At 35.3% G+C, this 144,179-nt stretch overlaps 9 protein-coding genes and 2 long non-coding RNA genes across 13 annotated transcripts in view; 5 read left to right on the plus strand and 6 right to left on the minus strand.

The window, feature by feature from the left end:
• Positions 1-15,537: 15,537 nt before the first annotated feature.
• LOC142643292 (transcriptional elongation regulator MINIYO) lies at positions 15,538-28,156 on the minus strand. 2 transcript variants are annotated; one of them, XM_075817844.1, is made up of 10 exons: positions 27,777-28,156; positions 24,461-25,775; positions 23,010-23,137; positions 22,562-22,749; positions 21,984-22,089; positions 21,630-21,890; positions 18,938-19,126; positions 16,531-18,810; positions 16,172-16,381; positions 15,538-15,982 (listed from the first exon to the last, which is right to left on the minus strand). In XM_075817844.1, the coding sequence occupies exons 1-10, from the start codon at positions 27,993-27,995 to the stop codon at positions 15,794-15,796; spliced, it is 5,085 nt and encodes a 1,694-aa protein (XP_075673959.1). In that variant the 5' UTR covers positions 27,996-28,156; the 3' UTR covers positions 15,538-15,793. The 2 variants fall into 2 exon arrangements, with proteins under 2 accessions (XP_075673959.1, XP_075673960.1); XM_075817845.1 differs by having other exon boundaries at positions 24,461-25,759; positions 27,777-27,897.
• A 1,565-nt stretch (positions 28,157-29,721) lies between these two features.
• Positions 29,722-36,477, plus strand: LOC142644673 (F-box protein SKIP23-like). The gene is made up of 3 exons (XM_075819247.1): positions 29,722-31,155; positions 34,532-34,601; positions 35,131-36,477. Exons 1-2 carry the CDS (start codon positions 29,923-29,925, stop codon positions 34,562-34,564), a joined length of 1,266 nt encoding a protein of 421 aa, XP_075675362.1. The 5' UTR covers positions 29,722-29,922; the 3' UTR covers positions 34,565-34,601; positions 35,131-36,477.
• Positions 36,478-42,488: 6,011 nt separating this feature from the next.
• LOC142642782 (F-box protein SKIP23-like) lies at positions 42,489-43,989 on the plus strand. The gene has a single exon (XM_075817203.1). It carries the CDS (start codon positions 42,586-42,588, stop codon positions 43,714-43,716), a length of 1,131 nt encoding a protein of 376 aa, XP_075673318.1. The 5' UTR covers positions 42,489-42,585; the 3' UTR covers positions 43,717-43,989.
• A 9,471-nt stretch (positions 43,990-53,460) lies between these two features.
• Positions 53,461-61,636, plus strand: LOC142644546 (F-box protein SKIP23-like). Its single transcript, XM_075819133.1, has 4 exons — positions 53,461-53,883; positions 58,631-58,696; positions 60,930-60,998; positions 61,550-61,636. Exons 1-4 carry the CDS (start codon positions 53,461-53,463, stop codon positions 61,634-61,636), a joined length of 645 nt encoding a protein of 214 aa, XP_075675248.1.
• Positions 61,637-67,018: 5,382 nt separating this feature from the next.
• On the minus strand, positions 67,019-72,519 carry LOC142643765 (rop guanine nucleotide exchange factor 1). The gene is made up of 5 exons (XM_075818481.1): positions 71,943-72,519; positions 71,384-71,500; positions 70,758-71,290; positions 68,306-68,659; positions 67,019-67,682 (listed from the first exon to the last, which is right to left on the minus strand). The coding sequence occupies exons 1-5, from the start codon at positions 72,256-72,258 to the stop codon at positions 67,248-67,250; spliced, it is 1,755 nt and encodes a 584-aa protein (XP_075674596.1). The 5' UTR covers positions 72,259-72,519; the 3' UTR covers positions 67,019-67,247.
• Positions 72,520-96,606: 24,087 nt separating this feature from the next.
• LOC142643755 (uncharacterized) lies at positions 96,607-100,731 on the plus strand. Its single transcript, XM_075818469.1, has 3 exons — positions 96,607-97,287; positions 98,700-98,819; positions 100,372-100,731. The coding sequence occupies exons 1-3, from the start codon at positions 96,727-96,729 to the stop codon at positions 100,381-100,383; spliced, it is 693 nt and encodes a 230-aa protein (XP_075674584.1). The 5' UTR covers positions 96,607-96,726; the 3' UTR covers positions 100,384-100,731.
• Positions 100,732-103,350: 2,619 nt separating this feature from the next.
• LOC142643702 (protein kinase STUNTED-like) lies at positions 103,351-106,363 on the plus strand. Its single transcript, XM_075818408.1, has 6 exons — positions 103,351-103,731; positions 103,821-103,930; positions 104,019-104,820; positions 105,115-105,342; positions 105,421-105,570; positions 105,939-106,363. Exons 1-6 carry the CDS (start codon positions 103,483-103,485, stop codon positions 106,149-106,151), a joined length of 1,752 nt encoding a protein of 583 aa, XP_075674523.1. The 5' UTR covers positions 103,351-103,482; the 3' UTR covers positions 106,152-106,363.
• A 121-nt stretch (positions 106,364-106,484) lies between these two features.
• On the minus strand, positions 106,485-108,460 carry LOC142642100 (uncharacterized). Its single transcript, XR_012845586.1, has 3 exons — positions 107,532-108,460; positions 107,204-107,450; positions 106,485-106,947 (listed from the first exon to the last, which is right to left on the minus strand). It is a non-coding gene; the product is annotated as an uncharacterized LOC142642100 (long non-coding RNA).
• A 1,768-nt stretch (positions 108,461-110,228) lies between these two features.
• On the minus strand, positions 110,229-123,525 carry LOC142642554 (uncharacterized). Of its 2 annotated transcripts, none has more exons than XR_012845677.1 (3): positions 123,310-123,525; positions 113,452-113,527; positions 110,229-110,580 (listed from the first exon to the last, which is right to left on the minus strand). It is a non-coding gene; the product is annotated as an uncharacterized LOC142642554 (long non-coding RNA). The 2 variants fall into 2 exon arrangements; XR_012845676.1 differs by lacking the exon at positions 110,229-110,580 and adding an exon at positions 112,763-113,361.
• A 44-nt stretch (positions 123,526-123,569) lies between these two features.
• Positions 123,570-130,947, minus strand: LOC142642553 (disease resistance protein RPV1-like; the record flags this gene model as incomplete). The annotated part of the gene is made up of 5 exons (XM_075816931.1): positions 130,868-130,947; positions 129,568-130,104; positions 125,140-126,280; positions 124,143-124,418; positions 123,570-123,881 (listed from the first exon to the last, which is right to left on the minus strand). Coding segments are annotated over exons 2-5 (2,232 nt in total), but the record flags the coding sequence as incomplete, so codon positions are not given.
• Positions 130,948-143,569: 12,622 nt separating this feature from the next.
• Positions 143,570-144,179, minus strand: part of LOC142644709 (L-ascorbate oxidase homolog) — a 5,277-nt gene continuing 4,667 nt past the window's right edge. The window contains exons 7-8 of the mRNA XM_075819282.1: positions 144,147-144,179; positions 143,570-144,049 (exon numbers count right to left, since the gene is read on the minus strand). The exon at positions 144,147-144,179 is cut by the window's right edge and continues 46 nt beyond it. Coding sequence (XP_075675397.1) covers positions 143,837-144,049; positions 144,147-144,179 — 246 coding nt within the window. The 3' untranslated portion in view covers positions 143,570-143,836. The remainder of the gene's footprint in view (positions 144,050-144,146) is intronic.

Consider the following 144,179-nt stretch of genomic DNA (forward strand, 5'->3'; position numbering starts at 1 on the left):
GCTTGGTATGCCTAGATCCTCGGATCATTTACTTGGGAAAAATTAATACTTCTTTTCTTTTTTGTCAAAAACATCAGATATTTGCATGTCTAAATCAAAAGACCATATGCCTTATCTTTACATAGTTCAAACTAGAGATCCAAAATGAAGAATCAAATACTCAAAATGCATCACTTAATGCAGTTCCCGGCATAATTAAACCTTCCTGGAGTATCAATTTCAATTCAAGTTGTTGCTAATAACTTTGGTAAAAGACAAAGAGATGATATTTATGGAATGATATGATCAAAACAGAGCAAAAAGTAAGAGTCATCTAAACAAGTAAAACAACATTCGTGCTTATATTAAATTCAAAATAAAGTACTTTTTCAATCACATTTAGAAATTACACTTAGAGATAAAATAAATAAAAAAAAAGGAAGGCAGCAGGCATTCATTGTTTCAGCTTGATCTTCAGAGGGCCTTTGGGGTCTTTAGGAGATGGAAGCTGGACCGAGGACTCAACGGCAATTCCTTTGCCTTTGGGATCATCTATCAAGGGTATTGGATTAGCTTGATCACCCAACTCATCCTTCGAAGATTCCTGAAGGTCACTTGAGGGCTGTACGTCTTTAAGCGCCTTTTCTTGTACTGGATCAGCTTGCTTAGGAGCATCTTCAGGAAGAGTTGAATCCTCAACCAAATCACCCCCTTATCCTCAGATGATCCCTGGACAGCTTCTTGGGCAACTTCAGGAATGGAAGAAGCGCGAATTGCGGGAGGATAGTAGACACTCTCTGCTTTCCAAAGAGTGGAAGAGGCATCAACCCCAGCTTGGGAAAGTGCCTCATTCCACACTTGGAGGCAGTAATGCCTACATACCTCGGGAACTTGAGCCTTGAAGGTTTCGGTGACCTCCTTCACGCCTATATCATAACCGTCTTGTTCGGCTTGGTCCCTTGAGATCTCGGCCTCTTGTTTTGCTTTCTCGGCCTTTTTCTTCTCCTCAATGGCTTCCTCTTTACCCTTGATGGCTTCCTCTTTGGCCTTCTCAGACTCGTTCAGATCTTTCTTGAGATCCTCTACGAGCCTTCGTGCTGCTAAGAGGTTGTTGTCGGCTTCACGGAGCTTTAGGCGCTGATCCTCGGCTTGATTAGTCGTTGTCTTCAGATCAGCCTCCAAGCCTGCCTTATCACTCTCTGCCTTGGCCAACTTTGCTGTGACCTCCTGCAGTTTTTTCTTGTGAAGGTCCGAGATCTTTTGGGCGGTTTCACGCCTGGATTCCTCGGCCCTCAGAGACTTGTAGGAGTTGATGGCAATCTCCTCTGCTCTATGGGCAGATTGAACGGCCTACGAACAAAACATATAAAAATTAGACATATGTATATAGGAAATAAAAAAAAAGCCAAGGTTTTAGAGAAAGAAAACTTACCATTGCAAGCTCCTTCTTCAAAGTCATGAAGACGGTATGGTCCCTTTTCTTTCTCAGCTCAACCATATCCTCGGGGAGTAACAGCGCCTGCTCCAATGCATCCGCGACGCATGCAGTTGTCCCTTCATCGGAATTTCTAATGGACGCATCCACGGTAATGAACTCGTCGTCCATAGACATGTCAGGGAGCCATGCAGGGGCGCGCACGGCCACCTGTTGGTCAGTTCTTCTTTCCGACCTAGTCTGCATGGTGCGGGCCTGCTTTCCACCCTTTTCCACCTCGGGCTCCTTGGAAACAGAGCCCTTTCCTACCTCCACCACTTCCTTTCCTTTCGGCTGATCCCTTTTTCTTTTGAGATCAGCTATGTTGGTACGTTGGGTTTGGGAGGATGGGAGAGGAGGAGGAAGCCTAGCTTCAGGGCCTTTGTCAGCACCCTTTTCTTGAGTCCGAGGGCGCACCTCTTTGGGTGGTTCTTGGACTCGAGGGGCCTTATCAGTGCCCTCAAGGACATCCTTTAGACTGGGCTTAGTCTTTCGTTGAATGCCCATATTGTCAAATTCTTCAGTAGTAGCCTTTGAGATATGGGTAGAGGTGCCGAGGATGGAAGTTGAATCTTCAGGAGAGTAGGGTTGATTAAAAACCTCAAACTCGTCCTCGGAATCTGATACCTCAACTATTTCTTCTTCTTCTTCCTTTACAGTGGAGTGGGAAGACGCGGCTTCACCAAAAGTTAATTTTGTGGAGAAAGGAACTGTGGGAATCCCAACCGGAACGAATTGTGGTGGTTGGATTGGTTGGGTGACCAAGGTGCCTTGAGGAATGGTAGTCCCCTCCGGTAGCAAGAAACCTTCAACAGCAACACTGATCCGAGGAAGACGAGGATCGTGGGCTTTGATCACGCACTTCGGCGCCTGAAAAGCTTTGGATATTGGGGTGTAGCCGAGGATCAGATGAGCTGCTCGGAGTTGGCCGTCAGTGTGCACAAAAACCTCAGCTTGTAGGATCCTATCCAACCGTCCGAAGTCAACGAGATTGGGATGACGATCCGCGGCGTGTGGATCTGAAGAGTTATCCAAGTAAAAGAGGGTAAGAAAAAGTAAAAAGACAGAGGATAATAGTATGTAAAAGAAATTTCACCTGGAGTCCCTTCCCTTGTCGGACAGGGGAGGCCGTCGTGCCAATTTCCTGATATGATCAGGAAGTCGTTTTTTAGGCCCTTATTTGATTCCGGCAGACATTGAATTAGCCTAACTTCTGGGTATCTAGATTTTAGGTAATACTCATCTTTTTTGCTTAGGTAATGGAAGTTGTAAACCCAGTTCACGTCGTGGTGAGTGAGCCCTAAGTTCATCTTCTCATTTAAGGCATCTATGGAACCTAGGATCCTAAAGACATTTGGGGCGCACTGGGTGGGAGCTAATCTAAAAGCCCTAAGATAATCCCTAGTCACGGTTCCCATGGGAATTTTCATTCCCCCTTCGATGAACGCAATCATCGGGATTACGACTTCCCCCGTTTTTCTTTTTGTATAATACTCTTCCTCGTTACAGTACCTAATGGATACATCCGAGGGAATTTTGTACTTAACCTTAAACTGCTCTATTTTTTCGTTTGAATCTACCAGGGACGCGAATCTACCCATTCTTTTTTGAAAAAAGGGGGGGGGTGTGAAGAAAACTAACTACGCCGAGGATGAAAGACACAGTGAAAAAGAGAAGACGGGAAGGAAAAGAAACAAAAGAAACAAAAAGCTGATAAGGAGGGGAAAGAGTATTGAAGAACTTACTTTTAAAAAAGAAGAAAGCACGTCACCTCGGACAGAGTACTTGATAGAGAGAGAGAGTACGGGGAGATGGAAAGTGTGGCAGGTACGTTATGAGGTTTCTGTAGTGTGAAGAAGTTTGAAGAAAATTAGTATTTATATGTCAAAAGGTGTTTTGAAGCAGGCGAATTCCCGCCTCAACACAGGAATCGCTCTCGACCGTTGGATATGTGTCATATCAATGAAACGTGGGGGACATAGAAGCGCCAATAATAAATTCGGGGGCGTTTCGCATACCGAAGCATCGGAAACACGCGATGGGTAATTCAGAAGTTATTTCCGTTAGTAATATTCCAGGATTCTGCAGGGTAAAAAGGTCTTTTAAGTCGAGATCTTATTTTCCTCCCGAGGTGAAAGAAAAATAAAGAATCTCGAGGGGCTATTGTAGGGGTATTGGGCCCAGTAATTTATGAAGGACGGCCCAACAAGGTCTTTTGGGCTAGAAACCCAAATCCGAAAACATCAAAATGATCGTGGAGTATTTAAGTGTCCCATACCGTCCGAGGAGTAGATTTGTCCTCGGAATGTTAAGCCGAGGATACACAGTATACGTGGAGGACAGTAGAAAGAGCGGTGGAATGTCTAAAGTAAAGCTGCTACCACCGCCCATATATTAAAGACTCTGTAATTGATACGCTGACAGTATAGAGGAAGGATGGGACCTGAGCATAGAGCTTGGAACTTGGTCCCAAATCCCAGCGGGCTTTAGGGAAGAATGGATGGGACAAGTATCCAAAAATCAGGGTTGCAGCCATAAAGTGGAAGATGATGAAGAGAAGAGGAGGAGTATAAATAGGAGGGAAGGCATACGAAGAAGGGGGAGGCTTTTTGAGAAAGAAAAAGTGTATGATAATCAATATTTGTATCCAAACTTGAGAAATACTATTAGAAACTATCCTCGGAAACAGTCCGAGGAGGAATTCTCAATCTTACTCTTTGCAAACGATTCTTTGTTTTGTTCCATTGGGCCCAAAGCCCGTTCTTTTTGTGATTGTCTAAGCCATCCTTGAAATCTAAATTACAAACCCATCCTCTACAAATTCATTGTGAAGAAAGGCCTTTCAAGCCCATTTTCCTCCCAGTCGTGGTTTGGGAATTTGAATTGTGTCCTTACAATTTATATTTCTTTCTTTTCAATACTTCATTTAAGTTGTAACTAATATAAGTTTAATCTTTCAATCTCTTTTTTTATTTATGTGAAAAATTTCACTCACACACACACACATATATATATATATTGGTAATAAGATCTTAATCTATGTGCTTGAGGCAGCAAATGAACCAACTAGATTACCTAAATTGTGTTTAGTGGAGCATAAAAATAGAACAATTGATATTAAATAGAAGAATTTTTATTCCCAAAGTGATATGCACAGTGACTACTCAAAACTTAGTAGGTATATAACATAAGAACTAGGCTTTAAAGTTTAAACAATAATTTATTATTTACGCTTTCATTTATTTTACTATATAAATTAAAGAGTGAAACTAATAATACTATAAATTTTATTATATAAACTTTACAAATTCATGTGTGAACTTTTAAACACAAAACAAAAAAGTGGCTAAAATTTTATTTATTATAGTATTATATGGATTAATTACATTCATTATTATGTCAATTTGTAAACTTTTTGTAATAAAAGTTATTTATCTATACTATTATTTAATGAGTTTTCACTATTTGGGTTCTTCATTTGTGATTCAAAAATATCCCTACACTCAATGTTTAAACATAGATAAAATTGGAGAATAACCAAAAAAAAAATACATTTCTAACTCCCACGTAAAACATGGCATACAAAATAGGACCACTCTAACGTTGATTTTTAAACTCAACTCTCCAATATTCCTCCCATTACTGAAAACTCACCCCAAGCCTTTTTCCTTTATCAAGAATTATCTGTTTCTTTTGTCCCTTTTTGTTTTGCAGTTTCCAAACTCTAATATCATGTTTTTTTTTTCTTTTCTTTTTTTCAAATCTCTTCTTCTTTATTTTGAAATTTTTAAAAAAAATCCTACTATAATTTCTCATTCATATCCTTAATCAAACTTAGACACTACCATATCTTCTTTTCTTTTCTTTTTTTTTTTCTTTTTTTGAAAGACAAGCCAATTCCCAAAATAAAAAACATAAATAAATATCCTCTCCCTTCCCTCTCTTTTTTCTCTCTTTTTTATTGAGACATAAGTAGAGGTAATTTTTCTTAGTATTCATTCTTTTTTTATGTTTACTTGCTCGCATTTTTGTATTTGTGTCTCTATTTTATACAAGTTCATAAGTCTAAAAAGATTTTCCTCTAACTCTCTTTAGGTGTTCAAACTTGAAACACTCTTTTTATACTGGAACCATTGTATATTTCAAATTTTCATTTTGTATATAGAAATACAAAGAAAGAACAGAAAATAAACTATAGAAACACAAATTGTTTTTTTAATTTTTTTATAAAAAAAAAAAAACACTCTAAACACGCACTATTTTTCACATTTTTTTGTCATGTCAATTTATAAACCTTTGTAATAAAATTGATGAGTTTTAACAAGAAGCTTAAAATCCCACCAAACAGTAAGAAATGATTCAAATGAAAGCCCAAACACCAACAAAATCTTAGAAATAAGTTGGTAAGGGCCCTTGATATATAATTAACAAAAGTCGAAACTGGAATTAGGCATAGAACATGTATGGAAATTTGTTTACAACTGTGTATGAAAAATCCAAATTAGGATACTTACAACTTACAAAAAATAAAATAAAACATTTCTTACAAAAGAATCCTTACAAATTTCCATGACTCTACACATATTTCATAGAGAAGCAGAAAATTCCCCGCACCATCCTCTTCGGGGGGGAAAAAAAAAGTTAACTGAACGAGAGGTAGTACATATACATAAAAGAGCATACCTTATCACTAATTCCAATTTCTCCTTTGCCTTGCCTTAAGCCACTCACTAATGCCAAACAGAAAAAAGTAAAAACCATGATTTTATGATAAAAGAAAAAAGCAATTAATCAAGCTTGATAGACACTTCCCCTTTTAACGTAATAGGTTATATTTTTGTGGTATGAAACTCTCTGAAGAAACCCACATGTTATATCGAGTAATTTTTAGGTACTCCGGAGTACGGAGATTGGTGCTCTCTCCTCTCACATTCATGATAGGGACTGCTCATTAAATTCTTGGTGGGGTCCACCATAAATGTGAGAGAAGAGAGCACCATTTCACTATTCTCCGAGAGTACCTAAGAATTTTCCTGTTATATGTATCATCTATCTTACAGTATAATGATCCCATAGATTGTAGAGGCTCAGATGTTTCCGAGAGAAACAATGTGCTTATCATATACATAAGATAATTATTATACGAGAGGAGGAGGATGTGATCCACGTGCCGGATGCACGTACGACACCTTCTTGAAGAAGTGCAGCCTTAAGTCTCTTCTTTCTATCACTATAGCAAAAGAAGCCAAATACCAAACCAAAGATGACAACGATAATGATGAACGTCACAACACTCTCAGTGTCAAATACCAATCTGCGATTTTTAATATCTGATACGAACGCTGCCACAAACAGTACAATAATGAATAAAAATATACACCAACAGACACAAAAGTCTGCAAATTTCCATTTGGACCTCCTCTCATCCATTGCAGCATTATTATTCATAGTGATAGTGGTGCCCAACCTGTTCTCTATATCCCCCATATTTCTTTCTATTTTTTCTTTGTCTAGGGCAAATTCAATTAGTAAGATACAATACCAAAGTTGCCTGTGTTCTTGTAATGATCTATAACTGTGTAAGAATGGTCCTTATAACTGTGTAATAGTGTAAGAATGGTTCTTAAATACTGAAAACTAAGTTGGTATGAAGGGACGGTGCCAAAGATTATATACCCCTATGATATAACCAAAAAAATAAACTGACATGAAAAAGCCATTACCTAATACGGCATTTGTTAACATGTGTGTGGATACAAGCTGCTATATCAGAAAGCTTACTATTTTAAAATTTTTTATAAAAACAGAAAGCTTACTGCTATTAATAAAGAAAAAACGGATGTTGGATTACAACATAATGTAAAAACAATGTTAATTTTTTTTTTTCTACTTTCATTTATTTCAGTATATAAATACTAAAGAGTTATATTAATAATACTATAAATTTTATTATATAAATCTTTCAAGTTGATGTGTGAACGTTCAAACCCAAAACAAAAAAAGTTATTAAAAATTTTATTTATTATATTATTATATGGTATAATTACATTCATTATCATGTCAATTTGTAAACTTTTTGTAATAAAATGATGAGTTTCAGAAATTTGCTAAGCTTAAAGTCCCACCAAACAACAAGAAATTATTCAAATGAGCATAAACACCAACCAAAAATGAAAACATGATTTTTAACATCTATTGTCCTTTCCACATTTCCATTTCAAGTGGTTGTTGGCTACCAAGAGTACTCTCGTAACTCAATTGATAAATCTTGGTGTTCCAATGGATTGAGAAATTCAAGGTTCAAATCTCTTCTTTTCCAATAATCGCATAATTTAAATAAAATAAAATAAAAACTTGGTCATTAGCCAACTTATTGTCCATATCTGCCATCCTTTTTTGTTTTATTTATTTTTCTATTTTTCCCTAGGTAAATACCACGTACAGTTGCCATCATCTAATTTACTATTTCACAAAGCTTCACAGGTATGGAAAACCATTGAGAAAGCGAGGAAACTAATTGGAAGCGGTGCTTGTCTTCAAGTGGGCAAGGGAAGATCAATAAATGTGTGGGAAGATCCATGGTTTCCAAGGCTTGAAGGTTTGAAACCCACTCCGAGACACCCATCACACTTATTCACAACCCCTATTATGGTGGATTGATTAATCAATCCTACCAACAAAACTTGGAAGCATGAGATATTGCTGTAGTTGTTTGATAATGAGTCAATAGTAGCAATTAGAAGAATCACCATTCCTCAAACAGATAGATAGGGAGATGCTCATATGGATCAAGGATGAAAAAGAAAAATTCTCAGTCAAGTTAGTGTACCACCTAAGCTAGAAGCAAAGAATCATCCAAGCTCAAATACATGACGGGCTAAAGATGTTAATTTGGAGAATAGGAATAGATGTAGTGTACTATCAGCAAAAGATAGACTTGCACATATATTGAGAATAATATGTTGGAAAAATAGTATAGAGTGAATAAGAAATTGACTCTTAATGTGTCCACTTGAACATGATATTGAAATGGTGAGAATCCTTAAGTCCCACATAGGGAATGAAAGAGAATATAGGTTTATATGCTCATGGGTTGGACATTGAGTTGAGCTTTAGGCATGTGTGGACTAGGCTCTTTTGTCAAAATAATAATAATTATTTTTTTTTTTTTTTAAGTCAATAAGTCTGTATACAACAGTTATTTCTGAAACAGTGTCTGTTCAGTAATGTATATATGCATAGTCCCTCATTCATGAAAAATAACTTTTGAGAAAACTCTTCCATAGAGAAAGTATTTTGTTCATTCATTTGAGTCAAAGACAAAGAAAGAGACATAAAGTAGTTCGCAAAGCACGAACCTAGTATACTTCTTCTTCGTGCTATAAATCATTTTATCTTGGGAAGCAAACGTCTGTGAGTCTCAAAGCATCATAGATTGTGTGAGGGGAGGAATTTGTTTTAAGGAGATTGTGTCAAACACAAGACTTGATCTGTATCATTCATCTTTAATGCATTTAGTCTGAGAGTTTTTAATTATATTGCAAATTTCTTTTTTTATATGCGATATCTATTTATTATTTTTGCCTATCAAATCTTTTTTGTGTTATTGCTTATAATTAGATCTTAATGTTGTTCCCATTTGCTTAATCACAAAATAAATTTTTGAAATGTATCCAACATAATAGACACAAATGCACATCTTCTCTTATTGCCCAATTACTAGAGCCATATGGTTTGGGAGTAGATGGAATATCCGCCTAGGTATAACATGTTCTGAGGATACTAAAATAATTCTTGAGCCACCAGTTCCAAGGGATCTTAATTATTGGATAGGGGTTACTACCAGCATCATTAGACGCCATTTGGAGAAGAAAATGCAGCAGACTAGATCTCATTCTAGCTTCGTAAATCATTGACGAATCAAGAAAATAAGCTTGGAATCCACCAAAAATTCGAGAAAATTCTCAGAGAAGTAGTACTTTATTTCAGTTTACTAAAAAAATAGTCTTAAAAAGTACATATTTAGGGTCCGTTTGGATAGAACTTATTTTGCTGAAACTGAAAACTGAAAACACTGTAGCAAAATAATTTTTAAATGTGTGAATAGTTCTGTGAGACCCATTTTTAATGAAAAAGTTGTTAAAAAGTGAAATTTGTGGGATCCGTGAACAGTGCATTTGTGCACTGTTCATGGCTGAAAAGTCAATATAAGCTGCTGGGTAAAAAAAAAAAAAAAAAAAAAGCAAAAACGTGACGTGGACGCACAAACGCGGATCCAAACGCCCTCTTATAGCTGCAAACTAGTCGATCTTAAATTTCTTACCATATCGTAAAAGACCAAACTACCCTAAATAAAATAGTTTTTTTTCTTTTGAGAATCCCCTAAATATATAAAATAGCTCAATAAATAACTAAACTTAATTAAGTATGAAAATAAGCGATAACAGACAAAAATAATTAACTACGCCTCCCTCTAGCTTGACTTTTGAATACCCAACTTCTCAAGAAAATCTAGGAATACTTATCCTACATTATGGAGCCTTTGAAATAACAAGGTGGTGTACACAATGGTAGCAAGGTGAATTTAATAATCAAATTGCATGGCGAATAGGTGGTGGTGAAACTGTGGGGGTAGCTAGCCACAAATGGCTTCCTTAACCCCCCCATCTTTCGACCTGAAGCGGATCAATCCTTGAAGGTGAGTAGTTTTTTTAACTCGAGCACTCGCTAGTGGGATAGAGCTCTTCTCCATTCCGTGTTCACTGACTCCACAAGAAATGCAGTTCTTGGGATAAAATTGGGCAACTCAGGAGGCCAAGACAAGCTATGTTGGATGGAGACTAAGCACAGAAACTTCACTGCCAAATCTGCATATCATGTTGCATTTAGAATGGCCAAGCCTCCTGGTGGTGAACATTTCCTGGCTGGCCAAGATCGCAAGCTGTGGACAAAGCTTTGGGTGTTTGAATAATCCACCAAAGGTTCTAAATTTTGTATGGCAAGTTTGTTCCGATATCCTTCCAACTAGAGCCAATCTTTTCTGTCGTAAAATCCAAGTTGATCCGATGTGCACCATCTGTGGCCAGCATGATGAAACGACAGTCCATATTCTATGGGAGTGCCCCCTAGCACGGAACATTTGGGCTCTGGTCAGAGGTAAGTTGCAGAAATGTAATGCCGATGCTTCGAACTTCTACCTCCTGGTTCGTCACCTAGTTGATCGACTTGATATATAGGAAGGAACTAGAAACTTGGGCGATGCTTTCTTGGGCTTTGTGGAATGCGAAGAACAGATATCACTTTGAGAGCTTACAGTCCCACCCCACTGCAATCCTTCAGGGAGCCACATCCTTGCTGGATGATTATCAGCAACTATCTGTGCGTCTACCCAACCGATGAACACGTTCGTGTGTAGTTTGGTTTGTTTTGCATGTTTAGTAACTTCTTCTTTGGGTCTGCCAGCCACTATGTTTGGCGTCTTTTATGTATGGTAGATCCCTTTGGTTTTTTACTTTGTATTTTTTTTTCTATATTAATATACTTCTACCGCTTTTCTATCAAAAAAAAAATTAATAAACAAATTGACAAAGGTGGAAAATTTTTGTGAGCACACTACTCTCATGGAGAGCCTATTGGGAAATGGTCATCCACAAGAAGTTTAGAGATAGAATAAGCCTTCTCCAAGAGCAATAAAAGTGATATAATTTTGGCTTGAGCTAGGCTTATTGATATCGATGACCCCATTGTTCCGGAAGCTCTTGCAATTAATTGGGCTTTATATTTTGCTTGTGATGAGAACCTCCAAAACATAGTTTTGGAAGGGAATTTGAAAGTTTGTTTTCATGCTCTCACTAGAATTTCAAATTAAGTTGAGTGGTACATCTCTAGCTTAATTAGTGATGCTGGGTTTTTGTAGTTAAATCTTTTGTTTTTTGTAATTTTTGTGGAGGTGAAAGGGGAAGCAAATGGTATAGCACATGCTTTGAGCCTTTGTGCAACTTTGTCTTGCCTTCGTAATCAGTTTGTTGTAATAGTTTCTCCCTTCCTGCACAATTTCAGGAAGCAGCTTGGAGAAAATTATGTTTTTTTATGTTCTTGAGTATATGAATTTTAAAAAAAATTGTCTCGGAAATAAGTTGGTAAGCGTTTTTGACATATGTAGTTAACCGAGGGCTGTGTATAACATGATTTTCCCATTAACCAAAATTTGGAACTAGAATATGGCAAAGAACAGGTGTAGAAATTTGTATATATATATATATACAAGCGTTGTTGAGTATGAAAATTCCTAAATTAATGCTTATAGCTTACTAATAATAAAAGAAAATTTTTCTTACAAAAGAATCATGCAAGTTTTCATGACTCGCAACATAAAATAGTACAAATGTTCATAGAGAAACAGAAAATTTTAAATGCCATCCTCTTTGAAGAAAAAATAAATAAATAAATAAAACCGAAGAAACATTAACTTTATGAGAGGAGCTACATATACTTAGATAAAAGAATTGTCTTATCATTAATTCAAATTTCTCCTTTGCCTTGCCTTAGGCTACTCACTCATCCCAAACCACACACCCAAAAAAAAAAACCCAACTTTATGTTAAAAACCAATTAATTAAGCTTGACAAACACATCTCCTTCTCACATAAGGGTAGGTTTTTGCATGAGACTCACCCTTACGTGGGTATCTTCACTCTCACAGCATATTAACCCTGTACAGTGTGGGATCACATGTTTACGAGAGAAACGAATACATGTGTCATACGCATTAGATAATTATTGTGTGAAAGGAGGGCGGCGACCGGATGCACGTACAATACCCTCTTCAAGAAGTTCAGCCTTCAGGTTCTTTCTTTGCCTACAGAAAATGAAGTAAATTAACACAATAAAGAGGACCACGACAATGGTGGACATCACAATATCAAGGGCGTTGAATTTGCGAGGACCACGATATTCCAATTCCCCTTTCTTTGCCTTTGAAATCAATATTTCAACTATTAGCACAAAAGGCACGAGAAAAATGATTGAAAAAAAACAACAGCAGCAAACAGCCTCTTTCCAAGTCCAATTTTCCCACGTCTCCTCCTCAATATTTCCAGCATTCACAGTGGTGCCCAAGTTGTTCTCTACATGAGCCATCTTTTTTTCCTTTTCTTTTCTTTTGTTTTTGTCTTCGAAATCTCTGGTTTATACCACCCCGGGTGATTCAATTAAATGCCAAAGTTTGTTTGTGTTCTTTCTTGGTTTTTTGATTGAAAGTTGTTTGTGTTCTTGTAATCTATGGTTGTGCAAGATTGGTCCTTAAATACTGAGAAATAAGTTGGAATGTACTAACTATGCCAAAGATGATACCCCTATGACATAACCAAAGAAAGACAAACTGACACGGAAAAGCCATTACCTGATACGAGATTTGTTAACAAGCTGGTGGATACAAGCTACTATATAAGAAAGCTTTACTATTTTTTAGAAGAAAAAAAACCAACTTCAATATACTTCTCTTGTACATCCACTCAATTATCATTTAATAAATAAAACTCATGCTTTTAATGAAGGATTTATTTTAAATAAATTTTTTTTTTTTTTAAGAAACAGTAATACTTATTAAAACACACGAACATGAAAGTAGTATGTACATTTTTTAAACAGACCAATAATATATTACATAATCAAAATACCCTTACAAAAAGACTTAACTTTTATAGCTCAATTGGTTGACAACTCCTTATATGTCCATGTCATCTACAATTTTAAATTTTAAACCATGAGATTAGGATTCTTGCTCTAAGTTTTAGAATTTCATGCCCAAGCCCATTACTGGCCCATTGTACTCTCTAGAAATTAACATAACCCAATTCTTGCCCTTAGCCATATAGCTTAATTGAAATCTCTTGTGTTTCTAAAGGAAATATTTAGGACTCGAATCATACTCCCTCATTTATCAAATTATCAAAGATATAATTTATACTACTATTTAAAGGGATTATGTTGTTTGATATAGACATTCTCTTGATTCAAAAATACTCATATTCTCCTAGGTTTTAAGTAGATACAAAACTAAAGAATAATTTGATAAAACTACATCATTTAACTCTTGCAAAAAAAATGCCTATAAAATAAGATTAAAACACCCCAATAACCCACGGTTCCTATCAAAAAACAATTCCCCCCCCCCCCCCCAAAAAAAAAAAAAACCAACTACACACATATAATTCAAAACATACAGAAACGGGTATGCAATCTTACCACCTCCACCTCTCCCAAAAAATAAAAACTCAATCTTATCCACAGGGTCACAATCCAACGGTTTCTAGAAAAGTTTACTCCTCATTTCTCCTTTCAAACTACAACCATGGCAATCCATGGCCATATAGCCACCCATACGACAACTCTTTGCCCAGAGGTTTTTCCTCTAAAAAGGTTTTGTTCAGTTTTTTTTTAGAGATTTTTTTTGGTTTGGTTGGATTTGATTAGTGGGTTTGATTGTTTGGTGGGTGAAAAATAATCTGAGGGTGTGGAATTGAGAGAGAGAGAGAGAGAGAGAGAGTATCATCTTTACTATTCAACTAGCAGTATCATCTATAGATAAGGATGGCAGGATGAGATGTTCAAGAGTATCATATTGTTTTTTTGTAGGATGGAAAAACCCCTCATTGGAGGGACCATTTGGGTTTGTTATGTGTTTTAAGCATCTCACTTCCTATTTTAGTTTTGATTTTTTTTTTTTTTTTTAATAATGCCTACAGTTAGTTTTTGTGATTCCTAAATAATTATGTTTGGAACAACCTACAGTTTTTAACTTGAATCCATCTGGTATAGTTGCTAAAGATGGTTTTGAGAGGTTTGTTCTTTTTTCTGTTTGATACAGTGCTTCACTTGCACCCCTTTCCCTTCTATTGTGGAATCTAATCAATTGTTGGGTGCCATTGCAAGAATGAAGCATTACTCTGAAGTCATTAATCAAATTAGAGATATGGAATTATTAGGAATTACTCCCAATATTTTTGGCTGGAATAGTAGCAGATAGCAATGGTTACTTTGTTTCTAGGCTTGATTATGTTGCAAGTTGATCTGTTCTTTCTTCCATTGTGGCTCAACTTTCAATGCGTATATATATTCAAATGCTTTTCCATGTTAGCAAAGTTGCTAACTGATGTTGTACTCTTGAGTCTTGACTATGACTATTAAAAAAAAAAATTTTCAAAAAAGGAGAGAGAAATATAAAAGAGATTGTTGTAGCATACTTGCAAACTCGAAAAGAGCTATATGGATTAGGAAAGAGGAAAAATAAACCATTTTTCTAAGAAGTAATTATGCAAAAGATAAGATCATGTGCAAAAGTTATGCCAAATCTTTTTTGGCACACGTTAATAGTGGGTTAGATATTTTAAAAATATGTTTTTGTTCTTAATTGTTTTTGCAATATATCATAATTAATTTTGGATACTAATAATAGTGTTGAAATTAAGGAAAAATGGACATGAAGAGTCCTATTTAATTGGCCTACTAACAAGTATAGTGCAACTAAGTAAACAACTAAATAGACCCTACTAAATAGTCCTTTACAACACCATATTTATTTTACACTCCCACTTAACAATATACTAGCCTAATTCCATGAGCTCCGCGCGTGCATGAGGCTCTATTTTTAGGTTTAGTATTATAATTTTCCGATCATTCCAATTTAATATTGATATGTTTATCCGCTAATATTATGCATTTATAATCTTTTGGTACAGCAAAAAGTTTCATGAGACTAGCTCCAAAAATTGAACACAAAATAGCATTGAAATCATATGTTCGTGTGCGTATTTGTTCTTTTTTTTTTCAATGTTATTTTGGTTTTCATTTTTTGGAACTAGCCTCATAAAAACTTTTGGTTGTATCCCAAGATTACAAATGTCTAATATTAGTGGACAAACATATAATTCTTAAATTGGAATGATTAGAATATTATAACACTAATCCCAAAAAATGAGCCTCATGCATGAGCAGAGCACGTGCAATGAGCCGAATTAAAAAACAAAAATGCTTATCAGTTATATATCAAATGAAGCAGAGATGATGGTGATACAAAGCACAAATGCGGAAAAGGTGTTTCCAACTTTTCTGAATAATTCATCATTAAAGCTTTTGCCCGGATATCATACACATGCTGGTTTCATTTCCAAGACAGGATAGTATACCCATGTCGCAGATATAGAAAACAAAATTGACAATCTTTCCTTTATCTTGTTGCTCAGATCATATTTACAGAACATTGTGGAGAATTAACTAAGTTGGTCCCCCTGACTTCATATCTTTCTCGCACATACACTAATATATATAAGTTCTATGTATTTACAAGATTTCTTTGAAGGAGGACTTAAGCTTGTCCACCACGGTCAACAGAGAGGAATTTCCTTCACAAGCTTCTGTTAATACCTCGAACCTCTTCTCCATACTGTTTCTCTCCAGTTGTGAACCATTTTGGTCAGGCATTTGAGATGTGGTTAGCTTGTTATATTGGATAAGATTCAACATCATTCCCTGTAACAACATTCCACAATAAACAATTAGAAAACTTTCCCTCGTGTACTTCTCTAGAAATTGCCCTCTCTATGTTCATTGACATGTAATATTTCCACTTCTATCTAAATACATTCAGTTTGTTTGACCCACTCATTTTACCAGACTCATCTGGAGTTTGACAGATTTATTAGGAAAAAAAAAGAGTACCTCATGGTGCGGCTTCTGGGAGTAGTCTCGCAATAGAGATTTTACAAGCTTGTTGCGCAGAGATAACTTATCAACAGTGTAAGAGTTAAAGATAAAAGAAGAAAGGTGGTGGAGAACCAGTGTATTTGCAACTGATCCTCGAGTTGCAGCCCTGTCAAGGGCACCAGAATTCCATGACTTCAAATAAGCCTCCAAAATACCAGCATTGTCCTGTAAAGAAACCGGTTACAAATTTTAAAGACATTTACATTAATTTATCATGTATTTTAGAAGCTTTTCTGCTCAAAGTAGAAAAATACATGCAATGAGAAAGAGAAGCAGTTTTCCAATTAAACAAGTTGACAATTAGGCATTCATACCTCAACAGGTTCTAGGTATCCTTTGGCCTGGGCAATGCATTTCTCAAGAGGTGGTAGAAGATCAAGAACACGAGCATTAGATAGCATATTCCAGGCCGCAAGTCGTACAGGAGCTTCAACATGACGGTGTAGATAAACTGCTACTTGCCGGGCAAAAATCAAATCACCATAAGATATGGCAGAAAACTGCTCCACAAGAGTTTCAATAAAGGTTGAGTAACTCTCAAAAATCTCAGATTGAAACATTAGGACCTCAAAATTGTTTTTATTCCTAGATTCTGGCAATAAATCTGCATTCCTCTCCAAAATGACGTCAATGCTTATACTGGTCCTCGCTTGGTCAAGAAGTTGCCCATAGATATCTTGCAAAGCTTCATAAACATCCCTGCTCTTTCCATCTTCAAGCACACCCATTCCAACAAGTAAGATTACAGATAAAGAATGGAATTTCCAAACTAATGGAACGCTCTGAACAGGAGAGGGGACATCAGTGGAATTGAAAGTGGAAATTGCTTCAACACCTAAATTAAAGAAAAGTCCACCTTTAGCAACTTCAAACAAACTGTTAGAGTCCTGCACAAGATTTTGTGACTTATCTTTTTGCAGGCCAGCATGCTTACTATCACAGATGGTTGAGATTGGACTAAGAAACCAGTGCATTGGAAGTGGCAGTCTCTGGTGAGCCCACTCTACTACTAAAGAAGAACAATCTTGATTATTCTTATTTGATGTGTCCACGTCCTCATATATGGTATCCAGACCAACACTACCCTTTTTAAATTGTTTATTTCCAGAACTGTTGTGGCCCACATCTTTTAACTTTTTCTTTGTAGACAACCATCTGTTCTTGAAGTGAGAAGCCAATGTTTCACTGAAAACCAGGTAGTCCTCTTCTTTATATTCCCACACAAATGGTTTAAATCCCTTATCAAGGTGGAGAAAACGTCGAGTACAGAGATCAATGAACTTTAGAACAGGGATATGGAATAAAACATTTATTGCCTTTTCCACAATAACCCTATCCCTTGGGCCAGCAGTCAAACATACAAGCAAGGCAGAATTGATCCTTTGCATACTGAAGGTCGTTTCTTCAACAGTTGGTGTATCTGTAGAAAACTCCAACTGAAAAGTTTCAAGCAAGTATATGAGAAATCCTGCATCTATTTGTGTCAACAAAACAGCTGCAGACCAAAATCCTCCACCAGAGGCACCCCAGCCGACACCCAACCCTGGAGCAGGGCCTCCCCTGCCAAATATCTCAATGGACTGAACAAGGTGCCACTCTGAAGCAACTAACTTCATAAAAGTATTCAACAGACTTCTCAACTCAATCATAGAACCCTTAAGTATCCCATCCTCAAGTGTTTTCCCTTCTCTTGAGAAGCTATATTCTTGGGAAGAACCATGGATGTTATTCTTGGCTAGCTGGATCAACTTATCAATGTTTACAACAACCAGGACAATTCCATTAAGGCAACATACAGAAGCCAATGATGTTTCATAGTTACTTTGTTGTCTCAAATAACATAGTGCCTCAATGAAAGAGCTAGCAGGATGCTCTGAACAATAGGCACCTGAAAAGCTCAAAATTCCATTTTTGACAATTTCTAGTCCAACCTTAGGAACAAACTCTGGCAGCCATGGCACGACTCCACCATGCAGGTTAACCCTATCCTCTGGGATCACCCCTTCAAGCACTCTCGAAATCATGTTCATGACAGCTGAATACACCCACAACAAGGGAGTCAGAGAAAAATCTTGGGTGATAAAGTCCCTCCCTAATCCTTTTTGCCATTCAAAGAGTTTAGACATGTGTGGATCACTATTCAACGCCATCCACTTCATTGCTAAATCAACCATTGGACCAACACAACTCCAAGACCAGACCTCTGTATCATCACCAGTACGCTCCTGAGAAAAGAGATTTGGAAGTCTTCTAGCCAAAGCCTCAAGAACAAGGTATGCCTCCTTAGAGATGGAAGCAAATTCAGTAAGAACATTGTTCTGTATAAGTTTTTCAACTGTAGGTCGATTCAGCCACAAGCACAAGGCAGGGAAAATATCTGAAAAGTATGATATACAATATCCATACTGAATGCAGACCTTCCAAAAACGTAATTGTTCAACCATCAAAGCTGATGAGAGTTTACAGTTTTCTCTTCCTGATTTTATCCAGTGGTCAAGGGAGGGAACACATTGATACAAATGCCATGTCATGGTTCTGAAAGTCCCATTCTTTAAAAATTCAATACAAGTCTTCTTGTTGCATCTAACCAAAACCTTGTTTTTTATATGAAAAAACAGTACAATGGTATCAGTTTATCTAGCATAAATGCAGGATCACTCACAATCTACTAAGAAACACTATAAAAATAACTCTCCTAAAAAAAGTAATAAAATCGCTTACCTTCAAAAGAGTAACTGAAATTATTTTTGAAGGATGAATTTGTATGTTATCTTTCATAGTAAATCTGCGGACAACTGTTTCAACAAGCCTTTGGCATTTCATGATTGCAGTTGCACCTGCTGGCGAATGCCTTGCTATTCCAACAAGTATAGAGATTATGCATTCTTCTAAAGCTGTTGTAAGGTCTGTCTGAAACCATTTAAATGAAAACCTATTAGAAACTACAACATGAAGTACACTAAACACTTCAGATTGTGGGAAAACCATTCCTACAGTCACATGAAGCATGATAGAGAAGTTCAAAAGAAACGTGCCAAAAAAATCACCACAACATAAATGATGCCTTTTCCTAAAAATCTTGAGATCATCAACTAACAAGTGAACCCTTTTTTTTCATGACTTTATTGTGCACATCTATTTGATGATTGGCATGTTTGACAAATATCAATACAACAACCACATTCACACCAGAATACTCTAATAAAAAAGTTTGCCCTTATTTATTTAAATATAAAAATCAATTAGGAGATAGACATTTTCTTTTTTGTGAATAAACTAAGTTACTAAATTATTCTCCTTAAGGGACAGTCAAGGTAGTCAAAGGTGAAAGGTGATCTTAAGGCGCCTAGGCCTTGTATGCCAGAGGCATGAGGCAAAAAAAAGGTGCTTGCCTGATTAAAACAAGGTGCCAAATTCTTTTTGTTTTTTTTTTTCTTTTTAGATAGGTTCTAAATCATATGTACCTACTACCTAGTGTATTATAATCAAGTGGTTTGAAACATGTTGCATGAAGAAATTAGGTCTATTAGTTGATATTAAAATAGGCTTAACATGGTTCAAGCTCTATTACTTATTCTAACAATAGGTTTTTACAACAAGCTTCTTGATGCGGTCACTTCTATAAATTGATTAATCGAATAATAAGTTCTACAAGAAGTTTCTATAAATTAATTAATCTAACAACCATTACAAGCTTCTGTAAATTAATAATTCATTAATAGGTTTTACAACAAGCTTCTATAATAGAAATAAAAATAAATAAATAAATAATAGGAATAATTACACTTTACTCACCTGTAGTTTACCTCTAATTCGATTTGCCTACCCGTGGTTTCATTTTTGACACTTTACCCACCTGAGATTTCTTCCGTTTATGTTCCGTAACCCACCTCTGTTAAAATTAAAGGTAAATAGGTATTTTTGCTTAAGTTTTATGTCTCTCTCCTCCCAAAACAAAAAATAGCACAAAAATCCAAGAAAAAGAATATCAAAAGTGGTATTTGTCTTGAACATGAAGAACATACCCAAAAAAAAAAAAACCCAGATCAACCTACAAGATCATTGACTTAATGAAACATCTTCAAAAAATCATTAAGCTGTAAGATTAGAACCTAATTTTCATGGAGGGACAAGGAACTGATTCAGCTTCTAGAACTGATTGAAGAGAACTAGACTAGAAAAGCATTTACATTAAAGAAGACCCAAAAATATGGTAAGATCTTCTCCAAGGTTATACATATTCACCTATGTAAAGAAACTCTCCTAAATTAAAACCTAGCAGCACTCATCAGATGAGAGACCAAAAGAATGGCACCATTAGTATCATTCGACCCTTTTCTTTGAAACCCACTTGCCATTGGTTTAAAGATGAGGCTTCAAGCGAGAGAGTGGATATAGAATCTCAACCCCATAAGTGTTACAGAAGACATAGTAGTACCCCATAAGTGTTAAAGAAGACATAGTAGTAATCGGAGCCTCGCTTCCCAGAAATAGTACCAACCCACCAGCCATCATTATCATAAGCATCAACCGCATCATAAAGAGAAAACCCAGTAGCTGAAACCTTAGGTGGCATGGGCCTGAGCTCGTCGGTGGCGACAATCTCAATGAGTGGCTGAGATTGGTTTTCTTCAGAGACCAGGTTCTTGTAGTGCACCGCATAGGAGTGATTGCCTATATTGGTAATCACAGTGGCTGCGTAGTAAGAACCCACAAAACCAACTTGGTAATCACCGTATTTACACATGAGGTTTTTTTTTTTTTTTTGGTATGTTCTTCATGTTCAAGACAAATACCACTTTTTTATCTTATTTCTCTTGAATTTTTGTGCTCTTTTTTGTTTTGAGAGGAGAGAGACATAAAACTTGAGCAAAAATACCTATTTACCCTTAATTTTATCAGAGATGGGTTACGAAGCATAAACAGAAGTAACCTCAGGTGGATAAAGTGTCAAAAATGAAACCATGGGTAAACAAATCGAATTAGAGGTAAACCACAGGTGAGTAAAGTGTAATTATCCCTAAATAATAATAATAATAATAATAATAATAATAATAATAATAATAATAATAGAAATAAAATAAATAAGATATTTTTATACCACAGAATTCATATTTGAATACCACATTATGGGAAAAATAAGATATTTTTTCAATATTCATTAAATCCTTTTCAAATTTGACTTAGCAATGTCAACTATCTTATGGTCTCACTTAAGTATTTTGACAATAGAGGAAAGATGAGCTAGACAAACATGAAGACTGCCGGAGGAGGAAGGATTTTTATAACTCAGAAGAAGTGTCTGGTTCTCTTTCATAAATCTAGGACAAGTAGCAGAGACCTTGGTCTGTTTAATTATAGCTGACAAAAGTAAGGAGACAATAAGAAACATCTTTACTATTATCATTTTTACCTCCAATAGATAGCGAAGCCTTGGAAGGATTCCCATCCGGACTAAACCTGCAGCAAAATCCTGTCCAGCAACCACAAGATCATCCTGAATTGTATGTTTCCCCTCAGACTCATCTTCCACCATATCCTCTTCAACAGGAATAATATTAGAAGGCTTAGCACTGTACTTCCAAAATCCACCATGTAGAAAACCGACATCAATCTCTGGTTTACTTCGGAACACAGGGGCAGTAAAGATTTCCTTCTCATAAGTCGATATTTTCTGGAAACAGAATACATTAAATTGAACTTAAAATAATATTTGATAAAAAAATTAAAAATTTAATTGAAAGTTAAAAAAAAAAAACTATTGTACCTCCGAGATCTCAAAGAAGTGCTCGTTCACATCACAGCTTAATATACATTGAATAACTTTTGCACAAGCTAGAACTACAGAGTTATGGTTATCATCAAGAGATATCCTATAAATTAGAAAACAATATATATTAATTAAATTGCAACATTTATAGCCAAGGCACAAAATATGGTTATATTTTAATAAATAGAAGGGGAAAAAAAAATAAGAACCATTGTATACCAACAAAGAAACATGAAATATACTTGGACATACATATAAAGCAACGAAAGAGAGCATGATGAGTAGTTTTTTTTTTCCAGAAAAATAATACTATATATTCATGAATTAATGATAGCATATAAGATTCATTTAGATTAGGTTTCTTTCCTTTTGTGATCCAGGATACGACAAAAGATTCAGGATAAGTTGTATTGCATGTATTTGATGAATTATAAGAAAACTAGTGGAAATCTAGAGATAATATTATGCCTCTTGAAAATATTATTATAAATGTAAACTTCCCAAAGGCATAGTATAATAACATACACTGATAAAACAATGGAAATCAGCAATATAAGCATTCAGATGGTATTCACCTCAGTGATAAAACAAGCTCAGGTTCTGGGCCAAGTGCAAAAGCCCAGATAGCTTCCCAGTCAGTAGATCTGTCAAGTTTGTTAGCATCTCCCAAAGTAGATCCAACTGGCTTCTGATTAATATTATGTAACGCCTTATCAAGAACTGAGAAGATCAGATGCAAAGCAAGGGCTCGTTGTCCTGGAATCTGAAATGGCCAAACATAGACAAGAATAGAAGAGGAGAACAAGAAAAAAATATAATATATCAGTTGTGATAATTAATATTTCATTAGGAAACCATTTTTGTGAGTAATTTATTACATATCAGGAAAGCATAAATATCTTACATTGCTTGGCTCAAACATCAGCAAAATTTATAATACAGCTAAATCAAACAGAATACCATTCAAAAATCATGCAATCAGAACAATTAAACAATAAGATACAAGATATAGCATAAACTGACCACACTTCGAGTGAGTGCCACAGCTTCTTTGATTGTGTAACCTGATGCACCAGGATCGCCCTCTGTCCGCAGGAAGTCCCGCTCTGAAACGTTATCAACACTATGCCTATTCTGAACAGAAATATCACCTAGAGCAAAAGAAATAAAGAAGAAATTGATCAATATCATATTGAGGCATGCGTTATTCCTTGATCTTAAATCAAACGAATACTATTGTCCTTCACATTATCTAGACAGAAAATATTACTAGTTCGCTAGGAATTTTATTGTCAAAACACATGAAAACTTTTTGACAAAGAAATCAAGTCAAACAAAAATTTCTGTTAATAGGTAAAATAATGATTTTTAAAGAGAAACAAAACTATTAAAACATAATATTAAAAACAAAACTTTTTTGTTACTAGTTAGTGCTTTTCGTTTCGAACTATCTCATACAAAAGAAAGTTGAATGGCAATAGAGAATAGGGTTAAACATTTAAATCTTCAAGTTGTAATTATTATCACTAATTATTATTTTGAACTTTAGTTACTCTATTTTTTTTTAAAGTTACTCTATATTAAGTATTATCACTAATTAACATAAAATATGCTTACAAATACAAAATATACATAAAAAATAAATGAAATTATTTTGATCGTCATGCCACAACCGTGTCACAGACGTGTCTTAACCTTGTTTAAAAAATAATCCCTAGACATCTAGGCAACTGTGTTCGATACAGACATGCTAAGCATTTTGCCATGCTTGTGCTTCCTAAGGCATAGCCCTACTACATGGTTGCTTCTGTATTCCCTGCAATTTGGAAAAGCTCTATTATCCCCACACCAACAATCATACCAAAATTGACTGTGAATCCTAGTGCCATTTCCCACCTCAAAAATGGATAAAATCTTGGCCTATATATTTCCAGAGGCTCATGCCTAAAATGGCTTCTATCATCAAGCTACAAGACATCTCATTACTACGCCTTTTTTTATATATAATATAAGTAACCTTTTTTCTTTTTACAAACAAGGAAGTTTTATCAAGGAAACTCAGTATATAAGATATACACTAAGGGAGAAAATAGTCAATATAATCATGTTTTTATATAAGTATAATCATTTAGCCTTGAAATGCAGAATAAAGTGAAATAAAAGATCATTACTACTTGAATAAGTAGAATAGTTAAAAAATCATGATTGGAAATTCCATTCACTTAAACATTAGTGTCCAAGCATCAAGCAGTATCTTTAACCATGTAATGGTTTGCATGATGACAATAAAAAAAAGGTCGCCCAATTTAATAAACCAACATTAAGAACAAATAAGGAACAGTAATGACTAAATCTTGCTCATCTGAGGTAACAATCTGCAGAACTTGAGATAAATAACATGGTTGGATAAACAATGAAAAGCCATATGATATCATTTAAAAAGTAAAACAACAGTAACAAGTAGTTGGCCTTACCACTCCCAGGTACCTGGACAAAATCATTCTCAATAACAGTCCCTTCCAAGGAAAATCTTAAGTCCCTAACAGCCTCAACTCTTTCACTCCAGGCACTCCACAACCTGCTACTGGTTGTACCTACTAACTTCTGTACTTCACCTTTGTCTTGCCTACTTTGTGTATCTTTAGTGTTTGTTGTCAACTTACTAGAGAAATCACTGTCAGAATGTGCAAAACCTTTTGCATCTTGGGAATTCCTGTTCTGGGGATTACTCACCTTACCATTGGTGCCTGCTTCTGAGCTTAAGCCATTCTGGATTTTCAGTTTGTCTTGACCTCTCTTTTTTAGTGCTTTTATAATTGCAGGGTCCATTTTCTCCATTATCTCTGCCTGTGCTTCAGCAATCTCATCAGGTGACATTTCCTGTAATCGGGCACAATTCTCAGCATCGATCTGACTCTCAAGAGTTGTGGACTCTTGTTCATTACCAAAGTTGTTGGACTTGGAACTAGAAACTATGTTTGATTGCTCTCGCCTTCTTAGAATCTCTGGAAACTCAATACTGGCATTATTGGTTCCTATGTCTGAGTTTAAGCCTTTCTGCCTTTTCAGTTTGTCTTGACCCCTCTTTTTTAGTGCATTTATAATTGCAGGGTTCATCTTCTCCATTATCTCTGCCTGAGCTTGAGCGATCTCATCAGGTGACATTTCCTGTAATCGGGCATGATTCTCAGCGTCAATTTCACTCTCAAGAGACATGGACTCTTGTTCATTACCAAAGTTGTTGGACCTGGAATTAGATACTGTGGTCGATCGCTCCCGCCTTCTTAGAACCTCTGGAAACCCGATACTGTCATATTCTGTTCTCTCCAAACTAATATGGTTGTTTTTGGACACAAATTCTTCTTCGCCCTTGAAGTCAACTGGGCTGGCATCTTTAACATTCTCCTTCAGATTTGGTTGGTTCAAGTTCTCTAATTCCATGTCAGTAACTGAACTAAAACATCCATCCTCCGACACACTTCTCATGGTCTCACCAGATTTATATTGATGCCCACAGGCATGTATATTTGGTTCTACATCCATTTTTCTATCTTTTTCAGTTTTCTGAGTGCATAAGATATTTTCTTCCACTTTATTGGCCATGGATAAATTATTGCCCGGGACAATCTCCCTCCAGCTGTTGAAATCCAATCCTTTTTTCTCCCTCCTCTGCACTGGATTGGCAAAAGGCGCTATTGGCTCAAAGTTCATTAAACTTTTAGCTTCCTCATCATCCTCAGTATTGTCACTATCTTTATCATCCTTTACGCTACCTATTGGACCCCAATGCTGGTTATTAAATTTAAACATCAGTCATTCTCAAAAACAAATAAATAAATAAAAGGTATTATTTATTCTCGGAATAAAATAAAAAGACACATAAAGACACCATTGAACCACATTACAACCATAATTCTCAATTTAGTAGCTGAACAAATAAACAGAAATAATTTGTCAATGTTTAGAGCTCCATTTCTATTTTACTTTTTTTTTCTAAAAAAATAACCAATGAGCCCTGGCTCAAATAGCACTTGCTCCTCCCATAATAATTGAAGGAGAGCAAGGTTGTTCAAACCCTATTGGGTTTATATGTAACTTGCCAGTTAAAAGTAACCCAGCTAAGTCAAATTTCTATATTCATCAACTAATCCAAAGTTAATTCCATATATTTCCCACATTTTATCAGCAACCAAACTAGTACTTACTAAAAAAACCCCATCTTTCTAGGTCTCAAAGATAATAGTTATTTCTTCCATCCCTACACAATGAAGTTTAATTTCACAAATTCTATTCTATTTCCAAGAGACAAAGTACCATTTCACAATAAAAGCTTTCATTTTTTCATTGCTCTTCGGCATTAGCATTAACTACTTAGCCCATCAAGGGTAAAAGCCCCTAGATTACCCAGCAACTGGTTCTAGCAAGTGGGATCAATTGTCCATAGGTTTTTCTAACTAGAGGCGAGTCCAAAGGGCCCTACATAATCAAAAAAATAAAAGCTTTCATTTTTCACCAGTATTTGAAGATCAATTATCACTACTTGGTAAAATAAGATTTTAAATAACGCAATACCATGTACATGTTTTGCCCTAATTCCTTTGTTTTCTGCGTCATTTAAAATCAGTTGTCATTCAAGGTAGTACTACCATGTACTCCTTCTGCCCTAATTCCAAGACAAGAAGTCCCATTTCACAATAAAGCTCTCACTTTTTCACCATTCCTTTAAAAATCAGTCATCATCCGTTCCTTACTAGAATAATTTTTTTAAATAACGCGATACCATGTACACATTTCTCTACAATTCTATATCATAGTAAGGCTTTAATTTGTTATCCGCATCATTTAAAATCAGTTATCATTCAAGGTAGTACTACCATGTACTCCTTTTTCCCTAATTCCAAGACAAAGAAGTACCATTTCACAATAAAGATTTCACTTTTTCACCATCATAAAAATCAATTATCATTCCTTCCTTAGGGCCTGTTTGGATGGAGGGGAGAAGAAGGGGGAGTAGAGTAGAGTAGAGTTAGCTAAAAGTAGACTAATTTTGGGCTAAATCTACTCTACTCTACTCCCCTCCCTCTCCCTCAATCCAAACGGACCATTTGTAAAACATAATTTTAAATAACGCGATACCATGTACACATATTTCTACAATTCTATATAATAAGGCTTTAATTTGTTTTCCACGTCACTTAAAAAATCAGCTACCATTCAAAGTAGTACCATGTACTCCTTTTGCCCTAATTCCAAGTCAAGAAGTCCCATTCCACAATAAAGTTTTCACATTTCACCGTTCGTTTAAAAATCAGTTATCATTCCTTCCATACCAGAATAAAATTTTAAATAACGCGATACCATGTACACATATTTCTTTTTTTGATAAGTACCATGTACACATATTTCTACAATTCTATACAATACTAAGGCTTTAATTTGTTTTCCGCGACATTCAAAATCAGTTATCATTCAAGGTAGTACTACCATGTACTCCTTGTGCCCTAATTCCAACACAAGAAATCCCATTTCACAATAAAGTTTTCACTTTTCACCATTCGTTTAAAAATCAGCTACCAAGTACACATTTATTTCCAACAATTCTATATAGTAAGACATTAATTTGATTTTCCGCCTAATATAAAATCAGCTATCATTCAATGCAACACCATTTCCACATTAACTTTAAAATCAGTTATCACTCGGTTTTTTTTCGCCGAAACAAAATTTTAAATGACGCGACACTGAATGAATACACAGGGTTGGTAAAAGTGAAGAGAATGGCGAAATTACCGGGCCGTGGGAGCGGTGGCGAGCGACGGGGAAAGGGAGGACGGAGAGCTTGGGAGGCGCAGTGAGAGGCGGAGGGTTATCGGAGATTCCTTTCTCGACGATTGAACCGATCAAGCTTTTCGAAACGTCACCGCCGATTTGGAGCGAGCTGGCGCCGAAAACCTTGGAGCGAGACGAGGTCTTGGAGTCTTTGCGTTTGGGCTTTTGCTTTTTGTCCATGACTGAGTGAGTGAGTGAGTGAATGAGAGAGTGAAAGGTGTGGGGTTTGTGAAGAGAAGGGTTTATAGAGTAGAGGAAAGGGAGAGGTAAGGTGAGATGAGAGAGGTTTTGCGAAGAGGGCTAAACACTTTGGACTTGGTGCGGACTTAGTTTGCTGTATAGTACTATAGGCTAATAAAGGTGATGGAAAATGACATTCAACTTTCACACTATGGGGAATATATATACATAAGGAACTTTTTATGTATGGGCTTGGGCATCCTCCCTCGGCAATTCAATGTTCACTAGCGACTCTCGTGTAATTGGGAAGTTATGGCTTATTGTGGACCTCTTGTACCCTAGTAGAGCCCTAGACTCAGCGAGCAGAATGCTACTATGGCCATGCGCTAGGTAGGATTGCCATGTTGATCGCCCCCTACCCATTTTTTGTTCATCAAAAAAGAAAAGCTCTTTATGGAACTGATATAAAACATGATTTTTAAATAAAATCATGTTTTAAAATATATGATTTGACAAATTTAACTGAAATTATATTTTAAAAGCATAATTTTAAAATGCAAATGATACGTAATGTGCAATAAGGAGTATATACTAAGATTTTATGTTTTAAACAAACTTGGTTATATAAAAGGAGTTTAAAGGTCATGTTCAACCTTTGAACATACAAATAAATGAAGCCATTTCTAGTATGGAAGTTTTCAACCTATCACTCATTCACACGTATGAGGATGCAAGAAGGATATCAGGAAATTGAATGGTGAGTTTGTAGAAGCTGAAATCTGACAAGACGAGAAATAATAGGGACTATAATTAAGGGTACTAAGTTTGAATTTAAACTTATTGATATGTTGAAATCCACATTAAAAATGGCTTGAAGCTGGCAAAAGGCTACAAATTACAGACATAGGAAACAACCTATTCTTATTTGAATTCACAAGTCTATGGATAAAGGAAAGGGTGATTTTTTTTGTGGGGAGGAAAAAGGGTGATGATTAATACTTAATACTTCATACATATGTGACAAAAATCTGGTATATATTAAAGGACTTTGAAGGTCAAGCCCAACCTTCAAACATACAAAATAAAGCCACTTGCTAGATACAAGTTTTCAAGCTATCACTCATTTACACGGATGAGTATTCATGCATATGAAGGAATATTACAAATTCGATCGGAGAGTTTATGGAAGTTTTCATGCTATCACTCATTTGCACGAGAAAGTACATGGTGTATCAGTCATACGTAATCTCTTTCTCACATAGTGGTAGATTCACATGCCCGTAACCACTTTTTTCCAATAAAACTATTACATATGACTTATAGTTGTAGTCTAATATACATATAGAATTTTTCCCATTTACACAAAAGTGGATTTTCCATATCCATGGATACAAACATTTTTCACAATTGCAATTAAGTCATCTTCTGGTGAGAATAATTGGTTGAGCCAAATTTGGTCTAAGAAGTAATATACATGATATGAAAATTTTATATACATGATATGATTATGATAAAATTTCAACTTATGACATTCATATTATTCTTATTATCAAAATAACACTCCAATCATTTTTTGTCGGTTTTAAATACCCACTATTATATTACATACATAATTTTCATGTAATTTATTTATAATATATTTTAATCAATCATGTATTATGTATATATGGATGATTGGAGGGTCTTCTTACCAATGAATAAAACTTTCCTTTACCGTGTATCACACAACACTCCAACTTTCCAAGTTTAAGCCAAGTCAAACCAAATTAAAGCAATCCATGTACTCAACTGTATCCCTCATTACCGTAACAGATAGACCGATTAGAGAAAACATTTTCCCTCAGTTTTCCTCCCGTTTTCCCACGCTTTCCCGAGAAACAATAAGAAAACAAAACAAAAAATCAAACACCCATATCATCTCTCATCGATGGCAGATTGGTCCCAACTCCCCAAAGACCTCCTAGACTTAATCGCCAAACACCTCGACAGCCCATTCTACCAACTCAACAAGCTCCGTTTACGATCCGTCTGCTCCTCATGGCGGTCCTCCATTTCCGACCACCGTCCCCTCCGCCGCCGCCGCCGCTTGCTTTTCCTCCCAGACGACGGATTCATCACCACCCATCAATCCACCTTCGCTTTCCACCTATCCAAACGCACCATATTCCTCATCACCCTCCCCTCCGATAACAACAATTCATGGCTCATCAAAACCGAAGAGCACCACCCAAGTCAAATGCAATTGCTGAACCCACTGTTGAGGACCCAGATCAAGTCTCTGCCTTTGGATTCCCCAAAGGTGATAAATTTGTTGAATTTCAGAATTTTGGAACTGGGTCATGAATATGTTCTCCATTACATGAATTTTAAGCCTTTTGGTAACTCGTCGTTAGGAGATGTGTCGAGTTTGTACATGGAAAAGGTTGTTTACATTTGTTTAGGTTCCGAAAACGAAACTGATGATTTTGCATTGCTTACGATTCATGTGTCTGGGAAATTGGCTATGTTCAAGTCTAGGAATAAAAACTGGTGTATAATTGATGATATGCCTTTGGTTCATGATGTGCTTTCGCCATACGATGATGTTGTTTTGTTTAGAGGCGAGTTTTATGCTGTTGATAATACTGGGAGGACTGTTCTTGTTGGGTTGTCGTCGAATTTGAGTTTGGTTGCAGGGTCTGTGTTTGGTGGTGATAAGAAGTTTTTGGTTGAGTCTGTTGGTCAATTGTTGATGGTTGATATGTATTTGAGTGCGGTGTTTGATGACGTGGATGGTGGTGCTGAGGATGTTGATGAGGCTTTTTTAGATGGGATTATGGGGGAGAGGACGGTGTGGTTTAAGGTTTTCGAGTTGGATTGGGAGGGGAAGAAGTGGGCGGAGGTGAAGAGTTTGGGGGATCGGGTGTTGTTTTTGGGAGACAATTGCACATTTTCTGCCCCGGCTTCAGTGCTGTCGGGTTGTAAAGGGAATTGCATATTTTTCACGGGTAACTTCAATAGGAACTGCGAAGAAGGTGGTAGCAGTGATGGGGTTTTCAGGAATAGGGAAATAGGTGTATGTGATTTAGATAATGGAAGTATTAAACCTTTGGGGGATTATCCAGAATATTCGAAGCTGTTTTGGCCTCCTCCTGCTTGGGTTGCATCAACAACGTTGGGAGTAAGTATTGTTCTTGGTGTAATGAAATCTTTACTTCTTTAATTTGGTTCACATGATACTCTTTTCATATTCATTTCCATGCTTATTTTGTGAATCCATTAGTCATGCAAAGCTTTAATGGGATTAAGTGTTTAGGATGCGAAGTGTTTGTGGGAAAGTGTTAGGAACTAGAAATGAAATGGCTAGTTTTGAGGAACTCAACCTCCATAATAAGAGAAACAGATTGAGAGAAGAGTATCTAGAAAGAAAGTAAAGGAATGTGCATTATTCAACATTATGGCAGTTTACAAAGGCTACAGGTATTTATAGGAATGCTTATACAAAGCATTGGCCAATTGAGGCTAAAGAACGACTAACTAACTGACCAACTGCATAACAACCTCTAACTTCTTAACTTACTATTAGTTGCATAGGTTAAACTATCACTTAACAGCTTATCAACTAATTAGTCACTTATCAAGTAGTTAATCGTGCACTTGTCAAGTTTGCACATGGATTGCTCATGAGCTTATGCCAGGCTCATGACACTACCTCTTTTAAAGTGCATTGCCCGCAAGGTCAGGATATTGCTGTTGAGCATTGCGAAGAATTTTTTAAATTGCATCTTCTTCTTGAGTGCCTTGCCACTGGATCAAAACTGCACTGACTGCCTGATCCTGTAATTTCTTCATTCTCCTTTGCAAAATAGCTTTAGGCTTGGAGTGAAGTGGTAAGTCCAGCTTATAAGGCATTTCTCCTTCTTTTCGGATTACTTTGAAAGGTTTAAAGAACCTAGGAGAGAGTTTGAGATTCCTTCTAGTTGCTAGTGATTTATGCTTATAGAACACTAAACTAAGGAACACCCAATCATCAACAAAACACTCTCTATCGGTTCTTTTCTTGTCAACTTGTTATTTGATCCTCTCCTATGCTGCTACAATATTACGATTGAGATGATTGAGAATAGCCTCCTGGTTGTCAAGTGTGCATCCACAACTTGGCCTCTGTTGAAGTGTGGAAGTTGGTGTTGTACCAAAACTCTGAAAAGGGGAGCCATGTTGACCATTGCTTGGGATGTTCACCAGCATAGCATCTTAGATAATCCTCCAGTCCCTTGTTAATTATTTCAGTTTGCCCATCTGTTTGTGGATGATAGGCAGTAGACATTGCAATAACAGCACCCTGCAGCTTGAACAACTCCAATGAAGGTAGAATACTAGAATCCCTTTCCCTGACTATGGATCTCGGTAATCCATGCAATTTGAAGTCATTTTGCATGGATAATAGGGCTACCTTAGAAGCAGTGTAGGGTGTTTGAGAGGTAAGAGTCGGCATCTTGGTTAACCTGTCCAACTATCACAAAGGTCACATCAAAGTTGTAGGACATTAGTAGGCCTTCTATGAAGTCCATGGGAACATCCACCCAAGGCCACTCTGGTTGGACAAGGGCTGTGGCGTCCCCATGGGTGCTGTGTTCACAATTAAACAGGAAGGGGGGACGACCCGCCGAATTCACATCAGAAATCACCAACATGAACACAAATGAAATTTTTTACCTTTGACAAGTATCAGATTCCCTCAAATGTCTTTTAATGTCATGCTTTATTCCATTCCAATAGAAATCCCTCTTTTTATCTTTGAAGAGTCTTTTGAAACCTTGAATGTCCAATTATAGGATTGTCATGAATGTGGTGCAGGACTTTTGAATTCAAAGCAGAGTCTTGCCCCACAAAAATCCTTCCCTAGTACAATAGTATGTCACCCTTCAAAGAGGACCCTTTCCCTTTGTGACTGTTGTCTCTAGCCTTGAGGGCTGTGATAATGCCCTTGAGACTTTCACCTCTTCTATTAATCAATGTAGTTAGGGAAATGATATAAGGAATAGGGCTGCTGTTGCTTCTTGAGTCTCTTCTTCCTTCTTCTAGGTGGGGTTCACAGTAATAGGTCTGTTTGGAGCGAACAATTGTATTTTCTAATCTATGAAAGTGCTACACAGGTTAAACTTTGTTTTTTATTGTTTCAAGATAATGACTCTCCCAAATGATTGTCTTTTTAAGAATTTCCTTTTTTTTGTGAGAATTTTAACATGTAACCAGGTTCAATTATAGATACTCATCAAAGCCTTGTAAAATAAGAATATATATATATATATATATATATATATAGATTTGATAAGTACTTTATCAGAAAAAAGAGGGAAAGACACAGTGTGCGTACTAGCCCTACTAAAAGAATGCAACTAAAAAGGTAAGAGAATCAACAAAAGACATGGAAGAGATGCCACCTAGAGCCTGCATCCAATCAAGCAAAGTCCACAAAATATGCTCCTTGATTACATAGGCAGGAAGTTCCAACTCCATCAAAAACCTGTCTATTCCTCTCATACCATAGATTCCACATTACGCCCAAAAGAATAGCTTGCCACACCTTGGCACCTCTATGATGCTTAAAGCGACCTTCCTACCATTCCAATAGACTAATCACAGCTTTGGGCATCACTCAGGCCAACGCAAACAAAGAGAGAACAAAGGACCATATATCTGTTGCCATAGAGAAATTGAGAAGCAAATGGTCAACAGATTCAAGTGAAATAAGAATATATTAATTGACTTTGTTGTACATGTCTAGCCAAACATGGGTATGTTTATTATGCATGAGAGAAAACATTTATAGGTAAATGATTCTTACTTGGGAAAGATCTTCCAGTAAAATTAGTGCAATACCAAAGATACCCTAGGTAATTGAGCACATCGAGGATGTTGTCCCTTATTCTAGTCCCAGGATCAAGTACTGTAACCCCAAGAAAACTTATTTGCTGCATGTGTTCCTGACCCTTTTGATTTGAAGATCTGCCATTCAAGGATCTGCAAGGCCTTGTTGACTATTATCTAGTGGATTGGCAACCTCCAAGCATAGGTGTCATGAGTGGCTATTCCTGAGGCACCAGATATCCTTAGTCCCTTTTGATGCTGAGAAATAAGCATTGCCATTAGCTAGTTGACAATACTTCCATTTAGAGCATAGAATAAGGTCTATGACATGTAAGCTGTGACTTATAGTTGAGAAGAATTGTAATGGTTTCAAATATGGTTGGTGGAGGTTGAAGAAAAAAATCATTGAGAGGATCTTTCTATGCCCATTATTTTTAAACCTGAAGAACTTAAGTTAATTGTTCATTAAGATTTTAGCTACATTTAAATCCAGTGAATTTCCTGTTGGGCTGTACAATTTTGAGTGGCCGCTCATTTAATAAGTTGGTGTACAATCATGATTTATTTATTACATTGCCCTTAAACATTATATATGTGATTTTTTTTTTCTTTTCTTATCTCATTCATGAATATTCTCTTATCATTATAGCATGGTGTGTGAAGTGCTAATTTGGGGACTGCAACAGGTGCAAAATGAATTTGAAGAAATGCGCATGTAAAGTGAAGATTATTTTCTTGGTTCTGTGGCCCTATGAGGTAAATTTCCAAATAGCTTGATAATTTTTATGATCTGGAGCCATGAATGCTTCTTGACTCATGACTATTTTGGGTTCAAATTTTTTTTTTTACTTGTTGTTTTGCCTTTGACATGAAGGAGTTTGATCAGTGCATGATTTTTTCCTTAATTGGTTATTAAACTTGTTAGAGTTACTTAAGACTCCCTAGTTATTATAATATTGAGCTGGGCAACTTGGACAAAATTATGTTCCATGTTCCTGTCTAGCAAGGACCTTTAAATTGTCGGTGACTTTTGAAATGCTTGATCATTTCAGTGGACCACCATATGCCATCAGCATATATTAAATGGTTGTTCTTGGGTGCATATGTATAAACTTTAGCCTCTCTCATGCTGTGTCTTGTGTGTGGCTGACCCTTGCTGTCTGAGCTGAGCTTTTGAACTCCAATGGTCTTAACAAATAAAGAGTTTCAAAGTGTGGTTTGATTTGGATGTGTTATTTCAACAAGTAATTTATTCATAAACAAGGAGATATCTTTTCCTTTGCAGATTGTAGTGAAAGTGCCTGGTGGGTCAAGCAAGAAGAGGAACTTGATCTTCTAAGATGGTTTTGTGGGGGACACAATCACAGATGGAGTAGTATGGTAGGCAAGAGAGTGCTCAAATCTAATGGCTCCTAAAGATATCTTGACCAACAGAGTTCAAATTTGGAAGATAATCGCACCATGTGTTGTGCCTGGCTCACGAATTTCTTTCAATGATGTATAGTTACAGTAAAAATATTATAGCCTGCTTTTGCTTTTGATAATGTGCTGTTGCAGTTGGAAGTAGACCAGGAAAACAAAAGAAAGAAATAAGAGAAATTTAATTCATTTAGTGCTCCCATTGTTGTTTCTCCAACATATATTTGTTAAATAATGCATTCTTCTGAATTATTTTACCAAAAAGACCTTGTTGACTATTATCTAGTTGATTGGCAGCTTCCAAGCACAGGTGTCATGAGTAGCTATTCTTGAGACTGCAGAGATCCTCAGTCCTTTTTGATTCTGCGAAATAAGTATTGCCATCAGCTAGCTGTGACTTATAGTTGAGAAGAATTGTAGTCGTTTTAAATATTGTTGAAGGAGGTTGAAGAAAAAATGGCTGAGGATATTTCTATGCCTATTATTTTTTAACCTGAATAGCTTAGTTAATTGTTGTCAGTGGTGCCAGAAGGTGGAATTTAAAACATAAAATCAGAGGTGGACCAACCCTTGATGCATAGAAGTTTTTGTTAGGTCTTACTGATGTAGAGAAGTTTTTGTTAGGTCTCACAAGATTTAACCTATTTCCCAAAAAGTACCTAGACTATCCTTGCTTGAAAGCATTAACAACTTGAAAATAACAGAGCTGAATAAAATTGAAAATACTGCCAATCTGATTATCCTAGTTTGCATTTACTGTTCTTTATATCCAATCTGCAACTGCTGCAGCAGAATTATTTTTACTTTTGAACTCTGATTAAACTGATATACTTTAGCCTCTCTTATGTGTCTCTTGAGGGAGGCTGACCCTTGCTGTCTTAGCTGAGTTTTTGAATTCCAATGGTCGTAACAAATACAGAATTTCAAAGTGTGATTTGACTTGGATATGTTATTTCAACAAGTAATTTATTCATGAGCAAGGAAATATCTTTTCCTTTGCAGATTGAAGTGAAAGTGCTTGGTGGCTCAAGCAAGAAGAGGAACTTGATCTAAACATCTTGCTGGGATGGCTTTGTGGGGGACACAATTGCAGATGGAGTAGTATAGCAGGCAAGAAAGGGTGTGTACATGATGACTCCTAAAGATTGTATCTTGATCAACAGAGTTGAACCATGTTAATGACATACTGATCCTAATTAAAAATTGGGAGACACTCACACCATGTGGCGTGCTTGGCTCATGAATTTCTTTGAATGATGTACAGTTAAAATATTATAGCTGATTTTGTTTTTGATAATGTGCTGTTGCAGTTGAAGAGGACCAGGAAAATAGATTCTTGTACGTAGTTTTGAGTCTTTACTGTACTTTCTTGGCTACCTCATGTTCTTTTTCCTTGTAATAGTCTTTTTTAAATGAAATTTTATCTTACCTATCCAAAAAACAAAAAAGACCAGGAAAACAAAAGAAAGAAAGAAGAGAAATTAAATTCATTTACTGCTCCTATGTTTGTTTCTCCATCCCATGTTTCTTTTCTCTTGTCATGCAATAGATATCAGTCATATGACTGGAGTTTCAATAGTGTTGGGTCTAATAATTAGCTTCAAATTCAATTATCAGCACCCAAGATGGGCCTCACATGTCGAGGACTAAAGTGGACCAAATTGGACCGTAGTAGACCTAATGGACTGAAGTGAACCACAATGGACTGAAGTGGAACAATAATGAATTCAAGAAAAAATAATTGTGATAAAATTGTTAAAAGTAGGTTAACACGTGTAACAAATTTTGCAATAATTTAAGTAGCAAAATTTTGATTATAAATTGACTTGAAAGCACGAGATAAATAAGTATCCTTAAGGATGAATGAGAACCATTTATCCCACTTTTATTGTTTCATTTTATACTTCACTAATTGGATAATACAATATGTTTCACCTTTTATTTTAGTTGGTTAGTTAATTACAATGGGAAGGGGGAATTTGAACCTTGATATTATGGATACATAAGAAAATGCCAATAAATTGAGTTACAAGGCACTTGGCGATTTTTCTTTTTTAAAGTTTTTTAAAAAAATTGTTGATTTTATTTATATAAAAAAGAATAATAATACGTGATAAGTTGTAATTGGAAAAATATAACCTATAAAGTGAAACACAAACAATTGGGATGATATAGAACAATATTTTATTGCCCTTTGTTATGACAAGAAATTTGATTAAAATAGATTGTGGTAGGTTATTAGGAACATATTTATGTAATTGACAAATCTTTTGACAAAACGCACTTTACTTGTAATTGGGTAGATTTAGGATGGGTTTAGTACTTCAAGAAACAAGCGTTCAAGTTAGGTATTGAAGCCATGCAAGTCTGACCAAGAAACAAATAAAGGAAGTGTTGTTCATTAAAACTCAACAGAAGTCTTGACAGAATCCTTTTTTATTGAGATTTACTGTTGAAACTTGATATAAGCTCGACACAAGCTGTATCTGTTGAGAATTACGAAATCAAACTTTTTAGATTTGATTACACGCATATGCTTATGTATTTGTGTAGGTTTCTTTTCTCACAACTCTAGACATAGATAAGGTTTATTTAAAAGGTTGTCGCATTATGCACAAACTATGCAAAGTGTATGCCAAGAGAATACAAGCATATTGTAACCTAGTTCATCATTCTTTCTGTAAAAGCTACTACGTCTTTGCGCCAAGGGTTTTGTAACTAAAAAGCTTCCTGATCTTCATGTTGATAAACTGAAGAACTTTGTAGCCAACATTTTTCTTCCTCAAGTTGGTGTGTTAGTCACGTACTGGAATCTATGCATCATTGGTTAGTCATGTATTGAGATTCGTGCATTGAACAGAGAGATTGCCGCTACAATATAAGTCCAATTGGGTATTAGAGTAAGGGTTCAACTGTAGGTTGGTATTTCGGGATAGGCCAAAGGGTTTGGTAAGATTCCTTATACTTGTAACCGCTTGTGATTGATAATAGTGGATTCTCGGTAGTAGTGACCTTAAATTCACCCAGTGGGATTTTGTCTCAGTGGTTTTCCTCATTCGTAAACAAATCACGTGTCAAATTTAATTTCCACTGCATTTAGTTGTGATTTGTTTGTGCTACCACGCTATTACATGTAATTTAACTAATTAATTAACTTGGGTAGTTAATTAATTTGCAAGACGTCAATTCATTTTAACCCAACATAGGTGAAAGATAGAAATTATTCATGATTATTGCACATCCATTGGACCTTTGCAAAACTATTAAAACCATGCCATAGTGGGTAGGATTTGTGAGTCATAGTTAGCTTAATTGGTGTAGTTTTTTGTCTAAAAATCAACTAGTGTCTTAACTTAATAACAAGAACAATTATCACTGAGTAGACATTATAGGTCTGAATTCTATTTGTATCTATATAAAAAAATAAAAAAATAAAAAAATAAAAGTAATTATTTTATCAGATGCTTGAAATGCTAATTTGTCCACCAATAAAGTCTTCATAATAAAGGACGAAAAGCTGAAAAAGAAAAAGAAAATACACAGCGAAGTAGTGCCACACTGGTGTTGAACAAAAGGCCTCAATAATATTAAGACAACCTTTTTTTTTTTATTACAATATTTGTTTCTATTATTTAGCAAATGTTTCTCGTACTGGTTTTCTTCTCCAAGTTGCCTGAACATGAAAGGCATAGGGGCTCCTCCAACCTTCAAGGAATAACCAATTATGATTAGATGTAAGTTTGAAAATATGGATCAAGAACTAAAAATAAAAATATATCAATCAGTAATTTTCATACAAGAATAAAGGTCAGAAGAGACATTTAAAACATAATCAATTACCCGTTGATGGTATGAAAACCATATTATAGGAGACACTCTTGATATTCTACCATGAATAATGATCTTCTTTTTTTTGGGCATTAGTATCATTGACACGAAGATGATTAAACCCAAATGTCTCTTTGATAACTGGATAGCTCATCACAAAAATGAACATTTTCAGTAAAGAGAGATACTCCATATATGACAATTGTTATTTCCTCACAAAATCGATTTTCTTATATTGAAAATTGACTTGGAGCCCTTCAGATATTGAGTTTATATAGGCATAAAGATATAAATGCTTCCTGCAAGGCATTTATTTTTAAATATTATATTCTTCATAATTATTAGTGTACGATGTGCACAACTCTTCTAGATATTATCATTCTTCCCATCTCTTGTGAACCCTCTTTTTTTTTTTTTTGGTAAGCAAACCCAACCAATCATGCAACAACTAATAAACATCCATATTTTCATTAATTCTTGAAATTTTACAAAGATATTACTAAGAAAATTTGCTAAATTTAGCTAGGACACAACTATTACTATTACATTTTGCAAATGCTCACAAATGTTTTCTTTTTTGAGCATAAATAGAAGACAAGTAATCTTAATTTCTTTTCAAATAAGGCATTTCTAATTTTCTACAAAGATATTGCTAAAATCACCAGGTAAATTTAGCTATGACTCATAATCATGATTAAATTTTAGAGATGCTCACAAATGTGTTCTTTCTTATTAAGCAAATGTGGAAGACAAGTAATATTGATTTCCTTTTTAGATAAGGCCTTATGTGGGGTTTTATCTCATGGATACATTCCTTAAGACATTGCTTGGAAGCATTGATAAGTTTTTAATACTTATGGATACATTCGTAAATTAGTTGTAACCAAACCATTTGAAGCACAAGTTCCTTGGTCATCGAGGAACACCAAACACTTGATCAATGATTTAATACACTTTGGAAACACCTAACATTATTAGTTGCCAACCTTCTTTTCTGATGCCTGTCTTGTTCTCTTTAGTGCTTTTTATGTGAACTTCCGCAACTCAACTGATCCAAATTTCCATATTGCTAAGCTACATGGAAATGTATCTGAATTATGGGTGAGGATAGGAAATTATCTCTCCTTGCTAAATATAATCATTTCAATTTTTAGTAGGGTAGGTCTAGTGGTTTATTGTATGCTTTTAAAAACTAGATTGGATTAGCTAATTCAAATGATAACTGGACCCTAAACCGGTCCAATAAAAACCATTGGTACAACTGGTAAAAACCGGGAACCAAACCCTTTTCCGGTTCTTAACCCTCCAATTTCATTAAAAGTCACATGCAACTTACATGAGTTTAAAATGCTAAAGACATCTATATAAGAAATGGTTAGCGTTAACCGACTAATAAATAACAATTTGTGGAGAGAGAGAGAAAGGAAACGTTCATTAAACTCTTCAATAAGGGTGGAAAAACTGAAATTCAATAAATGAGCTCTTTAGTGTGTTTGCAAGAGTTTCCATATCAAATTTAATATTTCAACTATTTATGAACACAAGTATTTTCAATTAGTTGTGCCAATTCCATATTTTTCTATCAAAAAGTTACATATCTTTCATTCTACATCTGAAGACGATTAACACTTGTTATTTGAAGAATTTCAAGAGAAAGTGTTAATGGAAGGCTACAAACAATTTGTTGTAAAGGCTTTTATGATCGTATTAATGGCATTCTTAGCTTTTATCGGAAGCACACAAGGGCAACCAATTTGTTGCTATCGTGATGCTTGTTGCTGCCTAACTTGTAAGTGGCCGCCCCACGGCTTCCACCCTCCTTAAAATTTGCAAAAACATATAAAATGTATGAGTGAAGTATGAATAACATATGAAATAAATGAGTATAGTATTTTAACTTTTGGTTGATTTGCTTCATTTTTTGTATGTTGCCTCTCTCTCTCTCTCTCTCTCTCTCTCTCTCTCTCTATATATATATATATATATTTATTTATTTGTGGATTTTTTAATTTGCATCTCTATTTTTCTTATGTGGGCATCTCACTGTGATAATAGTGTAATGTTAATGGATGGATTTAGCCATAGTCTTTTCCTAGTGAGGTAGTGGAGGCCATCCTCTAGGATTGCTCTGTTTAAGGCTTTATTTTTTCGTTTGCTTGTTTAAATGGAATTTTGTTACTAAGAAAAGAAAGAAAAAGAAGATCATTGTGAATTTGTGGTTACAAAAATTTTGTCCCAAGCCTACGTACAAAACGTGAGATCTCCGAGCTCAGCCCCATGAGCTGCCTTTAAACTCCATGTGCTCAAATGAGTCTTTTCTTGTTCGAGTTGGTTGTTTACTATTTTATATTGACGAGTCTACATCCTTAGAAGCTAAGGAACACAATTTTAATAATTTTTTTTAATATGTCTTTTTCTTTATTAAAAAAGTTAACATCTTTTGTGTTTTTACCTAACATAATCATACAACACACAAAATAAAGCTTCTTTAAAAAATATTGAATTAAATTTTCTAAGGTGGAGAAAGAAGATGGGGCGGTGTGAGTGCAGTGGGACTAGGTGTAAAGCATGTTGTACACATTAGGAAGTAAGAACACCTCAGAAGGCTTTGCCAACTCGAACCCCATGTGCAACCTTCACTTTCTCACAGCTCGGGACTCTTCTTTTCACATATACTACAATTATATACGACAAATATGAACTCAGATTTTCATTTCCTTTTTTTTTATTTATTAATGTTCATTGCATCTTTTGTTAAGCCTTTTTTTCTTCGTTTTCTCTTTAGACTTTTGTTATGGCTGAAAAGCATGTGATGTTATGTAAAGTGGTATATATATTTGTGCAAAATCTAGAATATTCATTTTTAGCTTATGATCCTATGAATACCGCAAATTTTATTACATGAGAATTATGAATTGATTTATCAAATTTTATTATTAATATTTATTATAATTTATATATAGGTTTGCGATGTGTCATCAATTATATTCATTACCAATAATTTTAGCATATTTCTTAGAGAAATACTATTAGGGATACAATACAATACTTTTCATAACTATTTATGTGATTTATTATGATTGAAGAAACATAATTTTTTTTATATCATCTCATAAAGAAGATAATACAATACTCTCATGTCATGAATAATGCATGAGTTTAATATTATTGTGCACTGATTTCAATAGGATTTGAACACACAATAACTTTTGGACATATGTCTGTATCATATTTATCTAGCCCAGTGCATTGGACCAAAGTCGTATACTTGAGCAGCAAGACTTGATGACACCCACAATAATACTTTTTTTATATATATTTTTTAGAAATTTAGAATAACTGAAAAAGTTGTGCGAGTGGACTCCATGTGTACAGACTTATAAATTATAAGACCACCTTTCACGCTTAACAAAAGTGAGTATAAGTGACCCATTTCAACACTTTGTATATCATAGCTTTGTTAGTGAACCTTCACCGAGCTTTGTGTACTTCCATGGCGGATTGGTCTCAGCTCCCCCAAGATCTCTTACACCTAATAGCCAAACGCCTCAAGACCCGCATTGATCTCTTCCGCCTTCGCTCCATTTGCTCTTCATGGCGCTCCTCTATTGCTCTTCCGCCCAAACAACACCGTCACACTCCAATTCCCACCACAGACGACTCCAAATTCACCCTCAGTCTCGACCTATCCGAACACACCGTTTATCTCATCGAATCACAACAACAAGGGTCTCCTCCAAAGCGCTGGTTGGTCAAGGTTTTCCAAGACCAACATGGTCGAATGCACTTGCTTGACCCACTTTCACGCTCCAAGGTTGTCGGATTCGACAACTTGTTATTGGATTTGAGAGAGTTTAAAGTGTTTGAGTTGTGTCAAGAACATGTTCTTCATCGTACCGCAACGTATGGAGCCCATGAACCTTGGAGGAGTCGTCAAGTTGTCGAGGTTGACAAGGTTGCTCTCATGTGTGTGGGCCAAGAAAACAATGATTTTGCATTGGTGACCCCACATCGAGATGGTGGAGGATTGGCTTTCTTCAATTCGAGAATCCAGCAATGGATCACTATTGGGTCCCACCCTGCCACGTCATCATGCATAGCAGTGACTCACTTTGAGGGCAAGTTCTATGCTGTTGATACCAAAGGAAGAACAATTAGTATTGACCAATTTTTAGATTCAAAAGTGGTCACTAATTTGGGGTCTGATGCGTACATGAAGTACTTAGTTGAAGCAGGTGGTGAATTGTTGGTGGTTGAAGCGTATCTTCCTTTTCCTAATGCTGAGGGATCCATTGGCAGCGAGAGCTATAGGGGTTTGTGTATTGATTATTTTGAGGTCTTTAAGTTGAACAAAGAAGGGGATAAATGGGTTAAGGTCAACAGCTTGGGGGATTGGGTGTTGTTTTTGGGTGTTTATTCTTCATTTTCTGTGTTGGCTTCTGAGCTTCCAGGCTGCAAGGGGAATTGCATAGTTATGACTCAGCCAAGGTGGAAAGAATTTAATCTGGATGGTCATGATACGTATGTAGTTGAATTGGAAAGTGGTAGATCTGAACCTTTGGAGAATTACCCAGATTTTTCCAAGTTGTTGTTTCCTGGTGATATGGGTACTTCTTCCGCTTGAATTTAAAGTTGGCAGTTAAGTGTTTGTTCTTTGTATTATTATATGCATATATGTAAGGTAACTTTTTGCTATTTTCCTTGGGTTTATGGCTTGGCATTTTCGTCTCAAGCATTCGGCATCAGCTCATACAAAATTTTTTGTTTATTTTATCTCTCTTTATGTATAATATAAAAAAAGTAAATTTTTATATTAACAGTAATCATGTATATTTGCAAAGTAGTCGGTTTTAGTAGCTAAAATGTCATTTTACATGAACTAATGTGGGTGTTTTTTGGTATTGGCTCAACAAATTGAGAGGCTTATGCTATTTTAGATGGATAAGTGTTTGTTTTTTAAATTATTTTCTTTGCTGTGTGCTGTTGTATATGTTGTTGTTATTTCAATTACTTCTCCCCCTCTCAAATTACATAATCAAAAGCAAAAGCAGCTTTAATAATCTATTGTAAAGATACTTAGATAAATCATCCAAAGAAATTTGTGAGCCTATGGCTAAAAGAAAAAAAAAAATGCAACAACCTACTCATTGCAATATTTTCTTGAAACCAGCTGGTTCAAATCCTCGAAAAGGCCCACATATGGGAACTGAATCAGGCTTGCATACCCACAAGCAAAGTGGCTTCCACAGAAACTTTAAGACCTGAAGAGGTTTTAAGGATTTAGAGAAGTGTTCCTCCTTCTATGGCAATTATGATAATAATAAAATGAATTAGACTTATGGTGGCCAATTATAGTACGCAAAGAGAATTCCAATTATAAAAAAATAAACTAGTTAGAACCTAGAAGTTAGAATCATAGTTAAAATGGTAAACAACAAAAAATTATCAAAAAAAAAAATTATCTATATAATAGTCACAACAATTATGAAGAGAAATTAGACTCACAGTTAAGTTGGATTTTTAAATGGATACTAAAATTGATTGAGTGTGGCTGTGTGTATTTTCTTTAATATGTAATATAATAATGTGACATGTTAGGATTGGAGGGGTAAAACTTGAGTTTTATACTACATTCTTATTAAATTTAATTTCTTTAATAAAATGTAGTGTAAATTAGATAATCTGACGTGGGGTGTTTTAAAAAGTATGTAAAATTAGAAGAAGAAAAAAATGGCTTAAAAAATTTAAGAGAATAAGTAAAAAACTTTAGAAGTTACTAATCTCTATTGATTTTTTTCCCCTACTAAATAACATGTAATTTTCATGGATACGTCCAATCGGCCATCAACAATGAATAATGGAGTTTATTGGTTTTTAATGGGTTGTTATCGACAATTTTTTTTTTTTTTTGGTGGAGAAAATCTAATGTGGCAGTGTCTTATTGGAAGGTATAAATGCGATGTCCGGGCTTAAGTGAGTAGAGGAAAAGTAAAGCAGCCATTAACAAATGAGTAACAGAATTGAAATTTGAATAGGTTGGAAATTTGAGGAATCTATATTTAGTTTTCTAATCATTTTTTTGGAAGAATAGCTATTGGATAGTTTTGTCTCTAAGCGGTAGAGTACCCTAGAAACTCTAGAAGACCTGAATCCATGCACTTCATTCATCCACAAATCTCATCGACGCATAACACTGATATCTAGAAAACTATATGCTTGTGTTGTTAATATATATAGCCTTTAAATATTACCTCAGCCAAGACCATCCCAACCCCCGTAGCAACAACAAAATCAGCACCCTTCATGCTTCTGCTTCTAAACCCAACTATATTTTCACAAGAGTGTTGTTTGCATCATCTATTGTGCAAACCTTTCATATACTTCTTTCATCATGGGGGATTGGTCCAGACTCCCAGAAGGCATTCTGGTCTTGATTGCCAAAAGTATGCAGAGTGGCAGCGATGCACGCCAGTTTCGATCAGTTTGTACTTCTTGGTGATCCTCGGTACCTCCACCCAAACCACCACTTCGCTTAAAAATCCCAACAAATGACCCCCATGTCGCCTAGAACTATTAAATTCTATTTTGTAAAGGTAGAGGAAGATGAACATGGCACAATGCATCTGTTGCATCCCCTCACAAATTCCAAAAACAAAAAGTAGTGCCTTTCAGATTGTATTAGACACTTTAAACCTCAATTTGTTCGTGTTAGAAATACTGAATGATTATATTGTATTTCTCACTGAAAGAATATACATGAGTGCTTTTATATAGGAGGCATATGAGTGCATTACAAGTAAATATGAGTGTAGTACAAGTAAGAATGCTATACAAGTAAGAGTGCTAAACAAGTAAACTAGTTGGGCCTAAAGCCCACAACATTATACATGTTAACAGTCCCCCTCAAACTCAAGGTGGATGTGAGACCAGCTTGAGGTTGTCAACCAAAGTACGAAGGCGTCCCTTAGGATGTGACTTGGTGAAGATATCTGTAAGTTGATCTGTAGAGGAGACTGAGATTAGCTTGAAAGCACCATGGACAAGATGATAACGGATAAAATGACAATCGATCTCGATGTGTTTAGTCCGTTCATGGAAGACATCATTGTGAGCAATATGAATGGCACTCTTGTTGTCACAATAAAGAGGAGTAGCAGAGGATGTAGACACACATAAGTCTTTGAGAAGCCATCGTAGCCAAAGAAGCTCAGATGTGGTATCAGCAAGGGCACGATATTCTGCTTCAGTACTAGAATGGGCCACATGAGTTTGTTTCTTGCTTCGCCAAGAAGAAATTAGAGAAGACCCAAGAAGAAAGCAATAACCAGTGGTGGACCTGCGATCAGTGGGATCTCCTGCCCAATCGGCATCAGAAAATGCACGGAGAACAAGAGGAGACTGAGCAGAGTAGAAAAGACCATGGAAGAAAGTGCCCTTTAGGTACCGAAGAATGCGCAGAACAGCAGCATAGTGAGTTGATCATGGAGCAGACAGATACTGGCTCACCTGGTGAACAGCATAAGAAATGTCTGGATGACTAACAGTAAGATAAACTAGGCTGCCAACTAAGCGTCTGTAAAGAGAGAGATTAGACAATGGTTTCCCCCCTGAGGGAGTCAAATGCGCATTAAGCTCGACTGAAGTGTCAATGGTTTTGCTATCAGTGAGTCTAGCTCTAGACAAGAGTTTAGAGGCATACTTGGCTTGAGTAATGTAAAGTCCATCTGTAGAATGAGTGATTTCAAGACCCAAGAAGTAGCTGAGATGTCCAAGATCTTTCATCTCAAATTGCTGACTGAGAAAATCCTTGAGTTCTTGAATACCACTAAGGTCATCACCAGTTATGATCATATCATCCACATACAAGAGAAGTAAAATAGTGCCTTTGTCAGTGCGACGAAGAAATAAGGCAGAATCATAATAACTGGCCATGTAACCCAAACGAGAGATGGTAGAGCTGAATTTGGCAAACCAAGGACGTGGAGCTTGTTTAAGGCCATAAAATGCACATCGAAGGTGACAAACCTTGTTTGATTCAACAAAGAGACCAGGAGGAGGTTGCATATAAACTTCTTCACTTAAATCCCCATTAAGGAATGCATTTTTGACATCCATCTGAAAAAGATCCCATTTACTGGCAGCAGCAACAGCTAAGATGGCACGAACAGAAGAGATACGAGCAATCGAAGCAAAGGTCTTTTCATAATCAATCTCATACTCCTGTGTAAAAAATTTTGCAACAAGACGAGCTTTGTAGCGCTCAATGGATCCATCAGAATGAGTCTTAATCTTGTAGATCCACTTACAACCAACCACAAATTTCCCAGGGGGGAGAGTGACCAAGTCTCAAGTATGGTTTTTAGATAATGCATCAAGTTCCTCTTTCATTGCAATCTGCCATAAAGGGTTAGTGGAAGCCTCACGATAGGTGTGAGGCTCGTGCAGTGCAGCAAGGGCAGTGTAACAATGATAGTCAAGTAAATGTGCAGGAATGGACCTTACCCGAGTTGAGTGACGAGGTGGAATGTCTTGTGCATGATCTTCAGGCGGAGTAGGAGTAGGGGAACCAAGATCAGGGTTGGGTAGCTCGTCTTCGACCTGTTCATCGTCCACCTGTTCATTAAAGGGGGAACTAGGAAAGGGATCAAGGATTTCTAGTGGTTGGGCAGAGAAGTCAATAGGAGAATCAAGAGCAACTACCGGAGGATCAGGATCAGCTATAGGAGGGTCAAGAGCAGCTACAGAAGGAATATGTGTCTCATCTGGAAATAGATCTAAGACAGAAGAGGAAGATAAAGAAGCACGGAAGTGAGAGAGCTCGACAAAGAGGCGATGTTCCCAAAAGATAACATTGCGGGAGATACGAAGACGATGAGAAATAGGATCATAACACCGATACCCCTTTTGAGTTTCGCCATAGCCAAGAAAACAACAAAGTCTTGACCTAGGCTCAAGTTTGTTATGCTCATGTGGCTGAAGAAGAACGAAACAAGCAGAGCCGAATGAGCGTAGGTGGTGATAATCTGGAGGTGACCAAAAAAGGCGCTCATATGGAGTTTGATTTTGGATGACAGGACTAGGAATGCGATTAATAGTATGAACAGCATGAAGAGCAGCTTCACCCCAAAAAGGAGCAGGAACTTTGGCAGAGAGAAGAAGAGCACGAACAGTGTCAAGAATATGACGAAGTTTTCGTTCAGCTCTACCATTTTGCTGAGAGGTACCTGGACAAGTTAGTTGATGAATAGTGCCATAGGAATGCAAAACAGATTGGAAAGCATATTGAATGTACTCAAGAGCATTATCAGATCGAAAAATTTTGATACGTTTAGAAATTTTGATACGTTTAGCATTATCAGTGGATATAGATTCACTAGAATTGAAAGGCAAAGCTGGTTGTTTTCCTAACTGACATGAAACACAATCAAAATTTTCTGTAGACACTGAACCTAACAAACCTCTAGAAGCCAATTGTTGTACACGGGAAGAAGATGCGTGACCAAGTCGAGCATGCCAAAGAGCAAGAGAAGGAATAGAAGAAACTGCAGCAGCTGCAGCAATAGAAACAGGAGCAACAAGTGGAAGACGAAGGTTATCCACGGGAAACATACGCCCAACTCTGGGACCGGTCCCTAGCTCCTGTCCCGTCCTTGGATCCTGCACAATACACCCAGAATAATCAAATATAATTCGATAACCCAACTCAGCTAATTATCCCACAAAAAATAAATTGTAAGAAAGGTCAGGAACATTAAAAACCCCCAAAAATGGAGAGGTTGGAGGTTGAAACGGAACCTATATTATGACCAGACATTGTGGAACCATTTGCTGTACGAATAGTAAGAGGGTGTGGTGCAGGTTTAAGTTCAGAAAATAAGGACGAGTGAGGTGTCATGTGATTGCAACAAGCAGAATCCATAAGCCAAGATGAAGGAGACATACCAGATAAAGCTGAGAGAGAAAATGAATAAGATGCATTACCAACCATACGAATGACATTAGCGATGATGTTTTTAAGGTCTTCTGTGGTCATGGTGAAAGTGCGACCTGAACACTTAGACTGCGCAGAGACGGGAGCCATTGGTTGGACACTCTCAATGTTAGCAATAGTGGCAGTAGAAATTGAAACAGCTGATTTATTGCACTGAAAGCAAGTCTCAATATTATGGCCAAAACGTTTGCAAAAATTGCAAAAACGTTTGCTGGATTGTCGGCAACGATTGTTGCAAAAGGAAGAAGACCTGTCCTTATGCTTCATTTAGAAGCAAAATATGCAAAAATGGATTGCAAAAATGAAATCTACGCGAAAAACTGGGTAAGGAGAACCTGTGCTGCAAAAAAGTCAACTCCGAAAAAAAGTCAACGGTCAAAGTCAACAGTGACGTGGCGGTGATGTCAGCAGTGCGCTGGAGGATGACGTCAGCGATGACGTGGCATGATGACGTCACCTAGGGCTGACGTCAGCAGGAGCAGGTCTGGCGCGTGGCGGCAGGGATTCGGCACGTGGCCGTGTGATCTTTAGTGCAGAAGCTTTGGGCGGCGCGTGAGGGCGCGTGGAACCTCTGATGACTGTGAGGTTTTCACGAAAAGGTAGATCGGAGCAAGACGATCTTCGTGGTATCTTCGGAAAATTTTTCGGAGCAATATTCACGGCGGTGCCGAAAAAAAGGCAGTGGTGTTTGCAGTGTTCAAACTCCTCAACGGCAGCTGCTACAGGTACAGAACCTGAGGACGATGTCTGGAAGACTCGAAGGTTCAACGGCGAAAGACTGTGGCAGTTGTTGTGACAGCGGAAGTAATATTGAGAATGGAGTTACACCAATAAAGACAAGACTGCTAAGAAAAGGTCAAAACAGTTGCTCTGATACTATGTTAGAAATACTGAATGATTATATTGTATTTCTCACTGAAAGAATATACATGAGTGCCTTTATATAGGAGACATATGAGTGCAGTACAAGTAAATATGAGTGTAGTACAAGTAAGAGTGCTATACAAGTAAGAGTGTTAAACAAGTAAACTAGTTGGGCTTAAAGCCCACAACATTATACATGTTAACAGTTCGAATGGGGTAAAGAATATGTTCTGCAATATAAACCGAAGAACCAAGCTGCTTGTGAATCATTAGAGTACGATGACAAGCATAAGTTGGCTTTCAAAAGGGTTGTTTTCTAGAGTTTGAGCTAGGACAGTGAGGAATTTGAATTGCTTTTGGAACTTTTTCTTTGGGGATTGGCTTTATTCAAGTCAGCAGATATTCAATGGACTAGATTAGATGACATGGCGAATTACTGTGTTTTCCCTCAATGGGAGGCTTACCGGTTTTTTTTTTTTTTTTTAAATTAGAGACATATTCACCCACATTAGTAACCTACGACGAGAGATTTTCATGATGCAATCGGCAGGTGTTTTTATTAAGGTTGAAATACGTCGAAGGCAAATATCATACAGGATTTGAAGGGCGGTTTAATTGCTTGAAGCCCAATGGGGAGTTGGTTTGTTTCTGTATTTGTATTTTCAAAAATAATGCTTGGCAGGATTGGGTAGTCGATAATGGTTTAGGGGATCTTGTTTTTTCAAGGGGAATTGCATAGTTTTTAGCGAGCCAAGGTGTAAATCAAAGTATGTGTGGGGTCAAAATACTCACCAACTAAAGGGTCATGACATATATGTAGCTGACTTGCATACTCGTCAAATTCTACCCTTAGAACATTCTTGTTGTATATATAGGTATATACATGGATAGATTGTAATAATGATGTTTGAGTTTGGAGAATATTGTTTCATAAAATAAAAATTCAAGTTCTGGAATTTTCTAAATGAAAATTTGAAATACAGCATTTTCGATCAGTCGAAATTTTGGCTCGATCGATCGAAAATGGTAAAGAAAAAATCCTAAAGTTTCTGAATGTCTCGATTGCTATTCAATTCCTATTCGACCGATTGAAAAGAGCACTCGCTTGATCAAAAGCAATTTTCGGCCGATCAAAAAATCATGAAATAGGATTTTCTGCAGAATTTTCTAGTCACTGTTCAGAAAGGTTAAAGAGGTTTCAAGCCTTGTTAACGGTTTTATGAAACATTTCATCTCTCCATACGTGTCTTTTGATGAAATATAATCCTATGGGTATAAATAAAGAAAAACACAAGAAATCCTGTGGTCATTTTCCAGAATTGCTATCGGTGGAACCCAACATTTTGGTTGTATCTGAAGACAAATTTGCGATAACCCTTTAGCAACAAAAGTGTGGAAGGGGGGCAAATATTATCAAGAAAAACGATATAATACCTCCAAGTTATCTATTTTCTGTTTGTCTTTTGTGTTAACCTTATTCTTCCATTATTACTTTGTGTAATATCTTCAACAGTTTCCCTGGTTATTCCAATATGTTTCAGCCACCTCATGATCCATTTACTTGGACAAGCTACCAAAGTTGGAAGAAAGCGTTGTTCTTTGCATTAACAAGGCTTTTTCCTAACTTTATCTGTCCTTTATTTCAGTTGTTTGTAACTTTTGTGGTTATTGTTTTATTTTTTCTTTGTTTTTTATTTTTGTTGGCATCTAATAAAGTTCAGGCTGAACAGTGGTCTGGTTAAACTTGGTTAAGGGGGAAATATAGATTCCAGTGGCTGTTCAATGAATGTTAAAGTATCCAGTCTTGAGATTATGTATGTTGAGCCCAAAAATTTTCTGATTCCAGATGTTAAGATCGGTTGTCAATACTGTTGTAAATTGCAATGTTTTAATGTACTTGTACTAGTTTGTATGAGGTGTGAAAGAGTAAATAAGTTGATCTACATTCAGTTGAATTTTGTGTGATTCAAAAACTCTTGTACATGAGGATGAGGTTTTCCTGTAAAACCAGTGTTACAATAATTAATTAGCTTTGATATTGTCATTATCAAAACCATGGTTCTTTTTTTTTTTCTTTTTTTCTTTTTTCTCTTTTTCCTATCCATGAAGTCATTTGAAGACCTGATTTGTTGAATACAACAGGATCAAAATCACCGAACAGCTGTGTCACCTATCTTATTAGATATCCAAATCTTGTTGGGATTGAACATCAATTTTTGGCAAAAACTGGCTATTCTATCGAAATCAGTTGACTGGTATTTCGTTTCACATCTCATGAGTTTAGAGGATCTTGAGACTTGAGCTCTAACAATCACTTGAAAAATAAAATGTATGAAGACCTTATATAAAAAAATATAATTTTGGATGGTGCCAAAAAAATCTTTAAAATCCAAAAATCATTTGCACATAATCTACATCAAAAGCCACAATCTAAAACCCCAAAAAAATAAATAAATAAATAAATAACATTTGCACATGATCTGCTCAATCAAAGATCTTACAAGCTTTCTTTTCCCCTTTCTTTTATATGGATGAATTAAAGTAATTTTGTAATAATAAAAAATAAAATAAAAAACGAGAAGTGCAAGAAAAACAGCAATTTAAGGCAACAACAACAAAACGATTACAATGGAAATAGAACCCTGGAAACAGAACTTAACAGTTGACACCCCGCATTTACAACATAAAAACCTATTCAAAGGCAGGTCTTTAATACCCTTACAAAACTCAATCCTGAGGTTTAACATCTAACCTTATCATCTGTATGATTATTTCCTCAAATTTGAAAGCAACATTATGTACCCTGACACATCTTTTGAGTCTAAAATATGATAAATTATATAAGCAGCTAAGGCAAGTTTGCATATTAACCCTAAATCTGTGCTATCCTTTCTGCTTTCTTCTACACTTGCATAAGACCCCAAATGTTTCCAATCAACCCCAAATGGGGGTCATATGGATATGTCCGACAGCTATTAACAATTAATATTTTTGGAGAATATTGGTTTTTAGTGGGTTATCGACTATATTTTTATTTGAGAAAATCTAATGTGGCAGTGTCTTATTGGAGGGTATAAATAGGATGTTCCGGCTAAGAGATGTTGCATACTTGTCGTATAGGAAAAGTAAAGACAGCCCCTAACAATGAGTTAGAAACTTGGCATAGGGCCGAAATCTTGGGAAATCCTGTACTTATTTAGTTTTCAAATCTTTTTTCGGAAGAATAACTATTGGATATTCGGATTCTAGTTTTGTCTCTACCATAATGCACTTAGTTCATCCATAAATCTCATCGACGCATAACACTGATAACTAGAAAACTATAGGCTTGTGTTGCTACCATATAGCCCTTAATATTACCTCAGCCAAGACCATCCCAATCCCCGTGGCAACAACAAAATCAGCACCTTCGTGCTACTGCTTCTAAACCCAAATATATTTTTCACAAGAGTGTTGTTTGCGTGATCTTTTGTGTGCACCTTTCATATACTTTTTTCATCCTAACATATATCCATGGCGGATTGGTCCAGACTCCCAGAAGAAATTCTGGTATTGATTTCCAAACGTATGCAGACAGCTAGTGATGTACGCCACTTTCAATCAGTTTGCACTTCTTGGCTATCCTCTGTACCTCCACCCAAACCACCACGTCGCTTAAAAATCCCAACATATGACCGCCATGTCGCCAATCATTTCTACCTTGTAGAACGCACCATATATTATGTTGAATTGCCTAAAACTCGTAAATTCTGCTTTGTAAAGGTAGAGGAAGATGAACATGGCAAAATGCGTATGTTGCATCCCCTTACAAATTCCAAAATAAAAAGTAGTGGCTCTCAGAACGTATTGGACTCTTTGAACCTCCACGTGTTTGAATCAAATAAAGAATGTGTTCTACAGTATGAACCAAAGAACCATGCTGCTTGGGTGATGAGAGTAAGTTGGCTTTCAAAAGGTTGCTTTCAGGAGGTTAAGCCAAGACAATGAGGATTTTGAATTGTTTTTGGAACCTTGTGGTGGGGGATTGGTTTTATTCGAGTCAATGGACTAGATTATTATATTACCCCTTGTATTGGGATTACTATGTGATTTCCATCAATCAGAATTTTCACATTTTTCATGAAAGGAGAAGTGAGTTGGGCAATTTATTCAGCAATAGTACTGGCCCAAGATTTTCCTAATTCAATCTCCAAATGGCGAGTTGGTTAAGGTTGGAATATGTCCTAGCCGCGAACATCATACACGATCTGTTGGGCAGTTAGATTGCTTTAAGCCTAATGGGGAACTGGTTAGTTTTAGAATTTCTTTATTCCATGATGATCAGAAGATGGAAAATCATGGAAGGTTTGGGGAATTTGGTACTGTTTTTGGGTATTAATTGCAGCTTTTTTGTATTAGGTTCTCATCTATTCGCCAACTGCAAGGGGAGTTGCATAGTTTTTAGTGAGCCAAGGTGGGAATCAACGCATACAATGATGGGTCTACGTACTCACCGACTAAATGGTCATGACATATATGTAGCTGATTTGCAAACTCGTCAAATTCTACCCTTAGAACATTTCCTGGGTTATTCCGATTTGTTCCAGCCACATGATCATGATCCATTTACATGGACAAGGTTCCGAAATTGGAAGAAAGTGTTGTTCTTTGCATTACCAAGGCTTTTTCCTTACTGTAATTAAGGAATGTTGAAGTATCCAATCTTGAGAGGATATTTGTTGGCCCAAAAATTTTCTGATTCCAGATGTTAAGATCGGTTGTCAATACTGTGGTAAATTGCAATGTTTTAATGTAATTGTACTAGTTTGTATGAGTTGTGAAAGATTGGATAAGTTGATCTATACATTCAGTTGAATTTTGTGTGATTCAAAAACTCTTGTACATGAGGATGAGGGTTTTCCTGGAAAACCAGTGTTACAGTAATTAATTTGCTTTGATATTGCCTTTATGAATACCCTAGTTCTTTTTCATCTTTTTCCAATCCATGAAGTCATTCGAAGACCTGATTTGTTGAAAGCAACAGGATCAAAATCAGTACAGCTTTGTCACCTATTTTATTAGATATCCAAATCTTGTTGTGATTGAAAATCAATGGTGGCAGAAAACTGGCTATTCTATCTAAATCAATTTATTGGTATTTCCTTTCACATCTCATGAGTTTAAGGATCTCGAGCTCTAACAATCACTTGAAAAATAAAATGTATGAAAACCTTATATAAAAAAATATAATTTTGGATGGTCCCAAAAAAAATTCATTAAAATCCAAAAAAACATTTGCACATAATCTAGATTAATAGCCACAATCTAAAACCCAAAAAAACATATGCACATGATCCGCCAAATCAAAGATCTTATAAACTTTCTTTTCCCCCCTTCTTTTAAACGGATGAATTAATGTAATTTTGTAAATAAAAAATAATAAATAAATAAAAAACCAAAGGTACAAGTCAAACAGCAATTTAAGGCAACAACAACAAAAACATTACAATGAACAAACTAAGCTAAAGCTAGAAACAGAGCTTCTTTCTTTTTATGGGGTCTAGAAACAGAACTTGACAGTTGAGACCCTGCATTTACAACATAAAAACCTATTCAAAGGCAAGTCTTTAATACCCTTACAAAACTCAATCCAGAGGTTTAACATCTAATGTTTTCATCTGTATGACTATTTCCTCAAATTTAACAGCACCATTATGTACCAGCCCGGACACATCTTTTGAATCTAAAATATGATAATTTGTATAAGCAGCTAAGGCAAGTTTGGATATTAACCCTAAATCTGTGCTATCCTTTTTGTCTTTCTTCTACCAATGGTGAAAAATATAATTTAGACCCCTATCTATGTGTTAACAATGTGAAATAAATAATTTAACAATTAATCACAAAAGCAATAAAAATGTGACACAGACCCTCACTACTCTTTTGTGTATATGAAAATGGCAGAGCACATAAACATGAAACCCCAAGCTTCCTCCCTTGTCCTTTTTGCTCGGCAAGCCTAACACTCAAAGTTCTCTGTGATGTTTTCTTTTTTATTTCTCACCCCAAAAACAATTGCCCTTTCAATTTTCCTTTATAGCTTAGTACACCCAAATCTCTGCTCTCAGCATGCAGATTAAAAAATATCACACGCGGATTCCATGAAAAGATCTAATTAAAAGTAGCATCTGATAGGCTCACTCAAGCGAGAGACTTCCCTGAGTACTACAAAAGCAAACCAATGCAAAATCTCTACCCGAGTCTCTTACCAGCTCGCTTTAATGTCCAAATTTCTGAGTTTTTTGTTTCACAAAATGATAAAAGGAATGCAAACCCATTCAGATAACAATGTCACAGAGTTTGCCAATTTAAATCCTAACAATAGTAACTTCATATTTTTTTTATGAACATATGTTGTATTGATTCTTCAAAGCACCTTTAAAATATATTTTTTTTAATCAGCAACAATTAAACATTCGGGGCAGAGGCGGGTGAGCAAAACCTATCCTCATTTCATCACATCATTAGGACTGGAAAAACCCACACGGGACCGAACAGGACAAGACGAGACAAACAAGGCAAAGAATTTTTACCATCCCCATAGTGATGCTGGGGAAAATTTTAAATCATTCAAATTGCTTTATTTGTTTTGAAGTAAAATATTTTATATGTAAATAAATTTTAGTAAAATATTTTCAAGTTTTTGGTTTGACAAGTGAAATTCTTCTAGTAAACCACCAAAATTAATGGCTCAGTCACCGCTGTCAGAAGTCCAGTGACCGGAACTCCATCATTGGTGGTTAGAACGGCAGCTTGGTTATTGGACCACTGGCACCAGTCGTCAAAGTGGCAACTTCGGCCATCAGATTGACTACACCAGTTGCCTAGCACACCAAACCAGTGGCCTACCATCAAATGGAGTGAGAGGAAGCCATTGTGTGTTTCTGTAAAATGTTTTACCAAATTTTTTACAATAAAGGAGTTCACTGTTAATGGAGAATATTTTACAACTTTGACCACATTTTATATGCAAACAAACACATGAAAATAAAAAATTATTTTTCAGAAAATATTTAGGGTTTAGGGTTTAGGGTTTTAAGAACTTCACAATACAAGTAGTAGAGTTACCTTAATAACTTGACTTTAAAGGCTTCTTAATAAATAAATAAATAAAACACTTAGCTGTAGAGGATGCTTATCATATTTTTTTTTATTTTTTCCAACAGTGAGCTAGAAACTTGGCTGAGACCGATTCGATATTTCTCCTAACTCTATCTAGTATGCTTTGTTTTGTTTTGTTTTTTGGGTTTTTGTTTTTTGACTTCTCCTTTTTTTACAAACACTAAACAGCATGTATCATTCTTGGATACATCTCATGACTTTAAAGGATCTTAAGTTCTAATAACCATATATATGTGTGTTTCTCAAAAAAAAAAAAAAGTTCTAATAACCACTTGAAAAATAAAATGTATGTAGACCTTATATAAATAATATAATTTTGGATGGTCCCAAAAAATTCTTTAAAATCCAAAAAACATTTGTACATAATCTAGATTAAAAGCCACAATCTAAACCCAAAAAACATTTGAACATGATCTACCAAATCAAAGATCTTGTAAGCTTTCTTTTTCCCCTTCTTTAAATGGAAGAATGAAAGTAATTTTGTAAAAAAACAAAAACAAAAACTGAAGGGGATAAAAATAGGAGACGGATATTTCCTCCGTCTTGTTGGACGGAGCGAAAGCAGACAGATTGATACCGCAGGAAATGCATATAGGACGGTGTAGGTCATTGAGTATCCGTCCTATATGGATTGGTTATAAATTCTTAGTTGTGTGTTACACGATTATGTTTGACTCGGCTTTGCTTTATCTCCACACAAGCGTATATACTTGAAATTCTTGCGTTACACGTTTGACCATAATAAGAAGACTCCTATATGGAAAAGAGTTCAAGAAGGAAGTTGTATCTTAAAAGGAAAGGTAATTCTACGCCAATGTAAATACTTCAAAAACCCTAGCATCAAGGTACGCACAATTATCTCAACTCTGACACTCTAGGGTTGAAAAATAAGACTCTAACTTGACCTTTGAAGGGTTTTTGGCCGGCACCACACCGGTGCTCTCTTTTAGGTCCTCTTTTTTCCTTTTGAAGGTGTTGCTTTGATTTTTCGGCATCATCAAAAACAAAAACAAAAAATCAAAAGTACAAGACATACAGAAATTTAAGGCAACAACCAAAGGATGACAATGAACAAAACAAACTAAGCCTAGAAACAGAACTTGAGAGTTGACAACCCGCATTTACAACATAAAAACCTATTCAAAGGCAAGTGAGTGCAAATTTTCTGTCTCATTCTTCCTATTCTATTTTATACTTCACAAATAATTTTCTCATTTCAATTTCCTAAGATAAATAAATATATTAAAAAATAAAAACCCAACGTATTCCTTCATCACCACCAACCTTCTGCAGAGCCACTATCAAGAGCCTACCGACACCATCAACACCTCCGGGTATGGCTCCAGTCATTTTGTCCCTCTCAAACCCACTAAAAAAAAAAAAAAAAAAACTGGTGATCGGCTCAGGTCCCAAATCGAAGTTAGCTTTTGAAAAATCCCAAAACCTTCAATCTTTGAATTGAAAGATTGGAAAGTTCCAAACTTCGCTATTCAATCACTGAGAATCTGAATGCAATTTACAGAGTGAGGATGTGTTGTTGTCATCGATATTAATGAAGAAGCTTTGGCCCATAAGCTTGTTGTACAAGGTGAGTCCAATCAAGAGCTGTTTCTGGGTTTAGAGTTTGGAAATGAAGGGATTCGTTTTGGAGTGCCATAAGGCTAGTTTGAAGGCTTGAAAAATATGAATGGGACACCTTAATAGAACATTCATTCTAGTGCTGGGTGGATTTTTTTTCTTGGGTTTGAGAGGGAGAAAGTGGTGGGTTTCGTCTTTGAAATTGGTTTGAAATTGAAGAGGACAGTGACCGGTGGTATTAGCTTGGCGGCAAAGTTGGTGGTGATGGCGGTGGGAATATGAATGAGTTTTCTTTTAATGAAATGCTAATCTAAATCTAAATAATAAAAAATTTTGAAATAAGAAAATAGCATAAATCTAGTATTTTAATTAAACTAATATACATGTGGCATGTATTTATTCAAGTAGTATAAAGTGAAGTAAGAAGTGTGTGACAGAAAATTTGGATTCGTCTTGAATACCCTTACAAAACTCAATCCTAAGGTTTAACATCTAACCTTCTCATCTGTATGATTATTTCCTCAAATTTAAAAGCACCATTATGTACCCTGACACATCTTTTGAATCTAAAATATGATAAATCAACACTTGTATATAAAAGTAAGACCTCATGCACTCTTCCATGTAGCGCTCTAATATTTCATTTAGCTTCTTTTTTTACCTCTTTTCTTTAAGTTTTTTTTTTACTGTTATCCAAATTATCACGTTAACTTTTTTTTTTTTTTTACTGTTATCTAAAAGGTGAGCTACTATTGAAAATTAGACCAAATCAGACCAAACCTTATAAAAGCCCAAACTCACTTATTCTCTTACATATTATGACCTAGGCATTATCCTTTTCCACATGTAGATGAAACTTAAAAGCCAAAATCTTGACTCACTTAGAAGCTCTCTTCCTCCGTACAAGCTTCCCTTCAGACTACACACACTCTTCAGCTTCTTTGAAAACAACGGTTTGCAATCAAGATTCAATGATCTCATCTAACAAATTAAAACGAATTTTCCTACTTATTTTCCAAGTCTTAATTCAGCTCTCATGTGTAAACTAATGGAGATGTATAGTTAAGGAAAATATTCAATCACTCTTTAAAAAAAAAAAAAGGAAATGTACAATCTAACCTCAACAATCTCTCTCTCTCTCTCTTAGTGGTATATTAGGATTCCCCAAATTGAAGAAAGTATTCAATCTTACCAATGAGCTACACATTGGAAAGATTGTCTTCTAAGATAATGAGTACTTCTCTTGGTGCATTACAAAAAATGTCAAATAGTATGCGATATAACATAGTCAGTAATAGTCATACTGCATTTAACTATATTCATATTAAATTTTGAGTTGTCAGTGATGCTATGGTACTAGGTATGAAAACCAATTTGTTGCAATGACTTTTGATGCTCCTACAACCGATTAAGAAATTCATAGCAAATTTGACCAAACTGTTTGTGATGCCTTTGAATTGCAAGGATTTTTATTTTTTTAAATGCATGAAAGTGGTAGGTCCATCATAAGCATGTAAATGATCATAAGTTCAGATATTGACAAACAATTGAGATATTGTAGTCATGGATTCTTATTGCATTTGTCCCTTCTGAAAATCTAAACAATTTATAGGATTCTAGCAAAAAATATTTGGCATATAATCTATGATGCAAATATAATTTTGGTATACCATATGGTAGAAATTAGAGAGGACTACAAAAACTTTTAGTTAGATGCATACTATCTTTTTTTAAGTCTTACTGTAATATTTACATGGTTTGGCTTAAAGTAGAATTTCATTGGCAAAATCAATGATATGTTCATTCAATCAAATCCATGAACAACGAGGGTATGCCATATGTGATCTTTTTACTGTAAATGTTACTTCATTTAATTACTGTTAGTTCCTATTTTATGTAGTTTTTAAATTTAAAAAAAAAATATTGTGGCTAACAATATGTACTCATTTTACTTATTATACCAGATCTATGTTTATTTAGATGTTCATTTCTATGATTCATCTTCAAGCTTTTCTGGTTTACTTAATTCCTATTGATGTCAATATTGAAGATCAAAATCCTATAGAAACCAAGTATATTGTTTCAATTTGAGAACAACATAACTTAATTATACTTTTTGTGCAAAGCTTGAGACCAACATACTTTTATGCAGGAGTGCATGAGGTTATGCCATGTAGATTACAGTACTAAGTTTGTAGGTGCATTGATAACATTTTTATTAATATTATACTCTTATTTTGCAGGTTAACCACTCATTTATTGTGATAAGGAATTGGGATGGTGTGTTATGGACTGCAATATTTGGTATTAAGGTAAACCATATTGAAATTAAATTCCACTAAAAGTTCCAAAACATATAAGGGTCCAATTAATGTATGCTCTAAGAAGACATTTGTGGAATATGTGAAACATCACTATTTTGATTGGATATTTCACATTAAAAATCCTATTTTAAGAAGTACAAAAAGAAAGAAGATTGTTACAAGAACAGTCCTTCCTTCATTCTTACACCCTTTTGGAAAAAGATGGTGGATAATTGGATGGATGGAGAATGAGGGGTGAGTATAAATGAAATACATGTCATAAATTCTCTATCTCTCTTGCACTCTCTCTAACCATTATCTGTGGTTTACATTTTTCACAATTGTTGTATTATTTTAATTTATATTTAATTTTGATAGTGGTTTAAGTAATCAAAATTGTTAAATTAAAAAAAAAAGTTATTACTATTGTTTATGATATATTATATGATTATATTTGATATAGTAATATGTGTATTTATTTATTGAAGCATTGATACAAATACAAATTCACTTTAATTGTTTCATTTTAACTCATTTTTAATGCTTTTTATTTTTTTAAGGATGGTACCAGTAGAGATGAAGAGGACAACTCAAACAATTACATGGAGGTCAAAAGCTACTTGGAGGGTGACCTAGAGGAAAACTAATATAGATTTTTTCATAATTCTAGTTGTTTAAAACAATATTTTTATGTCATGGTTTAATTTTAGGATTTCTTTGTATATTCTATATTTTAAAGTTTGAACTTATAAGAATTTTCATGTTTCAATGGATCAATTTTTAGTAACCATTGCACTATTGTAATAGGATAGTTAAACAAATATGATATAAAATAAATTAAAAATAAATAAATAATAAAACATTTAAAATATTATAAATATTATCACTAACATAAAAATTTGGTCATAAATAACTTTATAGTGACGATAAAGTCTCTCACAATTTATAGAATAGTGACGCCACTTAACCCCTTGTAAAAACTTTTTAAGTGACAGCTTAACGTCATCACTATTATTTCTAACTAATTGTAAGGGGTCAAAAGCCCTCACAAATAAATTTTAGCGACGACTCTATTTGTCTTTAAAAAGTATGTCGTCAATTTGGAATTCACAAATAATTAATTGTGAGGGTATGAAGGTCCTCACAAATAGTTGTTAACAACTACTGCTTCCCCTCGCTAAAAATAAGTCGTTGACGTTTCTCGTCGTTTGGTGATATATTTGTGAGAAAAAATTTATTCAACAATGACGGTGGATTGCCCTCGTAAATTATCTATTTGCGAAGGTATGGTCACAAAATCTGTTTTAGCAATAAGAGCAAATACGATGGCCTTCGAGGGTCATATGCCCTCATTAATAACCTTTTGCGACGATATTTGAATTTTTGCGAGGGTATTTTATCCTCGCTAGTTAACTTTTTTTTTGTAGTGTGCCAAATTTTGCATTTAGCATTTTTGTTTTACCTTTTTTCATTAAGTTTTTTTTATTGTTACCCTAAAGATCAAATTAACTTATATTTACTATTATCTCATCAATTTCTTGAAATTTCAACACACCTTTCTCTCTTCATCTTGCCTTTTAACATACCCACCGTTTTAGTTTTAAAAACAAAAGTGAAAGGGAAAAAAAAATTTAAGAACTAATATAACTAACTAGATAAGGCTCTAGAGAAAGATAGAGAGACACGAAAATGTTGTAGATTGTTAAATGTAACACATTTTTTTAGTATTACCAAAATAAAAGACCTAATATTAACAAAGCATTTGTAAGAAAAAAAAAAATTTACAAAAGGAAAAAAAAATTCGCAATCCTTTATTTCTTGAGAGTAAAGTACCATACAAAAAGAAAAAGAAAAAAATAATAAAGAAAAATCACTCCACATTCCACCCTCTAAATACTAATTACTATCTTAAATATTTATAATCCACTTAATAATATAAAATTTACAAAAGAAAAAAAAAGTGAAAAAAAAAATTTACCTAGTACTTGATTTTTTTCAAAATAAAGTACCATACAAAAAGAAAAAGATAAATCATTGTCCACATTCTAAATACTAATTACTATCTTAAATATTTATAATCCACTTAATTAATAATATTGAATTTACAAAAGGAAAAAAAAGTGAAAAAAAAAAATTCCCAGTACATGATTTCTCCAAAGTAAAGTACCATACAAAAAAAAAAGAAAAAGAAAAAGATAAATCACTCAATAGTCTTGAAAGTAAAGTACCACACAAAAAGAAAAAGATAAAAAAAGATAAAGATAAATCACTCCACAGTCCACAGTCCACAGTCCACAGTCCACACTTTAAATACTAATTACTATCTTAAATATCTATAATCCACTTAATAATATAAAATTTACCAAAAAAAAAAAGTGAAAAAAGAAATTTACCTAGTGCTTGATTTCTTGAAATTAAAGTACCATACAAAAAGAAAAAAATATAAAGATAAATCACTTCACAGTCCACACTCTAAATACTAATTACTATCTTAAATATTTATAATCCACTTAATAATATAAAATTTACAAAAGAGAAATAAATGTGAAAAAAAAAATTACCCAGTACTTTATTTCTTGAAGTAAAGTACCATACCAAAAAAAAAAAAGATAAAGATAAATCACTCTACAGTCTACACTCTAAATACTAATTACTATATTAAATATTTATAATGCACTTAATATTACAAAATTTAGCTGCACAGAACTTTAACATTTTTTGAGGATAAACGGCAGACACAGAGGTTTAACTTTTGATGTACACAACTATGGGTGTAGGTCAGACTTTGTAGGTTTTGAGCTACATGTGGATGGAGTTCAGACTTGGGTCATAAATCATAATGGCTGGGCTTGAGCTTTTTGTCTATTTTGAGAAAGTAGTCATTTGTTTTTAGGGAATTACATTTGTTTGGTCTAATTGTCAATCTCAGCTCATATCAATAACTAATAGTATCAATAAGTTACTATAAGTTATTGGGTAATAGTTTGAAAACATAATGAAAAATGTGTTAAAAACTAAATGGAAGTTTAGAGCACCACATGGTAGAACCTCATGCATTCTCACATGAGGTAAAGTACCATACAAAAAGATAAAGATAAATTACTCCACGGTCCACATTTGAAATACTAATTACTATCTTAAATATTTATAATCCACTTAATAATATAAAATTTACAACAACAAAAAAAAAATTTACCCAATACTTGATTTCTTGAAAGTAAAGTACCATACAAAAAAAAATAAATAAATCACTCCATGATCTATATTGTAAAAAATAATTAATATCTTAAATATTTATAATCCATTCAATAATATAAAATTTACAATAGAAAAAAAAATTACCCGGTACTTGATTTCTTAAAACTAAAGTACCATACAAAAAATAAATAAATAAATCACTCCACGGTCCACACTCTAAAAACTAATTACTATCTTAAATATTTATAATCCACTTAATAATATAAAATTTACAAAAGAAAAAAAAATTTACCCAATACTTGATTTTTTGAATGTAAAGTACAATACAAAAAGATAAAGATAAAGATAAATCACTCCACATTCCACATTCTAAATGCTAATTACTATCTTAAATATTTATAATCCACTTAATAATATAAAATTTACAAGAGAAAAAAAAAAATTTACCAAGTACTTGATTTCTTCAAAGTAAAATACTATACAAAAAGAAAATAAAGAAAAAAAGATAAAGATAAATCACTCAATAGTAAAGTGCTCCACACAAAAAGATAAAGATAAAGATAAATTACTCCACACTCCACACTCTAAATACTAATTACCATCTTAAATATTTATAATTCACTTCATAATATAAAATTTACAACAACAAAAAAAGTGAAAACAAAATTTACCTAGTGCTTGATTTCTTGAAATTAAAGTACCATATAAAAAGAAAAAAAAATATAAAGATAAATCACCCCACAGTTCACACTCTAAATACTAATTACTATCTTAGATATTTATAATCCACTTAATAATATAAAATTTACAAAAGAGAAAGAAATGTGAAAAAAAAAATTATCTAGTAATTTATTTCTTGAAAGTAAAGTACCATACAAAAAGAAAAAAAAAAGATAAAGATAAATTACTTTACAGTCTACACTTTAAATACTAACTACTCTATTAAATATTTATAATACACTTAATAATACAAAATTTTGCTGCACAGAGCTTTAACATTTTTTGAGGATACATGGCAAATACAAAGGTTTAACCTTTGATGTACACAATTGTAGGGGTGGGTCAGACTTTGTAGGTTTTGAGCTACACTTGGGTGGAGAATTCAGACTTGAGTCATAAATCATAATGGTTAGGCATGAGCTTTTTGTCTATTTTGAGAAAGTAGTCATTTGTTTTTTAGAGAATTACATTTGTTTGGTCTAATTTTCAATCTTTGCCCATATCAATAACTAATAGTAACGATAAGTTGCTATAAGTTATTGGATAATAGTTTAAAAACTTAATGAAAAAGGTTTTAAAATCTAAATGGAAACTTAGAGCGCCATATGGTAGGACCTTATGCATTCTCACATGAGATAAGGTACCATATAAAAAGATAAAGATAAATCACTCCACGGTCCACATTCCAAATACTAATTACTATCTTCAATATTTATAATCCACTTAATAATATAAAATTTACAAAAAAAAAAAAAAAGTTTACCCAATACTTGATTTCTTGAAAGTAAAGTACCATACAAAAAGAGAAAATAAATAAATCACTCTACGGTCCACACTCTAAAAACTAATTACTATCTTAAATATTTATAATCCACTTAATAATGTAAAATTTACAAAAGAAAAATAAATGTGAAAAAAATTACTCAGTACTTGATTTCTTAAAACTAAAGTACCATACAGGAAAAATAAATAAATAAATAAAATATAATAAATCACTCCACGGTCTATACTCTAAAAACTAATTACTATCTTAAATATTTATAATCCATTTAATAATATAAAATTTACAAAAGAAAAAAAGAGTGAAAAAAAATTACCCAGTACTTGATATCTTCAAAGTAAAGTACCATACAAAAAAAAAAATACCATACACATGGAGTGCACACGTGTTGTTCTTTATTGATAAGTGAACAACCTTCATGAGAAATTTGATGAGGTATCTAAATCAATACCATTCAAAAAAAAAAAGTACTGTGCTGCATTAGGAGAGTTCCTCTTTATGTGTTTGATGATGTTTAATAGTCTGGTTACTAGTGCCAAGTTTGATGTAATCTACGGTTAGTAGTCTTCAGTTGCTTGTAGCATGTATATAGTTTGGTGTTTGTCATGGTCCACTCTAAGGTTTGTTAGATGATGCGTCATTGGCGGTGCTACTTAATGTAGTTTGGTGCTCCTGGAGTTTAGTCTCTCGTATGCTGCCTCTAGCTACTTGTGTTTTGTATGGTGCTCTAAACTTGTAGCATGTATATAGTTTGGTGTTTGTCATGGTCCACTCTAAGGTTTGTTAGATGATGCGTCATTGGAGGTGCTACTTAACGTAGTTTGGTGCTGCTGGAGTTTAGTCTGTTCCTATTGCAGTGTAGTCTCTCGTATGCTGCCTCTAGCTACTTGTGTTTTGTATGGTGCTCTAAACTTGTACTCCAATTGAATAAAATCTACTAATGAAAGGGAAAAAAAAAATAGAGAATACGTGTGCCTTTGGGTTAAAATGAAAAATGAAAACTATTTCACCATTCAGCTTATTTTTGCTACTATTCATGAGTCCCATTGCACTTTTTGGCACTACTCATGAACTCTATTATACTATTTTAACTAACTTTTACTTTAATCTATAATACTTTCAGCAATAATTGAAAATTTCAGCAAAAAAAAGGTATCCAAACACATTTTAAGCTCATTTATGTTCTAGAATACCATCTTCATGTTAAAAGCGGAACCATAGATTAGATTAAAAACCGTCAATAGTTAGGAATCAATCATGCTCTCGGTGGGAACATCATATTGGCTTTGACATGGAAAAAGAAAGGTTCAGAGAGCAACCAAAATATAAGAAAAAATAATCTTCGCTCTTCACCTATCACCTGGTGAAAACCATGATCTGAAGTCAAAACTTTTAAACCTTCCTGATTATATTGCTAACAGAATATACAATATTACACCCTGCCATTTTTTTGTTCCCCACAGCCTTAAGGCTTTCCAGACTAGCTATGCAACTCTTTAGTTAATTTCAGTTAACTGTTTCAACTTAATTCCACCCTAGAAGGATAACTTTACTTGAACTCAATCTCGCTCTGGAGCATCTCCTGAAACCCTTCTTGAACTGAGATTCCCAGCATATGACCACACCTTATCATAATCTGTAGGGACTACTAATTTTTCTGACTTCGGGTCTGTTGCTTCCTTAAAACTGGTCCTCCTTAGAGAGGAAGGTGCCCTCCCCGGGCTTCCCATTATGGGAGTAGAAGAACAGAAGGTTGGAGTTCCAAATGGAGAGGCATATGGAGTGTGGTGGATTGAGAAGGGGCTAGGAGACATTCGTTTCTGAATAGGAAGACCACCTAGTCCCCCCCTGCTGAAAAGGGACAATGATTCTGCAGCAGCACATCGCTTAGTCGCATCATCTACATAAAGGACATCATCTATCCTGGCCATTATGTTAAAGGCCAAGCTTTCCATTACTCTTGAGTAGCTTTCAAGAATTGACTGCCCAACATCCTGCAAGAAAAAATTTCTTTTTCAAAACTCACTGGAAAGTTCTCATTGTCTTTTACTGAAACACACTGTATGGCCACAGCATGGTAAAAACAAGGAGGGAACCTTCATTAAACAGACAAAATGTACGCAGATAATCTACAGATCAAATTTCCCATCCAATACCTATCAAATTTGTTCAGACTTAAAGATTTTCCATATCGGAAAAAAGGGACTTCCTATACCATAAGATGATCTGTGATCTGCCTCATAAGGCCCTACTAAAATGGTCCAAGTACCACTCTACCAAGGGAATGACTCTAATTATCTAATATTGCTGTCTCTTGAACTATTTTTTGGTACAGCCCACATATTATGAATATGCTTAGAGCATGATGGTTGACAGATTGTACGCAAGGATGCACCAAACCTACATATCACAATGCCCCTAAATTTCCAAGAAACCAATTTTCCACACTCCACCATGTCAACCACTTTTCACCGGCAACTAACAGAGATTAGCTACTTCTTGTGATATACGCCCAAAAAGTGAGTCATCACATATTTTGCATCACTATCTAAAGTAATGCCTGTGCTTGTAATGTCAAGTGTAATGGATAAAATAAAAGGTTGCCAGAACATAATACCTTATTGTATTGGATCTTATTCATATCCAATGCAGTTTGCGGGAGGCCAGGGAAACGAAGCCTTAAACTCTGTAAGAGGGTCTCTGCTCTTTGGGCCAAAAAATTACTCTTTTCACAATCAGCTATAAGGCCCTTAACCTTGCCACCCCAAGACGAACGTCTAGCTTTCATTTTTTTTGCAAGTTTCCTCTGGTCTTTTTGCTTCCAGACATGAACTGATGCCTCTATCCGATTAGCTATTTCCAGAGTGTGATGTTCAGATGACAGGTCCAGGCAATCAAGTAAACATTCTGGTGAGAACTGGTCAGCAGTTATGTAGCGATAAATGATGTCACCAAGACAATCTTTTCCCCTCTGCAATGGAAATCAGACAATTAAGGAATCAAATAAAATGTTGAGATAAATAAACTATAAAAATGTTGAATATATGTTCATGCATGTAATGAATCAGTAATTACCAAAGATTGAGTGACATTCTGAATTTACTAATGATCTGACATGTTAAATTCCATTAAGCCCTACAATTATTTAAAGGCATCATGCACACCTTCTACCATTAAAAATATAAAAAGGCATACCAACATGATTTACCCATCTATTTTATTCTGTAGATATATAATTTCTTGCTTTACCATCTCGAAAAAAGGTAGCAGACCTAAAATAACAATAATAGTATTAGTAAAAGAGGACATGTCAATTAAGGTAGTAAGAAAGAATCTAACTTCAGACAGAATTGATTTGGCAAAAAAGAATACATGTGGCTAACCCTAACTAGTCTATCGAGGATCCATAGCCAAAAATTTTGGGACTAAGGTTAGATTGGATTTACCATTTAATATTAATTTATATATAGCTTCCATGTGATGAATATGTTATCAGATTCATAACTTATTGCTTTCAACACACACAAAAAATTAAATCTCAAATATCTAGCCCAAACCATAGTTGAACAATTGAAAAGAAAAGCATTTAAGCAACAACTGATAGTATTCACTACGAGAATGAGATTAATTTACTCATAAAAAATAAATCTCCTCTAAACAGAGTAGGTATGTTAAACATTGAAAAATTGTGGTTCTCATGAAAATAGAAAAGAATCCCTTATAGCCTTGTTCAGTTTTTTCTTTTTCCTGGTAGGGGTGAAGCTGTTTGTTTTGTGGACCCATCAGTTTACTTTAAGAAGTGTTTTTTTTTTTTTATTCAAATGGCGTATTGAATGGACAAATAAGAGATGAGGCTTAGGATTATAGCTTGTAGCTTCATTGTTCAATTGTCTGCAATTTTGAGTTTTACTCCTACTCCTTACCACAAATCTTGGAAATTAAAATATACTTCGATGTATGGCCTGCTAACAGCCAAGTGTAAGAAGAAAGAAACCAACAATGATTAACAATTCCAAGATGCACAGAGAAAAGAGAAACACATTTAGATTTGACTTATCTTACACTAAGTGGAATAGTCAATTACTGGGTTCCAGCATAGACATAATGTGACAAATACCACAACTGACCAGAATCCTAGACCAATGGGTATAGCTAAATAGTCTGATACTTACGCTTCTTTATTTTTCATAAACAATCCAGTCATCTGATCAACTCCAGCTATATATATGCTTAGTGTTATATATTTTATTCACATCCAGTCCCATACCTGAAAAAAGTAGAAGGGTTTCTATAGGTTGATGACTAGCGTAAAATTTAGTCACTCTATTAGGAATGGAGTGCAGACATTTGATCCTTCACTTTCAGAAGGCTCAGCTATCTTTTGCCAAAAAGACAAATTATTCCTAGAGCAAATGCAAAACCATATTCTTTAAACAATCTAGTCCCCACTACCCCAGCCTTCATTACACTGCTGGTAACTTTTTTATTTGGTAAGTATTTGATACACTGCAGGTAGCTTCAAGTTACATCAAAGATATAGTCTCATAAATTATGCAATTAATGATATCTTTAACTTTCTTTAAAAGAGAGTTGAAACTTAACTGACACCATTAAAGCATGCAACACCAACAACAAACAAGTGAACAACATAGTCATGCAAAGAAGACATTTCTCCAAGATCAATAGCCAATTGGTAATCAAATTTTAAAATCAAAGGTTCACCAATTTTTATGGGACATTATATGATGACAAATCCAACAGGATTGCCAAGGGACATTGATATATGAAGAAAATAGATAACCTCAGGTTTAATTGTCAACTACTTTCCAAACTCCTGTCTAGTGTCTAGTAGGGATATAGCACCATAAAAAATCAAATGATCCCCATCTAGGATAAGCATTCTTCTAAGACCATGTCCACAAGCACCTAAATCTCCTTTAGTTTGCTACCATTTCAACCAGTAGGATAACATAGAAAGAAAACTAATTAACATGTGATAGCATCTTTAGTCTTCAGCTGTGTCATGTTTAACACTGTAAGTCTATCAGCATAGAAATAGAAACCTGTACCTTCGGCAAGGTATCCAAGTAAGCACTGGGGATCTCCATCTCAGCTAGCACACTACCATTAATTGCCAAAGCTGCCTTCAATATCTGATTTGCACAGTCCCTGCACTGCTGCAACCTCTTCCTGGCATCCTCTGACAACCCATCCTGCGGTACTTTTGGACAGGGCAACCACCACTTCTCTTCCTGCCTAATCGAAGGCCTCCCACCACACGATCCATAAGCATCACGGTCATTCGTTTCACCCACAATTATCCCCCGATCAACATACCAAAACTCCGTATCACAAAACCCATCAAGCATACTAAGCAACATCGCATCAAGCTTTTTCAACGCGGGCAAATTCACATACAAATCGGAGCGTGGCTGCGTTGCCATGACTTCATACGTGCCCCCACCGGGGAACTGTTGTATCGAAGGCACAAGCTCCACAATCGAATCACTCACACACAACAACCATTGCATTTCACGGCGCCACATTGCCTTCTTCTGTTGCGCCAACGGCTCTAACCTCCACAGCTCACCAAACACAGTCGCTGCCATCTCAACACAAAACTAAACTTCAGTACAAAAAGAATTACCCAAACTTATAACATACATAAGCACGCGACAAGGCAGAGAGGACTAACCAGAGAGATTGGTGATGGCATTTGAAATGGCAAGGGCAGTGCAAACTCCTTTCCCTCCTCCAGACATGTCTTCCCCAAGAAGAAGCTTACCGAACCTCTCCTTCATCATCTCAACCTCTATTGCAATTACACCCAAAATAAGTACATATATTAATTCAAATTCCAAATGGGGTAACAAAATAAATCATCTTTGTTGCATCAAGTGCCCCATGTTGATCAAAATAGAGCAAATTTATTAATTTCCCATTACAAAACTGATATTTTTTTTTACAACTGTACAATACACAAACTTGGATCTCAGCTTAACAAAACACAGCATTGCCCTGTTTGGTAACAGAGAAATTAAAGGAAATGGGTATTGATGAAAAAGCAAAATACCCACATTTTCTATTGGGTTTCTCATTTTACAGCCCCATAGAGCCAAACACCAAAGACTCCTCAGTCTCACTTCTGAGACTCAAAAGGTTCAATTTCTCTTTGTTCTCACACACAGTCAATTTAGCACCAAATTTAGAAACAAAAAATAAATAAATAAATAAAAATGAAAAATACAACGTACCGGACAAATCGGTTTCCGGTTTCTCAGGCTTCTTCTCGTCCCAAACCACCACGTCCTTGCCTCCGATCACCGGCAGCATCACCGGCGCCGGAAAAAGGAAATTACCGGCCACCGGACGAGGAGACGACGTCATGGAGCTCGAAGCTCCACACTCAGTCTCGAACCGCCGGCACGAGAAGCTACTGCTACAGCTCTCCGACTCGCTGACGTCAGCGCTCAGGCTGTAACTGCCGCACCGCTCGCTCTGCTCCTGGTCGGAGCCGGAGCCAGAGCCAGAGCCGGAGCCGGAGGCTTCCTCCGACGAAACGCTGGCCATTGATCTGGAAAAAGATCGAACGGTCACAGTGATCTCTCTCAAGTCTCAACACCAGTTCAGTTGCACATTCGCTATAGTGAAACGCGGCTGTAGGTGATTGCAGTGGGGAAAAAAAGAAAGCAAAGAAAAAAGAAAAAGAGAGTTCGCTCGCGTGGTTTCTGAATTCTGAAATAGTAAAGAGTTTGTAGTAGTGGTGGTGGTGTTGGTGTTGGTGAGGGATAAAGAGAAAAAGCAGATACTATAGTGGCTTTTTCTTGTGTCTGTCTGTCTCTCTCTCTCTGTTTTTATATGTGAGAGAAATGAATAAACTGAATATTTGCTCTCTTTTTTTTTTTAGAAACTGTATGGTGTGAATATAATCTGTAATGATTGTGCCACATTCGTATCACACACTACTCATGTTACATACTTATCGTACACACGTTATTACACGGCTAAAAATGGTGTTTTTTTAAATTTAAAAAAAATGCAATGGGTATGGGAGTCTAATAAGATTTTTCGATTCATAAATATGAGGGTAATAACTAGTGCACACTGTTGTATATGAAATGCATACGGGACACAATTGTATATTGAACTTCAATTTTTGAAAATTGTGACTTCAAGTCAAGAATTAAGATTTTCTTTTTTCAATAAACCTTAAATTCATACGCCACAATTAAAACTGCATACAGCAGTTAATTATGCAAAGCGAGTTATAAAGTAGGAAACACGCACTAAATTTTGAGAAGCAAACTTAAACACATACTTAATTTTAGTCTCTCACCAAATTTAAACACATTATTTAACCCAATGTACTACAACAAGAGTCTAACTCTCGTGCATATTTTGTGTGCAATAATGTGAAATAAACACTATTCCAAATATAATAGTGTTGTAACATTTTTATAATTATGATGACAATTTAACGTAGAGAAAATGATATGTTCACAATAAATCATTAGTAGAAGGTTATTACGGGTTTTTGGTGAGATAAATTAATTTTATTAGTAAATTTAAATTATAATTTGTTGTAAAAATATTTTAAAATTATCGTAAACATAACACTTTTCTTTACTATATGGAGCTAGCTTCATAATGATTTATTTTTATTATTAAACCAAAATACCAATTTAATTTAAATATATGTTGAGTTCGAAGTCTAAATGTCTTATTCGTCGACAAAACAGTTTATCAATAAACCCAACGGAAACACAAGACACTTTATAGTACTTTATCAACTATAACCTAAGCTTTTCTCAAAAAAAAGAGAACTAAGCTAAGCTAACTACAACACAAAGACAAAACTCTATTCCTATTTGTGATCATAAGATGATTTAGATAATGAGGCAAACTAAAGGCAAAAAAGCAAAGCAAAAAAAAAGACTAAGGACAAGAAAGAGACGGCGTCGTCTTCTTCTTCTTCTTCTTCTGGAGTGTGGGTTTGTCTTTCCGTAACAGCTGGGTTTAGCACCCGACACGGCCTTTTTCTGTGGGACCCACACAATAGTAACGTACAAACTAGGTGAGTGGATGACGTGGACAAAAACGAATTAGGATGGCCGTTAATTTTTGCGAAAAAGACGAAACGGCGGTTAATTTTTATTTTTATTTTTGTTTTGGCGGGTGGGGGAGGGGAAGGTGGGTTACAAAGCGGGTGTTCTTAGATTACGTGCCGTGGGCTCGCCTTTCTAAGCGTGGTTTTTGGAATGTTAATTTGATTAATTTGTGTTTTATTAAAGTTTGTTTTGGGTTTTGTCGTTTTGATTGATTTCATCATTTTCAGTGCAAAGTCATGTGCTTTTCTTTTTTAATCAAGATGCTTTTCAATGCAACTTCATTTAATGCGAATTAGAAATTTGCTTTTTGTTAACAATTTTTTTTTTTTTTTGTTGTTGTTGGGATTAGTTGATCCAAGGGCATAACTTTTGTGTAAACAATAGTGCAGGCAAATACTATTGGTTTTTTTAAAAAAAAGGGCAAGCATATATTGGAAATTGGTTGATAATTTTTTATCATGTAAACGGAATAAATTATAGTTAAAACTTAAGAAAATTTATTAATGTTGTATTAGGAAGGGATCTTCTCTCATTTAAATTCCCTAATTTTTTTTCAATTTAATCTAGATGTAAGACACGTAAAACTCTAGGTTTTAAAAAATGTTATTTAAATCACATAAAATGAAATAAATGTCATGTGTCTCGCATCTCATTAGGAAATTTAAGACGTTAAATGAGAGTACATTCATACTACAACATATGCTCTTCAATTCAAACACATGACTGTACTAACCAGTGTACAATGCTATACTCTTTAAAATAATTCATTATAGTCATGCCTTAAAAAAAATACCACTATATTTTACCCACCCCACGTACACAATTTGGAATTTGATACTTTTGATGTTATGTAAATAATGAATTGTATATATGTTATATCAATATAATAAATAAATGTTATGTGTCTCACATCTAATTAGGAAATTTTATGTGTTAAATGAGAGTACATTCATACTACAACATATGCTCTTCAATTCAAATACATGACTATACTAACCAATAATGTACAATACTATATTTTTAAAAATACCTCATTATATTCATGCCTTCAAAAAAAAATCCACTATATTTTAACCCCCCCCCCCAAAATACGCACAAGTTGGGATTTGATACTTTTGATATTTTGAAACTAATGAATTGTATCTATGTTTTATCAATATAATAAATAAATTTTATATGTCTCACATCTAATTATGAAATTTAAGGCGTTAAATGAGAGTACATTCATACTACAACATATGTTCTTCAATTCAAACATACAACTACACTAACCAATGTACAATGCTATACTCTTTTAAAATACTTCATTATAGTCATGTCTTCTAAATAAATCCACTACATTTACCCCTTAAGTGTGTGCTTGGCAAAAATTAAAAAAATATCTTATTTTACTATTCAAATTATTTTTGTTAATATTTATGGATCTAACTGCATTTTTTTTTATACTATTCATAAGTCCAACTATACTATTTTACCTAACTTTTACATTTATCTATAATACTTTTAGCAATTAATTTTTAGTTTTAACAAAATAAGTATATTCCAAACAAAACCTCAAATACACACAAGTTGGGATTTCATACTTTTGATGTTCTGTAACTAATGAATTGTATCTATGTTTTATTGTTTTATCAATATAGTATTTTTATAGATAAATGAGAATTTAATCGTTCCACGATAAGACACTAGTAATGAAATCCTTTTTTTTTGTAAAAAACGTATCTAATGAAACGTTTATCATATCTCTTAATTGAATATTTATTTAATTATTTTCTATTACCCTATGCCTCATAAAATCCAAAATTTGGTACAATTTTGGACTGTCGAAGGACATGGCACGCTTACCAAGTATGTGAGATACTTTGTTTCTTTCGGACAGCCCAGGTCGGGCCCACTGGACTCTCCGGTTCCCACTCGCCGGGGTCTGCAGACTCCGAGTACTATTGTTGTTTCAAAACTTTAAATTTTGCATCAGTTTGCTGACAAATCTGACATTGTGTAGAACACAAGTATTCTACTCCACATCCACACTCTTTTGAATCTGTTTGCGTATTACAATCGTTCCTACGCACGTTAATCACTTTTTTCCATATTAAGCTTTCAACCTCATGTAGCGTGGTCTCATGTTCAAACATGGCATTAATAATTAAGGATTTTATTAACGTTTGTGTATATAATAATATATTATTTTTGAAAAGAAATTTATCAAAAATTAAAAAATTTTTACAATTTTTTAATTTTTTATAAAATATTTTCATAAATGGATGACTTTTCAATTAACTGGACCCAATTATTAATAGCGATGAGAAATCTCAGGCTAATTTAAGCAATTTAATTTATTAAATTTTAATTAATTTAATTTATAAAATTTTTAATAGTTAAATAAGGTCCGTCTAACCATAAAAAGCTAGTAAGACTTTATAGCTTTTAAAAAAAATCAAACATGTCAAGTGTGTCTGGCCGAAAACAGGCCAAACGGCCACGTGTCACGCCCTGATTTCACTGATTTTTCAGTGGATCAGATGGCTGAGATTGAGTTATCATAGTTTTAATCCTCGAGCCTACTTGTGGGGTCCAGGTGCCTATGATTATAGATTAGAAAAGTTGATAGGAGTTTTTTTTTGTCCATGTGAGGACCACCATAGAGGTTCATCATACTCGTGATGAAACCAACAGGGCTATTAACTATAGGTCGGCTGGTCGGGTGTGCGATTAATAGATAATTTAAGCATAGTGTAGTGTGTGTGATGGTACGTGTGTATTATTTTCACTCAGAACAGAAAAGAAAGATACTAATATTCAATCATCATTTAATAAATGTATAATTGAGTATGTACAAATGTAGAACTAAAATAACATAGTATTACCCCCAAAAAAAAACTAAAAAACTAAAAAACCAAAGTTTATAATTGAGTAGGTAAGCCAAAAAAAAAAGCAATCCAACAATATTTTTCCCAAGAGTTGAACCAAAGTTAGTTAAGTTGACCAGTTTTACTAGTTTCATCTTAATAAATAATTAATATCACTTTTTTTTTTATATATAGTATTAATATTCTAATACATTAATAAACATGTTAGATTAGTGTTGAAAATTCTTAACACATTTACTAAACAGGGAGAATTCTTAACACATTTACTAAACAGGTCTAGTGCGGGTCAACCCATATAGTCGAATCCTCATGACTAGATACAACACAAATCAAACTTGCAAACACAAATTGTCACCCCTAACTAAAAGTGATAGATCCATGTAATTAGTGATGAACATAAAATGTCTGCCACTCATAATTACACAAATCAACAAGTTGTGAAATTAGGTATGCGCTTGAGAAAAAAATTATTAGTACCTATAATAATGCGGTACCCCCTTCTTTTACATTCATGTAGATCCCGTCATGAATTTAATTAATGAAATTAGTTTAGAGAAATAAATATTATAAAGGCTAAATACTAGTGCACACTCGCTTATTGCACACAACCACACACGCACTTTGCATTGAAATTGTGACGATTAGGGAGGGCAACCATACACACGCACATTACTTCTACTAATATTTCTCTAAGGCTGTGTTTGGTTCAACTAAAAGATTTTATAGAAAACATTTTACAGCTTTACGAGTGTTTGGGTGGACTAAAAACTATGGTTAACCTAAAATCAATTTCCCTTTGACTGTAAAATAGGGCCGGTTTTGTGTAAAATGAATTACACTTTTATTTTCATACATGCCATTTTCAGCCTCACTTCTCACTCACACTCCTTTGAACCAAAGAGAGAGAGAGAAGAGATGAGAGCCTTGAACATAAATGAAGTAGCACATAAAGAGCAAAGAGGAACCACCTATGAACTGATTGGACCATCGTGACCTAGTCAAGCAATCCACCCATGAGCTAATTGGACCACCATGACCAAGTCAAGCAACCCTCCCATGAATTGATTGGACTACTATGACCACCTAACTACTAACGTCGACCACCCCCTAGATGTTTTCGTCTCTGCCTTAATCTCATCACTGTCGCCTATAGATCAAACCACCGTATCCAAGTCACCGCTACCAAGCCACTACAATCATCCAACCCACCCTTGAACTGATCTCTCTCTTTCTCGATCTACCTCTCTCTCTTTTTTGCTCAATCTCTCTCTCTCCCTCTCTCACAATCAATTTGATTTGAATCTCTTATTTTTTGTTTCTTTGGATTTTTTCATTAGAAATTTTTAATTATAATATTTGTTTCGAAGTTAGGAAAATGTGATTTCTAGAGCAAATTTTTGGTATACAATCAGGTACCCTAAAAAAATATTTTCACTAAAAAACATTTTACAGTAAAAAAAAAACATTTTAGTAATTTTACATTGAACTAAACACAATCTAAATCACAATTTCAATATCAAGTGTGTTCAACCACTAGCTATTATAAAAGGGGGGAAAAAGAGTATAATATATTAAGTTGTGATCTTTAAGTTGAATCTCTGTGATCTTTATTGGGGGCCCACAACCACAGAATAGTTGACCTCAAACTCTGAGTCTTTGTGCTTAGTTAGTTTGTGAGTTACAAATCTTGGAGCTGCTGATTACGAAGAGAATTAAAGAATTAACAATCCCAACAACGTTTACGGGAATAATGTGAATATCACAGTTGTTGATTAATATGCATGATGCACATCTATTCAGCAACCAAAAAAAAAAGAAGCATGATGCACATCTATTCAGCAACCAAAAACAATAAGAAGCATGATGCACACCTAACGTTGTTGGTCAATGCATGCATTAAACTCTCGTGATTATGGAAACAAAAACTATTTGGGTGTGCAAAGTGCATGCCTTAGTATATTAATTATCACATGCATGCATGCTTTAGTATGTTAATTATCACTTTTTTTTTATGAGATTAATTATCACATTGATTAAACAAAACTTTTTTTTTAATACAAGATAGAATTTCTGTTTTAGCATAATCTAAGTGTATATGTGTGTGAAGCTCCCTCTTGAAGAATTGAACCCCGGCTCTTGCCATCCTAACACCCCCACAAGCATCTATATTAGTATTTTATTTCTCTATTTTTTTTTCCCATTAATGAAGCTTTTTACTTCTACTAATATTTTGTTTCAATAACAGTAACGCCCCCTTTGAAATTATTTCGATTCATAATCCTTTCCTTTCTTGAAGTTTTTTTTTTCTTTTCTTTTACCATTTCATAATTCAACCGCTACAAATTTACAATGAAGGTAAATAAATTCGAACTATATGTGTCTTCATTAAAAACATCAAATGATATTAGTTAAACTATAAAACTGATAACAAAGTTTAGGTGGTGTTTGGCAGAGTAGTTTGATATGAGATTTTTGTAGTTTTTTGAAATACATGTAGGTGAAAAAGTGTTTATAAATGTATGTAATGTTCTTTAAAATGTAAAAATGTGAGTTTGAACTTAGAGACCAAACATGCCCTAATTTTCTTACTTGTTTTACATCGTATAAATTTTATTTACTTAAAATGTATATTCTAATTTTTTTTTTAAAAAGACTTAAATCTTTTGAAAATCAGCTTCAAAATCTTTTACTTAGTTAATTGAACTTTTTAAAAACCACATTGACAACAATATGTATAAGCATAACTAATATCTTGAGGGGGTACATGTATAATTGATTTTGCTGGCACCCTTCTATTGTTTTTATTTTTTATTTTTTTTATATAAGATATAATTTATACTCTAATCTAATCTAAGTGTATATGTGTGCGAAATTTCTTCTTAGAGATTTGAATTCCGATCCTTACCTCCCACACTCCACACCCCACAAGATGTAAGGTGATCCCTTCTATTGTTGATAAATGTAGGTTTATACTACCTTGACACCTAATTAATATAATAATTAATTTGTAATTAATGCATAATAAAAATAACATAAAAAGTAAATCCATATAAAAGTAATAATGTAATATTATTATCATCATAACATAAATTAATAACTTAGCAAGGTATAAAACTGTGTATCCAAAGATTGCTTTAGAGCATCCACATCAGTTGGTGGATAATCATGTATAATGCAAAATTTTTTCAATTTTACACATTTTGAGCTACATCAGTGGAGCTAAATCTGGGTAAAATAGTGTAAAACCATCCCCGAGCTACAGTACCGTATATATTTACACGGTTACTGTAGCTCGTTTATACAATATTTTATCATTTCTCCTTCGCTCCTTTTTTTCTCTCTCTGATCCGTTTACAACAGACTCATTCTCTCATCTTTTTCTCAACACAAAATATACAGAGATATATTTTGCTCAAAAAAAAAAAACACAGACATACACAAACAAACACGGATCGGTGCTTGACTGGTCGGAGCTCGTGGGTCTTGCCGTGGATCGGAGCTCGGGGACGCTGGATCGGAGCTGGCGGATCGGAGCTCGGGGACGCTGGATCGGAGCTCGAGGACGTTGGATCGGAGCTGGCGGATCGCGATAGGAGCTGGCGGATCGGAGCTCGGGGACGCTGGATTGGAGCTGGCGGATCGCGATCGGAGCTGGCGAATCGGCGATCAGAGCTCGCGAATCGCGATCGGAGCTCAAGGATCGGCGATCGGAGCTCGCGGATCGCGATCGGAGCTCGCGGATCGGCGATCGGAGCTCGCGGATCGCGATCGGAGCTCACGGATGGTGATCTGAGCTCACCAATCGGACTCGCGAATGGTGATCTGAGCTGGTGATTGGAGAGGTAGTTGATGGAGAGGGAGAGGGAGAGGGAGAGGGAGAGTTTGAAAGATGGGTTTAGAGAGAGAGAGCAAAAGTGAGAAATGAGCTGGGAGAGAGAGAGAGCGGTAATTTAAGAGTTAGTTGGGAGAAAATAATAAAATATTAAAGAAAATTAATTATTTAATTAAAAAGGTGGTAGGATAGATGAACTGATGTGGAGGTTTTGTAAAATTAGATGTGTAAAATAAAAAAAGTGAATTTTTAGTGTAAAAGTGAATGTGTAAAATGAAGGAGTTGGTGTGGATGCTCTTATAATTTCATCTCTCCCTTAAAAAAGAAAAAGAAAAATCTGCATCTATCTTTTTCTCTCTCTTAAATTATGCAAGATATATATTAACTATATAATTAAATATTCATATATAGCTAGGTACGTAATAGGTATATAAATATTGCTTGACTTGCCTCTCCAAAAAAAAAAAAAAAGCTTGTCTTATTAATATCGCCTATTATGTTGCTCTAGGGGTGCTGGCAACGTACGCCTATGTTTCGTGTTGCGCGCAGTAGATAATTGAGCACAGAAGCCTTTTTTTTTTAATGATAAAATTAAACTTCCATTAATTAGCAGAAAAGCTAGCTGCAGCTTTCTTGGTAGGGAACATATGTGGTTATTGGTTGCTATGGTAATAAAAACTAAAAATTTATTGTACTAGGTGAGCGTTTGGATAAGTTTATGTTTTGCGTTTCGTGCGTTCTTGGTAGGGAACATATGTGATTATTGGTTGTTATGGTAATAAAAACTAAAAATTTATTATACTATGTTTGCGTTTGGATAAGCTCACGTTTTGCATTTCCAGTGTTTTGTGTGTGTGTGTGTTTTTTTTTTTTTTTTACCTGAGCGCCTCTTACACTGTTTATTGTCAATGAACATTGTATTTAGATATGTGAATAGTAAAAAATTTGTGAATAGTAAAAATTTTGTGAATAGTAACTTTTTTATTATTATTTTTATTGTTTTCAGTAAAATAAGTAGTATCCAAACAAATATATATATGGAGGACCATTTTTCAGAATCTTTGTTGTTAGGTGTAAATGCACTTTTGATCCTTATATTTTGACATTATTTCTATTTTGGTCCCTATTTTTTTATTTTACCATTTTTAGTTCCTAAAATAAAAAACGCATTCTATTTTGGTCTTTATCGTCATCTTACTAAGGGAAATATCCTATGTGACAGACGAAGTGTACTATTGTCACATTAAATGCTGATGTGACCAATAAAATAATACTAAAAGATGCCGCATCAGTTTAAAATAATAATTAAAAAAAGACACATTAGCATCCACATCAACCTTTGATTTTAAAAATTAATTTATCAATTTTAACAAAATGAAAAAAAAATTAGAACCCAAAATACACATGAATTCAGATCTAGTTTCATCTTAAACATGAACAAGAAAGAACACCAACCCAGAAAATTCAATCACAATAACAAAAACCCAGAAAAAAATAAATTTACTGACAAGAACATGATACTAACATAAACTTTTCTTTCATTTTCTTATACTTAGAACGAAATACAAATTACCAGCAAAAACATCCAACTAAACACCACCAAAACAAGCAAAACATCCCCAATAACTCCACTGAAAAAAGGAAAAAAAAAATCTCGGTCCTTAAGATTTCCCCTCTCACGTCTCTACCTCTCCATAGAAAAACACGTAAATTTCCAGCCAAAAATACTCATGAAAAATCTAAAGAAAAGCCATAAAAAACCCCATTGAAAAAACCAGAAAAAAAAAAATCCTAGACCAATCTCCAAAAATATCTCTGTAAACTCATCAAATATTCCCAAAAATTCTCTACAAATCCAGCAACAATAGAACAACAAGCACAACCTAAATGAACGAGGTGTTGCTCGCCATGGTCAATCTTCCACCCCAAGGTCCGATCTGCCACCGTCACCAAAATGTCCGAAGACATCGTTGGGAAGAGCGAAAGGGCCAGGTTCACTACTGATCTGCTTCAAATCACTGCCGATCTTAGCCCTTCTCTTTTTAAACCCAAATCCAAACCACCACCTACCTCAACCCCTCTCTCTACCCAAATCCAAACCACCACATCTCAGCCTTCCTTTCTTTAAACCTAGATCAAAGCCATATCCCAAAAACTACAACCTAAATTTAAAGAGAAAAAAGAAATGAGAGAAAGCAAAGAGGGAGAGAGTGGAGTTTGAGTGTTTGACCCGAGAGAGAGAGAGAGATAGGAAAATGAAAATGAGTTTGAGTTTTGTGTTTATTGATGATATTGTGTTTGGTTGACAAGAAAATTTAAGAAAAATTGAGATAGTTACTACAATTTTTTTTTTCGTAATCTTTAAAACTGAAAAGAAAAAAAAAAGTTTCTTCTTTTTAAAAAAAAAAATTTAAATTAGAATTGCAAAATTAAATTTATTTTTTTTTAAAATTTTAAATTAAAATGCTGAAGTGGCATATTTTAAATACTAAATAATTTTTTAATATTATTTTATTGGCCACATCAACATTTATGTTAGCATTTAATGTGTCAACAGTGGACTTTGTTTGCCACATCAGGAATTTATGTTAAGTAAGTAACGGTAAATACCAAAATGGAACACGTCAATTGATTTAGGGACTAAAAGTGGTGAAATGAAAATGTAGGGGCCAAAATGAAAAAGATGCAAAATGTTGGGACTAAAAGTGCATTTATATATATATATATATATATTAATAGTCAAAGCTGTTTCTCAAAAAAAAAATAAAAAGAAGTCAAAGTTAAGAGAAAATTCAATTAAATTCTAACTAGAGTATAATTTTAAGCCACATGTCTCATTTTATTTTAAAATTTTTGTGTAAAGTGAATTATTATATGCAAAAATAAAATAATTTAAATTTAATTAGATTCTAAATTAAATTTTAATTAGAGTTCAATTTTGCACGATATGTTCCATCTAATTTTTTAATTTTTGTGGCAAATGAATTATTAAGTGTAAAAACTGAAAAGTGTATAAAATGAGAAACCATTATATATTTTAGAAATTCATAGCTTAAAAAATGCATAAGTTGTAATTCCTACATCAAGTTTAATTTGAACTACCCATGCATATGCATAGTGTTATACACTATTGTGAAATAACAATTATAACTACTAGCTAGTGTGGTGATAGGAACGTGATTAATATTTTGTTGGCCTATCCAATCTATGATTTCCTATGTTTTAGACTTTAGCAAATATTTTGTTAGTTATAATTTTAAGAAATAAATAAATAATAGGAACATAATTAATACCATATAACTTGACAAGTTTTTGGGTAAACCGAGGTGAGGTCTTTCCTGCTCCTTCAAGACTATTCCAAATTGGGTTGTCTTTGGTGAGTTTGTGGTCGAGCTAAGGAGCTAACTTGGTGAAGAAGGTGGAGCTAGCTAGTCAGATCCAGTGGACCAGGTCTTAGACTTTAGCCGTACAAAATAGTATCTTTGGGTTGTAGATAACAAGAAACCTATCTATTTGAACACATCTAGCTCAATAAACATTGATAGCTTTGGCCAAGAAGAGGATTGATTGGAAAGGCTATAAGTATTTAGAAAATTCATGGGCAAAAACTTTTCCTTCTAGTTCTCTAATTTAATTTTTTCTAGTGTACCAAAAAGCTCATAGAATTCAAGTTAATTTCTAGAAGGGCTTGATAACAACACATATAAGCCTTAACAGTTAATCCACTTCAAATACTTACCTAGTAAAAAGGCTTGAAAAAAACACCTATAAGCCTCATCAATCAATCCTCTTCATGTTTGATTCTATTCTCTTCTTGGTCATGTCCTCCATTTCTTATAACAAAATCAAACAATACCTAGTAATATATAGACACAAACCATAGTTAAAAAACCCTAATTATCCTTAGACTTATTAGTTGTTTCTACCTCATATAACCCCAAAGAGAATATTGCCTAAGGATTCCAAGAGGACCGGAGGAGGCTTTAAGATTCTTGAATATCTTGAGAATAATTTGGAGTTTTCTTCACGAGTTAAAGGAGTTTTGTAGCAGGTGTAGATTTACGTAAGTGAACTTTTAATTGACTAGTATAAAACTGTTATTTATAAAATATATTAATTTTCTTGCAAAAATTGATTCAATAATTTCAACTATTTGATTTAAGAAATGAACTACATTGTATTCCTTATTTAAATATTTGAAAGAAAAAATATTGTCAAATTTGCTCATTCAAAAATTCTGCATTTTTTTTCTTCAAAATTGATAATTAAAATTTTCGCTTTCCCAAATAATGGTATATAATAATTAATGATTCATTGGATATATCATATATGATACAAGTAATGTGCAGGGAGAGAGAGAAATAGCTAAACCTTCCTATAATGAATTTATAATTATTTTGTAACAAGGTGTAATAATGTAACATACAAAATGTAACAATTGCTTCAAGCATTGTCCACTTTGGTCCTATTCAGTCCTTTTTGTCAACTTTGGTCCTATTCGGTTCACTTCCATCTTATTCGGTCCACATTGGTCTTATTCAGTTCACTTAGGTCTAATTCGGTCTGTTATGTCCTCTTCGATCCAGTGTAATCTTATTCGGTCTTATTTTGGTCTATTTGGTCCAATTTGGTTAATTCTGTTCTCTTCAGTTCAATTTAGTCCTAGTCGGTCCAATTTAGTTCTATACAGTCCAATTTGGTCATATTCGGTCCTATTCAGTCAATTCTTTCTACTTTGGTTCCATTCAGTCCATTTTAGTCCTATTCAGTCCAATTTAGTTCTATTCGGTCCAATTTGATTATATTCGGTCAACTTTGCTTCTATTCGGTCCAATTTGGTCATGTTTGATCCAATTTGGTCATATTCGATCCTCTACAGAGTCTTCAAACTTCATGCAGCAACCAGCTCTAGAATTCACATACCATTTGATGGTTTGAATCACTACAAGAATTTTGGTCTTTTGCGACCAATGTTTTAGCAACGACCAAAAAGTCGTCACTATTAGGCATACATTAGCGACGATAATATATGGTCATCGCTAATAAGTGTATTGTAGCGACGACACTAATGTAGTCGCTAATAAGTCGTCGCTAGCGCCATGGAGGGAATTTTGTTTACTTTCAGAAAAAGGAGGGAAACTTTTAGCAACAATAATAAATTTTGTTGCGACAACATTTACGTCGCTAAAATAAGATTTATTTTAACGACGATATCTATCGTCGCTAATAATTATCTTTAGTGACAACCTTGTGTTTCGTCATAGATATGTGGTCCAAAATATATAGTAAATATATTATATATACGCTTTATTTATCAGCGACGACACATTGGTCGTTGCTATTAGAAGGGTATTAGCGACGATATAATTTGTCGTCTCTGATAGTTACCTTTTAGCAACGATACAACATGTTGTCGCAAATATATCTACCAAAATATAATGGAGGGAAAATTTTTCACTCTCAAAAAGTGGTGGGAATTATTGGAGGGAAGTAGATTATATATTAGCAACGAATTAGGTCGTCGCTATAAGGGATCTTTTAATGAAGACAAAGATTGTAGTCACTAATATGTGGCCAAATAATTTTTATATAATATGATTTTTTCTTTTTATCAAATCCTCCAAATGCCTCTTAAAATATATAAAATGACATAAATTCCTTTAAAATATATGAAATGACTAAAATTCCATTAACCATGTCAAAATGACCAAAATACCCCCAAACTTATATAATAACCAAAATAACCTTGAAACCTCTGAAGTAATTTAAAACTCTCAAATCTGTTAAAAAGAAAAAATGAGAAAAGGGAGAGCTTCTTGCTTCAAAATACTCCTAAATCATAATGTTACCCATTTGAAACTCAAAATCGATAAAATAACAAAAATCAAGAAAGTTCTGATTCCACTCAAAATATTGACTAATACCCAAAGTTATCAAAATGTGAATCGTATCGTGAATCAATTTTGGATTTTTCTGTATCATGTGTCATAAGAATGGTATTAGTCAATATTTACCAAACTAATAAATTCATTATAAATATATGAAAGGTATATTCATTATAATTCATAATATATTCAATTAATAACCAATTCAATCATCAATTTAATATTTACCAAAAGTAACTAAATAAATCAAATGAAAATATATTTATAACATACATATTCAAATTGATTGAAATCAGAAGTGATAATACATGATATATGAGCTAAAATAATAAATTTTTTCATCATTTGGTCTAATCAACTTTACCTAAGTCAATGTTAACATGATATTTATAGATGCTCATTTTTTAGAAGCCTAAAAGGAGGAAAAGCCCAAAGACATGGGCAGAAAAGTGTGGGATGAAAATACTATTAAGCCCAAGCGACAGGAATAATGGATCATAGGTCCATAAAGCAAACAAATGAACCCTAAAGAAGTAAATGAGTCTAAGAAGGTCTAGAAGAAAGAAATAGCAAACTCATGGGCAGTATGGATCTAGAAATGTGAGAATGGGTCTATCACAGCAGGCCCAAAACAATGTAAGTAAAAAGAGTAAGGGGCAATGGAGAATCCGTGAGCCCCAAAGATGAAGTATGAAGCACTTGAGCCCAGGAAGCCCAAGGAGTTAGTAAAAGCCCATGGGAAACATAGAATTGGAAAGGGTCAAGGATGTCCCAAGAAAGTAAATGGGCCAAGGGTGCTTCGCAAGAAAGGAGGCCGGACGAGGGAGCCCGCAAGTAGTAAAGGGCCCAATGAGTTTATTGGGTCATTAGAGAAGGAATGAACAGTAAAGTCCGAAGAGGCCCAGCAGCCCTAGGTCAAGCAAACTTCAAGGCAGGCATAACAGAATGATGTGGCAAGAAGCAAATAGCAAGGCTGAGAATAAAGCACGAAAAGCCCACGATCGGGCAAAACCCAGCTCGTAAAGAAGAAAGTCATAAATGAGAAGTCAGGGAAAGCACCCCACGCCATAAGAAGTCAAAGACGAAGACAGAATGGGCAGAGGGGCTTTCAGACCGCGGCAAACACATGAGCAGCGGGTAGAATTTGGACGAGCATGGAAGTAAGGCACGCGCAAGGCCTAGACACCACCAGCTTGTACCCAGCCAATACAGGAAGTGATGGGTCATGGGTCAGAGGTAAGAGGGCATGGTCTGGCGATAGGGAGGGGAAAAAAAATCATTTTTGTGTTTCCTACTCAAGCTCTTTTGGAGGCAATGTCCTGCTGGGATGACATACCACCCAAAAGAGGCAAAGTTGAGTTGAAACCACTAGGTGCATGCCATGAGGGACGGAGAGAAGGAGAGTACTTACACCGTGCCAAGTAGGAATGCCACGGCAAACAAACAAACAAAAGAGCTTTCTATGTCTGGTGAGGTGGAATGGGGCAACCAGCGCCGGTAAGTGGCACTGGCTAGGTGACTGGCCAGTCAGTAATGGTCGGCAAGGACACTCGCACCAGACAAAAACGATTAAGGGCTAAAATGGTAAATGAATATGAATTTCACCAAGTCTCGTGGTTTGGGGACCATCTACTAAGTTTGACCAACTTTAACCAAACTTTGATTGCCCCTTCCTCTAAATCCAACCGTCTGATTGTGACCATAATTTACCAAAATTAACCATTCATTACACTCTTCAAATCCAATGATTAGATTTCAAATCTAAGTATCGCACGTGATGGACATGTGTTGTGTACCAGTATGGCTATATTCGCTCAATCTGACCATCCAATTGGTCTCAAATTTCACCAACACCAATATGTCACCGTACTCTTCAATCCCATTGATGAAGGTTTGAATATGAATTTCACCAAGTCTAGTGGTCTCGGGACCATCTATTAAGTTTAACCAGATTTGACCAACTTCAACTAAATTTTGACTGCTCCTTTCTCTAAATCCAACTGTCTGATTATGACCATAATTTACCAGAATTAACCATTCATTACAGTCTTCAAATTCAACGGTTAGATTTCATATCTAAGTATTGCACGTGATGGACATGTGTTGTGTACTAGTATGACTATGTTTTCTCAATCTGACCATCCAATTGGTCTCAAATTTCACCAACACCAATATATCACCGTACTTCAATCCCATTGATCAAGATTTGAATATGAATTTCACCAAGTCCAATGGTCTTGGGATCATCTATTAAGTTTGACTGGGTTTGACCGGGTTCGACCAACTTTAAGTAAACTTTGATCGCATCTTTTTTTAAATCCAACCGTCTGATTGTGACCATAATTTACTAAAATTAACCTTCCATTACACTGTTCAAATCCATGTCTATTATTACATTCATAAAACAAATGAAATAATGGTTAATCAACATCGTGCACTAATATTCAACGAAAAAAAGGGCGATACAGTTATTGGTATCTTGGTTAAGGAATTATATATATATATATATATATATATATATATATATATATATATATATATATATATATATATATATATAATTACTTAGTTAAGGTTAAGGTAGCATAAAGATGTGAGATCTTTTTCTTTAGAAAATTTCCATTTTGAAAAAGTAGTAAAAAAAGAAAAGAAAAAGAGATCGGTTAAACAATCACATGATAATGAAGGGTAATTTTAAGTCTTTAACTATGTAAATAATAAAGTTTTTCCCATCACTACATTAATTTAGCTAAGGCACAAAGTTTAGTACCAATAGACTAGTCACACACATGTTCTGGTGGTAGTTTAGGTAAAGCACAAAACAGTAGATTGTTGTTTCACACGTGTATTACATTTTTGCATGCCAAGTGTGTCTCAAAGTTAATAAAACATTAAAAATTTAAAAAAAAAATTCCACAGGTTGTGTTAAAGAGTAGCAGCTCTTTAAAAAAATAAAAATTTTTCATGGGTTGAGTTAAAGACATCAACTGATCCAAGTTGCTGGTGACACTAATTACTGTGTGAATGAAGTGATTAGCAGCATAGAAGTTGTCTTTGTGACTATGAGGTGGAGTCATTTGAGAGGGACAAAGAGCTCTCAAATTAGAAGTAAAAATTGAGTAAAGATTATTGGGTTGCATTTTTTTTAACCCAACCATAATGGCTATTATTGAAAAAAATCCTCATCCCAAGCCATATACCTATCTTTAAGTGATAAAAGAAAACTAACATTTTATTTATATAGATTTTTTATATAAAAATTGGTCATTAAAATAAAATAGAAAAAAAGATCTCTTTTCATTTTTTTGAAATGAAAAAGAGTCACTTTTTCAGTATTGGAGGGAGAGTTTCCCGCTCCAATATTGCAATTGTGGTGGTCTCCTTATTGAACTAAAATCCCATGATCCCATTTTTTTCTCAGTCTGGAACCTATCACTAACACACACTCTCACTCTTGCTGAATGGTTGAACCTATACATTATAGAGTTACAGATCCATTGCCAGCCCACTACAAGATCATCTCTCCTTTACCGCTGGCCAGGTATTTTTTTCTCTCAATTGCTCTCTCATTCATATTTTGTTTGTTCTTTCATAAAGTTAAAATGAGAAAATAAAAACAAAAACCATCTTAAAAAGGCTGGAGCAGTACCTGAGACCTTTGGTCCCACAATTTTTCACTTGATTAGCACATTTTTTGTTTCCTTCTCAAGTTCCAAGCAGCACAAGGCCAGCGGGGCCATGCCCCCCCCCCCCCCCCCCCCTAGCTTTTCAAAACTTTCATTAATAGTGGTAACAAAATCCTAATTATTCTTTGAAATTACTTGCTGGCCCCCCCTAAAATTTTGACAAAATTTTCAATACAGAAAATCCCTATCCAAGTTCAATTTGATCTCTCTAATTTTAAAAATTGGTTTAGAAGGAGCCAAAAAATGTAATTAGTGTAAGCAACTAGGAAAAAAAATGGTACAAAAAAGATCCAAAAAAATACCATCAAATAGCCCGTGGCCCTCCAAGTACCAAGAAAATAAAGACCCCAAATTCTCATTTTTAACACATTCTAAATCATCACAGATCAATCCTTCAAAAACACCCCATATATTTAAAAAAAAAAAAAAGACCCAAAACAAATCTAAGTTACTGTGCGTGAGCTTTGCACCTAGCCCATCAGGCCGCCAGTTGCCTTGCTGCGAATCCGTGGTTGTCCATCGACTCCAGGCTTCATTGCATCTCTTTCTCTTCTTTTAACCTGACCGGTATCTCTCTCTGTTTAACCAGTGAGCTCTAAAGAGATGCAAAACTATGTAGTTTTTTTTTTTTTTTTGGCTGAATTACCAAACTATGTAGATTGTTTACTGCTTTTATTATATTGTTATATTGTGTGCTGTACAGTTTCATTTGTGGTTCTGGCGATTTTCAATTAAAAAAGAAGTAAATCTTGTATCTGTGCTTCTCCAAAAAAAAAAAAAAAAAATCTTGTGGCTGTAATTTCTTTACATTTTATTTATATATCACTGTTTCACTATGTCATTGTGTTAACTGTTGAGTAATGGGTGAATATACATATTGTGCAAAATGAATGTTATATAATAAATGAATATATATATATATATATATATATATATATATATATATATATATTATTTGGTTTTGAAACTTGGTTAATTGTTGGTTGTTCATACTTGACTGTTCATACTAAATAACTAGTTTACAAAACTCAATATTAATGTTTTAAAGTGTGTGATTAATTTATGGGAAAAAAAACGTTTACAATTCAATTCATGCATATTTTAACGGGAAAAATGTTCAGGATTCAAGTTACACTTCAACCTACTATTCCAAAAAAACACTATAGTTTTAGATAATGAATCCTTATAAAGACTCAAAGATGTGAATCTAAGCAAATATACATTATTTTCTTAGAATGGGAACTTGAAATTTTACCATTTAGCTTAGCCCCTCTATATAAAATTTCTGGCTCTGCCACTGGTTCCAAGAACACTAACAACAACCCATTGCATTAAGATTTGGCGATGGTGGCCTTACTTGTCTAATTAATTTACTTAATATTAGTTTGGTTTTTTTAAAATGATTATTTAATCTTAGTTTGTAAGGATATTATTGTCAAACCCTTTAAGTACTTTTGTTCATATAGCAGTAGCACTAGATTCTATAGGGCAGAGGCGGAACTAGGGGAAGCAAGGGGGGCATTGGCCCCCCTAACTTTTCCAATTTTCTATTAGAGCAGTGAAAAAATTAGAATTTATACAAAAAATGACTTACTACCCCCTCTCAAATTTCAGAATTTGATCCTTTAAAATCTAAAATTTAGACCTTACACATGCATAATTGCCCCTCAAAATTTTTTAGTAGTTTAGAAAAACCCAACAAATTTAATTTGTGCAAAACAAAAAAAGCCAAAAATTTAAATTACTACAAAGATACAGCCCATTTCATAGCCCATGGCCTTCCAAGTACCAAAACAAAAAACTTAAAATTTCCTTATTAATACACCCCAAATCACCAGATCAATCCTTCAAATATATCAACATAGATTTTTCTTTTCTTTTTTAAAGACCCAAAACTCTTTGGAAAAAAAAAAAAAACCCCAAAACAAATCTAACACATCATGCAGCCAATTGCCTTACCATGAATCTGTGGTCATCCATTGACTCTAGCTCCTTCAAAGCACTACAGGTATCTCTCCCTCTCTCTATTTCTCTCTTTGTTTAACTTGTGAAGGCTATGAACACCAAGCAATGTAAAGCAAAGACACTAACTGTGATTTACTGCTTTTGTTATACCATGTGCTGTACAGTTGTATTGTTGTACTTAAGCAATTAGATTTTAAAGGATTAAACTTCTCTAAGTTGCTTTTGTGGTGGGTCCACCGATTTCATATATAACTTGTGGCTGTGATTTTTTTACCTTTTTATTTATAACTTTTATATAATATATTAATAATAATATTACCGTGCTGGCGTGTTGTTGATTTTGCTTGTGAGTGAATGTATGTGTTATTGGAATTCTTTTTTTTTTTTTGGAGAGGATGTGTTATTGAAACTTGATACATGAAAAGTGAATGTTATGTAAGAATCCTATATAATGTTAATAGTGTTGTGTAGTTTATTAGTAGTGTAGACTTGACTGTTTGTACATTTTTTTTCTTTTTAAATTAACTGAATAACTAATTCATAAAATTTAATATTAATGTTTCAAAATATGAGTCATTTATGGGGAAAATGTTCACAATTTATGTATATTTTAAGGAAAGAAAATGTTTAGCATAATGAAGAATGTAGGGCATAATTTTGTTGAGTTAAAATTTATTTATGAAATAATTTTTTTTACTTAACAATTTCATTATATTTATTATTTAGTTGCCCCCTAAACAAATTTCTTGGCTCTGCCATTGCTATATGGATGCTTTTTTTTATTTTATTTTAATTTTAATTTACTAAGAATGTGGTCACATACCATTTTATTGTTAGATTGATTTTTTTGGATGTTGGGACTTTTAATATTGCTATTTTCTTTTTGTTACTAGTAAAATGAAAGTTACTCCTAGATAGGTTATTGTCTTTCTGTTTTAGGGGGAGTAGAAGAAAAAATTAGTTTTTTTTTTTTTTTTTTTTTAATTTTATTGAGAAGAAATAACTAAGTTATAAAATAAAAACTATTTTATGTTCCTACAAATATGTATGTTTTATTTTTAGAAGAACAACACATATATATATATATTTTTATTATAATATCAATACCTTGGCTAGCTAGGCTACATTCTCAAATTTAGATCATCATAGATACATGTTTTCTTCTTATGTGTTGTTATTACTTATTTGAGTATTGAATAATAAATGTCACATATGGAGAAAAATATTAAAACATAAGAGAAAAATAATAACGGGGATGAATTAATTTACATTCTCTCTTCATCTTTTTTCTTTTCTTTTTATTTTTTTATATTTTTTTTAACTTCATGATTCTTTTCCCTCTTTGTATGAATTCTTAAAATTTTACAATTGTCTTTCATGCTAGTCTTACCATGTAGTAAACATGATACTTCGTGCACTTTAGAAAATAAGTATCCACATCGTGTCTCATCCAAACTCAAGAAGTTGAAATAGGGCTCATGGGGCTGGGTTGAAAATGGATGATATTATAATACTATTTTGAATGATTGTTTTATGAAATTATTATTTGAATATCTAATTTGCAGTGATGGTTAGTCCTAAACTTTGGTGTTGGATTGTATTTTCTGGTCCTCAACTATATAGTTTCTTTATATAGTTGCAAAGTTGTTTTGTCAGGGTAACCATGGAAACACAAACACCTCATTTTCCTGTCTTCTATCTTCTAAGGAATTTTGTACTCTACAACTTATTTCTACCTTTGTCTTAAAAAGAATAACACTTAGTTAAGTTCTCATTGTGGTTGAATTCAACATAGATAATTGAAATTGAACGAAAACATGTCATGCTGATTATATAATTCATTGAATTCACCAAGCATGTTTACAATGTAGGTTTGGAAAAGACAATTTTACAATTTTTTTCATAGAAAAATTTATTTATGTTTCATCTAGATTTTCAATTCTCTTTCTGAGTACATCAATTCATCTTGATTCAGCCATCCATGAATTTATAACTCCCAAAATATTTGTGTAAGCCTTCCAACTTAATTAGTGAAGTGCAAGTGATGAAAATGTTAATGGTTGTATAATTATGCTTGAGTTATATGTATGGAGATAATAAAATAAGTAAAGGTTTAGATTTTGTGCTAGTCTTGTTATAAATGAGTGATGATAGAAGTTTTGTTATTTTGTCCCACTGTTTTCATTAGGTAAAGGTTTAGATTTTGTTCTAGTCTTGTTATAAATGAGTGATGATAGAAGTTTTGTTATTTTGTTCCACTGTTTTCATTTCATGCTACACTAGCTACTTTTTTATAATAATTAATACATAATACACTACCTACTAACTTATAAGATGCTATAAAGCAAGAAGTTTACTAACTTATAACCACATCTATGGTTTTTTGAAAAATATAAATGTTAAAATTTTACTTGAATGTTAAAACTGTTTAGTAAGTATTTTGATAATTTATTTTAGTTGACCTTTACATTGGTTTATACTCTTTGTTTCAGGTTAAAATGTCGCATGCCTTGGGTTATAGTCTTACAAATGATGTCGGGGGGAGATATATTTCATTGCAGCAAGTATTAGCTTGGCAACATATCTTCATGAGGAATATGTTATTATTTGATTAGTATTTGAGAGAATAGATTGGAACTAAAATTATGGTATATGATATTGAACTTCGGTATTGTTTTTCTTTATTAGTAGTTATTGATTGAGCATTGTTATGCTTATATGTGTATTTATGATTGAAAATTTGTGATGTGTGGGATTGTGATTTATTATTTTCCATCAGGTACCTATGTAAAGTTCCAAATGTAAATTTTATAGAAAAATCCAAAAAAAAAAAAATGTAAAATGTTATTAGTGAGGACATTGTCGTCGCTAATATTTTATCATATTATCAGTGACAACAAACAATATCATCGCTAATATGCAAATTTAAGTGATGACATGTTTATGGTCACTAATATATTATTATCTGTGACAACAACAAGCATCGTTGCTAATAATGACATATTAGCGACAACAAAAATGTCGTTGTTAATAATAATCTATTAGCGATGACAAAAAAATTCGTCACTACTAATAAGCTAGTAGCGACGACATTTTGTCTTGAATTCTCGAGTTATTTATGACGACAATTGTCACTATTAGCGACGAGTTTGTTGTTGTTAATAGTATTGTATTTGCGACGACATAATATTGTCACTAAAAAACTTTTTTGTTACGACTTTTGTTTAACGAAAGTTAGCGACGACTTTTTTTGTCGCCAATATAATTAGCGACGATATTTAAAGCATTAGCGACGACTATATGCCGTCGCTAAAGACCAACTTTCTTGTAGTGAATGATGCTCTCTCCAAAATTTCTTTGCAACCATATGTGATGCACAGAAGCTGCGCAAGCCACCTTGCAAACAAAAGAATCTAAGACCCTTTTCCCTCAAAGCTTTGAAACCCAACTTAAGATTTCAGACCAGTACTGCCTCAACAAAAAGCACTTATAGTCATATGAGTCTGTCATGGGTTATCAATTTGTTTCTAAGTGCCAAACAGCATATGAAAGCATGTCTTGGAATAATAAGAGAATTCCATACAATCCTCCACGAATCAACTACTGGCTGCTTTGATCTACTAGCTTCTGAATTTTCTGCACAAATGAATGTACCAGATTACCTGATGCACTTTCATTTGAATGTTAACTAGAGCTTTAGATCTTGTTGACGTCGAACACCAATTGCCATAAAAGATAACACTATAGCTCTAGCACTAAGGTTGCTCCCAGCATTATATACAACCATGTAGCCTTATTTTGGATGAAGCATTATATAAAATAATGGGGTCGGAGTATTAACCGAGTTGGACTATCTTCGTTGAGTTTGTGGCCAAGCTAAGTAGGGTATTGAGAACAACACATATAAACTTTATCAGTCAATCCCCTTCAAATACTTACCTAGTAAAAAGGCTTAAGAACAACATCACCTATAACCCTCATCAATCAATCCTCTTCATTTACTTATCTCGCAAAGAAGGAAAAGAAAAGAAAAAACAATAATAACAAAATACACATAATTTTGCAACATATTAATGCCGCTGATTGTGAATAGTGGTCATCTTTTGTCTATTTTTGTTTACATGGACCAATCACTCACATTCAATCGTATCAGCATAATATAAAATTGGACATGTTTGTAGTATTCTTGAGAAAGAAAAAAAGAAGAAGGTAAATTCCATTAACCTATCCCGAGGTTTGGGCTAATGCCAAACAAGTTCAAGACATTTCAAAACTAACCAATTTAGTTCATAAACTCAACTTAGTCCCTGAACACTGTTAGACCTGATAGTCATTTTTTCTCTTCTCTCTTGTGGACCATATTAGTTAGTTTTAAAATATCTTGAACTTGTTGAGTATCGGCCTAAACCTCATAGTAGTAGGTTAATAAAATTTACCCACAAAAAAAAAAACCCATAAAATTAAGAATAAACTCTTCATTATAAGAGGCCCAATAAAGGCCCATTAAAAATAACATTTTTGGCCCAAAAGTTAGAACATTCTTTATTGTTTCATTTTAAGTCTTTAAACCAGAGTCACCACTTTTTCTGAAATCCATAACCGCCCTTTTTACCAGTCGGTGAGTTCTCACACAAAACACGCAAACGGAGAGAGAGATTATCCTCTAGACGACGTCGTTTCGCGATCGAAACGATGCCGAAGAAGTTGGGAGTGAACAGCAAGGCCGAGGCGGCTAGGGCTCGGAAGAGCGCCACCGAATCGGAGCGCAAAGACCGGGAGGCGCGTGAGAAGGAGGAGCAGTACTGGCGCGAAGCCGAGGGCGCGAAGTCACGCGCCGCCAAGAAGAGGGAGGAGGAGGCCGAGAAGAAGGCCGAAGCGGCGGCGCGTCGGGCCGAGGCGAAGAAGCAAGCGGAGTTGGAAGAGAAGGAGCTGGAGAAGGCGGCGAGCAAGAAGGTGGACAAGAAAGCGAGCCGAGTTTCGATTCCGGTTCCGAAGGTGACCGAGGCGGAGCTGAGGCGGCGGCGCGAGGAGGAGCAAGCGGAGTTGCAGAAGAAAGCTGAGGAGGGGAAGAAGAAACAGAGCCGTACGGCGGAGGAGGAGGAGTATGAGAGGACGGTGCTCGTTTCGAATACGAATCGCGATGATTCGATCATTGAGGCGAGGTCGGTCGAAGAGGCGATTGCTCAGATCAGTGTTGCGGATGCCTTGCCGGTCGATCGGCACCCGGAGAGAAGGCTCAAGGCTTCGTTCAAGGTATGTTTAGGTTTTTGATTGCTGTGAATTTGTGTTGAATTTCAAGTTTTTTTTTGGGTACAGTTAGGGTTTTTTTGAATAATAGCAAAAATGAGCAACTTTTCATCGAATTGAACACAATTATATGGAATTGAAGCTCTTAACATGAAGTTTAAATTGTTGGTGTTGTTGTGGATAATTGATTTTTTTTTTAGCTAGGGTTTATTTTGTGTGAAATGGAGGTTTAGGTACTGTGAGAGTAGGAGATTGTAGAATTGTGACTAATGCTGGAAATTACATTGTAGGTTATCAAGGGTACAATTTTAAGTTAGTATCACTACATCAATTGATTAGAGCTTTTTGAGCTTTAAGATGAGTTTGGTAAATTCGGCAATGTTAGGTTTGTTAATGTGAAAATTATTGATTTGTTTGGGTGGAATTGTGTAGTAGATAGATCATAGATGTGTTGATTGTACATTGGGGCGACGTAGTGTATTTACAAGAGAGCGTATTGCTGGGAGAGGATGAGGGAATCGGACTCATATGGTAGTGGATGAATATCTAAACGGGAATGTTGTTTAAGTGGGTTAGGGGATGGCTGATATGAATCAAATTTGTGTTATGGGAAGGGACATAAGAATGGTTTACAATGACTTTTAGTTTTCTGACAAAGAATGGATGATATGCAATGTTAATGTGCAATGACCTGTGACCTTTATGAACTTTGATGTCTAAGTGAAGCTTTGAAGTAGAAGAGAAAAATGTACCTTGAAAGGATATGTTGGAGGTGCTGATGTTCTTAGCACTCTCTCTCGACTATGTGCACATACACGCTCATATATGCTGTGTGCAGTGCAGATTATTTTTCTCTATCCAACTCAAAGTTTGTGTCCCAAATGAGAATATTTAAATTATAAGCTCAATGTGCACTTCCCTCTCCCAATTCTAATCGTGTGCATCACACTATGAGTAGTGCTTTGGCAGTTGGGTAATATATCTGTCTCTTCATTCATGCACAAATTGTCATTTATCTGTCCTATGTTTGATATAATTTTGTTGCCATATAGTTGCACTTGGTTTTGTAGCTTATATGTTTTGGATTATTCTTTTCCTTTTTTGGGGGGATTTTCTATTATATTGACTCCCATGAGTTGTCATTTCTTCTGTTGGTTTTGGTCATATTCTATTATATAAGCAGGGCTATTCAAAGGTTATTTCATCCTTTGGAGTCTGTAGTTAGAAGCCTCCTTGTCCTTCGCTTTTGATAAAGTTGGATGAAAATGTTTTAAGGGTCATTTGGTTTGGTCATAAGGCATGGTCCCCAACCAATTATGCTACCTCTTGGGGGTTAATAGATAATTTATATTCTTCCCAAGAACAATGAGAAAGACTCGTTGCTGGAAATTCAGTGTTGATTTCTTGTGTTACTGTAGGCTTTTGAGGAAGCTGAGCTCCCCAAGCTGAAGGAAGATAAACCAGGCCTTACTCACAATCAATACAAGGACATGATATGGAAGTTATGGAAGAAATCTCCGGACAATCCTCTTAACCAGGTAAGTTTTAGAATTCCTCTTCTCAACCATGGCCTTTGAGATGAATCTGAATGTTGATTTTATAAGATAGTGTTTCCTTATGTTACTTTCAGTTGTTAGGTAGAAATAATGTTGTCCTTGTTATTTTCCTATGCTTTATGCTTAGTTCTACATGGAGAACTTATGGGGACGGGGATTTTTTTTGACAAGTAGACAAAAGGGTGGAAACTTAGAAAAAAGAAAAAAAAAAAAAAAAAAAAAAAATATATATATATATATATATATATATATATATATTCACACACACACACACACACACACACACACACATATATATATGTATTAGGCTTCCCCACCTTAGGTGCTTGGAATCACCACTAAGCTTAGAGAAACATTCTCTAATATGGAATTTTTTATTCCAGTTGCACTACTCAAAACATTTCTTTAAAAAACAAAAGGGATTCCAGGGGTACATCCCATAAATTCATTACAACTAAATTCATCCATGAATTCATAAATTCAATCAAGAAAAATACATCCCATAAATTCATCCTATGAAATCCTCAACAACATTACAACTAAATTTATAATCTAAAAAGAAATCTAGTTCAAAACTCAAAAATTAAATATGGAAAAAATAATAATTCTGAAATAAAATTGACTGTGCTCCTTGCATTAAGAACTGAATAAAGGTTTGTACTCCATTGTAACTTCCCTAAGGGTCTGTTTGGTTGGGAGGATAGAAAATGGATAGAGGATGGAAAAGTGGGATGATAGAAAAGATTTTAGTTTCTCTCATTTGTATTTAGTTGGAAGGGTGGTAAATGGAGGGATAGAAAATTTTTTTGTTTGGTTGAAAATAAAGTTTGTATAAATTTACCATCATGTCCCTATTAAATAAAACAAAAAGTAACACATTATACTTTAAAAAAAAAAAGTGTATAGATGGACACTTCATTAAAGTAAAAAAAAAAGAAAAAGAAATTAACCCAAAAATGTTTTCTAAAAAAAAAAAGAAGAAGAAGAAAAAGAAAGCTAAAATGTCTAGAAAAAATCAAAGAAAAAAAGAAAAGAAGCCAACACGTTAGTAACAGAGAAAGAAAAAATCAAAGGGGAATAAAAGAAGAAGACATCAATATGTTAGGGGTGAAGTCCAACGTGAGGGGTATTTCTAGAAGCTCATGTCATGAGTTTTCCCTCTAGCTTTCTCCCCATTTTGGGGAGATAATTTTTTGGTGAGCCCGGGGGAAAAACACTAAGGCCCCACCATTTATTTTCCTTGCTCCCCATCCAATCAAACACACTCCAAAATAGTTTCCCTACCCATTTTCTTTCCAAAGTTTTTCATCCACTCTATTTTACCTCTAAACAAACACACCCTAAGTTACTAAGTCTTCATATCATATATGGTGTACAAACTACACTAAATACATTTTAATATTCCGGCTCTTGAATTACTTGAAGAACAGACTATTCTATGGTTTATGGTTTATTTGGTCAACCGTCAATGTGTTTTTCTTAACTTTTTCCGTATCAACTCTCACTGGTTTACATTTTAATTCTGCACGTGCAGGTTTCTGAGTGAGCGATCACAGCTGCTCAACCTTGAACAGTGGGCAAGTTTTCACAGCATTTTGACTTGTGGCAGAGCATTTGTAGTTTGTATACTATATGTGGTTCTGGCCTATTATACATGCAGTGTCCGCTTGCACTTAATAAAACCTGATTAAGAGAAACATTGCCGTCTTTACTCTTTAGCCTATGGGATTTCTTTCTATTGGGTAATAGCTGTCCTTTCTTTTTGTCCCCTATAAACAATTGACTGGTGTATATGAAGAGAAATGGTATTGGTATGAAAAAATGTGAGTATTACTATTTTCTTTTCATTGTAAAACAAAGAATATGCTAAATGGTTACTTTGGAGGGTGTTTGTTACTGTGTCTTCCTCTCCATGTTGGATACTGAATATTGATATCGTGAGCTTTGGGCCTGCAATCTGCATCCCAAACTTCCTTGCTTCTATTTGATGATGTGCCAATTCCCTAAGTAAGAAGTTTTGGGCTTGGTTGGTATTTACAAGGCACCACATAGCTACTAAGGTAAGATGATCGTTATGATAAAACCCAATAAACAGTACACTGAGCCTGCCCTGTGTTTTCTACGAGAAAGTATCTCTTGTTACAAGCATATCAAGTTAAGTCATGTGACAAATCCAAGGAGTGAATACAACATGGGAAGTTTGTGGGACAAACTCCTTACAAGATTGTAAATTGAATCACATGGTATTCACTCATCTGGCTTGTTACATGGCTGACTTGGTATATTAATGACAAGGGTTACATTCTCATTATTTAACTACCTTTATGGCCTAAGAGGCAATGTGTCTCTAGGGAGTTGGTGCTGTAAAAATGCTTGGACTATCCATTTGTATTCAGCCTAAAGTTTCCTGAAATTTTCCAAGACCATTTGTTTTCATTTTAAGGAGTTGCTACAGACCATGTGCCACTCAACATAAATGTCTTTGGTAACAATGAATTTTGTTGGAGGGTTAGACCCACTGGATAAATGCAAGGGTGTAACGGCTCCTTGATCCAAAAGTGATTAGTCTACTCAGTTGGTGGTTGTAATTCTGGTCCCCTGCCGAATGGTAGTTGTATTACAATCTGAGGGTCATTTGCTTACCTATCAGTTTTAATAGCTTCAGCATTGTAGAACATATAGTTATGTTTCTTGTTATTGAGTAGATAGCATGCTACTAAATGCAACAATAATGCATGTGCTCTAGTTGAGGCAACATTGGCTAGGTACATCTCTTATTAAAAATGTTATTTCTATCTTGAAACTTTATTGTGCTCCTTTTCTGCGGATTTCACATCTAGGGTTAGATCAAACTTTAAAATAAATCTAGTGATTTTGATAGAAACCTTTGATTTTAATGTTCGACTGTTTTAAGTTGTTCGGAAGTTGTATTCATTTAAGAATCATAATAATTGTGTTTGCTATGTGTACTTGGTCATAAATTGAGCCATCTTTGTTCCATCTTCAGCCAAGATAAAGTGGAACTTCATAGTATTTTTTTGTTTTTGTTTTTGTTTTTGTTTTGGTACTACATATTATGTACTTACAGAACTTTACTCAGACTATTAGCTCGAAAGATAGACTCATCTTAAAATAATTAAGATAGCGTCTCAATAAAAGGGTTTTTTATTTTAATAAGAAAAAAAGGTTTGGCTCCAAACATTTTTTGAGTTTAGGCTTTAACCACGAATAGGAAGATAACATGTGTTCTATTATGTGTGATGCATATAGCTCACTTGGTTGGTTGAATTAAGTGAGTTGTGCAATGTACATAGCACATAACAAGGATAAATGTCATCTTATGGTGTAAATTATATCAATTTTTCCTTCTTTTTTCCCATTTAGTTTTGATTGCAAAAGAGAAATGAACAATGATAATTTTTTTAATCAACTTAAGATTTTATTAGTGGTTTCTCAAAAAAAAAAAGAAAAAAAAAGAAGATTTTATAAGTGAGTTTTGACCCCACTGGATGATATTGATACATATTTCTTTTTGTAATAAGTGAGCTACATCATAAATTTCTCGTGCTACATAAGTTACCCAATATAACTCCAAAATGTTGTACGCCTGAATTATAATTTTTGGTGATGTAATTAATTGCTACACTGATGACACATTTGTGTCTTGAATGCCATTTTCTACAATTTTGTTTCTTCAATCTGTAATCAACCAATTACTTCACGTCTTGCCTACCCAATTTGAGTTCAGCCTCTCGTTTAGTTACTTGCTATATTGTTCCTGTTTAGTTGCCCGGATCAGAAGGCACGATTGCTATTTCCAATTTCATCTCTCATTATGATTTATGGACCAAGATCTGAATAGTCTGGATTTTGTTTCAAATGTTCAAATCTTAGTCACAATTTAATAATCACAATGGAGCTAGTACATTCTAAAAGATAAACCTATGGTTTTGAGTTAAAATTATGAAAGGCTACTTAGGAAGTGCAATATAATCCCACTTCGTTTTCCCCCATCTCAATAAGGAAAAAGACCTTATTCTGCTTATTAGACCAAATAATCAGTCTGAGTTTACTTAATGCAACATTATGAATTCACTTATTTTTCATTCTTTGTGATAAAAGGTTGATCTAAATTGATTGTCCTGCAATCTGCATTCTTGTTCCTAAATTGAGACAATGGAATGTGATTCATGAATCATGACAATGAAAGAGAATCTCACATGTTTATAGTTTAGTGCAGTGAGTAATCTTCTCTGACTTCTTCAAAAGATCGTTAGCCTTAAAAGCATTTCTCTTGTTTTAGTACAAACCTGTGGAGGAAAGAAAAAAATTTATGGGAGAAGTTATGCAGGAAAAATTTCCATCAGTCTATACTGTACTATATAACTGTCACGACATGTCATTACTTCCCTCTTTTGGGTAACTTGAAGCTGGCTAAATTTTGTCATAAGTACTCACCAAATATTAGTAAATGCTCAAACCCATAAATAGCCAAACCATAAAGGTGAATTTTATGAAAAGTGGACTTGAAGAGATCGCATTACATCAGACTAACACATATAACCAACAGCAAATCTAAGGCATCACCGAATCAAAGGAGGGAGAAAACATCACTGAGGTCTAGAATAAGAGGTCCACATTGTTTATGATGGTTGGAAGAAGACTTGGAATTGGTATCCGATTGCCATCACTCCTCAGGTCAAAAAAAGTGAAGAAGAGGACGATCATTGTAGGCTTAAAAGCTGATAATTGCAGTAGAGTGATGCTACTTCAATTACTCAATTCAGTTGCCAAGCCAGGGGATAATGTGCTAGCTATTCATGTTCAGGTTCCAGATGATACAATTGATCCAAACACGTTCCATATCCATGAAGATATATGCAAGTCTAAGCAGGTATTCCACATTTTGTAATGGAATGGAGAAACTAGAGAGCAGGGTGATGTTTTAACTTGCTGCTTATTTGAATTGGCTTATCTATGCAGGTGGATTTCCAAGTTAAGGTTAGTATAGGAGACTCATATATATCTGAATTAACCCATCAAGTAAGAGTCAACTACGCAACTATCCTTGCACTTGGATGCAGCCCTTCAGGGTAATGAAAGCATAAACCAAATCTCTCTCTCTGTCTCTCTCTCTCTCTCTCTCTATCTCTCTCTCTGATGAGTCTATTTGCTATGCAGGCCCAATGACTTGGTTATTACTAATTGTCTGAAAAGGTTGCCTCCCACTTGCTCTCTTTTGGTCTTGGATGGCATAGGAAAAACCCTAATTCATATGAAGGGGACTTCTCAACAAGGCTCTTCAAGGGCAGTCCTTCAAACTTCTTTGTCATCTCCATTACATCACACTTGCTTTGATCAATTGATTCCTACCCGGCATTTGAGAAAGTCATTGACGGCACCATCTTGCTCAACGTCATCATCAGCACAACAAATTAATAAAACAGGATTGTATAAAGTCAAGAACACGGCACAAGTTCCTGAGTTCATCACAAAGAAAATATTTCAGAGATTGGAACTACTAGAAGAGGAGGGATCCTGCAGGCATTACACACCAGAAGAGCTTCGTTGTGTGACTAACAATTTTAGCCCTGATATGGTGATTGGAGAAGGTGGCCACAGTAAGGTGTACCAAGCAAACCTGGAGGATGGCCATACTGCAGCAGTGAAAATCCTTAAACTCACACACTGGTCAGCAGATGATCTTCTCCGAGAAGTAGACTTGCTGTCTGGAATAAAACACGAACACATAGTTCAGATGCTTGGTTACTGTAATCATGAAGACATGCGTGCAATCATGTACAATTTACTCAATGGAAGCCTGAAGCAAAATTTGAGACAACTCAGGTGGAGTGAAAGGATGAGGGTTGCAGTTGGTGTGGCAAAGGCACTGGAGTACCTTCATCATTCTTGTAACCCTCCTATCATTCATAGAGATGTGAAGTCATCTAACATTCTCCTCTCTGACAATTGTCAACCACAAGTAAGTTCTTTGTTCATACTATCATCAATTTAATCAACTGAAATCCATTAAGATGGGATTTGTATATTGTAGAAAGGTATAACCAAGTGCTGCTCAAGTAAATACTAATTGGGGATGATTACCTTTCTCTAAAACAGCCTGCTCATTTTCATTGCATGAATGATTAATTCCTAAAACATGATATTGTATTAAAAATACCTAACTATGAATTTCTTTATGAATATCTTTTTAAATAATCTACTTATGTACTTACATGATCCATTCTTACAAATTATTTTGGTTTTCTCCTGTCAGCTGTCAGATTTTGGAGAGGCAATTGTACTTCAACAATCTCAGCTAGTAACAGAAAAGTCATTTAATGTTGTTGGGACCTTTGGATATTCAGCCCCCGAGTACATGATGTATGGAACAGTTGATGAGAAGACAGACGTTTACTCCTTTGGAGTTGTGCTTCTGGAACTCATTACTGGCAAAGAGGCTATTCAGACCGACCAGGAAAATAATGAAAGCTTAGTACTTTGGGTAATAGAAGAAAGTTTGGCTTCGATGATACTTTAAAGAAAATATTCTTCATCTAAGTTCTTCTCCTTTGAGATGCAGGCAAGGTCTTTACTCGACTGTGGCATACGCAAACATCTAATAGATCCTTACCTGCATGAAGACTTTGACAAAGAAGAGATAGAAAGAATGATGAGTGCGGCAAGCTTGTGTCTCTTGCATTCATCTTTTAGAAGGCCAACAATGAAAGCGGTAAAATTCTTGCTTATTGTTACAAGTTCTCTTCGTTATGCCAGTAACAAACAATTTTAACTTTTTCCCAACTGCCTAGGTATTTTCAATCCCAAAAATTACTTCAATATAAATATGGTAGAAGCTCAAAAAATTGAACTGTGTACATAACATTGTCCTGCTATCTCTTAATCTGAATCAGGATGCATTTAGGCAGAATAAATTAATCTGCCGAACTTGAACCTCATATTTTTCCCTTTGTTGGCCACTTAAAAAACTGGTAGGACTTTATGTCATTGGAAAAATGAATTCTATCATATGCAGAAATTTTTACAGTTCACATTTAGACTGATTTTCAAATTAACAAGGTTGTTATTTTGTTTTGGCAGATAGTGAAGTTATTTGAGGAGCCAGAACACTGGCTAAAGATGCAGAAGGAAAGAGATGAGTCACTGCATGAAATTAGTTCCACAGGTGAAAGCAGCCAATGGGGACAAGATGATTCATCCACTAATGAAGCTATGGATTTCGAGACATTCTCTACAAGCTTTCAAGGCAATGTTTATATAGGAAAAAGTAATCTGAAAATGCAAGCTCAATGATCAAACAGTGAATGAGCTCCAAAATGAACTGATTTGCAAGTTGATCTCCAGTTTGTTTAAGACAGTAACTAGATTAATTGCTAATATTAACTTGACAGGCCTATTGTAAACACAAATTTCTTTCTATTTTGGTATGATATCTCTGTGCTGTAAATGTCTCACAATTAAGTTATCTGTACTATTTTCTTAAAGTATATCATTGAAAACTAAAATCTATTTCTCTTATATTTTACATAAAAACTCAAAATCAATGCCATATATTTCTGGGAATCCGAATTATCAAATCCTGACGCCAATATGCAGGGTTTGTCAACTAAGAGGCTGAAAAATATATGCCTACATCTGAAGTATCAGGTTCTATTGATAATCATAACAATCATCCAATTGTAGATTAAAGTTATTGAACAATGAGATCAAAATTATGCTTTCACATTTATTTGTGTCAGTGCATTACTAACATTATAATGGCAAAAGCATACGAGGAGATCATAGAAAGAAAAAGAAGAAATAAAAAAGAGAGAAACAGTTTTTTATTGCAATACAGTTGCTAGGAAGCCCCAAGGATTACTTTGGCTACTAGGCATTGGTTAACTGGAAGAAGTTAATAGGGGCTACGAATCTTGGTGGACCGCCATAGAGAATTATAGTTGCAAACTCAGAAGCAGCCTGTGTCGGGTGAAATAAATCCCAGAACAATGGTCCTTATGATTCAAACAAAGATTTTCTTTTGGATCACAAATGGATTCTGCATTGAACTTCCTCACTCCACAGCATGCGATTTTTACCTCTTTTAAATCTGGAAAAGTTTAAAATGATTAGATTTTAGTAGTTTCTTACTTGTTATATTAATCATGTAAATATAAATGCACCAGTGGTAGAAGCACACTCTAGATTTTAACTGGCAATTGGACATACGAGATTAAATAGACTGTCTTCAAAATAAGCAACTCAGTAGATAGAAATGCCGAGGGGCCAATTCATTGCGATTAAGAACAACTTTTCCTTTACATGTATAAATGCATGAAATATTTTTCTAGGAGTGAATTGCTTACTGAATGAAAGTGGGTCCTCAATAACACTGAGTGTCATCTCAAATGTATTTCCAAAAGAGTACTTCATGCCCTCAAATTCTTAGCTGGGGTTGCGCAATAGGGAATCAACAGTCGCATGAAAAGCTCTTGCTTGGTCATTCAACTCCTCTAAACACCCCCCAGTAGCATTATAGATTCAATGAGATGGACAACCAATTGGTGGAACACTTATAAGGCCGAATTTCCTTGCTCCAAGATTGAGTAGATCCTGTCATATTAGCATGACCCAAGTAAATTATTAGACTAAATTACTGCGTGTAGGTGTGAGGGGGAGAGAGAGAAATGTTACCTTTAAGTGGTTCTCATAAGTGAGTACTAAATTGGACACGAAAGCCTGCTTTGATAGAGAACTGTTTGAATGGTAATATGCAAAGATATCATTGCTACCAATGCTAATGAAGAACAAAGACTTAAAAAGAAACTTTTCCATTGCTGCTTGACCCATTGTACCCATAAGATCGTTTTGGACTGTGGCAAATTGCAGTATTTGCACAGCCAAAGAAATGACATTCTTTTGGTTTTTGGATGAGGATGGAGTATTTTCTTTCCCAAACTTCATTAACGTTAACTGAGGACAATATGATAAACACAATCAATATAATGCTTAAAGAGGAATGAAGATTTCATATATATATATATATATTACATCTCTCTTTAGGAAATAATGAGCCATCATGCCCTTGCAGAATTCTTTGTGATACATTTTAAACTGCCACTAGGCAACAACATTAGTTGGCCTTTTACAATATGTATGGTGTGATTATCCACCATTGATCAGAATATTACAACCTGTCACATCTTTATGCAATAACACAGAGATTGATTCATCTTAAATTTAAGTTCTTCACTATGACATCAAGGAATATATACGAAAACCAGAATTTATTCTCATTTAATCTTGACCGTTTCTCAATTTAACGAGGGCATGCTAAAGGTTCTGAGTACAGAGAGGCCCTCACCATTGATTGTCCTGTTATGTCCAAAATGCCGGCCCCTCCAGAGGCAAAGTTTATACCTTTGATGCTATGGTTCGTTAGACCAGATAAACTGTTTACAAGAGAAAGAAAAGGTGGTGGACTTTGTTGGAGTAAGGGTGTTTCAAACTCTTAAACTACGCTTGTGTCCCACAGTAGTTAGAGATGAGTTCTCATATAGGTTTATAAACCATAGCACCACTTAAGTGGTAGATTGAAAAATAATGGGCTAAGGGTTAGAGTTGGTCTTGGGTTGGACTTAAACTTGTCTCTATCTCTCTTGGGCTTCATTCCTTTTGCCTTAGCCCAATTTGGTTCTGCCCGTTGGGGCATTTAATGTGCTGCCCGTTGGCATGCACTGTAACCGTCAGTGCAGCCCATCAGCCCTCACATCAATTAGCTTATAAACCCTACATATCACACTATTCAATACTCATATTTTCTCTCTTCTTCTCAAGCCATATCTCTCTATCTTGCTCTGTTTTTTTTTGCAGCACAGAAATTTCAGCTTTATTTTTTTAAAGAAAGGAAAGGCAAGTAAGGTTGTTCCTAGTTCTTCTTGCTTGAGTGTGTGATCAATTTGAAGAAATTACTATAGTCTAATTTTGAGGGTTGTTCGGCCAAGAGAGCCATTCACACCGAGTTCTACCCCGGGCGGCACGAATTAACCTTTAAAGACAATGTATTTTGCGTGATTCTATAGTTTGTGAGATCTTTCTAACTCTATCTATTTATTTTTGTCATTGCTAAATTTTTAAAATTTGTATTGTTGGATCAAAACTTGTTTATTTAGCCATATTTTTCAATAGACTTTTCCTGTAAGCCATTACCTTGGCTGACCAAGAAACCATCATTAAAAAAAAAAAAGCAATGTCAACTTTAATTGAATAATGCCACTAGTTTAAGTTTAGTTTGAAACATGTGGCCTGGTTTTATGACAAGTACAATTTATTTTAACATAAAGTTTGCTTGTGCTAGAAGTATACTAACCAAGAACATCTGCACTGTTAAAGCCATTACTGAACCTTCCAGTGGGTCTAGAGTGAGGAAAATCGATGCCTATAAATTGGCTCTTGCTTGGCTTCCTGGTATGAAATTGTTGGTCCCAACAGGGTCGGCCCTAGACATTTTGGGGCCTAAGGCGGGAACTAAAATTGGGGCATTTTTTATACCTATATATTAATTAAATTAATGTTTATTTAATATTTTTATATTATAATATATTTCATTTAAAATTTATTTTTCTTGCCTTTTGTGTCAATATTTTTCCAATTACTTAGATCATAAATATTTGGAGGATTATAATTCAACATGTCATTATTATTTTCATTTTCTTCTAGTTGAACATCATTATGATAAACTTGTTCATTTGTGACATTTTCATGATTATTTTCATTTTCTTCTAAATTATTTTGAAGTTCATTATCAAGATTTGTTTAATTGCAAAATTGAACATCATTGTTATCTTGCAATTGTATCAGTTCATTATTTTCTAACTCTTTTTAGTGAATTTCTTGCTCATTTGTGATATTTTCATTTAAATTTTGTGTTATATTTTATTTATTACTAATAACAAATTTATGCATTGATCCTTTTTGAGACTCAATTAATTTTTTTTTCTTTTTTTAAGTTTTTCATATCTAGATGCATATTTTCTAGTAGACATTTCTAATCAAACAATATATTTATAAAGACTAAAATTAAAAAAAACTTTCAAGTGTAGAGCAAATGAGAAATAGAACCTGATTTATATAGAAATTATTGTTATAGTTTCACCGAACAATATAAGTTTTTAGCAATCTCAACTTGCATAAATAAAGACTTATTTAATATATTACCACTAACTAAAAAAAATATGTATATATATAAAAAAACACAAGATTAAAATTTAAAAAAAAAACACAAGCATAACAAAAATTTAAGCAAAACTATAAAATTAGGCTTATTAATTTATAATACCCACCCACACAAAACAAATTACAAATCCTATCTATAGCCCAAAAAAAAAAAAAAAAAAAAGAAGGCTGAATCAGAAATCAGAATCATTACAAATACAATACGGCAGAATCATTAAATAAAAAGGGCTGAATCACTAAAAAAACAAAATCTTGAAGCTGAAGGCCCAAAACTTGAAGGCCCAAACCGGACCCCAAAATCCAAATATCTAGACTGTACCTAATTATTTATGCCTGATTCCTGAAGATTGAAGAATGAAGATCAGAAGATGAAGTTCACGGCTCACGGCTCACGGCTGTACTGATGAGGGAGGCGGAGAGCAGAGCAGATTCAGAGAGGCGGCGACATCATCTATTGAGTCCCTCAGTATAAAAGTTGTTGGTTAGTCTGCATCTGCCATGCTAAGCACTATAGCAGACAAGAATAGGAATAGAAGAGCCCATCTTTAGAAAGTGAGGAAAGAAACTGATATTTTAAAGTTTTTTTTGTGTCGATCAAAAACATATTGCATGCTTCAAATTTTCAATGCAGCTTCTATAATTAATCAATAACATCTTTGGAGGATTTATAATCAAAGCAGTTTTACAAAGATACAAGCAAGTGCAAGTAAAGCTGTCATTTCAACCAAGAATGTATACTTACATAAACAAAGGATGGATGGTTTTTTCTAAGACCAGATCAACCATGACCAGAATCTGCAATTACCGAATGAACACTTCTTTCTTGTCACTATAATTACCAATAGCTTACTTTTACACAACTCCATGACTAGAATGGCTAAAGTATTTACACTTGCCCGGTTTAATATTGTCAAATATATCAAGGCCTAAATACACACACACATGTATAAGCTTAGCATTTATTGTTACTACATTCCTGATGAACCACATTAGCGGTCACATCATCCACTTATTTTCTACCTCTTCTTTTCTTTTTAAAACTTTTTCTCTCCCTATTATTAATAATAATAAAAAACTTTTATTCTCCCTATTAGTCCACATTTACTATTACACTTCCTCCAATCTTTCCCTTCCCACTTTGTTTCTTTATCTTCCCACTACTCTCTACTTCACCATTACACTTTCTTCATCATTTCATATATTTTATATTTTGACTCTTCTTCTCTCCATTTCATTTGGTATAAATTTGATATTATCTCTCGTTTAATCCATATTTTTTCCACAAACAAATTGTGAGTACTCTCTCTCTCTCTACTTTCTTTTGGTGAATTTTTGTTATTTCTTATAACTCTGCTTAAGATAAATGGTTTTTTTTATTATAAAAAAAGTGTTTTGGTATTGTATTTTTTTTTTAATTTTCCATCACAAAGTCTTCTCTCTTCCTTTTATAACTTTGCTTTGGGTTAATATTTAGTTTTTTTTTTGGAAATAAGAATGTGAGTTTATATCAAAACACAATTTACATTACTATGAAGTTGAAGATGTCTACCAATTGTTTGAGTAACAAATTATTGTAAAGTTTATCTTTTATTCCTTTGATTTTATTTTAATTTTGGTTAAGATAACATTATAATTTTGTACTAAGTTTTTATTATTATGATAATCTTCTTATTCCTTAAGAGAGGAGAAATTTGAATAATAAATTTAAAACCTATAAAGTTTAGTTGTATATTAGGTAAATATAACACACTACAATAGAAATTTAAAAAAAAAATGGCTCACCTTAAGAAAATATTAATCAAACATACAAAAAATAATAGTATAATATATTTAAAGAGATAAAAAGATTAAAAAAATATTTGTAGAAACCTTAAAAAAAAATACTTGAAATAATTGTTATTTTTTATATATTACAACTCATTACATAATATTTATATATTCTCGCGCATTGCATGAGTTTGCCGCTAGTTCTAGTCAAAACTCAAGTCTAATCCTACTTAAGTGCACAAACAAGGAAACCTTAGTCCAATTTTACTTGGTGTGAGAGCAAAACAGTCTTAATTCTACTTGTACTTCAAACCTTGTAAGTTGTATTAATCTACTATTTAGGTTACGCAATTTCATTTTAATACATAGTAATATGTATTTATCAACAACTTTCTTTTGGAGACGTAGACCAAATGGCATTATTCTCTCTTTCCCTTTCTTTCTTGTACTTCCATTTTGTCTTGCTACATTATTTTATTTTTGGCGTTGAGTTCTGTACACCAATGACACATCACACATCACCATTAAGTTTGGACATACTCAAAAAGTATTGGGCTTGACCTACACTACAATGGGTTAAGTGTTTAGTGATGTACAAGAATTGGGCTTGGCCTACACTACAATGGGCTCTAGATCTGGAACTTTAAGAATACCTTTCTTCAACTTAGCAAAAAAAAAAAAAAAATCATTCCAAACAAAAATGGTTTGTTTGGATACCGTTTATTAAAAAAAAATTGAAAACTTATTACTGAAAATACTATAGCAAAATAATTTTTAAATGTGTAAATAGTGCCATAAGACCTAGTTTTAAAGAAAATTTTGTTGAATTTCGTACTTACGGGTCTCGTGAATAGTGCATGAGACCCACTGTTTAAAAACGTAATCGCAGAGGTAGCCATTTTCAACGCAATCCAAACTAACACGAAGTACCAAAATCACTTCTATAACAAAAAATAAATTTTCTTAATAAAAAAGAAAAAAAAAATCAAAATCAAGTGAAATTAGGAATTTGAAACAATTTTGTAACAGTCCCCAGTGGACCAGACCTGAACCCTTTCAAGTATTGACACGACTTTTGCCACATTGTGCAATTGCTTGGCTTAACTCTTTTCATATTCTGCTCGTATATCAAACAACACATTCTCACACATCAGGCGTGGGCTAGAGGTCTCAAATAAAACCTTAATCTGATTGCATTCACCATCTTGAACAGTAGGAAACCAACCATCACTTGACAAATACAGTAGCCAAATTTGGTCCACGCCAGAGCTACAGAAAATTTTAAAGTCATGACTCACGCGTGTGAGGCATGTCACCAAGGACTATCACACGAACTCTATTTATCAGCAGAAACCCAGAAACAGGTGGATAAAATGCATCAAAACAAGCACCAAGAGCAAATCCCCATCAACTTTTTATTACACCAATTTAGAGGCAGGTTCATGCTTACTAAAATGCAGTTACTGATCCATTCTCTTTCCTTTTGGAAGAATTTATATCCGGTATTCGAACAAAAGAGTCCCTGTACCATAACCACCACCCCAAACAAAAAAATTGAAGTTTAACAATTTGAGATTTGAGATTTGAGAGAGAGAGAGAGAGAAGATATTACCTGTAATGCCACTCTGCTGCTTTTTTTTTTTTTTTGAAGAGTAATACCGCTCCGCTGCTGCGCGCTCTCATCATACCTGATGATGCCGAAAATATCACCAGTGAGTTGCAAGCGCTCCTCAAACGAAAGCAATACCTGCAAAAAGAAAGCGAAGGACCTAGAAGAGAGCACCGGTGTGGTGTCGGCCAAATACCCTCCGAAGGTCAAGTTAGAATCTCGTTCCTTTAACCCTAGAGTGCTAGAGTTAAGAATATTATGCGTACCTTCATACTTAGGGTTTCTGGGGTATTTATAGTGAGTAGAATTACCTTTTTTTGAGGATGCAACTTCCTTCTCAAGTTCCTTTCCATATAGGAGTCTTCTCAAACGTGTGTCGCAAGAAGTCTAAATATACACGTTTGCGTGGGGATAAAGCAAAAGCTTATCTGAAGTATATCAAACGACATGCCACGTGGCATCCATAATTAATTTACACAAGACGGATATTCAGCAACACCTAACCGTCATAGCTGGGTCAATCATGGTGTCGATCCGTCCTCACTGTTTCCGTCCGTTTACTATTTTTATCCCCTTCAGTTGCCCCCTTCATTCCCTGGATCCGTCCTTATAATCTGACGGATCCATGGAATGACTAAAAGCAATGTATTAAATGGGGACGGTCTTGGCATACCATGAAGGATGACACGTGGCCTACATTTCTGGCGAAGAGCACGTGGCCTTCATGGATTGGCTATTTACTCAAACCGAGGCGTCGCTTCGTATCCCGCGCCCTCTGCTCTATAAAAAGCCAAATTTTTCTCCCCTCATTTTACCTTCATATGAAAAACTTGTGAGCAGAGCATAACCGTCACAACTATCGTGCCTTCCCGTCATTTCAGCAGATCCGTCCGTCAATTCTCGTCAGAAACCACTTCGATCCGGTACGTATTCCAAACCTTTCTCCGTCTTTCTTTGACTTTCACTGCTTTAAGTACATGTATTTTCTTTAGAACCGTCGGTGTCTTAGGTTGTACCGTCATAAATGTAGGTAATGTCTAGTGCGTCAAGTAACCAGTCGTTTGTCCGCGAGGGGGCGGGCTACGATGAAAAGTTTCCGTCAGGTCCAAGAGATCCTGACACTTCAAGTGAAGAGAGGGATCCGTCAAGTACCTCTTCTTCCCTTGATGGTGGTATAGAAACGGAGAGTTCAGAATCGTCCAGTAGTAGCTTGGACGGTGTGGATCCTCCCGTCGAATCAGTAATTGGCCCAGATGGCCTTAGGGAGTTCGTCATGCTGCCTCTCTGGACGGTAAACGATTTTAGGTCGTCCATGACCGAATCTCAACTCAACACACTTAGGACAAAGTACCAAATACCAGACAACATCCGTCTACGTCTTCCCAACAAATCCGAGAAATGCTACTACAAGGGGGTAGACGGTGTTGGGATCTACGAGCAAGCTTTAAAGGCGGGGCTCAGATTTCCCTTGAGTTCTCTTCACCGTCGACTTCTTCAATACCTTGGTCTGTCCGTCACCCAAATCTCCCCAAATGCCTGGAGAGTGTTCATTGGGGTTGAGGTTTTGTATGGGGCGATGTCTGAAGGTTCCCGAAGGTTGACGGTGGAAGAATTTTTCCATTGTTACCGTTCAACAGAGATCGTCAAGTCCAAGGGGATGTATAGCTTTGTAGCTAGAAGTCCCTTATTGAGGCTCGTCAGTGACACTCCAGACTCAAATAGAGACTGGAAGAGTCGTTACTTCTTTTTAGAAGGGGACGAATGGATGTGCCATCTAGGAGATGTATCTAACATGCCCGTCGACACAACATGGGGCATAATGCCTCCGTCGGGTATGTGTACCCCTTTTTGCTTCCGTCCAATCTTTAAAGTCAATTTAATTTATTTTCTAAGTCTAACCGTCCTTTATTGCAGCTCGGGACCGTCCTCAGGTTGACTTGGAGCAGTGGAGTTTTTTGGAGAGAATTTTTAACAAGACAAAACTGCAGGAAAGAACTTGGGCTCAACTCGTCACGCTTGATACTCTGAATTGGTATTGTGACGGACCCGAACCATCATCCGTTGCCCGTCAATACGATAACAGAGTTCGAAAACGTAAGTTCGTCAAAACTATACCCGTCTTTCATTTTTTTTCTTTTGCTTTACTTTACCTTTCCTGTCTCATCCGTCTTTGATTTGCAGAAATGGACGCCGCCAGGAGGAGAGCCCTTATTAAACAGCAAGCAGCAAAGAAAAAACAGGACGGGGGTCAAGCAAAGGGGACGACCCATACGGTACCGTCAAAACGAATCCAACATGAGAAGGCGGACCGTCCTCCGAAGAAACAAAGGACTACCGTTGAACCCGTCGTGGCCTTACAAGCTGAGAAAACGCCCGTCAAACACGGGAAAGGCAAAGGTTTAATGAAGGGTCCAACACCTTCAGGGGAGAAACCACCCGTCCTCTTCCGGGAAGACTCGAGCTATGCTCTCGAGAAGATGTCGTCAATGCTGACTGCTGACGACTACGCAGACCTTGGAAACCACTCGACGGAAGCGATGGGTGAAACAGGACTCTTCACCCTTGCTCAGGTAATTTTGGATCCGTCTACTATTGTTGCTAAGTTACTTTACGCCCGTCATTATCTTGACATCGCTTTTCTTTTGCTTCCAGGCCATGGTGATGATGAAGGGGCTCTTTGGCCGTTGCCTTAATCACGAGACATCCATGGACCGTCTGAGACAGAAAAACAAGACAATGGAGGAGGAGTTACATGAGCTGAAGACCTATAAGATTAATATGGACAGAAAGCTCAAGTGCTCGGAGCAAGTTAGAGGCGAAGTGGAGAAAGAGAATGGGCATCTACGTGAACTTTTGAATAATAAAGATAAGCAGCTGACGGAGACGGTGTCGAAGCTTGAAAATGCCAAGGAGATAGCCGTCCAAGAATATCGTGATTCTGAGAATCTTATAACGGAGCTCGGAAACTCCTTTGCAGACGGGTTCGACGACGCTATCCGTCAGGTTAAGTCGTCGTACCCTGAGTTGGACGTATCTCACATCAACATTGATGCTCAAGGGCAAACAATCGCGCAATCCGTCCAGTCAGAGAGTACAGATGAAGTGTTGGCCGTCACTGCTCCAGCCGATGAAGGTGAAGTTCAACCTCCTACTCAGCAAGACGACGGTCCATTGGACGGGAACTCATCTCCGAAGAACGAATAGAACACTTTTCCTTTTGTAAAAATTTATCACTGTTTAGTGAACTTTTGTTTGAACCGTCATTTGTAATTTAAACTTGATTTATTAAACCTTAAATGGCATGTTGCTTGCTTATTATCCATCGTATATTCAGATAACCCGTCCATTTTAACTAACCGTCCACCTTATGAACTTGATTTTCCAATCTTTTTGTGGTCTGCCTTATTTTATGGAGTTGTAATATGGGTGATCCGTCCACTATATGGACTTGTAGGCTCTTCACCCTTTGGGTGATCCGTCCACTATGTGGACTTGTAGGTTCTTCACCCTTTGAGTGATCCGTCCACTATGTGGACTTGTAGGTTCTTCACCCTTTGGGTGATCCGTCCACTATGTGGACTTGTAGGTTCTTCACCCTTTGAGTGATCCGTCCACTATGTGGACTTGTAGGTTCTTCACCCTTTGGGTGATCCGTCCACTATGTGGACTTGTAGGTTCTTCACCCTTTGGGTGATCCGTCCACTATGTGGACTTGTGGGTTCTTCACCCTTTGGGTGATCCGTCCACTATGTGGACTTGTAGGTTCATCACCCTGTGGGTGATCCGTCCAATTTGTGGACTCGTAGATTTGTCACCCTTTGGGTGATCCGTCCACTTTGTGGACTTGTAGATTTTCTTCGGTTTTGATTGACCGTCCACTTTTGGATTTGTAGATTTTCATCAGCATGCATTTTTTTAAAAAATTCCTCCCATAAGTTCAATAAACCAAATTGTTCATGAAAAAGAAAAGCTGTCTAAAGAGTAAAAACTACATCTGTCTAAAACTAAACTGAAAAGTAAGGCAGCCTAGGTATTGTGACTGCTGCACTATTGGTAGTACTTCTTCAGGTGCTCCGTGTTCCAGGGATGGCTCAACTTCTTTCCGTCTAATGTCTCCAAGTAGTACGTTCCCTTCCTGCGCCATGAAATGATTCGGTACGGGCCTTCCCAGTTGGGACCCAGCTTTCCCAGGGATGCATCTTTCGTAGCGCCAAGCACTTTTCGTAACACTAGATCTCCAACTTTGAAGTCCCGGTGCCGAACCTTAGAGTTGTAGTGTTTTGCCATCATGTCCTGGTACCGCGCCAGTCTTTGAGCCGCCGTTGCCCTGACTTCGTCAACAAGGTCAAGCTCTAGACGTAATGCTTCATCATTCTCATTCTCGTCATAGCTTTCCACGCGGTAGCTCGTCAAACCTACTTCTGCCGGTATGAGGGCTTCAGCACCAAACGCCAATCGAAACGGTGTTTCTCCCGTTGGCGTTCTTGCCGTCGTTCTGTACGCCCATAAGACACTTGGTAACTCGTCCGGCCATATGCCCTTTGCCCCCTCGAGCCGGGTCTTGATGATCTTTAACAAGGACCGGTTCGTGACTTCAACTTGTCCATTAGCCTGTGGATGAGCGGGTGACGAATAGTGATTCTTGATTCCTAGCTGAGAACAAAAGTCTCGGAACGCATCGTTGTCGAATTGCTTCCCATTGTCCGACACGAGTACTCTCGGGATCCCATATCGGCAGATAATATTTCTCCATACAAAGTTGCGAATATTTTTCTCCGTGATTGTAGCAAGAGCTTCTGCTTCCACCCATTTGGTGAAGTAGTCGATTCCTACTACCAGGAACTTCAGTTGTCTTGCTGCCATTGGAAATGGACCCATGATGTCCAATCCCCATTGTGCGAACGGCCATGGGGCCGTCATGGGTGTGAGTTCCTCTGTTGGCTGCCTAATAAGATTGCCGAACCGTTGACACTTATCGCAGGCTCTCACGTAAATATGGGCATCCTTCTGCATTGTCGGCCAATAATACCCAGCTCTGAGTAGCTTGTGTACCAGAGACCTCGATCCTGAGTGGTTTCCACAAATCCCTTCATGAACTTCCCTCATTACATAATCTGCTTCGTCATGGCCTAGGCATCTTAGATATGGTCGGGAGAATCCTCTTTTGTAGAGGATGCCTTTGATCAGTATGAATCGGGCAGCTCTAACCTTCAGTTTCCTAGCTTCTTCCTTCCCGTCTGGAAGCTTCCCGTCCTTGAGGTATGTCACAATTGGAATCGTCCAATCGTCTTCAGTGGTTAACTCCTGCACCTGAACGTTATCTAGCAACGACGAATATTGGACAAAGGATAATACCTGTTCTGGGATAACCATAGGTTCGGCCGAAGCAGCCTTTGCAAGTCGATCCGCTTCTTGGTTCTCTTCTCTCGGGATTCGAGTTATTGTGAATTGGAGGTCATTAGTTCGACCCTTCACTTCTCCGAGGTACTTTCTCATTCGTTCACTCCTGCAATCATAACTCCCATTAACTTGGCTAGCTATGATTTGGGAATCGGTGTATACCACTGCCTTCCTGGCCCCAGCCGCTATTGCAAGCTCCAATCCCGCCATCAGGGCCTCATACTCTGCTTCATTATTCGTAGTAGGGAACTCCAGACGGATCATACATTCAATCTTATCTCCTTCTGGGGTATGGAGTACAACTCCGACTCCTCCCGCATGCTTATTGGAGGATCCGTCTGTGTGAATTCTCCATGTGGGCTCCTCTGCTGCCCCCTGCTCCTCATGTGTAGTGAACTCCGCAATAAAGTCTGCCAATATTTGTCCTTTCACAGCTGTTCGTGGCCGGTATTGGATATCGTACTCGCTCAGCTCGATTGCCCACAAGGCCATTCGTCCAGCGGCTTCAGGATTGTTCATTGCTCTCCGCAATGGTTGATCCGTCAGGACTATTATTGCGTGTGCTTGAAAATACGGTTTCAGTTTTCGGGCTGCAGTTACAAGCGCGAAGGCGAGTTTCTCCATCCGTGGGTACCTTTCCTCTGCGCCTCGTAGCGCCCGGCTTACAAAGTAGACGGGCTTCTGTACCTTCCTTTCTTCTCTAATGAGAGCCGCACTTACCGCTGCCGATGAGACAGCCAGGTACAGGAATAATCCCTCCCCTGGTGTAGACGGGCTTAGCAACGGTGGGGCACAGAGATATGCCTTCAACTCTTCAAATGCTCTTTGGCATTCGTCCGTCCATTCAAAAGATCTCCTTAGCGTCCTAAAGAAAGGGAGACACTTGTCTGTTGCTCTTGATACAAACCTATTCAAGGCTGCTATCTTCCCTGTCAGGCTTTGCACTTCCTTCACCGTCCTTGGAGGAGCTAGATCCATTATTGCTTTTACTTTCTCGGGGTTGACCTCGATGCCCCGCTGGGACACCATGAACCCTAAGAACTTTCCAGCAGTTACTCCGAATGCGCATTTGCTTGGGTTCAGCTTCATTTTGTACGTTCGAAGAGTGTCGAAAGTCTCCTGGAGGTCCCTCAGATGATCCGACGCTTTTACGCTTTTTACCAACATGTCATCTACGTAGACTTGGACGTTCCGGCCAATCTGGTGCTCGAACATCTTGTTCATTAATCTTTGGTATGTGGCTCCTGCATTCTTGAGCCCGAATGGCATCACCTTATAGCAAAAAAGCCCTTGACTCGTCACGAATGATGTCTTCTCTTGATCTGTCTTCTCCAACTTAATCTGGTTGTACCCCGAGAAGGCGTCCATGAAGCTCAACAACTCATGTTTTGCGGTTGAGTCGACTAAGGCGTCAATCCGTGGGAGCGGGTAACTATCTTTAGGGCATGCTTTGTTCAGATCCGTGAAATCAACGCACATTCTCCACTTCCCATTTGACTTTTTGACCATTACCACGTTCGCCAGCCAGTCTGGGTAGTACACCTCTCGTATGAAGTCCGCTTCTCGTAGCTTCCGCACTTCCTCTGCTGCGGCCCGATCTCGCTCAGGAGCAAACACGCGTTTCTTTTGTCGGACTGGGGGGAAGGAAGGTGATACATTCAATTTATGAACTATGACGGCTGGATCTATTCCCGGCATGTCGTCATGGCTCCATGCGAACATATCTTGGTTCTCTTTAAGGAACATTAAAAGCGCATGTCGAATCAGTTGGTCGACCGAGGTTCCTATCCTGGTGGTTCGATCAGGCCTTGAATCATCTAGTTGGACTTCTTCCAATGTCTCCACGGGTTCTGCCATTATTCTCTGTTCTTCGATGCTCATTGTCTGTACAGGGTCATCCATCTCCATCATGGCCACGTAGCATTCCCTCGCAGTTACTTGATTTCCGCGTAGTTCTCCAGCCCCATGTTCAGTGGGAAACTTGATCATCAGATGGTAGGTTGAAGTGATGGCTTTCCATGCGTTGAGTGTAGGTCGTCCGAGTATGGCGTTGTATGCTGAAGAACAATCCACCACTAGAAAGGAGACATTTTTAGTTATTTGTCGTGGGTAGTCTCCTACCGTCACCTCCAATGTGACGGATCCTAAAGGATGGACTCGGGTTCCCCCAAAGCCGACGAGGGGCGCGCGTGCCGGGATCTGGCGCTCCTTTGCAATCCCCATCTGCTGGAACGCAGGATAGTAAAGGATGTCTGCTGAGCTCCCGTTGTCTACTAGAACTCGGTGGACGTTGAAATCCCCTACCTGGATGCTAACCACAAGCGCGTCGTCATGGGGGTGGTGAAGGCGCCGGGCCTCGTCTTCAAAAAACTCGATGCTGGAGCCGTTTCGCCGTATTCTTTCTAATGAAGGTCCCGTCGATTGGACACTTTGTACCGTCCGTAAATAAGTCTTTCTGGCCTTCTTGGACGATCCTACTGAAGCGTTGCCCCCCATTATCATCCGTATGTCTGCTACCGGTGGTCTGGGACGCTCGTTTTCCCGTCTAGGATTCTGCTCCTGAGGATGATCAGTTCTTTCCTTCCTCACGAACCTTTGCAACCTTCCTTGCCTTATAAGGGCTTCAATCTGTTGTTTCAAATCAAAACAATCCGTCGTATCATGGCCGTGGTCCCGGTGAAAGCGGCAATATCTATCTCTCGACCTTTTGTTCGGATCTCCCTTCAACTTACCCGGGAATGTCAAGCTTCCTTCATCTTTGATTTGCATTAGCACTTGGTCAATTGGGGCTGTGAGGGGGGTGAAACTTGTGAACCTCCCTGAAGGCGGTTTGGGTCTCCAGTCTTCTCGTCGATCTCTGGTTCTAGCCACTTTTCGTCCGTTATCTGGTTTCATATCTTCCTCTCTCTCCCTTTTCTTTGGTTTGTAGTCTTCTCTGGCCAGCAAGGCATCCTCCGCGTTCATATACTTCGTCGCCCTGTAATAGACATCGGACATAGTCTTTGGGTCATTCTTACATAGGGAAAATAAGAACTTACCCTCTTGTAACCCGTTTGTGAATGCTGCCACAAGTGTCTTGTCGTCGGCCTCGTCTATCGAGAGGGATTCCTTATTAAAGCGGGCTATATAAGACCTTAAAGTCTCACCCTCTCGTTGTTTAATTCCCAATATACATGCAATAGACCTCTTGTGCCGATGACTTCCAATGAAGTGTGACACGAACTGTGCACCTAATTCCTTAAAAGTGCCGATGGAATTAGGCGTCAACTTGCTGTACCAATCCCTCGCAGGCCCTTTCAAGGTGGTGAGGAAAGCCCTGCACATGATCTCGTCCGGTACACCCTGAAGATGCATTAGAGTTCTGAAAGACTCCAGGTGATCCAATGGGTCCTTGGATCCGTCATAGTTTTCTACATGGGGCATTTTAAACTTCGAAGGGACGGGGTATGAATTCACCAACGCTGTGAATGGTGAATCCGTTCTATGGACTAGGTCGTCCAGATTGCTGGATACCCTTCCCTTAAGGGCGTTCATCATGGCATCCATACGTTCCCTCATCTCCTGCATCTCGGTGGCTATGTGAGTCGGCACTGTTTCTAAAGCAAGTGGTGGATTGGTTTCTTGTCGCTCGGGTCTAGTCGGAGCGTTGCTGCCCTCAGGTCTTTCCACGTTCCTTCCTTCGGGGCTAGCGCCCTCCTGATCTTCCTGTGGTGCACTCTGATTTGCGGTTATTTGCCGCAACTGTTCTTCCAAATCATGATTCTGCTTAGTGAGGCGCTCAACCGCCGCCGCAAGCGTTTGGACCTGCCTTTCCAAAGCGGTGGCACGTGGTTTGTCGCCTTGATTGTTGTTCGTCGCCATCGATCGGGTGAGTGCCATGCAACTCTTTGTCTCAGGGATAGAGCGAGGCTAAAAATAATCAGAAGATTTTCTTCCTCTTCCCCACAGACGGCGCCAACTGATGATGCCGAAAATATCACCAGTGAGTTGCAAGCGCTCCTCAAACGAAAGCAATACCTGCAAAAAGAAAGCGAAGGACCTAGAAGAGAGCACCGGTGTGGTGTCGGCCAAATACCCTCCGAAGGTCAAGTTAGAATCTCGTTCCTTTAACCCTAGAGTGCTAGAGTTAAGAATATTATGCGTACCTTCATACTTAGGGTTTCTGGGGTATTTATAGTGAGTAGAATTACCTTTCTTTGAGGATGCAACTTCCTTCTCAAGTTCCTTTCCATATAGGAGTCTTCTCAAACGTGTGTCGCAAGAAGTCTAAATATACACGTTTGCGTGGGGATAAAGCAAAAGCTTATCTGAAGTATATCAAACGACATGCCACGTGGCATCCATAATTAATTTATACAAGACGGATATTCAGCAACACCTAACCGTCATAGCTGGGTCAATCATGGTGTCGATCCGTCCTCACTGTTTCCGTCCGTTTACTATTTTTATCCCCTTCAATACCCATATACTTCCAATTTGTAAAGTTGAAAGATTCTCAGATTACGTACAGAGTAGTGGGAAAGATCCCTATAATGAAAGGAATGGCAAATTTCTCTCATGACATTTCCTCTAAACTCAAAATACATCAAACGCTTTGATTCCCAGAGTTTCTCTGGCAATTTGGCAAGTTTTGGGGGTCCAAAAACAGTTGGAAGACATTTAAGGTATCGACGATCGAATAGATCTAATAAAGGGTGGGTAATGACGCAATAACATGAATACCAACCCAAATAAAGTTTTGATAGACTTTTTAAAATTCCCTCAAATTCAATCTCCCTTAATTTTGAGCAGCCATAAAGATTAAGAACTTCAAGGGACTCCATTTTAGAACTCATGCTAGGAAGATTGATAAGAGAGCGACATGCTCCCAAATCTAAAACAATAAGCCTACTGAGTTTCCCAATGGATGGGTGAATCTTAACCAGATTAATGCAACCCCTAAGATAGAGTCTCTCAAGGCTCCCGCTGAATTCAGGTGTCCAAATAAGTTTCCTAGAACCTCTAAGATCAATGCACTTCAACTTGTCCAAATACTGTTACAATAGAAGGGAGAAAAAAGGAATTAACAATTAGTTTCCAATAAATGTAGAATTTAGTTTAATAGGTAAATATTTTTCAAATTAAAGATTATTAATGAAAGGATGAAGCTCAAATATATGGGGTAGTATATTGTGTGTGTGCCTGCTCCGTGGACCCCATGGGATACTTAGTGTAAATACAATGAGAGTGCATTGAAGCACCGCCTAGAGAGATAAATAATAAATAATAGAAAAGCAATTAAAAGAAGTAATTACCTTTATTCCTTCCCAAAGATATTCAATTTCGCTCTCCCATAAAGTAAGTTTAACAAGTTTTACTGGTTGGAAACTGGATGGTAAACATTTTGAAGAATAGCCATCCCAATCAAGATATCTTAGATTATTAGAAAGATAATCGAGTCCATTTGGGATGTGCACACCATCAATCGTAAGCAATCTAAGATTATACATCTTTGACAAAGCTTTAGGAAAGGCTTCATAGTTCTGGATTGTTTCCCCTTCTAGAATTATGGCTTGAATTGCTTCTGTTGCCTAAGAATCAAAAGCAAAGGATCAATGAATTACTTGCGCAACAAAAGATAGAATTCTAGAATTACTCCAGTTTTATATTGTGGTAACCATTGATGGATTTAGGAAAGCTTGGGGGGTGGCCGGGAGGAATTGTCCCATTGAGCCCTCTTACAACATCTTATGTAAAGGTTTTCTTCTTGATACCCTGTTTAAGAATCATATATTAAAATTTTTATCTTTTTAGTTTTTTTTTTTCATAACCATACATTAAAACTAGAAAGGTGCAATTCTACCTTTTAGAAATTCAAGAACCAGTGGAAAAACAAATTTAACTGAAAAGTAAAAATAAGAAATTACAACATTATTTAAAGTGGTGAAAAAAGAAAATAAAGGACATGACAGATTTTTTTTTGTTATTAAAAAAATCAAATATTCTTTTGACTTAATTAGTAATCAAGACATGAATGATAGATTGATTGCATCAAGAAAAATGAATTCAAATTTACAAGGAATGATACAATCACATTATATTTTCAAAATATTAGAAATTGTCAAAGATATACTAGCATGTTAAATGAAATTTTGAATTTTATATTTCCACAGTTGATTAAGTACTTGGGTAGCTACTAATCTATCGGATCATTTTTTTTTCAAAGAACTAGTATATTGAATGAAATAATGTTCTTATACCTAATCATTCTTGTTTGCTGATTTTTTTTTTTTTTAGTTTTAACATTCTTACCATATTATTTGTCAATACATGAAGCAAATCCTCACGAAGCCATAACCTACTACGCTTTCCGGGCTCTGCTGATTCTCGACGGATAATTTCTCTACCCATATCTTGTAATAGATCATGCATCCGCAATTCCCCGAATTCTATGGTTAGGAGAGATTTATCCATAAGAACACTTATACCGATTCTTGCATCAAATCCACAATTCTCTAATATCTCCACTACCTTATGTTTCCTCTCCCCTCTAAAGAAACACGCAATATCCAAGAATATCTCCTTTACCATTTCCTCTAGTCCATCATAACTTACTTTGAGTATATCAAATATTTCTTTTTTCGGGATTTTTTTTAAACTCTCCAATGCACTTTTCCACACATCAATTGTTCTTCCAGCCAAAAAGGAACCCAAAACTATAAGAGCTAATGGAAGGCCTTTGGCATAGTTTTTTACAACACTATAGGAGATCTTTAAAAAACCTTCTTTGGGTTGCTCTTTTTTGAAGGCTTTTGAACAAAAAAGTTGTAGAGCATCTTGATCTTTTAATGTATTAGGGCTATATATTTTATCTTGATCCACTCCGTGTTCGACCAACAAATGTTTGTTTCTAGTCGTTATGATAATCCAACTCCCCGATCCAAACCAGTCATGCTTTCCAACCAAGTTTTCTAATTGGTCCAATTGATTAACATCATCTAGGACAAGTAAAACTTTTTTCTGACGTAGCATATTCTTGATCATCTTAACTCCCTCGTAAACATCCCATATAACTATATTTCTTCCCATGAAAATTTGTCCAAGTAGTTGCTTTTGTAATGGAAGCAAACCATTTTTTTCATAAGCTTCCCTAACATTAGCAATGAAGCTAAAACCTTCAAAATGATTAGAGCACATCTCATAAACAACTCTAGCAAGAGTTGTCTTTCCAAGTCCGCCCATACCACAAATCCCAATCATGTAAACATTGTTCCCTTGGAGACGTAAATATGAAGTGATTAATTCATCGACTAAAAAATTTATTCCTACCAAGTTTTTGGTAATGCTTTCTTTTTTTTGTTTATAAGTAAAGCTATTTGTATTGACTGAGAATTTCAAGTGCAATTTATGCAATATTTGCTCCACAATGTCTTGAATAAATTCTGACTCAAGCCTGTGAAGAAGAAAGAACAATAATTAGGTGATGATCCAAGCCAACCATAAACCCCCGGGAAGAAGAAAAATATTAGGCAATGACACTTTGGTAAACAAATACGAAATCATTAGCTCAAGTAACAAAACTACCCATATAAGAATTATATGATTATATATCAGATATACATGGCAAATGGACGGGTTGGGACACTACAGATTTTGTTATATTTGGTTGAAGATGAATCATATATATTATATTATGGTGGAAGTTAAGTGAAAATTTAATTCAGAATCCAAATTGATGAACCAAGAAATTCCCGTCGTCCAATGAAACCATTGGACGACCAAAGTGCCGTAAAAGAGCATTTAATGCATGGGCCATTGCACATAGACGAGCACACAAACCTTTTATTTTTATCGTCTAAAGTATCCAAAGTTTAAAGGGAAACAAAATAGAGACGTGACAGCAAAATTGGTGGAAGATAAAGTTGAAGTACTTCCAAAATATTAATAACATTGACCTCAGACAAATTTACCAAAGTAGGAGCCAGAAAACTGAAATGCTTTCTAATACTTGTAAAAAGAATGAAAAGATGGTAATGTTTTCTTTAGGGGGAGAAAAGCACTAATACTTGTAAAATGAGTGAAGAGATGGTAATGGTTTCTGCAGGGGGGAAAAAAACAAGATTGAAGCCTTAGTGCCAACACAAACCCAATTTCTTCCCTCTTGAATCAAGGCCCAAATTAAGGTATGTGATTTTCATTGTTGAAGAGTTAAAAAAAAAAAAAAATGCTTGATATGCTTTTTTTTTTTTTCCTTCCTGTTTGTTTCAGCGACGATGTTTTCTAGAAAATTACTCATTTTCAAAAAATTATGTTCTAAAAATCTATCTCATTTTCCTATGTTTAGTAGGAACCTTAAATGAGTTAGAAAACAATCTCCTAACTTCTCTTAATTAATTCGGTGTGAGATAAAGTTGTTTTCTAAAAACAATTAGTAGAAAAACAATTTCTAAAAATAAGCTATACTTTTTATGTTGACTATAAATAGTTTCCATTTGACTCATTTTTTTTTATGCTACCAAATACTAAAAATTACGGAAAAATATCTTTACATAATGTTTTTGATTAAAACAAACAGGGCGTTAAGAGAACATGTTCTTTGAATTTCTATTTCAGTGAACCCTTTTATATTGTACACTCCTTGAAACTCTACTTCTTCAAAATTATATTTAAACATCTTCTGTATAGAATAGTATTAAATAAACAATTGGTTTGTGAATAAAATGGTTAAAATGTTCAAACTTTGACTCATAACAATAAGTGAGCCAAAGCTAAATCTTTTCTAAAAACATTTGACATAGCCACCATGAATTTAATCCAATTTTTAACTTGGCATAAGGTAACTTTGGATCGGGAAAGCATCACATTGAGTTGTAAGAAGTGTTATAAATGTCTCCAAAATTGGTCTTTGATTGACTTAAATTATTGGGGGGCAGATTGAAGAATTGTTGAATGGTTGTCAAAGATTGTAGAATCACGTTACTTAATAATTGATTGTGTCTTCTTCATATGATTAATTAATTTTCTTCGTCATTACAAATTATGGTCTATCACCCATTTTTAGAGGTAGATTTTGACCAGAGAGAGAGAAGATGAACTAGGCATTTTCGCAGCACCTAATTGCTTGGTCATGATGCAATGGAGCTGGTGAGAAGGAGCCAAGGGAATAGAGGACAGCGTGCACCTCTGACACAAAGATCATATTATCCTCGTTGGTGTTGAAGTGGTTCAGCCGTTCAATACCTTATCCACCTCATCCATGTTCTTGAGGTAGACCAATGCCTTGTTTGAGCTAGCCTTGGAGTACGACTCCCAGTTTGGGTTGGGTTTGTTGTCACAGCTATGAGTTCAGTTTTTTTTTTTTTTTCACAGAGAGAGAGAGAGAGAGAGATTAGTTGTGATTTTGGATTATTTGTTAATGGCTATGGGTTCCGAGTTTTTGATTATTTGTTGTGATTTTGGATTTTTTTTTTTTTGGGCGGTGGGGAACTATCACCAATTAATTGTGTGAAACTGGCTTGATCAATTGGGTGTGATAGAGTTTTTTATGTTAATTTGCTTTAATTTTTTTTAGAGAGTTTTAACTTATAGAGTCCGTTTCTGAAGATAGATTTTTAGCGTCAGACTGATTCTTATCAATGTTCATGTTGCTCTTAATTCTTAAGGATTTTGATTGGGTGGCACATTTGAAATTTAATTTTATACTTCGTATTTGTTTTTCTTAGGACTGTGCTTCTACCTTTTAATGTCCAATTCAACATGGAGAATCTGAACAATTCAAAGTCTTTAGAAACTCCTACAGTTAATTTTACAGCATACTCATTAAAATTTTGTTGGTGATTGAATTTTGATTCTATCTTCTTCTCCCCCCCCCCCCCCCTTTTTTTGGGAATTAGATATTGTGGGGAAGAAGTGAAAAAAAAAAAAAATCAAGGGAAAAATTTGTCTGTATGTTGCAAATTCTATTTATTTGGAGAAAACCATGATAGATTCATTTTTGTCCAAACTTTAAGGGCTTGAATATAATAACTGAAAATTCACATATTAAATTGTGAAATGATTAAACCACAAAGATATATTGTAATTCAGCCCCAAAAAATATACTGAAGATATATATATATATATATATATATATATATATATATATATATATATATGTGTGTGTGTGTGTGTGTGTGTGTGTGTGTGTGTGTGTGTGTGTGTGTGTGTGTGTGTTTTGATAAGTAAAGAAAATATACAAAACAATCAAATACATAAATTACAAGCATCCATCAAATTATAAACCGAAAAAATAGTATGACTTTCTATGATAGAAAAATAGTAATAAATAAAATTTTTTGAGTTTTTTTTAGAGAGTTTCAACCTATGGTACCAATTGGTTTTTGGTATAATCTTGAAATATAACGAAAAAAATAAACAAAGTTAATAGATTTATGCTATAAAGATGAAGTTAATAAATTTATAATTCATAGAAAGTTATGCTCTTGAATCAAGTAGTTCTGTTTTAATCATTTTAAAGGAGCTTTTCTTCAGTCCTAAAGGCAAGGGGTCTCAAACTACTTGCAATAGTATAAGCCCCACTTGCACACAGTCCCAAAAATACAACCAATTTTAACTAGTATATGTAATATTTTAATCTGTGCACATTATGATACACCCTAAAAAGCTATTCTTGTATTTCGTGGTATGAAAGAATCATTTTCAAGTATATATCAATAAAAATAAATTTGTCATAGAAATTACCTATCTTGTAAATGCCAACCGGATAGACTGGTTACTTCTCTTAAAGCAAATCTCCACGTTTCTATTTTTTCCACGTTCTCTTTAAAACGTTCTGCATGTTCATTAAAAGCTTGTCCAAAAGTTCCCATTTGTTTCCGTACATCACATGGATCCACATCATAAAAAATCGGCAAAACTGTCAATCCTGTCTCTTTCATGCATTTAACAATTTTTGCAAGTTCATCCAAGCACCATGTTGAAAATGCATAGTTTATTGAGAAAATGACAATAGCAAACCTTGATTCTTCAATTGCTTTTAAGAGCTCCGTTGATATATATTTTCCTCTCTCAAGTTCTTCATTTTCCCTAAAGGCGAAAATGCCATTCCGTTTCAAAGCAGCATATAAATGGTCTGTAAAACTTCTACGAGTGTCGATGCCTCTAAAACTGAGAAACACATCATATTTCCACTGAGTTGTTGAAGAAGAATCCAGTGATGAAGTTGAAGCTCCTCCAGTCCTCATGGAAACTGATGGAAATATCCTTTTAAATCTTAAACTACAATATAGATACAAATTAAGTACATTAGAAAATAACGATAATAATAATATAAAAAAAAAAAAAAAAACCTGAAGAGTAAGAAATTAAAAGGAAAGTAAATTAAGGAAGAAGAAAGCAATTTGATGTGGATTTTCCACTTCAAGGACGAAGCGAAATGGAAGAAATAGAAGTGATCAATATGTGTGAAAAATGACAACTTACAGATTTGGAAATTGAAAATACAACAGTATTAATTGTAATGCTCGAAGCTTTCTTGAAGCAACGCCGGATTCAATTCCTATTAGTGTTAAATTCACATGGGTTTTGAGTTTTGAATATATATATACACACACACATATATTTAAGTCCATTGAAAATAAAATTTAACCCCTATCTTAGATGTTGAGCTAAAAATTGGCCCATATAAATACAAATCAGCCCAAACAACAGCACAAATCAGCCAATTTAACGGAAAATAAAATAAAATAATTTCCCTCCCGAAATTCACACCAAAAAAAAGAAAAAAAAAGAAGAAAAGGTCCGTTTGGCCCCGTAATTTCAACTGAACAAAGTTGCGTTTTGTAATGAACACGCCACAAACAGATCGTTTTTAGCTTTGCATTTTGTAAGAAATTGAGATTTTAAAACGCAAAAGAGCTTTGTTTTGTTTAGAATTCCGCAGCTCATAAACGCTTGTAATGTGATTTATCAAAAATACACCCATCAATCTCAACGGTAACAATGCAAAAGCAGCGAAAAAGAAGAGGAACAAGAGATAAACCTGCTGGTACCCAAAGTCTCCTTCTTTTTCTCCCTCTCCGTCTTCTTCAGAGAACGCCAACCAACTGTATTTTTTTGTTTCTGTCCTTAAAGCAAAGACTTCAGTGGAAGACTTCTATCATCTATTACTTAGCAAAAGCGCGTAAGAGCATCTTCCGCAGCATCTCCGAATTTTCAAAGTGAACCGTTACTTTTTCTTTTTTTTAATATACTTTTTAATAGATTCTTTATCTTTTTATTTATCTTATTTAAATATTTTATTTTATTTTTTTGAAATGTATTATTTTATTAATTTTTCGTTGTTTGTTTTATTAGAAAATTATTATGAAAATATTATAGTAATATTAGACTCATTATATGCGCTTTGCACTTGTGATAATTTTATTTTTTATTTATTTATTTTTTTGATTTAGTGTTATACTACTTAAAAGTGATATATAAATAACCATGAGTATTTTGTTTTTTAAAGAAAGAGATAAAGTAATGTGAAATAATGTTTAAATATGAGATAAAAGTGATATATAAATAATTGCGTGTAATTTTTTTTAAAAAAAAAGAGATAAAGTAACGTGGAATAATATTTAAAAATGAGATAGAAATAATGTTTTAAGTTTTAAACTGAATGGAGAAGATAAAAGAAAATTCATCAAACTTAGGAAAAGTAAATTACTTTTTTAACCGATTTGTGTTTTTTAATTTATAATTATTTAACTAAATGATAGGGGAATTTTATAGAGTTTAAGAATTTGTGTGAGAGTATTTTAGTACGCAAAAAGTTGAAAACCAAACCAAAAATTCTGTTATCAATAATATAGATTTCTCAATTTCAATTTCTTATTCTTTATTTTATTTTTCCATTTCTTTAATTATTATATTTCAACTCTATGATTTCTTCTTTTCTTTCTTTTTTTCATCACTATTTTTTTCTCCTCCACACACGTATCCCCATTCCCCACTCCTCTTCATCTCTTGTTTCTTTTTATTTTTCAACCTCCTCCAGGACCTCCACACTATCTCTATCCTCTTTGTTTTATTTTTCTACAGATCAGCAGACTGCTGCACATCTTTGAGAGAAGGCCGGTGGAGATCGAGAGTAACCGGAAGGACAAAGCTATCAGAGTCACCATGCAGCACCAGCTCGTCCTCGTCCCCACCACCAGACAAATCGGCTTGTCTTTTCTTTCTTTTTCTTTTTTCCTTTATTTTCTTGTTCTGATTCAACTTTGTTGTTATAATGAAAAATAGATTTTGTTTTGTGTTTTGTGTTTTGTGCTTTGATTATGTGAGACATTTGAGTCTCTGAGAGAGAAGCAAAGAAACTAAAACAAAGAGATGAGAGGAGAGAGAAAGAATTGTTTTTTTATTGAGTTGTTTGATTTTTTTTTTTAAGTAGAAAAATTCATTTGGAGTTGCTGCAGTGCTCTCTAGATCAAGAGAACTATCATAGCAACTTTAAAAAAAAATTTTGGAAAATTTTGCTTTTAGAGAATCTGTTGGAGCCGATTTGTTGGGTGTACTCTCCAAAAAATGACTTTGGCTAAACTATTAGAGCACTCTCATCAGGCATGCCAAATGTGTCAAATGTCAAAATATGGCACATTTGGCACACCAAACTCCAAAATATGAGCTTCATGAGATGTTCCAAATGCCAAAAATTTTAACACATGCACAGTACCATCTCATCTTTGAGACGGTATGGAGATATATGCCAAACACTGTTTGGCTTATTAAATTCGTTTTTTTTCTCTCTCTCTCTCGTCTGCAACACAGCTTTCTCTCTCTCTCTCTCTCTCTCTCTCTCTCTCTCTCTCTCTCTCTCTCTCTGTGTCTGGCCACGCCGATGATCTCTTTTTTCTCATCACCATCTCGCCTCGCTGTCTCGCCACACCGATCTCGCCATCGTCGATTTTGCCACGCCGATCTCGCCACTGATCACTGACCCACTTTGCAACGAAGAGGAACTCCAGTGTGAAGGACACAGTGACCAGAAGTGAAAACTTCCCTCAGCGACAGCGACAGAGGCGTGGGTTTGTGCCAGTGGTGGATGTGGGTTTGTTTGGTTTGGTGGATGTGTGCCGATCTCTCTGGTTGTGTGTGTGTGTTTTTTTTTTTTGAGGTAGTGTTGGTGGATGTGGGTTTGTGCCGATGGTGATTGTGGTCGTTGTTGCGGCAGTGGTGGTGGTTGTTGTTGTTGTTGATGATGATGATGGTGGTGATAACAGGAGGATTTTTTTTTTTGATGAGCAGGAGGAGTTAATATATATTAGTTTAATGTGTAGTAAATATTATTTTAATGTATAAAATTGAAGGATAAAACATTTGATAAATGAGATGTTGTAAAATAATGTGGTAAAATAATAAAGTAGGTGTTTGATGTGTTAAAATAACAATTTTTTTGAAACATTTGATGAGAATGCTCTTAGAGCATTAGCATTGGGTGTAAAAACCCCCCCAATTGCTATTTTGCCCACCAAAAAAAAGAAACTATTTTATTAAAATATCACTTCTTTCTTTCTCTTCTTTCAATCACACGGTCACTCCTCTCTCTCTCATTTCTCATCTTCAATTCTCTCTCCCCTCTCTCTGATTCGGTGTCTCTCTCAAATCGACGCGGACTGGAGATCGAAATCGGTAGCATGGACTGAAGATCGGCAGCAACAGTGTAGTGGTTTGAAGATTGGCGATGACAGCGTGGTGGTTTGGAGCGGCGGCAATGGTGGATTCTCTCTCATTCCGATCCTCTCCATATTGATGCATGATTCATGGTGGTGGCAGTGGGGGGATTGCTGTGTTGTTGGTGAGGATGGGTTCACTGTGGGTTTAGGGAGGTTGCTACAAATGTGGGTGGCAATTTGGTGGCAATGGGTCTGTGGGTGTTCTGATTCTCTCTCTCAAATTGGGTGTAAGTTTTGGTTCTGCTTTGAATTTTTGTTATGGGTATCAGTGCATCTGCAGGTTCATGGTGGTGGCAGTGGAGGGTTGCTGTGGTGGTGATGGGGATGGGTTCACTATGGGTTTACGGAGGTGGCTATGGATTTGGGTCAGATTTGTGTTATGTTGCAGTAGGTCTGTGGGCTTGTGGGTGTTGTAGTGGGTCTATGAGTGGTTGGTGGCAGTAGTTTGTTTTTGGAGTAATTTTAGTAGTGGTGGATTTGGTGTTTGTGGCTGGGTTTTGGTGGAAGGTGTTGTGTGGGTTTGCAGACAAAGAAAAAGGCAAAGAGAAAAGAAAGATGGGAGAGAAGAGAGAGGAACTGAATTTTTTTTTAATATTATTTGTTAGGATTTTTTTCTTCCATTTGTTAGGGCACACACTAACTGGACTCTATTTGTTTTTTTAATTTATATTATTTTAATACGTTGAAGGTAAAAATAAAAACTGAGATGCTGGGTGAGTTCTAAATTGAGATGGTGAAATAGATAAGGTAGGTTATGAAGTGGAAAAATAGAGACTAGAGTAGAGACCGGATGCTATTGCTTTTAGAGATGCTCTAAACACATACAGTCCGAAACTTTAAAAAAGCAACTACCATGAGCTTTTCTCAATTTTCACAATTTTAACAACAAAAACCATGTTACCGCCCAACACTAACCAAAAACCATGTTCAAGGGCTTGCTTTTCTTTCTTTTTCTTCCACGGGCCACCACTTTCTCCTTCTCTCTTCTTTTTTTCTTTTTTCTTTCCTTTTCTCTCTCCTTAGAAAAAATAATATTCTTTTCATCAATTTAAAAAATATATATTCACGTACTAAATATATAATTATGTTTTATTTTTAAATAAGTTATTTTAAACATAGTACCAAACACATTTTTTGCATATGAGTGTTTTCACAACACTTTTTAAACAACAGTTTTCACATCATTTTGAACAATAATACTTGAAAACAGCTATCAAACAGGCTCTAAACTACCCTTTAGCTATTGCTTAATTCTCAAATGATTAAGTACTTGTTTGAGAACAGCTTATCTAGATTTTTGTTGAAAGTATGCTAAAATATACTTGTATCTTGAAAATTTTTTTAAAAGTGAGAAAAAGTGGGAAAAATTGAGGTTTTAAAAAGCTATACATAAAAGCTAAAACTTAAAACTCAAAGCTAATTCCAAACACGCTCTAAGCAAACAGAATTTGAAAAACATTTTCCCTAGAATGTTTGCTTTCGGCAAGCTTCTTGCTTGAGGACCACCGAAATATAAAACAATTCCCTCCACACTTAAATACTACAAGCTGAGAGCTTGAGTCCCATTGAAGTTTGAAGGTATGAAAACCAATAATTGTAATCGTAGGAGTTTCAATGGTTAGCATCCTTTGCAAGATGTGCTGCATCCTAGTCCTCACACGTCTCTTAGAGCAATTCCCATTATTACTTCCTAACTAAGTAATTCCCATTCTTAATTCGTGAGCGCGTGCTTAGAGGCTAGTATACCATAATTAGAATTCATTTTTGTAAGTATGACACTTCATGGCCTAATCACTATGCATAATTGCGTATTACAGTGTTTCAAAGCAAATATAATCACTATAATTATATTTGTAGCTCTTAAAACCTAGTAGTCATACTTATCTTCCTTGTTGAATACACTCTCACCAAAGATGCAGGCTTATATATTTTCCTTCGTTTTATCAGTAAATTTGAGAGAAAAAAAAAAGGTTAGAGTGAGTGGCACAGTGAGATGAAGTTGCATACTTGAACATTTAATAGATCCTTACCTGCACGAAGACTTCGACAAAGAAGAGATAGAAATAATGATGGGAGTGCAGCAAGCCTCTTATCTCTTGCATTCATCTTCTAGAAGGCCAACAGTGAAAGAGGTAAAGTTCTTGCTTATTGTTATATATTCTCTTCGTTATGCCAGTAACAAACAATTTTTAACTTTTTCCCAACCAACAAGGTATTTTCAGTCCCCAAAATTTCTGCTATATAAACATGGTAGAAGCACTAAAAATTGAACTGTGTACACTACATCGTCCCACTCCTTCTTAATTTGAATCAGGATGCATTTAGGCAGAATAAATTAATCTGCAGAACTTGAACCTCATATTTTTCACTTTGTTGGCCACTTAAAAAACTGGTAGGACTTTATGTCATTGGAAAAATGAATTCTATTATATGCAGAAATTTTTACAGTTCACATTTAGACTGATTGTTCAAATTAACAAGGTTGTTATTTTGTTTTGGCAGATAGTGAAGTTATTTGAGGAGCCAGAACTCTGGCTAAAGATGCAGAAGGAAAGAGATGAGTCACTGCATGAAATTAGTTCCACAGGTGAAAGCAGCCAATGGGGACAAGATGATTCATCCACTAATGAAGCTATGGACTATTTCGAGACATTCTCTACAAGCTTTCAAGGCGATGTTTATATAGGAAAAAGTAATCTGAAAGTGCAAGCTCAATGATCAAACAGTGAATGAGCTCCAAAATGAACTGATTTGCAAGTTGGTCTCCGGTTTGTTTAAGACAGTAACTATATTAATTGCTAAAATTAACTTGACAGGCCTATTGTACACAAAAATTTCTTTCTATTTTGGTATGATATCTCTGCACTGTGAAAGTCTCACAATTAAGTTAACTGTACTATTTTCTTAGTAGTATATCATTGAAAACTAATATCTATTTCTCTTCTTATATTTACATAATAACTCAAAATCAATGTCATATATTTCTGGGAATCCAAATTATCAAATCCTGATGCCAATATGCAGGGTTTGACAACTAGGAGGCTTAAAAATATATGCCTACATTTGAAGTATCAGGTTCTTTTGATAATCATAACATTCATCCAATTACAGATTAAAGTTATTGAACATTGAGATCAAAATTATGCTTTCACATTTATTTGTGTCAGTGCATTACTAACATTATTATGACAGAAGCATACAAGGAAATCATTAAAAAAAAAAAAAAAAAAAACTAAAAACTAAAAAAGAGGGAAACCAGTTCTTTTTTGCAATACATCCCAGAACAAGTGGCCCTTACGATTCAAACAAAGATTTGCTTTTGGATCATTTATGGATTCTGCATTGAACTTCCCCACTCCAAAGCATGCGGTTTTTACCTCTATAAAATCTGGAAATGTTACAAATGATTAGATTTTAGTAGTCTTCTAACTTATTATATTAACTAGTCGTACACTTACGCGATGTGTGAGAATAAATAATTATTTTGTAATTGCAATATAAATTATAATTTGTTTTCTAAATTTTGTTGAAGATAATTTATTCTTCCTAAAAATTAAACACTAATTGGGTCTTAAAATTGATTCTTTTTGTAAGTTGTCTTTTCAAGTTTACCTTAAAAATTCATTTATTTTCCTAAATTTTTTGGGTTGAAAAGTATGAAATTTTATTATATTTGGATTAAACTCTTTAGTTTTAATTAAAAAGAAATACCCAAAAAAATATACATTAGAAATTAAAAATACTAGTTGCAGACTAACGCAATGCGTGGAAATATTTAATTATTTTATATTATAATATAATTTATAATTTTTTCCCTAAATTTTTTTTACTATAATTTATTCTCCTTAAAAACTAAACAATTTATATTCGGTCAATTCCAGTCCCCCTTCAGTCTATTTTGGACTAATTGGGCCTTAAATTGATTCTTTTTGTAGGTTTTCTTTTCAAGTTTAGCTCAAAAATTCTTTTTTTTTTCTTTATTTTGGGTTGAAAATTATGAAATTTTATTATACCTGGGCTAAACTCTTTAGTTTTGAGTTACAAAAATACAAAGAAAAATACTCAAATAGACATTAGAAATTAGAAATATGAGACCTAAAAATGATAAATAATCAAAAATCTTATTCGGTCCACATTGGTTCTATTTGCTCCATTCAGTCCTATTTAGTCTATTCTATTCACTAAAGTCCATTCGGTCTTATTCAGGCCACTTCAGTCCATTCAGTCCACATTGGCCCTATTCGGTTCATATTGGTCCTACATGTCCACTTCGGTCTAATTTAGTATATTCAGTCCACATTGGCCCCATTCGGTCCACATTGGGCCTATTCTGTCTACTTCGGTCTTATTTGATTCACTTTGGTACTATTCGGTCCATTATGTCTACTTTGGTTCTATTTGGTCCATTCTGTCCACTTTGATCCACTTCAGTTCTATTCGGGCTATTCGTCCAATTTGGTCTTATTCGGTCAATTTTTTTCACTTTGGTTCCATTCCGTCCATTCTGTCCACTTCGGTCCTATAAAATCCACATTGATTCTGTTCGGTCCAATTTCGTCCCTTTCGGTCCTATTTAGTCCATTCGGTCCATTATTTTTATTTGCTCTATCTTGTTCCTATATGGTCCATTCGGTCCTATTCTCTCTGTTAGGTCCAATTCGGTCCATTCAGATCACTTTAGTTCATTTTGGTCAACTTCAATCTATTTTTGTGCATTTACATAGTAGGAAAAGACATGTTTGGGTTGAAAACACCTAATCTAAATCCTAATTTATTATTAAAAAAATTCTCAAATTTGTAATATATAAAATTTTAAATATAATATTTATTGTTGTTGCGCTTTTGTTGAACTACATTTATGTAACATTTCAGTCGACTAAATATATTATGAACAAAATGATTTTGCATTATTTTGCTGAATCTTTGATAAGGTGTAAAAATATCTTGTCATTACAATAAAGTTAAAGTGTCCAGCCATCTCTCATCTTTTTATGACTGATGTCTGTGATTAAACAAATTTGGTTTTTGAACTGTAAATTGTTTAGTGGGGACTTGCAAAAGCTAACTTCATTATGACATAAACAAGGAGGACAAGGAGGCCAGGCTAGTTGTCTTTTGTCGGCACTGCAATAATACACAACGATTTCATTAATAAATCAATGAAAGAACAATAAGCAAGAGGATGAAAATCTAAGAAACGCTTATAACAATATACTCCTTTGATTTACCACAAGCTTGCTTTAATCAACACAGCAAAATGAGTTGGTAAGCCAATATGCAAGGTTTGATAACTAGGAGGCTGAAAAATATATCCCTGCCTCTGAAGTCTGAAGTATCAGGTTCTTTTGATAATCATAACAATTATCCAACTGAAAATTAATAGTATGTTTTAATTGAGGGAGTAGAGTAGAGTAGAATGGAATTAGCCCAAAATTAGTCTATTTTCAGCTAATTCTACTGTATTCCCATCCACTTCCTCTCCCTCTCCTCAATCCAAACCGACCCTAAAGTTACTAAACATTTAGATCAAAATTATGCTTGCACATTCCTTTATGCCAGCATTAACATATTTCTGATAGAAACATACAATGACACAATAGAAAGAAAAAACTAAAAAAAAGTGGGAAAACAGTTCTTTTTTGCAATACAAATACTCTAATCAGGAAGCCCCAATGACCACTTTGTCTACTAGTCATAGGCTAACTGAGAGAAGCTAATAGGGAATGCAAATCTTGGTGGACCGCGATAGAGGGTATTAGCTGCAAGCTCAGAAGCTGCATGTGTTGGGTGAAATAAATCCCAGAACAAGTGGTCCGTATGATTCAGACAAAGATTTGCTTTCGAATCAAAAATGGATTCTACATTGAACTTCCCCACTACACAGTATGCAGTTTTTACCTCTGTAAAATCTGGAAAAGTTAAAAATCATTAGATTTTAGTAGTCTTCATACTTACTATACTAATTGTAAAAATAAAATGCATTAGTGCTAGGAATCACGGTCTAGAATCTGGAGTGGCAATCGGACATATGGGATTAAATAGATTGTCTGCAAAATACCTTGTGATTTAAGCTAAAACTTTTCCTTTACATGTATAAATGCATGTTATATTTTTCTACGAGTGAATTGTTCACTGAATGGAAGTGGGTTCTCAATATCATTGTATGTTATCTCGTATGCATTTCTTAGTGAGTACTCCATGCCCTCAAATTCTGAGCTGAGCTTGCACAATAAGGAATCAAGCATTGCATGAATAGCTCTTGCGTCGTCATTCAGTTCCTCCAAACATCCCCTGGTAGCATTATAGGTTCTTTGATTATGGAAAAGAACCAATTGGTGGGACACTTATAATGCCAAACTTCCTTGCTCTAACATTGAGTAGAGTGCCAAATTAGCATGATGTCAGTAAAATATCAGGCTAAATTACTGTGTGTGTTTGTGTGTGAGAGAGAGAGAGAGAGAGAGAGAGAGAGATAGAGAGAGAGAGAGAGAGATGTCACCTTTAAGTGGTTCTCATAAGTCCTAAAGTAAACATGAAATCTTGCTTTCGTAAAGAACTTTTTGAATGGTAATAACCTAAGACATCCTTAATACCAATGCTAATGAAGAACAAAGACTTGGAAAGAAACTTTTCAGTTGCTGCATGATCCATTGTAGCCATAAGAGAGCTTCGGACTGTGGGAAATTGCTGTATTTGCTCAGCCAAAGGAATGACATTCTTTTGGTATTTTGATAAGGCATAAAATGGAGTATTTTCTTTCCCAAACTTTATGAATGTTAACTGAGGAGAATATAGGGAAGTTCAATCAGAAACATGCATAAAGAGAAATACATTTTTTTTTTTTATAATTAATATAACACATCTTTCTTTATGAAATAGTGGGCCTTCATGCCCTTGCAGAGACCAGAGAGTACTTTGTGATGCATTTTAGGCTTCACCATTGATTAGCCAATTAGCCTGTTACAAAAAATTCCTCAGAGAGGTAGTGTGGCTGTAAAATGGTTAGTAATATTGATGCACACTTGACTTGGGAGTGTGGCTTTCACACTTGACTTGGGAGCTTCCCCCTCTATGTTTGATAAAGATCAATGCTGATGCAGCTGATAAAGTTGCTCTCCTCTCCAAGCTGAAGCCGCTGCAATCCTGTGGACGGTACAGATTGCTGCTAGTGAACAATGGAGCTACGTCAGGGTGACTCTAAAGGCTGTCTTGATCCCTTAATTTCCAAAGATCTCCCACCCGACTGGTCCATAGGTAATGTAATTAGTAATATTATTAATATCTCTGAGTCCTGTCTCAGTTTCAGTTTTCGTTGGGTTAAGCCAGAATGTGCAACTCTGTGGCTCATACAGCAGCAAAGATTGCCATACGCTCCAACATGTCTTTTTGTTTCAATGATGATAATCTGTCGGCAAATCTTGTCTCTGCTTCTAAGGGTAGACTATCCTCCTTTCCCCCTTGTTTAATGTTAATTGAAGATTATCAACAAAAAAAAAAAAGAATCGTCCTTTCCTTCTAGAGTTTTTGACTTATTTCATCCGTGACATCTTTATGCTTTTTTCTTTTCTTTTGTGCTGGTGTAGAAATATTAGATATTAACTATGCTTCACCCCTGGCAGCTCGAACCTCGAGTCTATTTTTATGCTTGAATATATAGATATAGACTAATCTTTAAATTTAATTTCCTTCACTATCACTATGATGTCAAGGGATATATACAAAAACCAGAATTTATTCTCATTTAATCATGACAAGGACATTATCATTTCTCAACATAACATGGGCATGCTAAGGCTTTTGAAAAGAGAGAGGCCTCACCATTGATTGTCCTGTTATGTCAAAAATGCTGGCCCCATTACAGGCAAAGTTTTAGGGTGTGGACTTCTCTTGTAACCCAGCTTGACTGACCAAGAAACCATCATTAATAAAAAATAAAAATAAAAAACAGTTCGATTTCAAACTTTTGGAATAATGCCACTAGATATTTCATTAGTACGAACGCATGCATTATTCTGTTTGAAACGTCTTGTCTTGTTTTATATCAAGCACAAGAGATTTTAACATGAACTTAGCTTGTGCTAGAATTATACTAACCAATAAAATTAGCACTGTTAGATCCATTAATGAACCTTCCAGTGGGTCTAGAGTAAGGAAAATCGATGCCATTGTAAGGAAAATTGGCTCTTGCCTTACTGCCTGGCAAGAAATTGTTGGTCCCAACATCAGCTGTAGAGTCCCCAGTATAAAAATGGCTAGTAATGCTGCATCTTCCTTGTTAAAGGCTATAGCGGCCAAGAATAGGAATAGAAGAGGCCATCCCTTTGCCATTTGAAAGTCAGAAAAGAAACTTCTCTTTTCAAGCTTTTTGTGTCTATCAAAGATATATTGTATGTTTTAAATTTTCAATGCAGTTAATCATTAACATCTTTGAGGATTTATATACAAAGAAGTTTTACAAAGGTACAACTACAAGCAAGTGCCAAGAAAGCTGTTGTTTTCAACCAAGAATGTATACTTGAATAAACAAAGCCATTCCTGGGAGGATGGTCCTTGAGATTCTCTAAGCCAGATTAACCATGATCAAAATCAGCAATTACTGAATGGTCGCTTCTTTCTTGTCACTATAATAAATCTGCTTTGTTGATTGTTAGGAATTAGGATGACTGACAGCTGAATTATAACACAACACTCCATAATTAGGACTGCTAAAGTACTTACACTTGCCTAGTTTAATGCTGTAAAAGATATCAAGACCAAGTCCAACTGTATTTAATGCACACTTGCATCTTTTTTTTGCACCTAATTTTCGGTTTTGCTTCTGATCAAGCATCCTCAACCATCTTGGTCAAATATCACAAACCAATGTTGATCGATAGCCTTCTTTACTGGCATTCTTTTTGGTCATCATTAGGCCACATAACTCAGACCGCACCTCTAATCAGTAGATTTTATTAGCTTTCTTTATAAACATGCGTGATGCATCTTAATCATTTTCAAGCTGTGTTACTCAAATCACACCTCATATAGTCTCCGCACGTATAACATGCATTATGTTCATTGTTCAAGCTTTAATCATTATGCATACCTGACCTTCATTTGAACTTGTCATCTGGACTTCATTTGGTCCGCATCCAATTTATATGTTCCAATTCCATCATGATTTCCTTAAATGGTCTATTTGGATACTGCTTATTACTGAAAATTAAAAACACCGTAGCAAAATAATTTTTAAATGCGTGAAAAGTGCTGTGGGACCCAATTTTAAAGTTGATTTTACCAGATTTCGTACTTGCGGGTCTGTGAACAATGCACAAGACTCAGGAAAAAAAATGCAGACACGCAAAACGTGTAACTTGCCACTATCCAAACTCACACAAAGTCTCACTTTTTTTCTCCAGACCCTAGTCATCTTTAAGATTTCACCTTAAGATTGAGGGTTATGTTAAAGATATCAAGATCCAAATCTAGTCAAGACCCAAGTCCAATCCTACTTCGTCTGTAAACAAAGATATCCTAATTCTACTTGTATACAAGTCTTGTAACATGCGCTTACTATGTAGTCATCAAGAGTTTTCCTCAGTAAATGCCAAGTCAAATCTCTCTCTCTCTTACTTCCACTTTATCTCTCTATATTATTTAATTTTCTTCCTTCTATTTTCATAAATGCATGTTGACTAAATTTTTTAGATGACTAAAAGTAAGAAAGCGATATGAACAAAATGATTTTGCATTATTCTGCTGAACCTTTGATAAAGCAAAGGTTAAAATTTCTTGTCATTACTAAAGTGAAAGTGGCTGGCCATCTTTCATCTCTGTATGGCTGATATCTGTGAATAAACAAATTTTTGTTTTTGAACTGTAAATCATTTAGTGGGGACATGCAAAAGCCAATTTCCTTGAGACCTAAATGAGGAGGTCAGGCCAGTGGCTGGTTGTCTTTTGTCCTCGTTGCAATAATTAAAAAAATGATTTCATTATAATAAATAAATCTAAGAAACGCCCAAGAAAGGCTTATAACAATATAATCCTTTGTTTTGCCACAAGCTTGCTTTAATAAACCCAGCAAAATGAGTCGGTAAACGTTTACAGAGAAAATTCTGTCTAGTTTATTCATCAAAACTAGATTGTATCCAATTAAATGCTAAAAAAAATTCTAATACAAGAATTTATTGCTGGAACAATAATTTTACATAATTATAAACCAAGCAAAACTTTGTAGCAAAGAATGCAACCCCGAGTTGAGGTTGATTATATATAATTGTAATGGTTAATACTTTCTTCTTTAGCTTTTTTGCTTAAAGAGGTCTTGTTTCTCTGCCTGCAGCCTTGCCACAGAGAAGAGCATTCTTTGGAACTGGATATTCATCCCTAATCGACTCAACAGGTGAGTATACGCGGAGATAAAATTGTTGTCCAAGGTATTGCCGTGCCCAAAACTCAGTTCTCACATTCCACATTCCCACATTATCAAGTGCCATGTAAATAGCAGTCCATGACTTGGGATATACCTATGCCACCAACAATAAACCATTTAGTACCATAATGTACACATTGGTTAACTTAGAATACTATGATTAATGCATTAATTCAGGACACAAGACTCACCTGTGTGGTGGATCGTGAAACTGCATCTCTTAG

The sequence above is a fragment of the Castanea sativa genome, chromosome 7 (assembly GCF_040712315.1).
Source record: "Castanea sativa cultivar Marrone di Chiusa Pesio chromosome 7, ASM4071231v1".
NCBI classification, from domain to species: Eukaryota; Viridiplantae; Streptophyta; class Magnoliopsida; order Fagales; family Fagaceae; genus Castanea; species Castanea sativa.

Bases quoted from the DNA above. Each gene is read 5' to 3' on its own strand.
- LOC142643292 (XM_075817844.1), bottom strand. From the start codon at position 27,995: ATGGACAAAAAGCAAAAGCCCAAACGCAAAGACTCCAAGACCTCGTCT. The intron at 25,776-27,776 runs GTAATTTCGCCA...TTTAATAACCAG, and splicing joins GCCACCGCTCCCACGGCCCG to CATTGGGGTCCAATAGGTAG. The intron at 19,127-21,629 runs GTAAAAATGATA...AAATGGTTTCAG, and splicing joins GGCTTCGCTATCTATTGGAG to ACAGACCTTACAACAGCTTT.
- LOC142644673 (XM_075819247.1), top strand. From the start codon at position 29,923: ATGGCAGATTGGTCCCAACTCCCCAAAGACCTCCTAGACTTAATCGCC. The intron at 31,156-34,531 runs GTAAGTATTGTT...GGACTGCAACAG, and splicing joins TTGCATCAACAACGTTGGGA to GTGCAAAATGAATTTGAAGA.
- LOC142642782 (XM_075817203.1), top strand. From the start codon at position 42,586: ATGGCGGATTGGTCTCAGCTCCCCCAAGATCTCTTACACCTAATAGCC.
- LOC142644546 (XM_075819133.1), top strand. From the start codon at position 53,461: ATGGCGGATTGGTCCAGACTCCCAGAAGAAATTCTGGTATTGATTTCC. The intron at 53,884-58,630 runs GTAAGTTGGCTT...TGCAATTTACAG, and splicing joins ATGCTGCTTGGGTGATGAGA to AGTGAGGATGTGTTGTTGTC. The intron at 58,697-60,929 runs GTGAGTCCAATC...CTTATTTTGCAG, and splicing joins CCATAAGCTTGTTGTACAAG to GTTAACCACTCATTTATTGT.
- LOC142643765 (XM_075818481.1), bottom strand. From the start codon at position 72,258: ATGGCCAGCGTTTCGTCGGAGGAAGCCTCCGGCTCCGGCTCTGGCTCT. The intron at 71,291-71,383 runs GTTAGTCCTCTC...TTGAGATGGCAG, and splicing joins TGCCATCACCAATCTCTCTG to CGACTGTGTTTGGTGAGCTG. The intron at 67,683-68,305 runs GTATTATGTTCT...TTTTTCTTGCAG, and splicing joins ATAAGATCCAATACAATAAG to GATGTTGGGCAGTCAATTCT.
- LOC142643755 (XM_075818469.1), top strand. From the start codon at position 96,727: ATGCCGAAGAAGTTGGGAGTGAACAGCAAGGCCGAGGCGGCTAGGGCT. The intron at 97,288-98,699 runs GTATGTTTAGGT...GTGTTACTGTAG, and splicing joins GGCTCAAGGCTTCGTTCAAG to GCTTTTGAGGAAGCTGAGCT.
- LOC142643702 (XM_075818408.1), top strand. From the start codon at position 103,483: ATGATGGTTGGAAGAAGACTTGGAATTGGTATCCGATTGCCATCACTC. The intron at 105,343-105,420 runs GTAATAGAAGAA...TTTGAGATGCAG, and splicing joins ATGAAAGCTTAGTACTTTGG to GCAAGGTCTTTACTCGACTG. The intron at 105,571-105,938 runs GTAAAATTCTTG...TTGTTTTGGCAG, and splicing joins GAAGGCCAACAATGAAAGCG to ATAGTGAAGTTATTTGAGGA.